Source organism: Lissotriton helveticus, chromosome 11 (assembly GCF_964261635.1).
Source record: "Lissotriton helveticus chromosome 11, aLisHel1.1, whole genome shotgun sequence".
Taxonomy (NCBI): Eukaryota; Metazoa; Chordata; class Amphibia; order Caudata; family Salamandridae; genus Lissotriton; species Lissotriton helveticus.
Genome location: NC_136072.1, coordinates 93,924,696 through 94,068,874, shown reverse-complemented (window position 1 = coordinate 94,068,874; position 144,179 = coordinate 93,924,696). Strand labels below are relative to the sequence as shown.

Here is a 144,179-nt window from a genome sequence, read left to right as displayed (position 1 = left end):
AGGATATATTTATAGTTACCATCCCTTTGTAAGGGACCACAGTGGTCCATATAGACACAGGCTAATGGTTTATCTGAGATTAGAAGGGGCGTCTGCGCTGGTCGTCTCACCGTTGATACTTTCATTCTTTGACATATTTCACATTCTAAAACATAGTTCCTTGTTTGTCTTCTCATTTGTGGCCACCAGTATCTCTGTTTTAACAATGATACTGTGTCTGAGACGCCAGCATGTACAGAAGCGAGCCCTTCGTGTGCCGCTATTATGAGTCCTAACCTATGTTCCATGTTTGGAATTGCCCTATCCCCCACTCCAGGGATTCGAGCAAAAGGAACATTGTTTGCATCAGTTATGTATGAGTATTTTACTGGAAAGCCTTTCGGGAGTGTTTCTATCGAATCCTTTTCTGTAGCGCTGACAGCCTGTAATATTTCGCTGTCTATTTTTGTTTTTGACCGTGTGATGGCAGCTACGGAAGCCGTTTGCACAGCTGCCTTCGCGGCCTCATCAGCCAATGAATTCCCTGCAACGTGAACGCCATCACGTTGATGACTCAGTGTATGTATCACGTGAGTCTTTGGTAGTTCTTTCTGTAAAAGAACTACTTGTTCCCAGAGCATTTTATGCTTGATTGTGCCTCCTTTTGCATCCTTAAAACCATTCTGAAGCCAGATCTGCAAGTATTCATTGTAAGACTGGACGCAATAATACGAATCGCACACTATGAGTGTGGGGAATTCTCGATCGGTATTTCCAAGCGCCATCTTGAATGCTAGCAGTTCAGCTCGCTGAGCTGTAGGGTCTCCCAGAGATTGTGTTTTGGTGATAGCTGGTTTAAATTTTCCTTCGTGCCAGCGACCTTTAACAATCGCGCACGCAGCACTGTAAGCTTGTTTACCCCCCACTGCGGGTTGTGCTGATCCGTCTGTATATATTATACAGCCGTAATGATCTAGAGGCAGAATTTCGGTCGGCGGAGGACATTCGAATTCGTATTGGAGAAATTCTTGTGTTTTTAAATTAGGATCAAATTCGTATACCACGTCTGTTGCAGCAAGAGAATTAGCCCACTGTATCCACCTTGGATGTAGTGCTTTAGCATTCGGAATGCTTGCCTTTGTTACCGCCTCCAAGGCTGGTATCGGTGTCACGATTATTATTCGTTTACCTTGTGCCAGGGCTCGTTCTTTTGCTATAGCTGTCTGTGTTGCAGTAAGAATTTTTTCCGTTGGGCTAAATTTCATTTCAGCTTTAGTGTATAAGTGTGATTTGAATGCAATTGGTACCTTTTCTCCCTCGTTAGAGGTCAGGTATGTGAATCCGCATCTTCCTGGGATGACTCGAATCACAAGATTGCGTGTGTTATCACGTGTTTCTAATTTTGTTTTAATTAACATGTCTGTTTGTAAGGATCTCAAAATTTCTGTGTGTGTTTGAGTCCAATTGGTTCTTTTAAAATCTGGTTTTATTAGATCATAAAGGGGTTTGACCCTTTCTGCGTAATTTGCAATGTATGTTCTTCCGAAATTTAGGAAGCCTAGAATTGACTGTAGGTTTTTTAGTGTTCTAGGTGCTTGGAGTACGGCACATTTCTCTAGGAAATTGTCAGCCAGGCATTTGCCTTCACTTGATAATTCATATCCTAAGAACAGGACTGTTAGATGGGCAATTCTAGATTTTTTAAAGTTGAATTTGTAACCCTCTGCTGCGAACCCAAGTATTATGGTGTTCACTCTCTTCAAGTGAGTATCCAAGTCATCATCTGTTAGGTATATGTCATCGACATAAGATAATGCTTCGTCATCATATGTTTGTAGTAATTCTGTTACTCTCGCTGAGAATACTCCTGGGCTGTTCTTGAACCCTTGGGGTAACCGACAGAATTGTTTTTGAGTGCCATTTATTGAGAACGCAGACAAATATCTGCTCTCTGGTGCTATATTTTGACAAAAGAATCCATTAGAGATGTCTAATGTTGTTTTGTATTTTTTGCGCACTATGTTATTCATTAGCGCTGCACTATGCGAGTTTTGCACTGCAAAAGTTTTGCAACATGAGTTAAGGTGTCTGTAATCCAAAACTAGACGATATGAATTGTCTGGTTTGGAGACAGGAAACAAAGGGTTGTTCATTTGTGAGGTGCAAGTTTCAATCACACCACCGTTTGCTGCTTCTCCCTTTATATTGGCTAGTAATATAGCCGAGACCTGCTTGAAGTCTTTCAGTAATTTCATACCAAGAGTTAAAGCGGGTTCTGGACCGTATTCGTCTTGAATTTGTTTTAGCACATCTGGTATTACCAAAATGGATGGAACACCATGCGTTTTTGTGTAGATGGAAGCAAAGACTGTACCCCAAGTGTCACAGTCCTCCACGTGTGGTGCGATTCCCATTGGAAGACAGATAGTCAGAATCCTGTGTTTATCCACAGGGGTGGTGTCTGGAAACACCGCCTCTATTTGGGTGATTTTTTTGTGCTAACCAGAATGGTATTTGTTCCCTTTTAGCTGGTACTTTACCTAGGCAGGACTGTATGTTCTGTGGTGTAATTTTATTTGTGTTCCCCTGATGAGGGGTCAGCTGTGGAATTTTAATTGCTGGTTGGATTGTTGAAGTCCGCATTACATATTGGACTAATTGTCTATGTACTTTTATTAATTGTTTTAGTTGTATTAGAAGATTTGCTGCAGACATTCTTTCGATGTCTGGATGTGGTGTGTATCCGGCTAGGACCGGCCACGTTGCTCCTGGTCTACCTAATGGACCGAGCCTGGTGATGTGATTGTTGTGTTTTAGGGCGCCATTAAACAAGAGCAGGTGCTCTTGAAATTTAAGTGGTACTTCCACCTCCTCGAAAGGAGTGTATTCTTCAGGAGGTTCCTCTGTTTTGTAATGGTGGAAGACCTTTGTTACAGCGTTTGCTGCTGGAAAGTTTATCCATGAATAGAATACCTCTGTCTGCCGATATTCGTGTGCCTCTATTACGAATATGACTGTGCCACCTCTAGGTGTCAGTCCATTTTCTATAAGTTTTAAAGTTATAGATTTTCTTATGTTGACCGGGATGAGTATTAAATCTGGGTCTGCTTCTTGCATAGTATTATCAGCTGCTACAAGTTCAGCTGCTACTCTAGCTATCTCTCTTTCTTCTTCAGTGTCTGACATTCTACTGTCAGGAAGGTTATTTTGTTTGTTTGCAGATCAGGTTTCTTATGGAAACAAAGATTAGATGCACAATATTTTGGAACAGTGTATCCTTCAACGTTGACTAAACCAAGAACCATACATAGGAGTTTCCTCCTGCGAGGTTTGGCGGATATGACCTTTCACCCACTCCAGACGTCTTTGGAGTATTATGGGAAAAAAGGGGTCTGAGTGAAAAAGCACGACTGAGTTACTCTAATGTCTTGCGTTAGTTTTATCGCCTTTCCAAACGTTTGGGCACCATGTAGTGTAGTTCCTATTATCCCAATAGGCTCTGCGCATTGGAATAATACCTTCAATAGTATAGGCCTAGACCAGACGTTAACTAGGTCTTCTATTGTCGATATTAGACTTAAAGTTTTGGGTTTGCCAGCTAGCTCAGAGTTCACTAGAAACTTTCTCGAATAGGCAAGGAGGAGTTGAACCTCCCTGGATAGACAAGAAGGGATTTAGTTTCTGACAACCATAGAACATGACAACTTTGCTCTCCCCTAATCAAGAGTGTATCTCTAGAGTCGTGTGAAAACAAAAGACAACTTATTTTACTCAGTCAGTACGTGCATTCTTAGTCTCACCAGATTGTAGAGAAAAGGAAGAGACGGGCGTGTTCAATAAAAGATGTTATTTATTGATCAGTCTCTTTTCTCATACAAGAGAAATGGATCGATATTATCGCAATACTTATGGTTAAGTAAAGTGCATACAATAAAAGCAGAAGTATAAAATAATACTGTAAAAACATTTATATGGTTTCTAAGCCATAAGGTGGTTTAAAATGGATAAAATAGATACATACACATATACATTTGACTAATCGTACTCAACTGGTGTTTCTAACTACGCCTACCCCGGTGTACCTGACCTAAGCCTAATACGTGGGCGGGAATAGAAAGTAGCAGTTTAAGTTAAGTTTGTTTTGCCAAGTGACTGACTCAAGAATTCTCTGCAAGGGGTTATTCAGTTCTGTACCTGGAATCTAGGATGAATGAGGGATGGTATCTCTCATCTCTGGTCTCGATATTCCAGGCTGCCTGCGAGGGCTACCCGGAAGCGCCGGAGCTGGATTTCTCGGCAGGAGAAAGCAGCGTCTCGTTCTCAGCGCGTCAGGAAGGCGGGGCTGCGCCTGCGGGGTCTGCTCTGCTCTGGGCTTCGGCAAGTCTGGCTGCTCTGATCTCGTCACCACCGCGTGTGTTTGCTTAAGGCAATACCGGTAATATTTATACCTGTAAGGTGCCGAGATTGACGTAAGGATGGACATAGATACGTCAATAAGGATGTCATACGACTTGGTCGTTAGCACATTCTTTTGCTGAAGTTCTCGATGAAATCAAAACAATGGCCGCAGGGTTTTTCCCAGGTTGTCATAGGTTTGATTTGTTTTGAGAACTCCGTATGCCTTATCAGGGGCTGGAGGAATATCGCTTGTCTAATTAGATGGCAAGCGTTATGACCTAATCAGATAACACGTTCCTGTGCCGTAGTGTGGCTTAATCAGATAACGGTTTCTGCATCATGGGATGGCTGCTAGTTAACTTGTTAACCAGAACAGGGTCAGGAATAGGGGGATCGATACAGAACTGGCCATGGAGGAGGGAATTGCTTTGGAGCATTTGGCTCATTAGAAGGAGCTGGACAACAGAGCTATGCAAGTTGAGTTTAGTGGTAGCAGCAATTCCTCAGTGCGCTCAGGAGACAAGAGTTTCCGCATTCCCAAGAACCTGGTGCATGACTTTGTGGTGTGAGATTACATAGACATATGGTTCTAAGGTTATGAGATTGCCCTGCAGATGCAAAATATCCCTGAGAGGGACTGGAGGCAAATTCCTAGTAAAGAGAGGGAAACTGTACCGTTCCTAGATGTGGGTGACAGGATGCGGTATCCACCCATGAAAGAAGCCCTCATCAAGATGTTTGGCTAGACCCCAGAGAAGTATAAGCAGAAGTTCAGGGACAGTCGGAAGCTATCCCAACAGACCTGGGTGGATTTTGTTGATTCTTTTTGCAAGGCACTGGATGGTTGCAAGAAGGGCAGTGAAGTAAAAGACTGTCATGAGCTGTATGCCTTGATTGCAAAAGAGCACATTTTCAGTCTTTGTTTTTCAGATCTGCGCCAATACAGTAAGCTCTCTCACCCCAGGGTGGGGAGGGTTCTTACCAGAAGAAGGGGAGGGTACAAAAAACAAAAGCAAGGAGTTCTCTAAAGGGCCCCAAAATAGTTATTTGGGTAAAGACTCCCATTCCTATACTGAGAAGAAAAAGACATTGTTTCTCGAAAGTAGGTCTGCAGGGAAGGCACCCCTTAAGTGCTTTGAGTGCAGAGTGGAAGGGCACTTCAAGGAAGATGCCAAGTGTCCCAAGCAGGCACATTTCCCTACTCGCCCTACTCGTGGGGAGTCACTGGGGCTTGTTAGTGTAGCACTTTGTGAGGCGATTGTCCCAGATAGTTTGGGGGACAGAGTAGAGGTTACCCTAGTGCCTCTAGGGACTGGCTCATGATGTACTACTGGCAGGTCATTCGGGGCAAGACAAGACTTTTGACAGGCTTGTCAACCACTTTTATTGGCCTCAAATGAGGAAGGCCTCAGATGCATTCTGTAGGTCCTGTCCTGCTTTCTCTAGGTCCTGTCCTACCTGCCAGGACATTGTCAAGTCAGGGTGGAAGTGCAAGCCCCTCTGAAACTTTTTCCTGTCATTAGCACCGTCTTAGAGAGGGTAAGCATCAACATCATTTATCATCTGGACTCCAAGACCACCATGGGCAACAGATTTGTTTTGGTCTTTGTTTTTTGCCCCTTTTACCCACTCCTTACACCCACTCCTATGGGCAGATTTTCCTGTGGCCCTGTTTGGGGCCCCTTTCCCTATCTTTCCACCAAGTATTTCATGGTGGCCCGCCATCAAATACTTAGTGGTAAGGCAGGTAGTAATTTGCTCTGCAGTACAGGCACCAGCACCGCCGCAAATCTGACCTGCTTTTTGCATCACCACTACCATGGGATCCTGGATCCAGGTGGTGGCTGCGGTCTTGTGGCAGTACCACTTCCACCATCGGAATATGGCGGTCGGACCGCCGGGTGGTGGTGGTCGGTAGTCCATCATGAGTACTGCGGTCCCAGGACCACTGTGCCCGTAATAAGCCCCAAAATTTGCTTCATCCTCGTTCGAAACCATAGATCCCCCAAAGAAAACAGTGTAAGAAAACAATGTGTACTGCAATGCCCCCCCCCAAAAAAAAATGTCCATTTCAGAAAAATGGGATTCCCTGAAAAAACTTAAATTGTAACCCATCCATGAATTTCCAGATTTTTCCTCCAACAACGTGACGTTTCTCACAATTCAAATTCCAAAGTGGTTCAAAAGACATCACAACAAATGTAAAATGTTGGTTTTATTTCAAATAGGTTTAAAAAAGTATTTACTATCTCTTTATACACTTTTCTTAACCTATGCTGAAAAAGAAATCAACTATCCGGGCGTGGGTATAAGAATGCAACCTACAAAGGAATGTAAAAGTGGTAAAAACAAGAAAAATATGCAATTCTTTACTCACTAACATCTAACTACCTCCTCCCTCTCATCACAATAAAGTTACCCACCTATTTACTTTTAACTGTAAACAAAATTGTTCTTACCTATCCCCGGCCCCTCCTTGCTTCCGATCTTGATTGCGCTGCTCAACTGACTGTAGAGCAGGCGCTTAACCACGAAAGTCACGGCTGAAAGTAAAAAGAAAACATGCATTGGCAAAGCCAATAGGTCTCGCCTATGGGAGACCTATTGGATTAGTCAATGGAGTGTGGGTGGTGCATGGAGGTCGACTGAGTGATGGTAGGCAGTAGTGGGCTCTCAGTGAAGGAGGCAGTGAAGAACTTGGTAAGACGAAGACAGGGCAGCAGGAGACAGAGGAGGATTTTGACATTATTACACTCAAAAGACACTCAAAGTTAAAAGACAAGCAGATTCATCTTAATTTCGTTCAGACCAGAAGTTCTAATGCAAAAATACTTGTTCACATGCCTCAGGATGGGTACCCCCAAGTCAATATGGTCATACAGAGCTTTCTTCAATACTTTTTGTGGGCCATTCCACAGAAGGACATTGTAGACATTAATTTTACTTCCTGTATACCTCTACTCAATATAAGTGCGAGCCTAAAATTAGCATGAGTGAGCGGTGAAAACCTTCACATCCGGAATAAATTGTCACATCTGACAGGGGATATCCTGGTATATCAGTGAATGGATACAATTAAAACCAACTGGGCAGGTCATTTAACAAATGTACATTGCAGAAAAAAGGAATTGCAGGATATTCATGAAAAAAGATGGCGGTGCTGCGATTCACTCGAATGGGAAAGTTTGGAAGTGAAGCAGTGCTATTTTTCCCGGAGTTCAATACATATTAAAGCACTATTTTATAAAAATGAAATTTTGAACACTACATAGCTTTGCCATGTGTCTGGCGCCCAATACAGATCTGCGCGCTACTTATACAGGGGCTCCCGGACTCATCACTAGGCAGGAATTAATTACCACTTTGTTTAACAAGCAAGGGGGCGAGGGAAGCGTCAATCAATGATGGGGGAAAAAAAACAAGCTGATCTTCAAGCAGAAATCACTTGTTGGCAACACGCCTAACATAAAGAACAGTGTCCCGTGAGTGGTGCGCGTGAGCTGTAAGGAAGAAGAAAAAAAAGGAGGAACGCCTCGCCATACGGGTACACCTGCAGACAGCGGACCGGCCTTTGTTGTGCTGCGCCGCCTGACCAGCCTCTCAGCCAATATTTACCGCTGCCAGGCACATGGCTTTGCTCTTTGCTTCTGACCGGCAACCAATATTTAACACATGACCACTTCTAGCACTCTAGTACTGTTCTGCAAAACTACTACTCATGCCTTGGTATGCTAACAACATCAAGACCGACAGGGCACAGTAAGTACAAGTCTAGAGAAAGTACCCAAAGCTTTCGAATTTTGGGTAATGCATAAACGAGAAACATGTAACATTGAACGCTTTCATGTGCAGAGTAAAATCTGTACCTACTTTCTGAAAAGTGGCGAACTTTCGGATTACTGTATATAGAGCAAGGCTGAGAAACAGAAAAAAAGCTGTAAACAGACACCTTCAAAGCCCAAGCCCTAGCCCTTGACCTCTCCCAGAAGTGCACATAATCGTAAAAAGCCTTGTTAAAGGTACCCGCTGTGGAAGGAATGCAGCTGCCACCTTGCGCACCGCTGCTCGCTCCAGAGAGCAAAACGCCGCGGCAGTGACACATTGGAAAGGAGGTGGGACATGCACCCGCCTTTGGCCATTTGTGTGCTTTCATTATTGAAAGACACAAGCAAAGGCCAATCCGATGTGTGGGAGGAGTTAAACCCACTGGGAGAAGTTTGGAGTGCTCACAAGAAGCCTCCCATACAGCAGCGCATGCGCGCTGCCCTAGGCTCGACCTAAACATGACAATTATTCCAATTGATGCCAAATGGAAAGTGTGGGAAAAACTTTTAAAAAAATGTTTAATATATCTTATAGTATTTGCAACTCTTTTTGGTTTGTTAAATTAAATTATGTTTTAACGTATTTATTGTATTTTTTCCAGATTGTTTAAAAATGGTTTATAAATATTTTTTATAAAAAACATGTGGTGGTTTTTTGTCTTTCTAAATAAAATTATTTAAACTGTTGTTTTCTTTTTTTAAATATTGATATAATATTACTTTGATTTTTAAAAATATACTTTTCATTTTAGAAGTGATAATTATCCTTTCAATATTTTATTTTGTATTAAATAAAGTTGTAATATTATTTTAAAAATTAATACCGAAGTATTAAAAGTAATGGCTTAGTATTAATACATCCCTCATTCAGCAGCCATATATCCCTTGCATCCCATGTATCTATGTAGTATACATACGCTTCTACACCGAACATCCATATATACCTTGCATCCAATACCTAAAAGTCACTGTTACATTTATACGACCATATTTAAATAATGTTTAATATATTAAAATGTATAAATATTAATACTTGTGTATTAAAATTAAAACCTGTGTATTAATACACTTGTCGACCCAATACCCCTAAAACCCTTACACCCAGGGACTAAAAGTTATTACAAAGAAATCAAAACATTCAAATATTTGTATTAATATATTAAATGTATATATATTAATACTCTGGTATTAAAATTGATATACGAGTATTAATACACTTCCACACCCAATATCCCTTGCATCTGATGCCAAAAAGTTAATGTTACAATCAAATAACCATACTATAACATTGTATATCAATATAATAAAATGTATAAACACAAATGCGTAAGTATTACAATTAATATCTGAGTATTAATGCACTTTCCACCCAACACACCTATATCCCCTGCATCCTGTGCCTAAAATGTGTTACATTTAAATAAGCATGTTATAATAATTTATATTAATATAATAAAATGAAGAATTATTAATACTCAGTTTCTAAACTTAAAAGTATTACCTACCGCACCCAATACTCCTAAACCCCTTGCACCCTACCCTATTACTTAGTTAAACAATCTATTTAATTATATCAACACCATATACTTACCAATATACGTACCTATATACTCACACATATAATGTGTGGGAATGACATTCATGGTTAAGGCTTATGCTTGGTAATGGCAAGCGTGGTAAACTTGCATGTGTGGTAATCACTTCGTGGTAAAGGCATTTTGTGGTTTAGGTTTAGTGGTAAAGGATGTTTCCCATGTAGGGTGTCAGAGCACTTTACATCACACACTTTATACAGAGACAATGAATGTGCTATATTAGAACTGTTACATGTACTGTTAAATGCAAGTAACAAAATGACCTCTGTGGCAAAAGCAGTAACCCGCTGAGCTGCCGTCCTAAAATACAGTTCTGTGATCTGCATGGTGCACATTCTTTGAAGCAGGCATATTAACCCTTTGTGTTAGATTATGATGAGTCAAAACTGCCATATGACAAGCCCCATTCTCTCTCCAGTAGGAACATTAATCACCAGAATTATTGTGGCATTTTAATTGTTGCCTGAAAACTGATGGACACACAATGGACTCTGCAGCAGGGCAGGTGGTGTTAAGTTATTAAGTTATTGTAATATTGTCTTGGCAAACCGTGGCTCATGAAACTGGAAAAGTAATTTCTAAGACGACAATTCCTATTTCTGAAATTCAATTTAGTGCTCTTTTAGCTGATTTATAGAAAACGAACACACATTAACATAGCAACAATAGGAGCAAACCCCTTTTTGGTCTCATATACTTTTAATTCACCATCCTGTGAGCACAATTAACTCCATTATTAATTATTTAAAACCAAGGCTCTGTCAGCGTACCTATTACCATATACAAAATGTTCACCTTTTATTTGTGCATGGGTATTTTTAGTGGCACATTATACTTGTTTCTACCTTACAAATCTCAGTCTCATGGTGTGGCATTCTCTTTGTCCAGATATATTAATAGGGATGCAGGAAAATCGCTGTCATATGTCATCTGATCACCTTAATGGATGCATCTGGTTCTAAATTACTCTTGTAATATGTACACATTTGGCTAGATACCCAAAATCTAATCAAACACATTAGCACAACTGGCAATGCTTTAGCACTGAGCATGTATTGATATGTACAGTCTCAGTACCAAAATGTATGTTGTTTATGTATAGACCTTTCTTCTGATTTTGATCAGGTCAATACTACTAGGCTCTTGTGAAAGCTTCATAATTGCGGTACATTTTAAGATCTTTTGAAAAGGCAGTACAGCTGCATTGTAATCCTTGAATCTTGGTTCCTATTGGATCAACAAATGAATGTAATTCAAACCCTACTTGTGAAAACGTGTTTCCTTACAACTCCTACTCTAATCTTTATAAGTGGTAGGTATGCTGAATGACACGCTGCAGACTTGTTTCCCTCCCTCTTCTGATGGAAGACAAGTTACTTTAATTATGTTTTTTGGTGACATAGGGCCAGATGTACAAAGCATGTGGGTCCATTGGAGAAGTCAAGGATGAGTCTGACTGCTGTTTTCTGGATTGCCTGTAGTCTCTGGAGGAGGTGTGTAAAGGTCTCATAGGGGAGAGTGTTGCCATTGTCCAGTCTGCTCGTGATGAGGGCTTGGCTTCTAGTGTTCGTGGGGAGCCACTTGAAGATCTTTCATAGCATGCACAGAGTGAAAGAGCAGGCTGATGAGCCTGCGTTGATCTGGGATTTCATAGTCTGCTTGCTGTTGAGGATGATGCCGAGGGTTCTGGCGCGATCGGATGGAGAGGGTGCTGGTCGTAGTTCCATGGGCCACCAGGAGGTGTTTCAGCGGGTGGAGTTAATGCTGAACATAGGTGCTTCTGTTTTGTTTAAGGTCTTTACTGTCTGGATTTATTTTGGACGCCCACTGCATAGCTTAATTAATTTTAAAGGAATGAAGTAAGTAAAGGCATAACACAGGACAGTATGCACCTGACTACATGGCAACAACACTAGGAACCCTGATTGCGAGTTGGGTAGTGTAAGGAATTGAGATGTTGGTAGACTGGGGTGCGAGCCCTGGTGAAACAGCAACATCAATCCTTGTCAGGGTACGGTACAAGCAAACTCCAAATTAAACTGAGCTCAACCCTGTGGTAGCTTGGTACAGAGTAGTCAGCCTTAATTTAGAGGCAATGTGTAAAGCAGTTGCCCAAGACTTTAAACTGTAATGCAGTGAAAAACAGCACATAAAAATGAACGCACACCACATCAGAACAATAGAGCAACATTTAATAAATAAAACAAGACCAAAATGACAAAAATCCAATCAGAAGGATCTGAGTTATTCATTTTTAAAGATTTCGGGTTAAAATAGCATCTAAAAGCATAAAGCTTCACCTGAAGATATCTGGTCGCACTGGACCTGGTCAAAGTCACACTTTCAGCCCAACCCCAATGAAGCCCTGGTTGGATATAGTTGCCAGGTAAGATCATCTGAAGATTAACGTCGGAATTTTGCGCCAAGAGTCACGTACAAGTTAAAGAGGACCGCAGGAAGCAGGAAGAGTGTCACAGGTAGCTGTCTGCAAAGTGCGAGGAGCCATCCGGCATTGCAGGTGAGAGTTGCTGACGCTTTGTGATGGTGATCCCCGTGGGTGGTCGAGGCTGTAGTGCAAAGAGTCGGGTTGGCGGAGCTTTGTGCTGATTTGACGTACAAGTGGCGAGGTCTCCGTTTATATGGGCCTGTTCGCATTCGTACAGTGCCCAAAAGCATGATTTCAGGACTCTTGAGCCACACCAAGGGTTCAGAACCTGAGAGGCACCACTTGGTGGTCAGGAACTCACTGCAGCTGGGTCCAAAGGCTGGCTAAGGCTATTGGGGAGCCATTTATGTCTCTGAGGCTCTGATCAGGAGGACGGCATACCCTTGGAGTCACTCTAGTGTCCTGACCTCATAATAAAGTTGCAGGTCCAGTTCTTCCTACCCAAGTAAGAGGGCAGCAGGTAAGCACAGCAGGGTAGTTCCTTCAGAGTAGCAGTCCTGCAGAGTGACAGTCCTTTCAACAGTACTGCAGTCCTTCTTCCTGGCAAAGTATTCATAGGTCCAGAGCTGTACTAAAGAGTTGGTGCCGGAGGTCCTTCTTTTATACACAGCTCGGCCTTTGAAGTGGGGAGCAGCTTCTAAGACTTGCATGTGAAGCGTAACGATGCCCTGTCTTTCTGTTCCTGGTCCACACTAACTACAGGGGGTATGCAGCACTTTGTGTGAAGGCAGGACACAGCCTATTCATTTGTAAATGAGGCTGGGTCCTGCTCCTCCATCCCATCCTGCCAGTGATGGCCCATCCAATCACACCTAAGCTACCCTCTTTTGAGACTTTCAGGAAATTGCCCCATAGCAGGTTTTGGCAGTATGTTCCCCATGGTGAGCAGGCAACTATTTTGTGTATTTGCACTCTGGGTCTAATCATCTCCTCCCATTTATAGTAACCCTTGTTTTCAACTTCCGATTCACCCCAAGGTATCACCCTGAAACAGGTATGTTTTGGGCTATCATTCGGCACTGGTGCCCTTGGCACTTAGTACTTTACCTATTAATCTTGATGGACAATAACCTACCTCATGGTTTAAGGGAGCATATGATTTGCCTGTCCTCACCCTCCTTAATTGTTTTGTTTTCCTTTAATTTTATGGATTTTGTCTCATTAATAGGTTGGCAACTAACTCTTTTCTTCTCTCTTCCCTTTTTTCTTCTCCCCGTTTCTTCCATATTGTTATTGAGTATTTAGCATTCTCTCAGGCATCATAATGTAATGTCCTGATGATGATCCTTGCATTACTATTGGATCGAAACATTGGCAACTTTGGGGCACTGACCATTCACCATATATATAATCCTGTGTCTGGCTGATTTGTTGCCATATGCTCATTGTGATGAAGAATATCATTCAGAGTTACGTCACATATATCTGCCTGACTTTCCTTATGGGACCTTTTTAGGTATAGACTACAGCATTGCTGTAGCAATGCTTGTTTGTCGAGATTACAGTAAGGCTTTCAAAAGTCTACCCAAAACTGCGGATCGGGCACAGTTCATGTGAGCCAGGCACGTGCACATCGCCAGCCACATCACACATCGCCATTTGTCTGACCCTCGGCATCAGACTTAAAAGGAATCCGCTCACCCGCCCCCCCGCCCCCGCATCAGACTTTAGAGGAATGCGCTCCCCCGCCCCTACCACAGCAATGCCGAGAGCTTGTTTTGTACCTGTGGTGAAAATTGGGCTGTGGCTGCTTGGCTTTTTTCCTGCTTGTTTGCCACTTTGCTATGTAAGACTACGATTATGCTGCAAGGATTTGCGACGCACTCAATAATACCAACAATTCGCTGCATTTTCACAACCAACGTGGTTTTTACTGCCATAATATATCATTTGACTGGGGGCAGCCACCAATGGAATTAACTGTAATGTAAACCACTGGAGGGCACACTGGAGCACGCGCCCATTCAAGAAAGACCACTTCCTGATCTGTGGGAAAATCTAGCAATTACAATGTGCTGGAGTGATGACTGCGGAAGCAATCACCTCCTCGGTGTAGCTTTCCTCACGTAGTACATCACTCGGTGCAACAGTCACCATTCCTTGTTTTCTGTCACTGATTCACCAGTTTCACCTCACCAGCTTAACACGGTCTCACTGCAGACCTGAGTGCCCAGGAAAAAGAGCGACAAAACACGACAAAGACAGATATTTAAATCCTCTTTTATTCTCTTGCTGTAACTTGCACTAGAAATCCATGAAGCCCGTTTTCGCCACCATGCCAAAGAAGAACTAAGCGAGCAGCGCCTTTTTCTGCCACTGCAGCTTTCGGCTGGCGTGCCATAAACCACTCCCTGGACCCCTCAAGGCCTCCTAGTTCCCTGGCAGGCTGGTACTAGATAAGCTTGCGGGCAGACAGACTTAATAACACAGTTTTAATTCAAATACACTTTGCTACCGTGGCAGGTCAGAGCGGCGATCCCAAAATACAACTGACTAACGACAGAAGAATTTGTGCAACGACACACCCCATAGTATTGCATTTCTTTTTAACCTGAGGACAGGACGTAGAACATTTATAAACAATGTATTCTGCCTCTGTGTTTTCTAGGAATGCTGCTCACTTTTTTGCATTGTCATCTTCAGAAAGAATGCTTCATGACTCTGCTATGTGTGTCAAGTTTATTTAAACCAAAATTCTAAATAAAGCTTTTAAAAAAAGAAAAAATGTATCACTGGTATCTCTGTATTTTGGAAGGAGGGTGATGAGATATCTCAATGACTCTACGGTCATGCTGCATCATAATTACACGGTACAAAAGGGGGTGGTGATGGACGGAGCATCTGAATCAATCAAACACTCACATCCAGTCAAAAGATCTGGGTTTAATCCATCACTGTTCTTTAGCCCACTCTGCCACCCCAGTTCAGACATGGCTATATGCAAATCAGTCTGACCCTGTGCCTCATGGGAACAGTCCAGCCCGAACTGCCAAGCCATGCCTTCCCTGGACTGGAAACAAGCTTCCGAGGACCCGTAGCTGGCATTCCAGCCGTCTTCAGCCCGGCTTGCTTGAATCCAGTGGCAAAGTGAGCAAGGGACTCACGTCTGAGCATACCCTGCCACACTTATGGCGGCCAAAAGCGGTACAAAAGGGGGTGGTGATGGACGGAGCATCTGAATCAATCAAACACTCACACCCAGTCAAAAGATCTGGGTTAAATCCATCACTGTTCTTTAGCCCACTCTGCCACCCCAGTTCAGACATGGCTATATGCAAATCAGTCTGACCCTGTGCCTCATGGGAACAGTCCAGCCCGAACTGCCAAGCCATGCCTTCCCTGGACCGGAAACAAGCTTCCGAGGACCGGTCTGAACTGGGGTGGCAGAGTGGGCTCAAGAACGGTGATGGATTAAACCCAGATCTTTTGACTGGGTGTACCGCTTTTGGCCGCCATAAGTGTGGCAGGGTATGCTCAGACGTGAGTCCCTTGCTCACTTTGCCACTGGATTCAAGCAAGCCGGGCTGAAGACGGCTGGAATGCCAGAAACCGGTCCTCGGAAGCTTGTTTCCGGTCCAGGGAAGGCATGGCTTGGCAGTTCGGGCTGGACTGTTCCCATGAGGCACAGGGTCAGACTGATTTGCATATACCCATGTCTGAACTGGGGTGGTAGAGTGGGCTAAAGAACTGTGATGGATTAAACCCAGATCTTTTGACTGGGTGTGAGTGTTTGATTGATTCAGATGCTCCGTCCATCACCACCCCCTTTTGGATCATAATTACACGCCACATAATTGCACTGCACTCAATGCAACATAAACTCCAAATACCACTCAGTGCCACATAATTACTCACCACATAATTGCACTGCACTCAATGCAACATACACTCCAAATACCAGTCAGTGACACATAATTACACGCCACATAATTACACTGCACTCAATGCAACATACACCAAATACCACTCAATGCCACATAATTATATGCTACATAATTACACTTCACTCAATGCAACATACACTCCAAACAATACCACTCAGTGCCACATAATTACACACCACATAATTACACTCTACTGAATACAACATACACTTCACACAATACCACTCAGTGCCACATAATTCTATGCTAAAGAATTACACTGCGCTCAATGCAACATACACTCCAAATACCACTCAGTGCCACATAATTACACACCCCATAATTAAACTCTACTGAATGCAACACACACTCCACACAATACCACTCAGTGCCACATAATTATAGGCGACATAATTACAATGCAACATCACTTCAAACAATTCCACTCAGTGACACATAATTACACGCCACACAATTACACTCTATGAATACAACATACACTCCTCATAATACCACTCAGTGCCACATTATTATATGCCACAAAATTACAATGCGCTCAACGCAACATACACTCCAAATACCACTCAGTGCCACATAATTACAAGCCACATAATTACACTGCACGCAATGCAACATACACTCCAAATACCACTCAGTGCCACATAATTACACGCCACATAATTACACTGCACTCAATGCAACATACACTCCAACTACCACTCAGTGCCACATAATTATATGCTACTTATTTACACTGCGCTCAACTCAACATACACTCCAAATACCATTCAGTGCCACATAATTACACGCCGCATAATTATACTGCACTCCATGCAACATTCACTCCAAATACCACTCAGTGCCACATAGTTACAAGCCACATAATTACACTGCACTCAATGCAACATACACTCCAAATACCACTCAGTGCCACATAATTATAAGCCACATAATAACACTGCACGCAATGCAACATACACTCCAAATACCACTCAGTGCCACATAGTTACATGCCACATAATTACACTGCCCTCAATGCAACATACACTCCAAATACCACTCAGTGCCACATAGTTACACACCACATAATTACACTGCACTCAATGCAATATACACTCCAAAAACCACTCAGTGCCACATAATTACACACCACATAATTACACTCTATTGAATGCAACACACACTCCACACAATTCCACTCAGTGCCACATAATTATATGCTACATAATTACAATGCACTCAATGCAACATACACTCCAAACAATACCACTAAGTGCCACATAATTACACGCCACACAATTACACTCTACTGAATACAACATACACTCCACACAATACCACTCAGTGCCACATAATTATATGCTACAGAATTACACTGCGCTCAACGCAACATTCACTCCAAATACCGCTCAGTGCCACATAATTACACGCCGTATAATTACACTGCACTCAATGCAACATACACTCCAAATTCCACTCAGTGCCACATAAGTATATGCTACATATTTACACTGCGCTCAATGCAACATACACTCCAAATACCACTCAGTGCCACATAATTACAAGCCACTTAATTACAATGCACTCAATGCAACATACACTCCAAATACCACTCAATGCCACATAATTATATGCTACATAATTACACTCTATCTATCTATTGCATTAGCACAGCATCACTCAGCACCACCACAGCATCACTCAGGGGCACCACAACATCACTATGCGCTACCACAGAATCACTAAACTACACAGCATCACTCATCACAACCACAACATCACTCAGCGCCACCACAGCATCAATCTGTGCAACCATTCAACAAGAACTGGTTCAAATATGATCTCTCAATGTTTCAAGCTTTATTACAAATGTCACAAAAAGATGTTAATATTTCACTTCTGTTCTTGGATTTTCGTCGCAATAAAATACACTGAACATAATCTTCACAAAAGTTATTTACAAAAGTTTAAGCTATTGCCATTATATATTACAATAACTTTTATTTAAGTATTAATTATTTAAAAAAATTAAAAGCAATTTGTAATTTCAATACATCTAAGTTACGTAAAATACAACACATATTGCATTACAAATGCTATGGGTGTCACATTGGTGAAAGTTAAAAGTATTGACATTGTAAATGACAAAGCTATTAATTTCACTATTTTCAAAACCAACACATAAATAAAAAAATTGTCATTTACAATACCAATAGCTCAAACTTTCCTAATGCGAGACCTATTGCATTGCAAATGCTTGTTTGTTTTCTATCTCCCATGACTCCGTGCACCACATACTCTATTTGTTAATAAATGTGGTTTTACTTGTTTTTATGGACATTGCGTCATGCTGAAACTTATTGAATTATTGAGTGCGTGACTGTCGGTTGTAGGGACCCTTTTTCCTTTAGAATAAGATTTTATATCATGCAAACATAAGCGGCAATCCTTTCTGTACATATATGGTATCTCCTGATGAGTCATAACATGCTTCAAAAACAACTTATTGAGGGGATGTCAAAGTTTCCACTCGTAGTTACTTTTGGATCTCTTCAAGACAAAAGTCACCTGACTAAAGTTCCCTGGGAACTGTGGAATTTTGGGACCTCTAATAAGGCATCCTGTAAGCAATACGTGAAATAATACTTTAAAACTGAGTCTACAATGAATACTGGGCCGCTCTTTTAGTCGAACAGTTTCGGTGGGGTTAACAAATTACTCAAGAGAATCACACCTTTGTATTGTGTGGGAACAGTGGTCACACCTACACATACAATAGTATTCCTAGGCAAAGCTGATAATGCATAACCTGCCACTTGGTTCCTTAGACGGTCCAATAGAGGTAAATAGATTACCCCAAAAAAGCACACTTTTGCATTGTGTCACCTTTCCAGGCAGTTGAATGACACAAGTCAAAGGAGTGCTTTTCCAAGTGGCCCGTTTTGAACATATCAATTACCTCCATGAAGGATGAGCATTAACACTTAGGGGCCGATATCGATCTGGGTCAGAAAGCACTCCATCCGATCTGGATCCGGAGTGATTTCCGACCGATCCGGACTCCCGCAGTCCGACTGAGCGAGTACGATGCGGCCGGATGCTGTCGTACTCGTTTCGGTCAGACTCCCATAGGAGTCAATGGGAGCCGGTCGTACAACGCGCACATGGGCTCCCATTAACTGAATGAGTATGTCGCGCAAAAGTGCGCACCCTACAGTGGGTACGTGTCGGTGCCATCCGCACCGTACATGCCTATGTTGGGGAGACCCATGGGTCTCCTCCTGTGTCCAAGTTGTAAGGCTGCGGGTCTCAGGGGGTCCAAAGTGGACCCCCAAAGTCATCCTACAGGAGCTATTGCGAGCCGGATGCTCCGACTCGATTGGCTGTCCGAATCGAGCATTGTACTGGCTCAGTCAGGTTCGTCTCCATTGCGTGCCACGGTGTGCTTGCGACCGAGTCGGTCGGAGCGGCTCGGACCCGGTCGGACCCGGAGACGATTCGGACGGAGATCTTGCACTTGTTTGCATCGTACTACGGCGTCCGGGCGCGTGTGCGATTCATTCGGAAATTCAGCCTCCGAATCGGATCTGCTGATTCCAAACCCGATTAGGTGCCGTACCGACCGAGATCGGAATCGGCCTCTCTGTAGTATCAGAAAAATTTGTCATAGCAGCAATTACTATTCTCTAGTGTTGCCCGCTGACCGACTTGTCACCAGGATCACCTTCAGCAAGCCTCGTATTTTTGTTTTAATCAATCAACACTTTACTTACTGGCACTACAAGTCCCATAATCGTTCATGTTATTGTCTAAAAAGCCTGGACAGGCCTGTGGTGACAATGATAACATACCATGGATCTAAATGACAAACCTGCTGGGCATTTCTTTGACCTAGATTTCATCTGCTTCTTCCTTTTCTTGAGGTCTGGCTTGACAGAGGAGAAGTCTGTTATTTTGTTTTGTTAGCAATTCATTAAAATATAGATAGAGGTGGCTTTGGCTCCACTAAGAACAGTATATCCTTCTCAACTTATGATTTTGGTTCTTAAGTGTATCATTCCTTCTATGGAGTACTTTCATTGCAATCAGACCTGGTTCTAGCGGGTGGGCCAGGCCCACCCAAACATGACCTTTGGCCCTCCCAGTCGGCAGAAGAGGCCATGAGGACAGCCAAACATTGTGATGCTTTTTCACTTTGTTTACATTAATTATCAGTCTGGGGTAGCGTTGTCACCTTTCCAAAAGGAAATACTGGCTATTTGTTGTAGTTTTAAGATTGTGCACAGGCATGGACATGATACTAAACAGAACTATGAATACCATTTTGAAGTGCATTGCTTTTATACATACAGTTCTAAATATGCATTGTAAAGGGGAGAAATGCTGACTTTGCGTGATTTTCTCTATTTTTACACTGACTAAGACATTAAAATATTCATGTCAGACGAAAACGGCAATGTGTCAACCATACCTCATGTCAGAGGCAAGCTGCAGTTAGACAGTGTATAAGGGGGAGTGGCACAGGGTGTTCCCTGCCAATGTTGCAGCAGGTGCAGTCGCACCGGAGCCTAGAGCTGTGAGTGTCCTTTTGCACCTCAATTATCTAACATAACATCTGTATTTGTAAAATTCACGTTCACCCAAGGGTATCTTGGCACTAAATAACAGATGTTTGCTGTACCCAGCTCAATGGTGCTCAATTTATTGACTTGTGAAGGATGAAAGGCTGAGTGGACCCACCAGGATTTGTACCTGTGACCATGAGGTCAAACACAGGCCCCTACAATGGACACATTGTTTCTGTGTGTGGATTCTGAAGGTGTTTATGTATTTTAGTCTGTGTATGATGCACAGTTATATACTGTAGGATGTGGCATACATTATAATATTCCCATAGTGACAGTGCATGTCTCATTGCATAAAAGCACCCACAAGGGAATCATAAATGTCCGACTATTATCTAAGAATATATGAGGTGGAATTATCCTCTTCAGATAAACACATCATTTTTCATGTAAAACTATGAAAAACGATTAATGATCTTCTTTCATATGATGTCACCACCCCAATACAAGTGGTATCTAAAACAGACATTTTTCAATGTAGTGTTATTGTATTACTATACACAAAAGGAGGTCCCAGGGGTTGTTTAAAGACTCTGAAGTTGGATCCCCTGAACAGAATTGACACCAACAAAAACCAACAGAGAGTCTACAGACACCAACAAAGTACCCAACTACAAATACACAATATTACAGAGAACCATCGTGGAATGAGTTCCCATCAGTACACCATCGAGACCGCCCTTCATCATCTGGGATCTCTTTCGACACTAGTGCCTGCTGCTGTTAAAGGTGAAAAAACCTGCAATGGCCTGATGACAAGCCATGTACCAGGAAAAACCACAGCAGTCGTGTTAGATGTGAGGAAGGCGTGTCTAGTGGAGTACTGAATAGCAGTGCAGTGAAAAGGTGTGGGTGAAAAAGAAAGAATAAGAAAAGGAGTTCTAAAATTAGGTAGTGTTCAGGGACAACAAATTTAATAACCACCGTCACACTCCTAAATCAATAAAAACAGTGCAAATAAATGGCGTAACAAATAACCACTTAGAAGTTGTATAAGGTCGACATGTTTCTGCAGTCTGAAAGAGTCTCGAGATCTCGTGCTGCTTCCTCAGGACCAGAAAATGCTACTGCTAGATAAAAATAAATAAATGAACCATATCACCTGAATAGTGTAGGTGACTGTGTAACCATCTTCCCATCCTAAATATAAGAAGAAAACGTGTAAGTATGCAAAAAGTAAATATGCAAAAAATAAGTAAAAGGGTACTGTGTGAGGTATATACATAGCATGCAATTTACGCATGCACAGACATGTAGAACCAGTCACAAAAACTTGTTGACCAGCTCAGGGGCTGTATAAATTAGTCCCCACTCTACCAAAAGAGTATCTTAAGGAAGGTTCACTCACCCACTCGATGGGAAGGAAAAACCCCACCTCACCTGGCGCGAGCTCAGGTAGATGGATGCACCGCACTATAAGACAGATAACATAGATAATCATTATTGTAAATAACACCTGTTGGTACTCCCGGGCAAACTGGCTCAAGCGTATGCCACATCTAGCACCAAACAACGCAACCCAAGCAGTCAACAATCTGGCCAGTTACCATTCAGTGTTAACACGAGTTTTATCCCAGGAGCTGTAAAAATCCACAGCCTCCCCTCCATATTCAAGCATATTTTTAAGTTATGCACAGGTCGCTCGTGATAGCACTCATCTCCACTGCTGCACCTCACAACACAAGCCATAATCCCCATAGGTCTAAGGGCAGAGATGCTTATATACACAGGCATATGTAGAGGCTACAGACGCTCGTTACTGTTCACAACCAACTATGTGAACCCTCTATGAGATTGCGCTCCCAGGTACACTTACTCTCGTTGCGCACCCAGTTCGCCCACTTCCCTTGCTCCCATGGCACATACCAGCCAGTAGAGCGACTGAGGGCAGGACCGCTCACCTGTCCGTCGGTACACCGGTCGTCCCTCCGAGCTCTATCTGGGGGAGGAACCGACTCGGTGTACCGGGAAGTCTAAAAGTAAACAAACTGCTTCCGCGTAAGGCTGGGGGCGTGTCAAGGCGTCCGCGATGACATCACCCGCAGCGTGATGCGCGCTATGTCTGCATGGGAATTGTAGTTCCACACGCATTTTGGAGGCATAATTGCAAGTTCGAATCCCGGCCGGGATCCCTATTACACCAAAGTATGACCGTGTTGCTAAATTGAAATTATGTGGTCATGTTAGCCCAACCTACAGCGCTAACATTGTACAAGCGCAATCTATCAACCATAGTGTGCAAAAATACTGGTATTACGGTCATATTAGCCCAATCCAGAGTGCTGATGTAAACTAAGAGTGACGACGCACTCTTCCCTGAATGGTTATGTTAGCCCAACATTTCAACGCTCGTATTCTGAAAACCCAATCTGCCATCATTAACATTATTATGCTACTAGATACTGGTAGTGTAGTCATATTAGCCCAAGTTGCACGGTAATGTCGTTAAGTAGTGAAACTGCCATCCTTGGTTGGAGGAGAAAGGCATGTCCTCCCCACAGCGGATGCAACCCAACACATCCTAACACCAGGCTCAGCTTAACAGGACTGCACCACTTCGGTTGTAGAGAGTGTGCAGGTGAGACCAAAGGGTCTTGGAACAATGAGTGAAGCAACTGAGCTACTATCACACCTTGGATTTCATGATACTGGATACTAAATATACTCCAGGTAGGGATGCCCCGTAACGTATGTAGCTGAGTCATTTGGAGAATAGTTCGAAAAATGTGTGTCAGATGTCGCCTGCACACAGGCTCACTAATCCTTTAGTGCCAGAACATACTCCAAACGAGACCAACTAGGTTCATAAAAATGTGTGTTGATCAAGCTCTGAGGTATGTGCACGGATGCCTCCTGTCTATAACGACATCCACGGTATTTCATCGTTTAATCCACATACATCACTACGAAGCCTATAGACCCATTTCTGTTCGCACTTAAAGAGAAATTTAGAAGTGTCAGTGACAGTGGGAGGTATCCATGGTTGATCCAAAACAGTCCACGAGATGTCAGTGGGCTGGTGACCAACTTGTAAGAAGTGGTTAGTCAATTTCGTAGCTAGCTTCCCACAACGGATTGAACTCTTGTGCTCAGAAATTCTGATTTTAATTTTTCTAGTGGTCATCCCCACGTAATTCAGCTTGCAGGGGCATGTTATTAAGTAAATTAGATTCATGCTATTGCAATTGGTGAACCTCTTCAACTGCCAAGGTCTGTCGGTGCCAATATCTACAGTGAGAGTTTTCTTGGTTTGCGGGCAAGCCGCACAGCTCCCACAAGGATAGTGTCCATTAACTGCTGGTAAGTCCCATAGGGTACCAACCGGTCGGGGAATTGCTGTTTTAGGTCTAGTATGAACCAGCTGGTCTCTCAAATTTCGGCCCCTCTTAAAGGCAAACAGGGGGGGCGGTATTGTGTCCGTTCCGGTGTTGAGAATCTTCCAATGCTTGGACACAATGTTTTTGATTTTATTGGACAGGGTACTGTATGTGTTCACACAGGTGATCCTCTCCTGTTGTGCTTTCTCAGGTGGTATTTCTAACAGGCTTTCCCTGTTGTTGTTGGATGCCCGTTTCCTTGCCCGACTGATGAGATGTTTAGGATATTTCCTTTCCTGGAGATGGACTTCCAGTGTATGAGAGTGTTCCCGGAAAGCTACCTGGTCGAACAATTCCTCTGAATGCGGAGAAATTGCCCGAAGGGTAAATTGTCCCTTAGTGATTTTGGGTGGAAACTCTCATAATTGAGCAAGGAATTCCTTGCCATAGGTTTCCGATATAATTCGGATTGTAGGCCTCCTTGGCTGGGCAAAGATCCTTGTACTTAAGAAAAGCCAGGCAAGGGTCTGCGTCCATGGCATTATTATGGCAGAATACCTTAGGGGCAATTGTGCTCCAAGTGGGTTGATAGTCAATAATGCCCCTCGCCTGTTCCTTGACAATAAAGACTTCTGTAGGGACTGGTATCTCATCGCATGGAAGTGCACAAGGGATTGGCTAGTTTTAATTATTAAAACTGCCAAGAAGAAAGCTGACGAAATTATGGTTGAAATTCAGACCCTGGAAGGTCAGATCAGGACTACATTGTCTGGCAAGTTGTTTAATAAAGGACAAGATGAAGGGAATAAAACAAGCAAAGAACTGAGGGATTCCATTCTGGTGCAGAAATTTGAAAAATTCAAGAAAGACCTGGCCAAGTTTTCCGCAGAGACAATATATCCCTATACTGGTGACAATTATGTCCCTGCAGCCTTTAATAACAACGGACGTACAGGGGGTTCCACCTATGGTACGTCTGGTTCGGATGAGACATCTACCGATTCTGACTCCTCTAACCAGGGTAGCTATAAAGGGGGTGCGAGAGGACGCGGCAATAATAGGAGAAATAGAAGGGGTTATAATCCCTACTATAGCCAAGCGCCGTGTCCCACTTGGTGGCAACCATCACCATGGGGCCCTCCTTCATTTCCTCCTCCAGGCCCTTACGGACCACAACAAACATTCCCAGATTTCAATCAGCAGCCTTTTTTAGGGCAGGGTTTTGGACGCCCGAGAGGCCGGCGAAGAAGTCAAGCCCAAGGCCAAGTGCGTTGGAACCTTGCCCCAGCACCGATGGAACTGAGGGACGGCAAGAAGGTCCCACGGGAGCAGGCGGGAACGTCAGCCTCGTGATTAACTTAAGTAATCATTCCCTGACTCAGATTGAAGAACAAGTCTTAAACAAAGGGCTGGGATATGTCCAAACTAACAAGGGTGATCCTTTCCTCATACAAACTGAGATGGGGAAATTCTTTAGGAAAATCAGGCTCCACTATTTGTTTGCTAACAAAACCTCTGTCTCACAGGGACCTGAAACCACGAACACTGGTCTCAAGAGACCCTCTACGTTCAACCCGAGCTTAGCCGGGTTGCCCTCTAAGGTACAGACTTTTGAAGAGGCTGTGGACCATGATCTCAGACAGTTGTACCACCAACCTCAAAACTGTTTTATGAACCTTTCCAAAGTGGAACAGGATGCCGTTAAGATATTGGCCAATTTGACGTCCGTGGTCATTAAACCAGCGGACAAGGGTGGGGCTATTGTCCTCATGGATACAGACGTATACCGTGATGAAAGCATGCGCCAACTGAATAATACCAGGGCGTATCGCAAATTGGATTGTGATCCCACTGAGAGACTCACTGTGGTCATAGGCCACATAGTCGAGGAAGGCCTAGCTGAAGGGTGGATCACACAGAAGGAATCAGAATATCTCCGCACTACCAACCCCAAGATGCCGTACTTTTATACATTGCCTAAAGTTCACAAGACGCAACGCCCCCCACCAGGAAGACCCATTATCTCGGGCATTGGTTCACTGTTGGAACCTCTGTCTACGTTTGTAGATGTCTTCTTGCAGCCCATTGTGCGAGAAATGCCGACTTTCCTTAAGGACACTAATGATGTCCTGAGGATCTTGCCAGACATTGAGTTCAACACTGATCTTGACCTCTTAGTGTCTTTTGATGTAGAGAGCTTGTATACATCTATTCCCCAAGCAGAGACACTGGAAGCTATTGAAGGCCTGTTGACCAATAGAGACTTGAACTCTATCACTCCAGTCAGCTTTATCATGACTTTGGCAACTCTGGCCATGACTGAGAATTTTTTCGAGTATGAGGAGTCCATCTATTTGCAGGTTAGTGGGACGAGCATGGGAAGTGTTTTTGCTCCTAGTCTCGCTAACCTGTATGTCCATACTTTTGAACAGACACACGTACTCGCAGACACTAATCCCCATCTCCAGTGTCTGCGAGTATGGAAGAGGTACATCGATGACATCTTTGTCGTATGGCGGGGTACGGCAGACGACCTCCGCCTCTTCCACACATGGCTGAACGAAAGGAATCCATTCCTTAAATTCACGATGGAGTGTCACAAACATCAATTGCCATTTTTGGATTTGCTAATTTCTGCATCACAAGGAGGCCTACAATCCGAATTATATCGGAAACCTATGGCAAGGAATTCCTTGCTCAATTATGAGAGTTTCCACCCAAAATCACTAAGGGACAATTTACCCTTCGGGCAATTTCTCCGCATTCAGAGGAATTGTTCGACCAGGGTAGCTTTCCGGGAACACTCTCATACACTGGAAGTCCATCTCCAGGAAAGGAAATATCCTAAACATCTCATCAGTCGGGCAAGGAAACGGGCATCCAACAACAACAGGGAAAGCCTGTTAGAAATACCACCTGAGAAAGCACAACAGGAGAGGATCACCTGTGTGAACACATACAGTACCCTGTCCAATAAAATCAAAAACATTGTGTCCAAGCATTGGAAGATTCTCAACACCGGAACGGACACAATACCGCCCCCCCTGTTTGCCTTTAAGAGGGGCCGAAATTTGAGAGACCAGCTGGTTCATACTAGACCTAAAACAGCAATTCCCCGACCGGTTGGTACCCTATGGGACTTACCAGCAGTTAATGGACACTATCCTTGTGGGAGCTGTGCGGCTTGCCCGCAAACCAAGAAAACTCTCACTGTAGATATTGGCACCGACAGACCTTGGCAGTTGAAGAGGTTCACCAATTGCAATAGCATGAATCTAATTTACTTAATAACATGCCCCTGCAAGCTGAATTACGTGGGGATGACCACTAGAAAAATTAAAATCAGAATTTCTGAGCACAAGAGTTCAATCCGTTGTGGGAAGCTAGCTACGAAATTGACTAACCACTTCTTACAAGTTGGTCACCAGCCCACTGACATCTCGTGGACTGTTTTGGATCAACCATGGATACCTCCCACTGTCACTGACACTTCTAAATTTCTCTTTAAGTGCGAACAGAAATGGGTCTATAGGCTTCGTAGTGATGTATGTGGATTAAACGATGAAATACCGTGGATGTCGTTATAGACAGGAGGCATCCGTGCACATACCTCAGAGCTTGATCAACACACATTTTTATGAACCTAGTTGGTCTCGTTTGGAGTATGTTCTGGCACTAAAGGATTAGTGAGCCTGTGTGCAGGCGACATCTGACACACATTTTTCGAACTATTCTCCAAATGACTCAGCTACATACGTTACGGGGCATCCCTACCTGGAGTATATTTAGTATCCAGTATCATGAAATCCAAGGTGTGATAGTAGCTCAGTTGCTTCACTCATTGTTCCAAGACCCTTTGGTCTCACCTGCACACTCTCTACAACCGAAGTGGTGCAGTCCTGTTAAGCTGAGCCTGGTGTTAGGATGTGTTGGGTTGCATCCGCTGTGGGGAGGACATGCCTTTCTCCTCCAACCAAGGATGGCAGTTTCACTACTTAACGACATTACCGTGCAACTTGGGCTAATATGACTACACTACCAGTATCTAGTAGCATAATAATGTTAATGATGGCAGATTGGGTTTTCAGAATACGAGCGTTGAAATGTTGGGCTAACATAACCATTCAGGGAAGAGTGCGTCGTCACTCTTAGTTTACATCAGCACTCTGGATTGGGCTAATATGACCGTAATACCAGTATTTTTGCACACTATGGTTGATAGATTGCGCTTGTACAATGTTAGCGCTGTAGGTTGGGCTAACATGACCACATAATTTCAATTTAGCAACACGGTCATACTTTGGTGTAATAGGGATCCCGGCCGGGATTCGAACTTGCAATTATGCCTCCAAAATGCGTGTGGAACTACAATTCCCATGCAGACATAGCGCGCATCACGCTGCGGGTGATGTCATCGCGGACGCCTTGACACGCCCCCAGCCTTACGCGGAAGCAGTTTGTTTACTTTTAGACTTCCCGGTACACCGAGTCGGTTCCTCCCCCAGATAGAGCTCGGAGGGACGACCGGTGTACCGACGGACAGGTGAGCGGTCCTGCCCTCAGTCGCTCTACTGGCTGGTATGTGCCATGGGAGCAAGGGAAGTGGGCGAACTGGGTGCGCAACGAGAGTAAGTGTACCTGGGAGCGCAATCTCATAGAGGGTTCACATAGTTGGTTGTGAACAGTAACGAGCGTCTGTAGCCTCTACATATGCCTGTGTATATAAGCATCTCTGCCCTTAGACCTATGGGGATTATGGCTTGTGTTGTGAGGTGCAGCAGTGGAGATGAGTGCTATCACGAGCGACCTGTGCATAACTTAAAAATATGCTTGAATATGGAGGGGAGGCTGTGGATTTTTACAGCTCCTGGGATAAAACTCGTGTTAACACTGAATGGTAACTGGCCAGATTGTTGACTGCTTGGGTTGCGTTGTTTGGTGCTAGATGTGGCATACGCTTGAGCCAGTTTGCCCGGGAGTACCAACAGGTGTTATTTACAATAATGATTATCTATGTTATCTGTCTTATAGTGCGGTGCATCCATCTACCTGAGCTCGCGCCAGGTGAGGTGGGGTTTTTCCTTCCCATCGAGTGGGTGAGTGAACCTTCCTTAAGATACTCTTTTGGTAGAGTGGGGACTAATTTATACAGCCCCTGAGCTGGTCAACAAGTTTTTGTGACTGGTTCTACATGTCTGTGCATGCGTAAATTGCATGCTATGTATATACCTCACACAGTACCCTTTTACTTATTTTTTGCATATTTACTTTTTGCATACTTACACGTTTTCTTCTTATATTTAGGATGGGAAGATGGTTACACAGTCACCTACACTATTCAGGTGATATGGTTCATTTATTTATTTTTATCTAGCAGTAGCATTTTCTGGTCCTGAGGAAGCAGCACGAGATCTCGAGACTCTTTCAGACTGCAGAAACATGTCGACCTTATACAACTTCTAAGTGGTTATTTGTTACGCCATTTATTTGCACTGTTTTTATTGATTTAGGAGTGTGACGGTGGTTATTAAATTTGTTGTCCCTGAACACTACCTAATTTTAGAACTCCTTTTCTTATTCTTTCTTTTTCACCCACACCTTTTCACTGCACTGCTATTCAGTACTCCACTAGACACGCCTTCCTCACATCTAACACGACTGCTGTGGTTTTTCCTGGTACATGGCTTGTCATCAGGCCATTGCAGGTTTTTTCACCTTTAACAGCAGCAGGCACTAGTGTCGAAAGAGATCCCAGATGATGAAGGGCGGTCTCGATGGTGTACTGATGGGAACTCATTCCACGATGGTTCTCTGTAATATTGTGTATTTGTAGTTGGGTACTTTGTTGGTGTCTGTAGACTCTCTGTTGGTTTTTGTTGGTGTTATTGTATTACTCATGTTTTATTATGGCTTGTATTATAACTTCAGTGATGTCAATTATTGTGATGTCAGAAGGGTTAAGGTCATCTGACATCACTTCGTAGGATTATTGGGGGGTCAATGTTCATATGATGTCACTTCTAGTGATGTCATTAAGGTCAAGGATGTGTGATTTCATTTCCGGTCAAGGATGTGCGGTGTCATTTCCGCTACCCCTGGCCTTTTTGTGAATCGACATCCATGTGTAACTCTAGGGCTTGTAGTCTACCTTCAGAATTGTTATGGATTTGGGGGCAGATTTACAAGCCCCTTGCGCCTCATTTACGCCGCCGTTGCGTCACTTTTGTGACACAGCGGCGGCGCAAATCCTGCTCCATGGTGCAGGGGTACTTACAATGTGACGCATCTGGGAGATGCGTCACGTTGTAATGCCCTGCGCCACATGTAGGCGTTCCTGTGCAGGGGGGGGGCGTTCCGGCGCAGGAACGCCTCCTAAAAGTGGCTGAGTGAAATCTACAAGATTTCACTCAGTCAACTTTTAGGCCCATGCTGCGTCAAAACCCTGCGCAGCATTAACTAGATAGGGCCCCCTGATCATTGCTGGAGCTGCGTCGCGGTGGCGACGGAACTCCAGCAATGCGTCACTTTTACGGCACAGATGCGTCACGCATCTGTGCCGTTATTGCACCATGGTGGCATCCATGATGGCGGAGCTGTGGCGCACAATAACTGGCGCATCCCTGCTGATTTGCAGGGATGCGCCAGTTATTGTAAATATGCCCCTTGGTCCGCATTGGCCCATCCAAACCCACCCTTGGCCCACCCAGATAAAAATTCCTGTAACCGAGCCTGATTGCAATGTGGGGGGGGGACTATTTTACATTGATTCGTCACATGTTAAATTCCGTACCCCATACCGGCATTGCATAGACATAGCAACGATTTTTTGAGGGGGGATTTTTACACATCAGACACTTTTTTAATTTTTTAGTTAAGACTCAAGAGGCAGACTAAAGCTATTTAAAAAAATCTGAGCTATTTATTGCCTTTTCCAATGTTTTCTTTCAAATCGGTCTCATGAATGATCAGCGATTCTAGGTTTGATCTTAATAAGAGGTTCGATATAAGTTTCTACGTTATAGGTAGAACAGCCTTCAAAGCTCTGTTTGACGTTTTTTAACATTTCTCCTTCTAAGAAAGCATGGGTATCTGCGCCTCGCTGAGTGACAGCGTCTTCAAGGAGTTGAGCGTCGTGGAGGCAGTCCCACGCACCCAGCAGAGACGGGGGGACGGGGGACGGGGGACGGGCCATGCCACCCCGCCGCTCCTCTGTGAGCACCGCACAGCCAGAGGAAGCAGAAAGCGCGCGGACTCCAGAACCTCTCGGAGCAGAAGAGGCGCTCTCTCCTCACTCAGAACAGCTCCTGCGCACTGAAGGGAGGGAGGGAGGCGAGGACAGCAGGCTCCCGGCGCTCTCTCCGGCTGCAGTGTTTTGGGATGGATTTAAACGGGGTTTGTGACCCAGAAGTGCAGCAAAACCAGGGACCCGCAGACAGAATTACCGAAACTCCTCACCTGGGAAAATTGGACCAAGGTATTCCGTTCATATAAATCGATTCTCTTTATCCAATAAAATATTTGAAGTATTGAAGCACCAATTAAGTACTGACGTGCCATAGTATTAGTTATGTATTTGCACATGCATTCAATATGTAAGCATTTTTAGTTATGTATTTGCACATGCATGAAATATGTATGAATTTTTAGTTATGTATTTGCACATGCATGCAATATGTAAGCATTTTTAGTTATGTATTTGCACATGCATGCAATATGTAAGGATTTTTAGTTATGTATTTGCACATGCATGAAATATGTATGAATTTTTAGTTATGTATTTGCACATGCATGCAATATGTAAAGATTTTTACTGCTTCTCCAGAATTTGCCTTGTGTTCTTATAATGTGAGCGTGAGTGGTCTATTGATTTTTTCTCTTTTTTATCCTATGCTTATTTCAGAAATTGGTGTTTACCGCTTGTCTTCACTCAAATCCCCTGACTTGAAGCCCCTGTAGCACTTTTATCTGGCTGCGTGTCCTCAGGGTGGATCAGATATGCCTACACGTCGAACAAATTTGAGAGGATATGGAACCTGACGATCTACGCCTACAAGGAGCCAATGGCTTGGCCAACGTTATGTCCAACCAGACCGCGAGCCCCAGTTACCTCCTCAACTTCACCGCGGATTACATGGACTATGACAATTATTCGTGGCCCGACTATCCAGCACATATCTTCCCAGCCCCAGTCCTTACTGGAATCACCGTCACTTGCACCCTCCTCTTTGTCATTGGGATCATTGGCAATTTCATGACCATGCTCGTTGTGTCGAAGTACAAAGACATGAGGACGACCACCAACCTCTACCTATCCAGCATGGCCTTTTCGGACCTCCTGATATTTTTCTGCATGCCTCTTGACCTTTTTAGGCTCTGGCAGTACAGACCCTGGAATTTTGGGAATCTGCTCTGCAAACTCTTCCAGTTCATCAGCGAAAGTTGCACCTACTCGACTATCCTCAATATCACCGCCTTGAGCGTGGAAAGATATTTTGCAATATGTTTCCCGCTCAAAGCAAAAGTTGTGATCACCAAAGGCAGAGTGAAATTGATTATCCTGGTCCTCTGGGCCGTGTCCTTTGTTAGCGCTGGACCAATTTTCGTCTTGGTCGGGGTAGAACACGAGAATGGAACAAACCCACTGGACACCAATGAATGCAAAGCCACCGAGTACGCTATAAAGTCTGGACTTCTCACCATCATGGTCTGGACGTCCAGCATCTTCTTTTTCTTGCCGGTCTTTTGCCTCACTGTCCTCTACAGTCTGATTGGACGAAGACTGTGGAGGCGAAAGAGAGAGCCAATTGGACCAAATACATCAATCCGGGATAAGAACAACAAACAGACTGTGAAAATGCTTGGTAAGGTTGGAATTCCTATTCTAAGTACCTATTAGTATATGTGGACTGAATTTGTACTTATGCAAGTGAATGCAAAGTTGACCATGCAATTTAAAATGCAAATGCTTCATATCACACCTGTGACAAAGTGCAGGATTGGAATGTGGCGATGTATGAAAAATATTTATGAACGCTCATCTAGAAATTTCATTAGATTTATAACTCAAGATATAATTTAGTTGTATGAAGAAAATCATATGTCCAAATTGCAAATAACATATCAAAAATAAGAATCCATGCTCTATATTTGTTTTAGAAATCAGTATAATTCAGAGATGTAACACAGGCCCCTGCTGCCCCAGGGGAGCAGGGGGCGCTCAAGCCTTCAGGGGCCCCCAACCATTCAGGTGGGCCCCATTCAGTTGAAGGCTAATGAATATCTATGAGATATGGTAGACCTAAGGGCCCCTCTTCACATTCTAATGGGGTGGGGGGCACCAGTTTGCGTTATGCCACTGACTACATCCTACAGGTCTCCTCCATGTAAATTATGCTATACCCAGGAGCAAGGGTGGTACTTATATCTTCTGTAACCAGTGGTTAATTTGTGGAAATAAAAGTGCCCACCTTCTCATCAGGAGGCAGCTTGCACCAGCCCATTGCTTGTATTAGTGCCGCCTATAAAAGAACAAACACAACATTTACAAGTGGGGAGAGGATGTGGTGTAACAGCCAGAGCTGCCGACTCTGGGGCCGGGGCTGGGGAACCAGGTTCAAGTCTGGCATGGGCTCAACAGCTTGTGATTCTGGACAAATCACTTCATCTCCCCATGCCTACCAAAAATGAATGTGCCCTTAACTGGTGCTCATTATAAGCTCTAAAATACTTTTGGGTAGAGTTTGCACTATAAGTGCCAGTGTTGACGATTAAGTGCTGGTGCCGAGCACCAGAAACCACTGGCTCAAATTAAGCACTGGCTGTAACTGACTCGAACTCATCACATCTGGATCACGTCAGGGTTGTGAACACAGCTGCATTTGCGGATTATGTGTTCCCTCTCTACAACACCTAGAGTTAACAGCTGTTTATAAATACTAATGGGTTAGTAGTTTGAATAACAGTAGTGTGCTTTTTTGATTTAGGGAAATGGATTATTGTTTCCAGATGTTTTGTATGTGATTTATCGTTCCAGTTATAAAAGCCCACATCCTAAGGAAATGTAAGCCTTCAAACTTGCCAGCGAGGCTCCAGTTCACAAAAACGTAAAGTGCTAGAAAAAATGTGGGAATACAGCGTAAAAGGTTTTAAAGTGGTCACATATAAGAAGGTTAGCATATTTCCAATGTTATTGGGATAATAAATCCTCTTTTACATTTGTGACTCGTTCTATTTAATCATTTAGGTGCTAATTTAGATTAACGGGCAAACACCAGGTGCAAAATAATTAGCGAAAATTATATTTGCAGCCAATTTACAGTTTGTCATGAACTGTGGGGAAGAAAGCACACACATGGTATTTGCACTGGCTATGTGGGTATTGTTTAGAGGCTGTTTCTGTTTTGCACTAGCCCCAATAAAGAATGCCTCCATCTGTTCGATTCTTGTCTGTCTGTCCATCCATGCTTGGGTCTGGCTGCACATATGATTTCTGTGGCTATGTGTGCGCTCCGTGTGAGCGCCTCAATGTGTTGGCCTGTGTATAGGTATCTGTCGGGGTGTATACGTAATAGCATATGGTATGGTAAACTGCACTCGAGTGCCTGTAGATCTATGTATATAGCTGTCTGTAAATCTGTGTTCTTTTGAACATGTATGTCTGGTAGCAGGGCTTACGTGGGGGGGGTCGGGTCCTCGGGAAGGGGCGTGGCCAATGTAATAAAAGGCGTGGCTTAATAACACATAAACAAAAAATCTGTGCTTAGCATAATGTGCCGTCCGACTGGTATTTTGCTGTTTTTGTCATTGCATCCAGATAAACAATACAAGAAACATCATACCTACCAGTACAACAAGTCAGGACTATTGGCTTTGTCAATGGTTATTAGTTGGATAAGATAAATAAGCAATAACTATGGCTTGGTTGTATACAATATTGAAAATGCTTCAGTTTGGAAATGATGAGGCTGTGAAAGAACTATAACGAGTCTCTTTGAAGTTGCATCAAAGGCAGTGAAGGGTGGCACTGCTGTAGAGTTAAGATTCTTTTTCCACCTTGAAGGTGATGGGAAAAACGGAGATCAAGATAGGGACCCGTCTCAGCACCTGGTTTTTAGAATTGCCGATGCAGAGCACCGGCAGGACCCGGCCCACTTAAAGCCCTGGTCGTGTGAGTGCCTTGGTCTCTGTAGGTGTATGGATGTGTGTAAAGGGAGGTCCTTTGCTCTAACTCCATATTTGAAATTATACACAGCGTTTGTGCATGAATGTTTTCTGTTTGTGCAAGCGCTATACAAAAGTCAACTTTATTGACTCGGTTAATGAATCAGAAATATCTTTATTCAGATGCTGAGAACATCCATAAAAGTAACATAATCATTAATGATAAATAAAATCGTACACACAGTATAAAAATGATTAATCAAGTAAAATTTTTGTATAACAGCCATTTGAAAAACATATGTACAATGAAAACAATATTAGAAGTATGCCTATGAAACGCCAGCATGCCAGACCAATAGTCCTTCTGCGTTACACAATACATTCAGGGCCAGATGTAGGTAGGAAAAATTTACCGATTCTTATTTACCGAATTTTACCGATTCGGTAAATAAGAATCGGTAAATAAGAAGGGGGGAGATGTAGGAACATCCAATGTTCCTTTTACCGAATCGGTAAAAATCGGTATTTACCGATTCGGTAAATACCGACCGGTAATGCCCATTCATTCCTATGGGCTTTGAAGCCCATAGGAATGAATGGGCATTACCGGTTGGTATTTAACGAATCGGTAAATACCGATTTTGACAAGGGTGCAGGGGGTGTCAATATGACACCCTCTAGCACCCCCAAAAAAGGTTCGGGGGCCATGTGGCAGGCATACCTGCCCTAAGGGCAGGTCTGCCTGTCATATGGCACAGGTGTGCATGCACACATGTGCATGCACACCTGAATCGGTATTTTACCATCAAATTGAATTTGATGGTAAAATACCGAATTTGTAGGGCTTGTGGGACTCAGAAGAGTCCCACCTACATCTCAATTTTACCGATTTTGTAAATTTACCGACCGGTATATTTACCGATTCGGTAAAATTACCGAATTGGCCTGTTTCCTTCCCCCTACATGTCAAAAGCCAAATACCGGTCGGTAACGGCCGAATTCGGCCGTTACCGACCGGTATTTGGCTACCTACATCTGGCCCTCAGAGACTTATACAATGCATACCACCCTCGGTCCATTTCTTTAAAAATGATTAAAAAGCACAAAAAAAAAACCTGCTAGTCAGAATTCATTCTACCCCGAGAGCGTATAGTTGCACGAAGAAATGAACCCACGCACTTTGCAAGTCTCTTCAATGGAGAACTGTTGTAAATAGTGATAGGCCTGAGTGTAGTGTCGGAAATTCCTAAGCCTTATAAAAAGGGCTAAAAGTGGCGGATCCTCCGCAATGGCTGAGGAGAGTCGCCCACTGCCTGGCGTAGAGCCGGCAGAGGAAAAATAAAACGATGCTCTAACATACTTTTATTTTTTGTTTGCTGGCTCTGAGTCAGCCTTAGCATGGAGGGGCGGGGCAGGGGAGGGGGATGAGGAGTGCCTGTACACTCCCTTAGTGCTCATGTGTGTTTGGCCGGCCACTCAGGCTGCCCAAAAGACACATACGCAGCCCAGCTGTATTGAGCAGCCAGGCTAGAGAAACCCCACAGACTCTCAGGCCTGAGTGGCGCGTCTTTCCAGCCCTCTCAGGCCAATCCCCATTTTGGTCTGAAGCACAGGGATTGGCTGGGAGTCTGTCCTAGGGGCTGCTGGGACCCCGGAAGAGGCCAGCGGGAGAGACACGATGCGGTAGACGGCCGGCTGCATCAGGTAAGCTTTTAAAAATTATTATCAACCAGTGTCTTCCCCATGCTGTCCCCCCCCCCCCCCACGGTGCGATCTCTTTTATAGAATGCACAAAAAAAGTGAAAATGTAGTATTGTCTGGCTGTAGACAGCATGGCATGACCAGGCTCTTAAATCGAGCTTATGATGATACCCAAAAGGAAAAACAGTAAATATTTAATAGTATCTGCTCTAAAGTGGAACTGCAGTGAGGGTACCCAGCTTCCATAGGTGCTCCACAGATAACCAGTGGGAGAGATCTCGGGCGTTTAAGTGTAAATAACTTGCAACTATTGGCTTCGAGGACTCGGCTCTTACCCTGTCTGCTTGCATCGGAGCTAGTAATAAAGCCTGCACATGCTTTCTGCCAGGGGCAATGTGGGATGCTGAGTGAGAGAAAATATGAGGTAGACCTAGCTCTTCAAATGATGGGATGGATTGGCCCTTATCACAGGCCATTCAATCAGTAATTATATCCCTTGTGAGTGATGCTTACTCTGTCTGCCCGATTGACAGCCACAATAAGGGGGTCTGATAAATGTAAATGTACATGTATTTATATAGCGCAAATCACCGACATGGTATCTAAGCGCTTGCTTAGGGAACCCGTCCTGGTATTCCCCTGTGAGATACCCCGGCAGGGTGTCCACAAGGTGAAAGCCAGGCATCCCGCCGCGAGGGGCCGTAGTGGAGATTAAGCAAGCTAGAGTTGCAGAGTGTGACCCTGTGAGTCAAGTAGGAACCGGAGCGAGAATTGTCGAGTCCGTGGAATTTTTTGAGCCCGAGACCCGCCGAGGCAGGGAATCGAACCCTGGTCCATGGCCGATCTCAGCTTCCGGGTCTGCCGCCTCTAACCACTGAGCCACGCTTCTCCACAATGATATGGATGTGATCACTCGGGTAAGTTAGGCCCAGCTCCTTAAGACAGATGTAGTGTGGTGTAGATAACATAACATATGTAAGTAAAGCACACGTTCACCCGGAGGTATCTTGGCGCTGAATAACAGATGTTGTTTGTTACCCAACTCAATGATACTCATTTTATCGACCTCAGATGGATGAAAGGCTGAGTGGACCCACCGGGATTTGAACCTGTGACCATGAGGTCAAACACAGGCCCCTGCAGAGGGCGCATTAGTCCACTGAGCCACTAGACTCGGTGGATAAGAGGGCAGCAAGGATTTTGTTACAGAATTAATTTTCTTCCCTTTGTAGAGGTGTGCTGTTGGCAGTACCCCAAGTTCCCTCCCCCATACAATGCTTAGTTAATGCTTGTGTTTGTGTGTGGAAACATAGTAGATTTTATGTTATTTTCTGCACCCCACATATATTTTTTATAATTGGGTACATTTTTTATTAACGTAGGTGAATAGCATTTCTCTTTTTCATAACCATTTAGGCTCTGCCAGTAATCAAAACTTCGGCTAGTTCATCCTTCACTTTATTAATTCCCACTCTCCATAAATTGTGTGTGCTGTTAGTGTGTCTCTTTAATACCAGAGTTCTGTTGCAGCGCTCTCATGCTAATGTAAACATCCATAGCTGGAAGGGTAGGTGAGTCGGTGGGTTTTTGAGCCAAGGTGCTGAATTGTTGAATCATGACCATCTTGACTCATGGACTTAATGCTCCTAGGTAAATCTCCTTTTCTGAACATAAGCTTGCCCTGGCCCAGCTGTTTTGGTCCAATATCCCCTCCAAAGACCAGATTAAGAGCCTGGGTGTATGGCTAAACTGTAATCGCGATTTTAAGGAGCAAGCGCTGAAGGTGGCAGGTAGGTGTTATGGGATTCTTAGGATGATACGGAAAATCCTCCCTCTGCTGCTGTTTCATGCCAGAAGACTGGTGGTTCAAGCATTGATTCTTTCCTGGCCTGATTATGACAATGCCCTTTACCTGGGAGGCCCTTGTCTTACCATAAAAAAATTGCAGACTGTGCAAAACTGCGCAGCACGCCTGTTCCTGAACATTCCCAGACGTCAATCAGCAAAGACCACCCTTCACTGACTCCCCATTCAGGAGAGAGTCCAGTTTAAGGCTTTGTTCATTGCACATAAGGCAATGTCAGCTAAGGGACTGCCTATCAATCGTTCCATCATCTCGCCCTAATAGGGCTCTGCATTCGGACAGTAAACATCTGTCAGAATTCCTAAAAATAAAGAGATCATGTAGTGGAAGGCGTCTCTTCTCTTATAATGTTGACAAGTTGTGGAACCGTCGTCCCCTCCATATTCGTCTTGAAACCAACCATCTGGCCTTTTGAAAACTCATAAAAGTTTTTATTTTCCCTTAAACACTGCTACGGAATTTGTGATTGGACCGCTTTGGAATAAAGAGAGGCACTGGCGGAAAGACTACTCTGCTGAGGCCAAAATTAAGTACAAAGAAACGCTGGGTATATATAAATCCATGATTAGCGAGGCCAAGAAAAAGTTCTTTAGCGACAGGATCGAATCAGCCAAAAACTCCAATAAGGCACTGTACGAAACCACCAAGCAGCTAGCCGGTCAATCTTCTAACGTAACCCCCCACCTTCTCAGTCGCTATGCGACGCCTTGGCCAATTTCTTTTATGGCAAAGTTAATTACATTTATTCCGCCTTTGCAAACAACACTAACCCCCCCTCTAATTCGCCGATAAACTTTCAGACTGGACCCACCCTTTCTCAGTTCAAAGATACTTCCAGTTCTCAGGTCGCGGACATTATTTCCACCATAAAATCGGGCTCTGCTCTTGATCCATGTCCTCTCAAAGTATTACTTCCTGTCATCGAAGTGGTGCTCCCTGTCATCACTTCTATCTGCAACTCCATGTTCTCCTCAGGTATTTACCCAGCCATTTTAAAACAAACCCTTATCAAACCTCTGTTAAAGAAACCTCATCTTGACATGGAAGAATTAAAGAGCTATCGACCTATTGCCAACCTTCCAATTTTGGCAAAAATAGCCAAAAAGGCTTTGAATTCACAACTTTCGGCCTTTATAGAGGAACATCATCTCCTTGACGACTCCCAGTTTGGCTTTCGCCAATATCATGGGACGGAGACGGCTCTGATTAAAGCCGCGGATGATATTAGATCCATCCGGGATGCCGGGGGGACTGCAGTTTTAATACTGCTTGACCTGTCGGCGGCTTTCGACACGGTTGATCATGTTACTTTGATCGACCGTGTCGAAAACATTGGTGTCCAACATAATGCCAGGAAATTGCTGGCCTCCTTTTTGGACAATAGGACTCAGGTGGTTACAATGGGTTCTTTCCACTCCTCCACTCTGTCTCTGCCATGTGGAGTTCCTCAAGGCTCATCCCTTAGTCCGACACTTTTTAATATCTATGTGTCGGACCTTGCTAATACCATTCGTGCACACGGGATGAGCCTTACTTCCTATGCGGATGACACTCAGTTGGTCCTTGCCATTAAGAAGGATGGCCACAAAAAAGCTGATGATCTCAATCAGGGTATGCTGGCAATTGGGAATTGGATGGCTTCCAATTGCCTAAAATTAAATGCCGACAAGACGGAAGTAGTCATCTTTGGTCATCTGACCCCGGAATGGTCCTCTTGTTGGTGGCCCGCGTCATTGGGCCCTCCCCCTGAACCTGTTAGCAAGGTGAGGAATCTCAGAGTCATTTTTGACGACCGTCTCACCTTTCTCCCTCATGCTAACCAGATCACGTCTGCTGCTTTTTATAAATTGAGATTAATCAAGAAAATCCTTCCTTTCCTTCCCGATTCAGCTGGCAAAACATTGGTCACCTCACTGGTACTGTCGACCTTGGATTACTGCAATGCTTTGTTCTTGAATGCACAAGAAAAAGTTTTGAATAAAATGCAAATAATCCAAAACTCAGCAGCAAGGCTCCTGGGCAGAATTCCCAAATACTATTCTGCCTCTGCAGCCATCAGAGAACTACACTGGCTACCGATAAGGAACAGGATAAAATTCAAAGCTCTTTGTATAGTGTTTAACCCCTTGCATGCTCATGACAGAACGGTTCCTTCATCAGCGTCGGTGCTCCGGTGATGATGACGGAACATTTCCGTCATGAGCCAATAGCGTTTTAAACTCTTCAGCACTGCAGCGAAATTCGCGCAGCACTGAAGAGGTTAAGGCCATGCATAACATGGGATCTGCTTTCTTCACCCAAAATCTGATTCCTTATTGTCCCTCCAGAACCTTACGTTCCTCCAGTTTAAATGATCTCGTCCACACAGCAAATCTGTCTCATGGGGAGACAGAAGATTTCTTGTTTCAGCCCCTAAACTTTGGAATACACTGCCTCCCTCGGTCAAATCAAGCCATTCACTCTGGTCTTTCCGTAAACAACTCAAGACCTGGCTTTTTAATCAGTAGACCCACTCATCCCCTCATCGGTTAAATTCAGCAGATATTTTAGCGCCGAGACGCCCATGGGCCTTTGTTCGCGCTCTATAAATTTTATTACTAAATAAATAAATAAATAAATAAATAATTTAAGCACTGGGATGCCTCCGGGTAACCATGCGCTCTAGAAATGCTGATTAATTAATTCATTCATTCACTGGACAATGCAGGCTAGTTGTGATTGATTGCAATTTGTTCCTCTGGTGGTGAACAAGAAATATTCACCTAGGGAAAACAGGACTCCCTTCCTCCCTCAGTTCTGCATAACTTATGTAAGTTTGTAGGAGGCATGCCCCTTCCCTCTGAACCCCCCCATGTTGAGTCATAGTGGGAGAAGGTCTTCTAATCCAGTAATAAACATCTCTTAGTCTGGATTCCATTAATCTAACATATAGTAGGATTTATGGTGCATTATTGGGTGGTGGAGAACTTGCACAGGTATGGGGTGTATTAACGGGTGGGACCTTTGGAGAAGACCTTGCACAAGACTTGATGTGTATTATTGAGTGCGTAAGTAACAACAATAAAAGAGTGACATAGGGTGCAGAAAACACAAGAAAATTAATTGTGCTTAATAAAAACCAATGTCACAAAAGGTGTGATAAGAGGAAAAAAGGGTACCACCTAGTGGTGACATGCTTCATCATCGGGTTCCCACTGGGGAGACTGAATGTCCCCCCAGTGTGCTACAACGCCTGTATTACAGCGGAGCTGGTTTTTTGTGTTTTATGTGAAAAAGTGGTGATTGGTGATAGTGTAGGTGATTTAAAAGAAACAGTCTGTACCCAGTACAAATTTAATAAGGGGCCAAACAGCTTCAGTTAAAAACAAGGATAACGGACAAAAAAAGCGTTTTTAATTCTGAAACTCATTGTCTTGTGATTTCGAGGTCAACATGTTTCTGCTATCAAGAGTTTTATTCACTCAGCATTCTTCAGGACCAAAAAAGTAGTAATCCTCCGGTGGTATGCGCGCGCTAATTATTGAGGGCGACCTTTGGTACAGACCTTACACAGGCTCAGGGGTATTATTGGGTAGGACCTTTGGCAGAGACCTTTCACTGGCTTGGGGTGTATTATTGAGTGTGACCTTTGGTAGAGAACGTGCACAGAACTTGAGGAGCATTGTTAGGTGAGGCCTCCGGTAGAGACATTGCACAGGACATGAGGTGTATTGCTGGGTGGGACATGTGATGGAGACCTTGCATAGGACTTAAGGTGTATCATTGAGTGCGACCATTAGTAGAGACCTTGCTCAGGACTTTCGGTGTATAATTGGGTTGGACCTTCGGTAAAGACTTTAGACTTGACTTGAAGTGTATTATTAGATGAAAGCCTTTGGTGGATACCTTGCGCCCGATTTGAGCTGTATTATTGGGTGGGAGAAGAAACTATCAGTTATATTCATACCAAATTTATTCATAAGGATTGATGCATATTCCAACAGTTTTCTCCAAGGTGAACACCCCTTTTGCCTAAACATGATATTGCCTTCTGTATGCTAAAAACAAGTGCTGTTTTTACCAACTGTGGAAATGAATTAGTATCCATTACTGTTTCTGCATTTTCTGGTACACTCATGCATTAATTCTATGTCTTGGTACTTTGCACATTTGGTTAGTGTAAGAAATTGGGTTACTGGTTGCAGGGGGTGAAACCCTTCTCATGCAACAACCACAGTTCTTCTCAGGGTGAAGTCTTAAGCAGACCCAAAACCAACCTGTGCTTGACCCACTGGTAAATTGCCACAGAGCAGTCAGGCTTAATTCAGAAGCAATGTGTAAAGTATTAGTGTAACACTTCAAACAGTAAACAGTGAAAACACATCACAAAAGGATCCCACATCAGGTTAGAAAAACAGAGTAATATATAATAAATAGACAATAAAAAAGACCAAACGACAAAAAAATAATCAGTAGAACTAGAGATATTCAATTTAAATTTTTTTACTTAAAATTAGTGCCAAAAGGTGTAAATCGTCATTTGTGGATATCGGGATACGACGGACCAGGACAAAGTCTCAAGTTCTGGTGACTGCGATGGAGCGCAGGCTGGCTACAGTGACCCAGTTAGGCCCGCTGAACAGAGTACCTTAAAACCTGGGTTGCGGAGTGTTGTGAGGTTCCACATCGAAGATGTGTTGACCAGCCAAAGCAATTTGTAGGGTCAGAGATGTGGCGAGGCTGTGGTGCTAGGTCCTGTGTCATCTTTGAGAATTCCTTTGACGAGGGCTTCTGATGCAAAGGCTGTCATCGAGGCTGTGTCACACAGTCGGGGTGATGCATCGGTTCCAAGGAGCTGCAAGGCTGTAATGTGGAGTCTGTTGTCAATAAGGCTGTCATTGACAAGAAATGCGAGGGCCTGCCCCAAGGAGGAGTTGATGGGCTGTGATGTGCTGTGGGTCTTTGTGGCGGTTCAGATCCATGCAGCAGTGGTGATGCGTCGGTTCTGTCTGGGATTGCGCAGCAGAAGGAGATGCATCAGTTCTGCTGAGTCCACAGAGTCTGGCAGAGCACCTTAGACCCACTTACAAGGGACCAGGACTAGGGTGGCACCCTTTGGCAGGGTAGACACATAGATGGCAGAGTCCAAGTGCACGTGCAAGGTTGTTGGAAGCCTGTTGTGTCCCTAAGGTTTCAGATCAGGTGGCCAGCCACCAGTCCTTGAAGTCACCCTGGGATTCTGGGTTCAAGAGATGCAGGTCCATTCCTTCTCACCCAGGAAATAGGACAGCAGGCAGCAGGTCAGCAAAGCAAGGCAGCAGTCCAACAAGGCAGTAGTCAAGCAGGACAGCAGTCCAGCAAAGTGGTAGCCCTTCAGCATCACAGTAGTCCTTTCTGGCAGAATATTCACAGGTCCAGAAGTGTACTGAAGTGACGCACCATAAACTGGTCCAGACTTAGCACTTTGAATCAGAAACAAGGCACTTTACAGAGTAAAAACCCAGAGTAATGTAGTAATATATCAGAGTTGTGGCCAGCAAGCTTTTGTCGGGCGCGCTTTTAGTACATGGCATTTTGTCTAGAGACCTTTCACGTCCTCCACGACAATGACATTTACAATCCCCAGTTATTCATTTTTCCACCTCCGCTTAGGTGCACAGTTACGTTCCAGGAAATCATTTGCATAACCTCCGCACAGATGCTCACTATTATAGTTTCCAATTATAAACAAGCAATGGCAAAGCCAATAGGTCAGGCCCTCATTAACCGAAACCAAAAAGAAACATACAACTACAATCCAAAATTTATTTAGGTTTTCAAAAAGCATACTTTCCATCGTAGTCCCTGAAACTTAAGCAAATTAGGGGCATATTTACAAGGAAGTGGCTTAACGCCACACTCTGCCACTTCAGAAACGCAGGGCTGCACCATAGTTACAAGAATAAGGTACAGCGTTGCGTTTCCTTCTGGGCTGGCCCAAATTAAGCTACCATAGTGCAAGGGTGCCTGTGTTGAGGGGATCGATTGTTTATGTGCAGGAAGGTGACCCTTTCTGAACATAAACAATCTGAAATGGCGTTTTGAAACTTCTATGTGTGCTGCTTAATGCAGCACACAAAGAAGTTGCAAATCGTCATTTTCTTTAATGATTGTTTATGTGCAGAAAGGGACACCTTCCTGCACATAAACAATCAATGGCATTTTGCTGTTTCAATGTGTGCTGTACAACACAGCACACATAGAAACAGCAAAAATGAGGAGACATTTCTCCTTGTTGCGCCAGGGTCAGACTGGTTCTCACTGGTTTTAATTTTGGTGCTGCCCTAAATTTACGCCACCCTTGTAAAAAGGGGCAGCATCAAAATCAAAAGGCGTTGCAGTGGAACGCCCACAGCAACTCCCATTGCCCGCCCCTTTCACGCTAAGTATAGCGTGAAAGGGTGCCTTATTCACAAAGCAACATTAAGCCACATTAAGTGGCTTAACAACACCTTGTGAATAAGGCAAAGCCCCTATAGCTACCACAACGTCGAGAAAAGTGACGCTGTGTTGGGGATAGGGGCTTGTAAATCTGCCCCTTAGTTTGTGTGAGGATGCTGAAATTAGCCAAGGCCTGATGTGGGCTGACCCACTGCGCCATCAGTGGCCGAAAGAAAAATGTGAATGATACAATGACCAATGGGGGAAGAGGGCTGGCTAAAAGTTTAGAAACCGCAAAATATATTGGCTAATGCCAGATCTAAATAAAATGCTTTCAATTATCCGAGTGGGGATTATGCTACAGCTCTAGCACATCGAGCACATTATCTGCACACAGAATATGGAGCACAGATATAGCTCACAAGCCAGACGGGTGTTGTTTTATTTGTCTGTGCATCCTATCCCGACAAGATGCAGAGGTATTCTGTGTAAATAGTGGCACAGACAGACCGGGGTCCCTGCTCTCCCACCTCCCCCCAAGCAAATTTCTTAGCAGAGGGGAAGAGCAGGAACTGGGCCATTGGAAGGCCAGCCAAATACTTGCGGAGAACTGAACCTGTCTGCCGGTTTGAAAGCAACAATCTATACTACTATTATAAAGAGAGAGCTGAAACCTTTGAGGCGGGTAAGCTCAAGAAGTACAGCACCAATCACAACACCCAATACAGCATTGTAAAGGGGAGTTGCAGCAAATGGACATAGGCTATACAGCTTCCCACCATATACATTACAAAGGTCAAAGAACCTTAGGGGTAACGTAGTCCCTTGTGGGCGTTGGCGTGGGTGTGTCAAAGTACACTTCACATTATTCCTTTGTGGGTGTGCAGCATTGTCAGAGGGGCGTGGCACAAATAAAAAGTTGCATGGGCGTGTCAAAGTACACTTCACATTAGTCCTTTGTGGGCATGCAGCGTTGTCAGAGGAGCGCGGACCAAATTAAAAAAAAAATGGCCACGGAGTTCAGTAGCGCGGCTTTCACAAGCAATGTGCGCGACCATTCACACTCCACCTTGGCGTTGTGCTCAGTTATCACACGACCGTCTCCAAACACCAAGGTGGGCCGCATTCACGCCCATTGACATTCAGGCGGCATTACTCATATATAGTGCGGCGCAACCTTTGTGGACGTCAGCATTGTCAGAGGGGGCTGGACAACATTTTTTTCAAAAGGGGCGCGGCTTTCACAAGCAATGTGCGCGCACATTCACGCTCCACCTTCGCGTTCTGCTGACTTCTGACACGGCTGTCTCCAAACACCAGCGTGCGCCGCATTCACGGACATTACCATACTGCGATGCAAATTAGAAACAAATACAAACCTTTACTCCTTTCAGGCCGTCAGCTTTGTCAGAGGGGACTGCACACAAAAAAAATAAAGGGGCGCACAAGCGCACCATTCACTCAGCGCGCCATTCACGCTACAACGGCTCCGGCGGAGACTCAAGGTAAGCAGCGTACCACACGATAAAAGCCACTTCACCATTGAAATTTAGTCTGGGGCTCAGGCGGGGCCTCAAAGCACTCAAACTACCAGCGTGAATCACACATGCATTCATCCCCGGACAATGTCGGGACGGGCTGCTAGTACATTGAATAAGGTAGAAGAGGTGGCAGGACAGCATGAGAGCCCCGCTGGTTCATGCCAAAGAGACATTGTGGGATGTAGTCACGCCACGGTGCAAGATGCCTGCCTCCCTCTGAAGCTACGATCAGACGAGGAGAAAACATGGGAAAACTGCTGCATACCCAGGGCCACTGGAATTATGCGGCAGAGTTGAGCACATTATGCAACAAGAAAAGGCAAATTATGTCGCCTTATGAGGCACATTTTGCTATAGTGTTACTTCATTATTTTGTCATTTTTAAGCTTTTCAACACTGTCTGGGCCTTAGTTGTACCTCATTAGTAGTAGTGCAACACCCAAATACAATGAGAAGTTACAGAAAGGTGATCAGTCAACCTTTGCAAAGGGCCCAACCACTGCGCGCCAACACATGTTGCTGCATTTTTACCAACTTTTTACCGTTTGAGCTAGGAAAAAAAATATTTTTGGGTAAAAATGTGCAGGTTATGCGGTAGATGATGGATTATGAAGCAAATGGCCCACATCTACAAATATCCAAAAATTGCTGCGGCTGCACAATCACATAATTCCAGTGGCTCTGCTTATACTGCCACAACTACTGATCTGGGATGGTAGGAGGGTGCCCCCCCATGAGAGGGTACACCGCGGGACCAAGAATCAAGAGCTTTCCTCCATCATACATGAAGAGAAGCTATGCCAGCCTTTGGTGTGGGGCACACTCATACCCCTCCCACTCAATTCAACCGCGAGACACTGATGGTGGAAGCCCAGCTTGATAGTGTAACTGGAGCATGATCAGAAAGATGTACCTCAGTGACCACACCAATGGATGGCTACCTCCTACTCGATCGTTAGTTTATGCTGGACCCACCCACCTGGCCCAATGAGGAGTGATCACACCACTTTGCGGTCCCTTCCACGTTGGCTGCTAGCTTCCATGGAGACTGCTCGCTCAAGGCCTGATAGGAGGTAGAGGGGGAGGGGAGCTGAGGCTTCCCTCCTGGATGAGACGGCAATTGCAGCTGCAGGGTTTATCGCAATCCCAACATGGTCCTTGAAGGGCAAAAATAAGGTACATGCCATTCATAGATGGTGGGCACCAGTGGAACCCCTTAGCTAACCTCACATGTATGGCCTAAGATCACCACATGCTGCACATGGAAAATTCATCGGCCCACTAGTGGGGTATCAGTGGAAGTGGCCTAACTGGTCAGTGATTGTGGTTCATTATCTGCTTCTGTGCTTACCTTCCCACCAAACACCAATATAAAAGGCCGATCCTGGGGCATACAAGTCCTGGGCTAGGCTGGCATCTCTAAATGGATGCCCACGCCATGATTGTGGTACTCTCTTGGCCATGGACATGGAAATAACGAATCTCACTCAAGAAATGAAAACCACAAAGGGGGTCATGTGGTCATTCCACACAAGGATGGATGGAACAGACCAGTAAGCAAGCATGGAGGAGGAAAAACTGGGGCATATTAAACAACAGCTGATTGATTTGGAGGATTGATCACGATGTAACAAAATTACGTTCTATAAAAAGCCTGAAAACAAGTTGATTTTTTTGGTGAAAGAGGTTTTGCTCAAACACATAGCAAAACAAGCAATGTGCGCGCACATTCACGCTCCACCTTCGCGTTCTGCTGACTTCTGACATGGTTTATGGTGCATCATACATGTAATAGGGGTCTTAAAGCGAGCATTGATAGATACTGTGGCCCCAAGCTCGGGCCCCATTCCCTACCAGGGTCTTTCCCTGAACGCAACGAACCAGGTAGATCTGCTTCAGAGTTGCACTGAGTGGAACAAGGCACTACAAATCAACAGACAAAGTTACCCGTATACGCATAATGGGCCTCATTCATAAACTGCACATTTTGAGTAATTTACACTTATTCAGTAAGTTTACTATTTTTCGGTATTCATTAACATCGAATATATGATTATACCACGATTTCAGTTACCACGCATGGCTTTACCACGCGAATTTTACCTCGCAAGTGGCTTTACCACGCTGGAATTGACAACGAAGGATTGTACCACGGTAGGAACGTCTTACCTGCACGTCTTTCTCCTGCAGCCCCTTACTTCCATCTACCATGGAAACAAGCGTCAAAACACGTCTTCTAAAATAAATAAAGGACTGTTTTTTTTTACGTACACTGCACGTCTTTGAGGGAGGGTCATTCCTTTTTCTTCATCAATACCACAGAGCGTTTTTTTTTTTATCTAACTCGCTCGCTCGCTTGTTATTTTTTGGGGGGGAGACCCCCCCAGCCCCCCCAGCCCCCTCCCAACCCTCCCCCAGCCCCCCCATCACGACTGGACGGAATACCACGTCTCCCCCCAAGCCATGTTGAACGTTTTTTCGTGGTCAAGACGGTCGTTGAAGGCTCCCTCGTTGAAGAGACGTTTGCGGGGTAAGTGGATCGTTTAAAACGTCAATCGTGGAAAAGACATCGTTGTAAATGATGTTTCCCATTAACATCCACTTTTGTAGTCACTTACACCTTTGTCGTAAGTTCCTACCTTCATTATTTTATATGCGAGGGAGTTGCAGTAACAGTGGTTGGCCATGAGTAGTGCTGGATTTACTACAAAAGTGCAGTTTGTGAATACTGAAAAGTAGTAAACGCACCCAAAAGTGTAAACTTACTCAAAAGTATAAGGTACCTTTGTGAATCAGGCCCTCTATTACTTTTTGTTAATTTCGAGAGCATACTAATTTGTTAACATTTACAACACTTTGTCTGTGTCCTCATTTGGAACGTACCAACTTTATTATCACCTCCATGTAAATATTCCAAACTTTCCAAAAGCATCAGACCACCCTCTCTTGGTAGGACAGTAGGTTTGAGGCAAGGAAGTGAAGTTGAGTTCAAATGTGATCTTTATATTAAATACACAATTTCCCTCCCTGCTACTATTTGTTCCATTTTATTTATAAACATCTAAAGTCAGGAATCCAAAACAGACTCTCCATTTGTTCAGTGAGACAGAAAATGTTTAGGAGCAGATCACTCTGTTTACAAGGAACCTCTCTTTTGACTTTGTTTTCCTACCTTTTATGTTCTGAAAATGTGTAACTAAGGTTCATATAGACCCAGAAAACGTACTTATTGCGAAAAGCTTTTTCTCTTTTATACAAATGTGAATCCTGGCTCTTGTGATCTGCTAAAGTATTACAAGAGTTTTATCCTTTGTGGAAAATATACCTATATCTGCTATATATTCATACTATTCCACTCATTCACTATCACTCACACCCTCTGCATTCTTTGGAAGTGAGACCATATATTCCTAACAGATAATCCTGACAACCACAGTTATATAAAAGTACAAATCGATTTATTAATAAAACTCATTAAGGTACACAATTAAAAATTGAAAACAATTTTGCAAAATGTGATTAATGTTATACATATAATAATGACATAGACATAAAAGCAAACCCTATTTGTATAATTTAAAATCACACACTAGACAAAAGGAAAAAGAGAGTACAAATCACAAGACAGCACTATGTCATAAGCGGTGTACACATTTGTGGGAAGAAACTTTTACAGGCTAGAACCTGGGGGCATATTAACAAGATGTGCGTTAAAAAACGCACATCGCACATTTCACTATCGCCGGCTATCGCCGGATTTTTTCGCTGTGTTAGCGCAATATTATCAACGCGCAACACGTAGGCGATAGTAAATCCTGCGATAGCCGGTGATAGTGAACATTAGCACGTGAAAACAAGCGTGGGGGGTGGATTCAACTTTATGATTCACACCTCCATGTTATCAATGCCTAACGCCTGGTCAGAGCAGGCGTTGGGAGACCTGCGATAAACGAGTTTATCGCAGGTCTTTTCCTCCCAACGCCTGCCTTGGTGATAGGGTGTTCCCACCTCCAACCACATTTTACATGTGGTTGGACGTGGGAACGCCCACTTTGCATGTCATTAGCGATGTTTCTCGCTGACATGCAAAGTGGGCTTGAGGCAGGCGTGGCAATGCCCTTGTGAATAGGGCGCTGGAAGTATCGCCGCTTTCTCGGGGAATCGTGCCGAGAAAGCGGCGATACTCCAGCTTGTTAACCGCATGCGTGCTACGGTCATTTTTGCGCTGTGCGGCTTTTTTCGATTTACCGCGTTACATGACGAGCTGAGCTCGTCATGAGCATGCGAGCGGCGCAACTCATGACGAGCTCAGCTCGTCATGAGCATGGAAGGGGTTAATATGCCCCCTGGTCTTGTGATCTGCTGCCACCATTGTTATCCTCCAGCCAGTCCATAACCATTTCTCTTCTTGTTGCTTGGTGAAACAGGGAGTGAAAGTACAAGTTTATTGCTGTTCATGATATCCTCGAATCGGTAAATAACTTGTTGTCTTCTTGGTGCTTGGTGAGATAGAGAGTGAAAGCATGCACATGTGTTGATGTGCATGATTGCATAAATGAACACCTTTTGTGAGCTGGTGCAAGTGGGTGCTTGGTGAGACAGTGATTTAATGAGTGCATAGCTGAGTTACTGTCACTGAATGCATGAGTGAAGGTCATGCATAAATTAGTGTGTGTGTGCATATTGAGACAGAGTGAATTAAGCAGTGCTTTGGAGTCAGTGAATGCATGATTGCGTGGGTAAGTCGAGTTGGTTTGAGTGGGTGCTTGGTGAGACAGTGAATCACAGCATGCTTGTTGATAAGAGTGAGGTCATGGGTGAGCTGGTATCAGGGAGAATGCAGTGAGGGAATGTATGTGTGTTGCTGTTAGTGAGTGCTTGAGAAAAGATCCTGGATGAGCTGCTACTAATGGTATTCAGTAAACTAGTGAGTGAAGGCCATGCATGGGTTATTGTGTAGGTGTGCATGTTGAGACAGAGTGAATAAAGTACTCCATTGAAGTCAGTGAGTGCATGATTGCGTGTTAAAGGCGAGATTGTGTGAGTGGGTGCTTGGTGAGACAGTGAATGGAAGCATGCTTGTTGATATCAGTGAGGGTCATGGTTGAGCCGTGTTGTCAGGAAGTGTATGAGTAAGGGTCCCGGGTGAGCTGCTGTTAGTGCTTATTCAGTACAATAGTGAGAGAGTGCATGAGAAAGCTGGAGGTTCATAGCTGAGCTGGTGTGATTGAGGGTAATGGGGAATTTTGCAGAGGTAGCTTCTTATGCTCGGACAACGTATGTCCAACGTGTCTTGGGGACATGGGGTGCAAGTTTGTTCAGAGGAATATGACTTTGGACTTTTGCACTATGAATAGGAGCAGCAGGTGAAGGTGCTTTAAAATGCATAATGTTGAAAACCTATCTTTCAAAAATACTTTTGCAGAATACAGTGCCTAACACAAGGCAACTGACTTACAGTGAACTATTAACAAATCAAACCTCTACCTCACCTGGCAATGTTCTGTTCCACAACCTAGGCCTAAGTAGCAAAGCGACCTTTTACATACATGTGTCCTACCTTGCTGTGCATAACGATTCTAGCACTAACCTTTTACCCAGTTATGTGCTGAATAAATGTCAATTGATTTTCTTGAAACTAGTCTCATTTATTATGCATGAGGATTATTAGTAAAGTGTCCTGCACATGACGTACATAACAGGATTAACATACTCTGTACAAAATTCATGGCTATCTTCATCCTAGGGCGACATAACTTCTTTGCACAATTGCACTTATTGATTTAGGCTAATTTCCATAATTGTACTCACAAGATATTGATTGTGGTAGGAAACCCAAGGCTATCTTTGTGGTATAAAAGAACCGCACCTTCACTAGGTAACTAGAGGAGATGCTTCCATGCTCACATAAGACAGTGAGGTCCCTGCATGCTGAAGCTTCAACACGCAGCGGTCTGACATCCCCTGCAGGGGGTCCAACTCGTGACCAAGACGGAGTCCTTTGTTCTCTCCCATCAGATAATGGGGTTGGCTCTTTCCTAGGGGATTCTTGGCTTTACACCCACATACATGCTAGGTACACTGAAATAGTGTTTGCATCGTAGGAGTATGCATGATTACCGTCATGTTTATATGCCTGTATATAGTCACTCTTTTAGCACCATGGTTGAATTCCACCTTCTGTTCACTCTGTTGGTGCTTGTAATCTTTTACATTTGTTTCTGTCTAATGCTTGTTGCAGCAAACATGTTTTATACTAGAATGACGCTGGTTCAATAAATGCTTATTGAAAATGTCCTCAACGTTTATTCTGTGTATCTCTCTGTGACGATTGACTGAGCGAAAAGTACTGAACTGTTTCCACGATCCCTGAAGGGTCAAGGGCTGTCATGTTCAATGGTTGCCAGAAACTATTCACTCCATGGTAAGATTGGGGGCTCATGGTGGCACTGTGAGCTAGCTGCTCTGTAGGCTGACATATCAGTCTAGACACCAATCCCTTAGTTTATGTTACCTACAAACGGGCAGAACCTATGTTTTTTCTGGGAACTACACAACAGCTTCAACAAAATAGGGGAACCTAAAGGGGGCTTTTTTAACGGGGTCCAGTGCACAAGCCCTGACAAACTATTAGGCAACGAGAGGTACAAAGTTCCCCAGCAAAATAGAAAAGGTAAAAACTAAGAATACCTAGCGTGTAAGAAGAGGGGGAGGTGAGAGGGGAAAGGTCACCCTCCGTCCTCGACCCAACAACGTGTGGGTAGGTGTTGCAGGCTGAGTCCGCTCATTGGACAGGTGCCTACGCTGAGGTGCCTTTCACATGGGAGTTGACCGTGGAAGCATTTTAGAGTCCTAATTAGGGTCGCACCTTAGAGGGCAGGACTGAGTGGCCTGCGTGCATACTTAATTCCAAAAAACAGGTTGTATAGCCCGCCCTCTTTGTGTAGTACTGTTTTTCACCTTCTAGGTCCTGACAAATTGCAACATATGCATGAAACATGTCGACCTCAGGGTAGCAGATACACTACTGGACCATGGCACCAGTGTTTATTTCTCCATCACTACTTCTCTTTTAATAAGGTAGTTAACCACAATATTAAATTACTTAGTGGATTACCTAACCTTTTTTAACTTCACTCACTTATCACGACTACACCACTACATAACCCTCATACCCACATGCAAAAAATGGCAGGAACAAAGGATCTCCGGTAAAGAGCCCCTTCGCGGGTGCCCGTCAGACATTGCAGCGCCAGTCTGACGAGGAGCAAAACCCATATGATGAAGCATGACACCTAGCTTGGTGGGTGTGTGAGGGTTTTAGTTCTAAAAAGGGGATCCCACTTTCCCCTCTCCCCTCCCCCTCTTCTTACACGCTAGGTATTCTTAGTTTTTACCTTTTCTATTTTGCTGGGGAACTTTGTACCTCTCGTTGCCTAAACTACACAACAGCAACACATGCTTCCTCTACCTCAGTCCACCTCTGCACACTGTAGCACTACCATCCCTACCTCTGATTTGGTACACTACTGCTTCTTGTATGTATGCCAGCCACACCTCTACAGGCTGCAACTCTTCCCTCCTCTCTGTAGTTTCACTATATGCAACGTTACTAGATTACATCTCTTCTGTCTGTACCTTTGTTGCCTGCACATGTGCTTGTCATCTGCTACTCTGAGCTTTGAGGTTGGTTATAGCTTCATTTGTCTTCAGATGTCCTGACCTTGGTCTAGACGCTCCTCTCGCCGCACGGCTCCTCGCGTGTGCCCGTGACCCCTGCCTCCTGCTGCCGCCGCAAGTTCGCGGCTCCTGCTGATTGCTGTTCCTACTTGACTGTATTTTTTCTCACTGTATCTCTGTTCACCTTCTTTGTGATCCCCCACATTTTGTACTGTATTTGTAGGCTCTGCCTCTCCGCTTTTCCCCTGCTTCGCTCCTCCTGTTGGACTCTCCAGCGCCCTTGCCACCTTTTTTTCCCCGATTCCCGCCGCTGCCCCCGTGCGGCCACGCCCACTTTTTGCCTTCTGTATCCCTTCCCATTCGCCGCCCCACTCCCGCCTCCCAGCTACTCCTCCCTCCCACTTAGCCTCTTATGGAGCACGCCGCCAGGACACGCAGCGGACGCGCGCAGCGGGTGTGCCGTTTGCGTGCCAAAGGCAAGCCCGTCTGCACCCGTCCGCGCCTGGACCGCGTCCAGCGCCATAACCCCTGGACCTCGCCAGGCCCAGACCAACCGACTGAAATACGACAGCGCCGCCCTCATCGCACTCAACACAGGACGACCGCCCGCCTGCTACCAAGCCACCCCTAGACGCACCCACGGACCCTTCACCTGCCAAACCTGCAAATTCACCTGCCTCCGACCCGTACCCCGCCCGCCAAAGCAAAAAGCAACAACAACCACCTCAAGTGCATTCTCCTCATCACCCGCTCCGTTCACAAGCACGCCATTGAAATCTGGGACCTCCTTGACAGAACTGCACCGGACATCGCCTTCCTCGTGGAAACCTGGATGAACGGCTCCTCAGCCCCCGACATCGCCATAGCCATCCCGGACGGCTACAAAATCACCCGAAAGGACCGAATCAACAAAACAGGAGGAGGGATCGCCATCATCTACAGGAACACCATCAGCGTCACGACCAACGCCGGAGACACCATCTCCTCCGCCGAACACATACACTTCCAGATCCACACAGACCCCCAGACCACCCTAAGAGGAACGCTTATCTACAGACCCCCGGGCCCACGCACACAGTTCAGCAAAACCATCGCAGACTTCATCAGCCCGCACGCCCTAGCCTCACCAGAATACATCATCCTAGGAGACCTGAACTTTCACCTGGAGAACAACAACGACAACGCCACCACCACCCTACTCGACGACCTCGCCAACCTCAGACTCAAGCAACTGGTGGACACCCCCACTCACCTTGCCGGCCACACTCTCAACGCCATCTTCTCCGCCAGTAACCACGTCGCCTTCAACCACTCCACAGGACTACATTGGACCGACCACAGCTGCATACACTTCACATTCAAGAAGACTACATCTCACCACCACACACATCGGATCCCCCGCAGATGCTGGAGCAAAATCACCACTGACCAACTTACCACGTCACTGAGCCAGAACCCTCCTGCCGACACCAATATACCCGACACCAACGACGCAGCTCTCAACCTCACACAGTTGATCACCAACTGCGCAAACGACCTCGCCCCACTGAAAAACCCCCTCAGCAAGTCCTCCAGTAGGAAACCCTCATGGTTCACAGACACCCTCAAAACCGCAAAGAGAGCCTGCCGAACACTCGAAAAGACCTGGTGCCGAGAACAGACGACAAGAAACATGACAGCCCTCAAAACCGCCACCCGCGAATACCATCAGCAGATCCGGACCACCAAGAGGTCTTCGTTCAAAGAGCGACTGGACAATAACACCCATAAAAGCAAGGAACTCTTCAGCATCATTAACGAGCTCTCCAATCCCAACGCCAGCAACAACAACATCACCCCCTCGCAAGACCTCTGCAACTCCCTCGCCATATTCTTCCACCACAAAATTACAGATATACACAATAGCTTCGGACCCCAAACTCCACTACCGGACACCAAACCAGCGACCCCCCACCATCACCATCAACTCCTGGACCCCCATCAGCTGTGAAGACACCATCAACGCCATGAGCACCATCCAATCCGGCCCCCTTCACATCTTCAACAAAGCCAACACCACCATCGCACCCCACCTACGGAATGTCATAAACAGCTCCTTCAAGTCGGCAGCCTTCTCTGAGAGCTGGAAACACGCAGAGATCAACGCCCTCCTGAAGAAACCCACAGCAGACCCCAAGGATCTCAATAACTTCCAACCCATCTCTCTTCTCCCCTTCCCGGCTAAAGTCATCGAGAAGACCGTTAACAAATAGCTAACTGCTTTCCTCGAGGACAACAACCTGCTCAACCCCTCCCAGTCCGGGTTCCGAGCCAACCACAGCACCAAGACTGCCCTCATCACAGTCACAGACGACATCAGAACCCTGATAGACAACGGGCGAACCGGCCGCCCTCATCCTCCTGGACCTCTCAGCAGCCTTCGACACCGTATGCCACCGCACCCTAATACACCGCCTCAGCAACACTGGAATCCAAGGAAAGGCCCTGGAATGGATCACCTCGTTCCTCTCCGGAAGAACCCAGAGAGTCCGCCTCCCCCCTTCCTATCCGTGGCCACCGAGATCATCTGCGGCGTACCTCAAGGATCTTCACTCAGTCCAACTCTCTTCAACATCTACATGAGCCCCCTCGCCACCATCACACGAAAACACATCAACATCATCTCCTACGCCGACGACACACAGCTGATTCTCTCCCTCACCAAGGACCCAGCCACCGCCAAAACCAACTTCCAGGATGGAATGAAAGAAGTTGCAGACTGGATGAAGCACAGCCGCCTCAAGCCTCCAGCTCAACTCTGACAAAACGGAGGTCCTCATCCTCGGACAATCCCCATCTGCCTGGGACGACTCATAGTGGCCCCCGGCCCTGGGCACCGCACCGACACCCACGGACCACGCACGCAACTGGGGCTTCATCCTGGACTCCTCCCTCACGATGACCAAACAAGTCAACGCCGTCTCATCCTCATGCTTCAACACCCTGCGAACGCTTCAAAAGATCTTCCGATGGATCCCCACAGAAACCAGAAGAACAGTCACCCAAGCCCTCGTCACCAGCCAACTGGACTACGGGAACTCCCTCTACGCAGGCACCACCGCCAAACTACAGACGCGGCTTCAGCGCATACAAAACGCCTCAGCACGACTCATCCTCAACATCCCTCGCCACAGCCACATATCCGACCACCTGAGAAACCTCCACTAACTCCCCGTCAACAAAAGGAACACGTTCAGACTGCTCACCCACGCACAGAAAGCGCTGCACAACATGGGCCCCGCCTACCTCAACAGCAGACTCTCGTTCTACTCCCCCACCCGCAAAACCACCTCCGGAGGAAGATCATTCTCCTACCTGGCAGCGAAGACCTGTAACGCCCTCCCCACTCACCTACGACTGGCCCAGGACCATCTCAGCTTCAGAAAGCAATCAAGACCTGGCTCTTCACGCAGTAGCAGCGCTCCCCCCCCCCCCCCCCCCCCAGCGCCTTGAGACTCTCACGGGTGAGTAGCGCGCTCAATAAATGCTCTTGATTGATTGATTGATTTGCTTGCAGCTAGGCTATGCACTGAGTCTGGTTAGTTAGTGTTACCCTTTACTTGTACCTCTTCTGCATTGACTTCCCCTTGACTGTACCTTTGTTGACTATTCTCCAATTGGATGTACATCATGTTTTTACAAGTGATCAATAAAAAATAATAAATGCATACCAGCAGACCTGCTACTCATGCTTTTGCTGATCACACTCTCCTTTGTTCAATGCTCAACTAGCCAGATCTTTCTGCATGTCTCTATTATGCAGTCTTTGGCTGACAGCACCTCAAAGACCTGTGCCTCTGCCTACTCTCCTTCAGCCTTTCAAACTTCTTCTGGTCCCAACTCCACTCGCTCTTTTTTGAAAACCTGACCCGTTGGCAGAGTATCCGGATGCAGCTGTCAGCTCACAGCGCTCACGGAGTAGCGTGCGTTTGGCTTTTAAATTCTACCGGACGTACAGTCGATATCAAGACGCCGGTTTCAAGCTTTCGTACACCCGACCACGAGGCGAATACGACATCATTTGCTTAAAGTGCCCCGTGAGATTAAGGAGCCCCTTTTACTGAACGGCTGTGGCATACTACCGCCCTCCCTGCGCACGATTGATTTTTTGAATTCATCAAAAGAACAGAGAAAGGTCTACAACTATCAGCAGGTGTCTCTTGTGATTTAGGATACTTTTAATATACTATTGTTCTACGGTGTTGCCGTCCCGACTAATTAGACCCCAGAGGAAAGGCATACTAAAAATTAATATAAGGGACGTGACTACGCCCTGGACCACAATAACCCTACTATATAAACACATCATAGTCCTAGTAGATAAGAATCATAGCAGTGTCCAAGGATAAAAAGACTATTTAGAATTTTGATGGTATAAGTCCTGATGAAGACATAATTTATATGTCGAAACGCGTCGACCGGATGCCATCTAACCTCTTTTTAAATTCTCATTTGTGAACACATATGTATCATTATATGGTTATTTTTATCAATTTTGAGCAATGTATTGAATTTTAATGTTTCTTTTTAATCAAATTAAAAATATGTATTTTTTCTAAACTGAACTAGTTTGTTTGTTTAATCTATTGTGTAAATTTTCGTACTGTATGCCTGGGAGTGTTACTTTTCACATAGTGTTTACCCTGTCCCAGGATATTGATCCGTATCAGGGGGTCCTTGCTACCAACAGACCCCAACTCCACTGGCAACTTCTACTTTCATGTTTTTACTGGCCAGACCTGCTATGTTTGTGCTATCAGCTTGTTTGCTGCCCATCAAATCTTCACAGCTCGATGCGTTGATCGCGGCTGGCCATGGCAAAGTCACTCAGTCTGCTTGTAACCAAAAGTGCAAGACAGCTCTGTTGGTTTTGCAAGTGCTTGTTTTATCATGGGGCCCAGGAATCTTAGATAAGAATGTAACTGAACTGAACTAGTGACACTGATGAAGTGGGTCTGAATTATGCAATGGCATTTAGATAAAGGAACCAGCTGAATGCCTGTCATTTGTTGTTGGAGCAGTCGTATATCTACTGTTTTTTACAAAAGATGTGAATAGAAGTCACATTAAAAGGCTAGGATTTCTTTTTTAATTGCTAGCCACAGAGCTATTCTCTGGATTATTGTCAAGGGTGGTGTCATTATCATTCCATATGAATGTTGTGGATCATTTGTTAGAGGAAACTTCTACCAAAAGAGCTTACAGAACCAGATGTCAGTTCTATCAAAGGGCAAATCAGTAGATTATGAGAGAAACAAGTTATTCTAGATGAAGAAAACAACATTTTTCCTTGAAGTGAGGAAACTGTTCCTGTATAGTTTACTGATACAGTGTGTTTTGAGGAGTCTGAAGTTCCAGCCAGCTACTTATTTTTACAGTCTCAGAAGGATTTGCATTTAGAAATATATACAGTTATTGAGGTTGTAGTGCTAAATGTCTTTGGCCATGTCAGCCAGATGTTTTGACCTTGTACCTCCTTGTATGGCACCTTGCTCTGCTTAGAACAATAGGGGCCTTGTTACAATGTCGGGTGGACATCAGACCGATCTAAGGTCGGCGGTCCCGACACCACCAATACACTGCAACCAGACATGGTACAGTTGCATACTCCCATTTCTATATTGGAACTTGTGCTGCTGTTGTAAACCGGCCTTAGCACAAGCTCCCATAGAGAAATTGGTGTTTTGTTAATCCCTGCACCACGTGACATGCAGTGCAGGGATTAACAGGGGGCACCATAGGTGCCACTCAGGCCTCCATGCGGAGGCCACTGTGGCAAGGGGCCCTGCTAGGGGCCCCAAAGTCTCTTTCGGACAGGCTGTTGATGTGGGAAAGCCCGGCATAAAGAGCCTGTCAGAAACCAACATCATAATTCCCAGGGTGTAAATGCCATGCATAGGGGATTATGAGCAGCCTCTGACTGGCTGATGGTTCTCCTTGAACTTCGAAGGCAGTCGGTCTGACCGGCCGGTTTCAAATCCGACAGTCTTCATCGTAATAAGGCTGTAGGATTGGAAACCAATGATGTAAGTCGGAAAGCCTCTGATTTACACCGTAATCTGGCCCTAGATGTTCATTTATATCCTAAGACTCCTACATCTCCTATCCTGCAACCCTAGAACATTGGAGAACTTCTTAGATACAACCTTCAAATATTTGCCCATGGATATGTTCTTGTATCTTAATTATTTCTATATGTGAAAGAGGAATATTCGAACTGGGACAAAATATGAACTTGTATAAAGCTGCACAAAGCAAATTGTGATATAGAACTTGTGAGGAATTGCATTGTTGGTTGAGGGTGTCAAACCCGACTCAAGCAACATCCACAATCCTTGTCAGAGTGAACCACACAAAGTCACTAAATTAACCTGTGCTTAACCCTCTGGAAGCTAGGCACAAAACAGTGAGGCTTAACTTAGAGGCAATGTGCAAAATATTTATGCAGCACTCAGACAATTATAAAGTAAAAACATAACACAAGAAAAGTCCCAAACCAAGTTAGAAAAATAGAGTACATTTTAGTAAATTATTTGACACCAAACCTTCAACAGACCAATCAGTAGAACCGGAGGTATGCAATTTCAAAGATGTAAGGTAAGTATAGCGTCTAAAAGCACAATGTGCCACTCGCAGTTATCTGGTTGTGTGAGAAAGTAGCAAGTTAAGGTCAACCGCAATGGAGCACTGGTTGGCTGCAGGCACCAGTTTAGGGCAGCTTAAAAAGTTACCTTCTAAAGTGCATCTCAAAGAGTTTAATTGCAGGGGAGGAGGCATCAAGTGTCAAAGAGATCATTGTGGATGTTCTTTGCTGACATGCGAGGAGCAGGGCAGGTGTCATGGGTACTCATCACTGTAGCATGAATATCCTGTAGGGCGTCATGGATTATCTTTGCTGCTGATGCTGTAGCTTAATGTGCAATTCTTGCATGGACGGTTGTCACTGGCAGACCCTGTAGCGCAAAGAGCAGGGTTCACTGAAGCTTTGCTTTGGCGGTCAACACTGTAACAAGGTCTTGGCGCGAACTGGCTTGTTTGTGGTTTCAGGATTACTCCTTTCCTCTTAAAAGGAGTTCAACTGATGCCACACCAATGGCCCGAGATCTAGGGGGCACCTTTTGGTGCTCAGCGTCTGACTTCAGGAGAATTCAGCATGACTCAGACAGGTCCAGTTCCAGATCCAGGTATGTCCAGTTGCAGCAGGTCAGCTGGGAAGTTGCTGAGAGGCCGCTGGAGTTTGTTGTCTCCCTATAGCTCAGAACAGGAAGTTAGTCAGCTGACCTTTGGAGTCAATTCAGCCTGAGATGAAGGTTGCATGTTCAGTCTTCCTTCTCAGCAACCAGGGCAGGCCTCTAACTGCAGTGCAAGGCAACAAGGCATCCTTCTTCTGTAGTATTCACAGGTCCAGGAGTGTACTAAATAGTGGAACGGAGGCTCCCCTTTTTATACCTTGTGCCCACATTGAAGCAGAGGAAACCTCTGGAGGTTTTACTCTACAGAGGTGTCTGGAATTTCCTGTCTCACTGACATGGTGCCAGGCTGTCTAGGGGCACTTTACACTAGTATGAACTGAGCTTAGCTAGTGTCTTTGAAGTGCAATTGTGGTAGGTGACAGTTCCACCCCATCTTACCAGAGATGGCCTGTGCTGCCAACAATGAGGCCCTTTGTTGTGATACTGTCTAGGAGGAATACACAAAGGCCAACTGACAACTTCACCTAGTTATGTGACTTAGGATACAGGCTGCAGCAGGCACCAAATTGTTTGGACAAGAGAATGCTAAATCCGTAATGTGGTATTTTCAAAATTGTGACTTAACATCTGATTTTTCCATTAAAGAGAGTTTGTTTTAAATAGCAATTTATCAGGCACTTAACATGACTTTCCAACCTGCTTCCAATCAAAAGTTATCGCTTATTAAATGTAAAAAGGTAACCCAATGTTATCCTATGAAGAGGTAGATGAGGTAGATTATAATAGTGAAAAATGAATTTGACACTGCCAGGATATGTAAAACTTAAAACTCTAGGAACTACCATCTCTTGAAGTCTGAAATAGGATAACTATCTAATGAAGCTGAGAACTGTGCTTCTCTGTACAACAAATGCACTGAGGAGATTTGACCTGAGGTATGCAGGTTTATCCGTTGATCCACTTATAATAGCTATACCTTGGAAGGTGTTTCCACAGGCCCCGTATGGAACAGAATTGTTGGCCATAAATCAGTGGGTTGATTGGGTGTACCTGGAGAGTTCTTGCGTAAAGGCTCTCTTGGAGCTCTTTAAGAACTCCATTCTGCAGGCTGTGAGGTTGGAGCTTAATCTTGACTCCTGGACTGTGATTGTCAGATCACGTGCCTTTCGATTTGTGCATGGTCTTAGAGGTGGTGATTCCAAAGATAAATAGTCATCTATAATGATGCAGGACATAATGTTGTCTGCAACCAAATGCCCGCAAAATGTTCCTGAGAAACTGAGAGAAACAGGAATGGGACTTGAGCTAATGGATGTAGATGATCAGATGATGCCAAACCTGTTTAACCCCTTTTGTGCGCGCAAACTTTTTGCGCTGTGCGGAAGTTTTCATTAGTGGGTGGGATTCGGACGGCCGGGGGCCATCCTCTGCACACACCCACTGTGACGCGTGACGGCTCCCAGACGTCACGAGCATGCATGGGGGTTAAGAAAGTTTTCTGTGAGAGAGTTAAGCTCTGTTCAGCTGCCAGAGATAAACAGTACATCACTACAAAAAGCTCTGGAAATCAATCCCTGGAGTATCTCGGAACAGTGATGTATTTTGTCTTTTCCTTATCTGTGTGAACTCCTGGTAAAGAGACAGTGGAATGTTATTTTCCAGTTTCGGATTAGGATTGGTCTGGATAGAGGATTTCTGGCTACAAATGGGGGGTGTTGGATAAAAGAGGCCACTGCTTTTGTGATTTGCAAATGAAAGACTCTGGAATCCATTTACTGCCTCTTTTTGGATAAAAATAAAAAGATCTTGTGCCCTTATTTTGTGAGGTCTGGGTTTAGATCACGTATTATCATGTTGTGTATAATTCTTTAAGATGTATGTCTTGGAAATAAATGTACACATATGTAAAAATAAGATTGTATATAGTCAGTAGCGGCTGCTACTGGACACAGGAGGTAGGGCGGGCCAATGGACAGAACTAAAAATAATAAATAAAAAACCCTCCTACCTGGAATGGTCGTCCGCTGCCTCTCCTGCATCCTCTGTCATCTTCCTGCAGACTCCGGGCCAGCAGCAGGAAGCACCCGGCTCCCATGAGCCAATCACAACACTGCAATGCAGCGTTGTTATTTGTCTGAACGCCATGGTTAGGCTTTCAAATGGGGACAGGGAGGCTTTGCATGTTCCTCACCAGGCTGTGTAATGACCTGGTGGAGAACAGGCAAGTGTGCATGACCGGCCGACCCTGTATGGCCTGTCAAGCAGTTGTGCGCACTTCAGGAGTGCAAACCACTCATCTCTGCCAGCCTCGCCCCACCCAAAAGCCATTGACAGCTGTAGAAAAAAATATATATTAACGATAGGTATTATCATTTTATTCATCCTTTTGTTCAGTGGGGCCGCCAATAATGCAATTTTGGTATTATTTACATACATTAAAGTAAATGTGTGAGTATAATCATGGACAAATTGGATATATAATTTTGTTCATAAATAAGTGTATATTATTCCACACAAATCTTTATTGCCTAAAATGTGTTAATTTTTTAAATAAACTAAAATAAAAGAATTAATAAATTAGAAATTAAAAGTATTATAACTATAAAGTAAAGTCCTGACATCACGGGGCAGGAGATAGGGAAAGCATTCCCCTCAATCTGCCAATTTCCTTGCTTATTTATTACTATTTCCTTCTGAACCACGCTTGGCCTCTAGTCACCTCAGGTCGTCCTCAGATTATCCCATGGTATCTATATTTGTTACTCTGAGTTGGGGTGTGATTGTCTACCTTTTAAAAAAAACCTGACAACAACTGCATGTCCAACTTTTTAAATACAATGCACCTTGCCGTAAGGGATGTTTAGGGGCTACATTTGGGGTGACTTACATGTATTAAAAGGAAAGGTTTATTTTGCCTGGTCGAAATGGCACTTTAAACTGCAATGGAAGGCCTGGGACTTGTTTGAAAAGCTACTTAAGTGGGTGGCACAATCAGCCTACTAGAAAATGTTTATTTACACGTCCTGGTTACCTGTAGTGCCACCTTATTATGGACTCACAAGTAAACCAAATGTGGCAATTGGTTGTAAGCCAATTTCACCATGTTTAAAGGAGAGATCACAAACACTTTAGCGCTGGTTAGCAGTGGTAAAGTGCACAGGGTCCTAAGGACAACAAGAAACAAATTTAGATAAATAGGAGCAGTGAAGGAAAATATTTGCGGTAAGACCCCCCCCAAGACTGACATTTCTAATAGAACTGTATCCTTATCTAAGGATTTCTGTGATTCAAAGTTAACAGGCGGGAGGGGGGGCTTTGAAAGATCATCTACCTTACAGACTACTGAAGATTTAAGCAGAATATAGATTTGGAATGATAAAGGATATTATAGTAGCCTTGCTCAATGTATCCTTGTCATTCAGAAATAACGGGTTCCTTACTTCTAAGATTTTGAGTCTGTTTACTAGTAGTGACGAAGATGAAGAACATCATTCTGTGGTTGAGACTTTATGCTTTTATGCAGAAGAATTATGAGAGACTATACCAGAGAGCACGAAGTTAAAGATCTGCTCTCAACTCCGTCAGATGAAACTGGATCTTACTTTAATGCTTGCTCAGCAAAAATGTAGCTTAGGAAACAGTGGACCAGAATGAAAAATGTCCTAGCTATCATAACAAAACGTTTGAATTCTATTAAGGACTCGGAGGTGAGGATTATGTCTTCTTTCTTAATTTTATTTAACAGCAGCCACAACAGGACAATAATAACAAACTTAATTTCCCATCAGTCCTGGGAAGCAAGTTAAAACAACAACAACAAAGTCCTAGTTCAATCAGGGGCCGACTGCCCCCTCAACAAGGAGTTGTCCATCCTCTCTCTACCTCTTTCTTCCTGCAACCAAACTGAATTTGGAAGCCTCTCCAACCGTGTTTTGAGGACCCCGTAACTGCAAGTCAGAGAGATCATTTTATTTGGTCCGGTGAGAAACATGCCACACAACATATCAAAGTCACCAGGAAAAACGTGAACATTTACAGATTATTACATGCAAGAACATAACTTAATCGTAAGAAAACATCTTACTTACTCACATAAACTGATCCAAGTACCTGGGTGGGTCCTTATTATTCATAGGGTGGGCTAATCGTTGCCTCTGACTCGTTATAGAATTTAAACTTTCCGTTATGATAGCTAGGACATTTTTCATTCTATGGCAGGACCCGGAGGCGAGGATTATGCTAGTTCAAAGCTTGTCCACCACCAGGGCCGCAATGGAGGAGACTGGTTTAAAGTAGAACATTTTAAAGGTAGAGTCCGATAACCAGTCAGCTGCATTCAGAATGTCCTCCAAGCGGGCTCCCAAAGCAAAAGCTTTGGAGGCCATTTCCCCTCGCACCAAGTGGGCACCGAAACCCTTGGTGTCAATGCCCGCCGCGTGCATTTTCCATTGCACCCATCTGGTGATGGTCGGAGAGGAGACCACCCTGAAAGGTTTCCTCAAGGCAATCAAAAGCTGTCTCTCTCCATGTGGATGAAACTTTGCTGTAGCAGCCTCGTATGCCTTAATGCATCTGACTATGCACAACTTCGGTACATCTGGGAAGCTGGATACTAAATCACTCTGGAGTTGCACTTGATCATCCAGAAATATCCAGGGCCCATACATTGGACACTCTCCTGCAGGAGATTAGACACAAAAGAATGACCAGTTTGTCTGACAACTATTTCCTGGAAAGATATCCATTACCTGGCCAGTCCGATAAGAGCTTCAAAAACCTATTTTCATCCCAAAGAGTCAAGTGCTCTGGGTGTCCCGGGCCGGCAGCCAATCACAGCGTGGCCCGGGACACACGGCAACAAGGGGCGGGGCTTAAAAAAGACCCAGAAACGCCCCGAATCGCGTTTTCACGGGGAAAGCGTGATTGACAGCCAATCTCTTCCAATGGCTAGCCTCCATTTATGGAGCTAGCCAATGGAAGACAGAGGCGGGACCAAAGCCCCATATCTAGGACATACGATTTCGCCCTGGGCGGAGCAACTGCTACGCAGTTGCTACGGCAAGGGCGAAACCTAAAAAGGCACAATCCTCGCCTCCGGGTCCTGCCATAGAATTCGAATGAAACTCCTTAGTAAATAAATGCCGGGTGTGTGGTTCAGTGAACGTGCCATTTGATTTCACGCTGGAAAATACCATCTTATCAGGCCAATGTTTATGGCAAATTGGAATTGGTTCTTGAAAACCGTCTAGCATGCTCTCTAATATTGGCGGATTTAGAAGCTGCCTCTGAAAACAGATGGCTTTCAAGAGCGAGAGCCACAATTACCTCCCAATTTAAGCAATGATGTTGCTATCTAGATGCTAGCGCTGTTTATTAGTACAAACCAAATACCTGTTTTTGAAACACATTTAGAGAGTTCAATGAGCTAAATCAATACGTATAGCTAGTTCTGCTAAACATGTGATGCGTTTTTCTCTTGAATATTTTTTCTTTTGTTCTACCGAGTGCATGTGTGTGGATTCACAGAAATGGAAACCTGTTTCACAAAAATTGGGTTGAGCATGTAATTTACAATGAATGCATTAATTTATTGTTAATGCTACTATTTTATTACAACAGGTCTGGATTATGTTTGTCTTTCTACTCTGATAAAAAAATATTACAAAATTATATTGAAACTGTAAAATATTTACAGTTTTCACCAAGATGGCTGGTGTAATTGCCAATGATAAACTAAAGCTGCTCTTTTTTTCTGCCACAGGTAAAATACAATCTGACCTATCTTCCCCTAGCCTGGTAGCCTGAATTCACTGAGTGCTGTATTTTAAGGGTTGAGGTCATACCATGCATAAGATGACTGCAAAAATTAACTCCCACTGTCTGATTGGCTGGAGCATTGACCTTTAAATGTTTGGATGCAGTACTGTCTAAAATCCAATCAAAACAGATTATGTGTCCTTTTGTGACACGCTGTTAAAAAAAGGTCCTTCATTCCTAGAACTGATTTGCGTCCTCCTTTAGCAAAATAACCATGATTCGTTTTCTAGAAAGACTTTGTCACAGTGAATGGCACACGCTGTACACTTGGATTACCCTTTTGTGTGCATCTTTTCAGAAATGTTATCCATCAGTGTAATAATTCATGCTGCCTTTGAGCCCAGTGCTAAATAATAATAGAAAGTCTAATCGTAACTGACCTATCAAGGCATATTTTACGTATTCTTTTATATACTTAGAAGATGCATTAAATGAAACCACCATCTGTGCCTCTTATAAGTATACAGGCAGATGCACTAACATATCAATCCGGAAGAGAATATCTGAATGCAAAATTAAGTAGCACAGTGACGAGGTATTTATTTATTTATTTATAACACTTGTAGAGCGCACAAATACCGATCGGTGTCCTGGCGCTAAAGTGGAAACTCCCTGCGAATAAGACTCCCGGACTAGAGGGTAAAGAGCCAGGTTTTGAGGTTTTTCTAAATGCTAACAGGTTAGTGTTTAGTTTAAGGATCAGGGGGAGGGAGTTCCATGCCTTGTTGCACCCCCAACAAAGCTCCTACCCCCCTAACGTGCTTTCCTGATCCGAGATGTTTTAAGCAGTCCCATAGTGGCAGACCTAAGTTGTCTACCTGGTCTGTACCACTGGAAATGATCCTGAAGAAACACCGGGCCTAAACCATGCAATGCCTTAAAGACAATGCAGAGTAATTAGCTGTCTTGGATAAGCAAAAGGAGGGAGGTGAAGTGTGCTGGAGAGCCTAGGTAAATAGGATGAATGGTTCGGGGGCATTGAGTGACCTAAATCAAACTGTCCTGTACAAATTAGAACGTTGGAATGTTGGGAGCTCCATTGAAAACAATGGAGTGCTCCGGGCTTATAATGGCTGGTATAAGCCCGGAGCTCCAACATTCCAATGTGTCTTTGTTCACAGCTCTGGCTGTGAACAAAGGCTTTAGGGAGCCTGAGGGGATTCCAGTCCCCTCGCGCTCCCATAAGGCTTTGTTCTTTTTTGTTAGAACATTCTGCCCTCTAGTTCTGCCTTCGGCTCGGGCCTTTAACGCTGGAGAGGGCCATTAATAGCTGGTATAGTCCTCTACAGCGGGCTATAAGGCTATATGATGCCATGATCTTGGATTGTATGGATTATAACCTACCTCTCTTAGCGTGACCCCCGCACCATTAACTGTTCAACACCTTTGTATTGGGCCTCCATTGAGGGCTCAAATCTCAAGTACGTTTGCATTCCTAAACACAGCATTTAGATTGGTACACACCCCTTCTTTATATAAAGAGAGCGGTTAAGCACTTTTGCAAGCGATTAGTGAGCCTAGAGTATTTTTTTGTTCATGAGGGCATGAAGCACATGTACGATAAAGTTTACGTGGGCACGCAGAAAATGTTAACATCTGTTAGACTTTGCGTTCTTTGCAGGGTCACCCCCAGACATTTTGTCTTCACACCTACTGTTCAGTGAACCTGTTTTTGTTGGCTTTTAGGACTCTGTGCACTTTACGACTGCTAATCAGTGCTAAAGTGCTTGTGCTCGTTCCACTAATTATATGAGAAATGTGTGCCTCTAGCCTGTTCCTAGGCCTCATGACTATGTGTAGTTGGCAGCTAGCCTATGCATATTCCTCCCAGTGTATCACAAAGGAGGTTCTGGCTGTTGGAATGGGCTTGGTGGGGTGGGGGGCAGAGCTGTCACCTATCACACTTGCACTTCGAAAATATTGTCCCAGCTCACACAAAAAGGACTTCAAACTAGCCTATTGTACCACCAGACTGATTGAGACCAGGGCAGTTAGGCAGGACATTCCAGACACTTCTGTAGGGGGAACAATCCATAAGTTTATTCCATTTCAAAGTGGGCAACAAGTCTAAAAGGGGACGCTGAGGCACACTCTTCAATACACTGCTGGACCTGTGTATACTACAGGATAAAGACTGCTCAACTGACTTGCTGCACTGGACCTGCCTAGACCTGCAACGGGACCTGCCTGAAGCCTGCCCTACTGTCTGAGAAGGAAGACTGGACCTGCACTCTACATCCAGACTGAGGTGACTCCAAGGGTCAGCATACTAACCTCCTGTTCTGAGCTATAGGGTCACAATAAACTCCAGAAGAGTGCCTGCAGCTGCCCAGCTGAACCTGCTGCACTGGACCTGAAACTGGACCTGAAATGGTGAAATCCTGAGGTTTTGGGCTCTTGGGAACCACAAATGGGCCTGTTTGAGCCAAGATCTTGCAGCCTGCACTGACCGCCAACTCGAAGCTCTGGTGAACCTGACTCATCGGGCTACAGGAACCACCAGCGAAGATCGACAACGCAAGATCTGCACTTCGCCCCATAGCATCGACAGTCTGGCGTGACAGCCAACGTGCATCTCCAACAACGACCATCTGCGATGCCCAACAGGATCTGATCATCACTCTACAGTGTTTGTGTCGGTCTGCCTGGTGATTGTGCTTCAGTGACACCATAGCGACACTCTTCCTGCTCCTCATGGCCTCCACCATGAACAAAACACTTTTTGCTGGACTTCAGAAGGTAACTTTTTCAGTGGGACTAAAGTGATCGCTGGCTCCATCTTGGTCGGACTGAACTTTAGACTTTCACCCGGTCTTCCACAACCAGATAACCATGAGTGGCAATTTGTGCTTTTAGGCACTATGGGGCACATGCATCAACCTATTTAGGAAGTGCAAACGGTGCGAATCGGTAAATTCGGCCGTTTGCACTTCCTAAATACGTTTTTGGGATGCATCAAACACTTTTTCAATATTCGCATTTTTTTGCATTTCTTAAAAATGCGAATGCATTTAAGGAATCGCATTTGTGCGATTCCTTAAATGCAATGCATCAATAAAAAAAAAATGCGAATTTTGAAATTGGAAGTGCAAATGAACACAAGGTTGACCCTCGTGTTAATTTGCGAAAATCTTTCAAAATGCAAAAAAATGCATTTTTTACACTGTCATGTTACAGACACACATGTCCTTAGGACATGTGTGTTTGAAACATGCACTTTCAAATACATTTCAGGGGTGCAGGGGGGGGGTCCTTTGGACCCCCCCCTGCACCCTTGGAATGCATCAACAAATTGCGAATTCGTAAATGCCTTCCCATTGACTCCTATGGGCCTTTCGGCCCATAGGAATCAATGGGATTTGCGAAAAAGCAGTTAGGAATTCGGTATTTATTTGCGATTCGGTAAAAATTGCGATTTTTACCGAATCACAAATAAATACCGAAAAAAATGATGCATAGCATTTTGCAATTCTTAATTTGCGATTCGGTAATTTTCGCAAATTAAGAAATGCAAAATGTATGAATGATGCATGTGCCCCTATATTCTCCTGAAATCTTTAAAATTGTGTTTCTCCACTTCTACTGACTGGATTTTTCTGTCGCTTTGGTGTCAAATAATGTATCAAATTTTTCTCTATCTTTCTCTTGGGTGTTTTCACTTTAATGCTGTTTGTGCTAAATTCTTTACACATTGACTATAGCTTAAGCCTGACTGCTTAAGTAACAAGCTAGCAGAGGGTTAAGCACAGGTTAATTTAGTGACAAGGTGTGTGGCTGTTGCTTGAGAAGGGCTCATACCCCTTCAGCCAACACCCAATTTTTCACTACAGGTCCCCGAATTCTGCCATTGTGATGGACATTGCCAGGAAATGCGTCACACAGATACATGCTGGTCAACATATTCATAAAGTAGTTCAGTGGTTTCCAAACTGCGCACCGTGGGTCCCTGGGGAGATGTCAAACATAGCCACAGGAGCCTTGCACCAAGCACTTTAATGCATTTAATGTTGAAGGGTCTATAGGCTTCAGTTTAAGTAATTAGTCTTAAACGCATGCTGATGATTTTTCAAGTGACATGCCTAAAGATGTAAATATAGTGCTTAATTGATGGCATGTCGAGGGAGGTGACCTACATATTTCACTGGATCCCCATGTTCCAACACTCCCAAAGTTAGCAGAAGATGCCCGACTGGTTAATAGTTTAATTTTTTTCCAAATGCATTTTACACCAATGCAAGTTATCAGGAAAGTACAGTTGTCCTGTCTATTAAACACACTCAGTATTATTAAGTTTAGTCATTTGTACTTTAAACATGGGTACCTCCAGTACACATTTCTTTCAGTAAACACATATTTCCAGCCAGGCCTGCTCTCTCATGGAGCACAGGGAAGTAAAACACCATATACGACATAATGGCAACATTTGGAAGCAAGAAAGAGTGACGTTTAAAAAAAATAACAAAATCTGAGGCATTGTTTTATTTGCATTGATTTGGAGGCAATTTTAGGAAGGAGACAGCAAAAAAGCTGTATGTGGTTAAAAAAATTGTGAGTCACCCTGCTGAGACAAATTTGTTGGCACGTATGACATGTGTAGAAATAGAAGTGCATGAAAACATTCTTCAAGCGCAGAAACACTTTGGCAATGGGGCCTATATGCATAGGGGTGCTATCTAGCACTGTAAGTGGAATAAAACAAGTTTGAGAGGGTATTTTAAAAAAGACATGGGCAAAGAAGTGTAACTAGGAATATTTTATTAGTGGCGCCGCCTTATTAATACGAAACACCCTGCGTATATGATTATAATACCTTCATCAGATTCATCCCAATTATTTTCACTGAGAAAAATGCACGTACTCCCACAACTGGCTCTACTACACTCAGACGGCAGATGTGTCAATTTCTCTGGTGCAAGTATCTGGGTCCACTTCCAGTGACCCAGGAACAGGAGCATGTGTAGAGACTTTGATACCCCTTTGAGATCACTTTGGTGCAAGGCAGAGACCAACTGTCCTCAGCAGGGTCAAAGAGTAGCAGGCAACAAGGCAGCACAAGAGAAAAGTAAGCTTACCAGATCAGTCATCCATCAGAGTGTTAGCCCTTGATGCAGCACAACAGTTCTTCTAGCAGAGTCCAGTTGCAGGGCCAGAAGTGTCCTGTTTTGATGGGGTCAGAGGCCCAGCACTTATAGCCAGTTGTAACCTTGAAGTGGGTGTGACTTCAAAGAAGGGCCTTTAAAGTGCACAGATGCCCTTTCTTCCCAGCTCTGGCTCCAGACTCTCAGTAGAGGGTAATCAACCCTTTGTTTTTGGACATACCACTATCTATACAGGTGCAAGTGTCATCTCCTCCCTCCCTTCCTGCCCAGAAAGGGCCATCATAATGTATATGAGTGCTCAGAAACACCTAACCTTCCTGTGTTTGTGGCGTAGTAGAGGGAATGCAGAAAGTGAAGACGCCACACACCCTAGACATGCATTGGAGTCAGGCTGCAGACACACATAGCAGCATGAGCAGAGAAATGCCCACTTTAAAAAAGTGGCATTTCTAAAATAGCAATATTACATCCAACTTTACCAGTAAAGAAGATTTATCATAAACATTACAAAGATATAAAACCTAATAAAGCTACCCCTTTCTAATCACGAATTACAGTTTAAAAGTGTACGTAGAAATGCCCAATGTTAACCTAAGAAAGGAGTAGGCTCACAGTAGTGATAAACGAATTTGTGTGTTTGTCACTACCAGGCAGGGCCGTTTCTATCATTAGGCACGAATAGGCGGCCGCCTAGGGTGGAAAAAGCGGATGGGCGGCAAAATTACCTAGAAACAGCCCTGTGTGAGGTGCAGAAGAGGGCAGGGGTCGCCATCGTTTAGCCCACTCTCAAGGTGCTGGATCCCCAGCACTGCCAAGGGAGTGTACTTGTGAGGCACGGTAAGGGGCTCACAATTACGCCACTATCAGAGAGCAGGCACCCTCAGACCAGCCAGGGTGGCAAAGTGCTTGGCAGAGGTCTTCTTCCGGTCGTGCTCCTCGCGCACAGCCCGGGGTCCCTCTTTTGTCTCAGTTATTCGCATTCATTATTAAAAGGCACCGGAAACACATGTGTCAGAATTCCGGCAGGAAAATTGGGTCGGTGGCCGGGAGAGGTGCCAAACATCGGGCTCGGGACGAACGGGGATGAAAGAGCTTTGTGCCAAGCTGCACGGTGTCAGCCATTCAGTGCGCCAAGAAGATTATACCAGTGGATCAGGAGTGAGGAGCCAGGCGCTTGCTACTGGTAATATCTGGTTTCATGGCGCTGTTAATAATGTTTATGACATGCTGCTAATTCCCAAATACTTTTAGCAAGTAAGTGGTAATCCAAACTTTGGCCAAGTATTGCAGTTTTTGCATTAGGTGGAGATTGTTCGTGCTATGATTAAAGTAAAGTAACTTTTATAGCGTTCTAGGTAGCACCCAAAATTACCAACTGTGTAATTTCCACGTATAATGTGATGGAGCAACAGTGTAAAGGCACCTCCAGAGTGATAAGGAGCAATATATACACATAAAAACATGGTAATTGCTATAATAACTATTAAATAATGTGTTATGATACTTTTATCATAATATTAATTACAAAGGAATACATAAAGTGTACAAACACGTTTTGTTAATTCATTTAAAAAACAGTGTAATAACACTATCGAAATATGTTTATCACATCCCCAGTACTAAGTAAACTATTACTTTTATTGTAAAAATAGTGTAAAAAAAGGGAAATTAAATATTTTTTTTATTGTTCATTATTTTCTAACAAAAATATCAAAGTATTTTATTATGGCGAGAGTTATAAATATAACAACGTGAAAGTACATTCGATTGTAGTAACTTAACACAAAACCAATGACAAAGTTGGGTAATACTTTTATTGGCATAGTATTAAACAGGTGAAAAGAAAATGGGAAGGCAGGATTTTTGTAAGAGCCACAACAAAGTGAAATTCCCCTTTCATTGAAAGGAGCAGAAGATATCTCTGTCGGATACTTGATAGTAGGCATTGTGTGTGAATAAATATAATATTCAATGATGCATATAGAGCCTTAATTATTAGTAATAATATTAATTATTCATGCTCGCCTTGAATACATTTCTCCTTCCCATGTTGAATATTGAAATTACAATTGACTGCATCAATCTATTTAGCCATTGAATTTTACAATCGGCAAATTCATAGCTCAAACAGATAGACCTTTAGAAAGCGCCTCATGAAACCCAAGTTCAGACAAAAAGCGCCTGGGGCTCTGCAACCTGGCTTCCCATTCACTAGCGCACTGACTGACGCTCTTCTTTTTGGTCACTTGATCGAGCGAAGACTAAATCATGTGATGTCACAAAACGCTTCTACCCCCACCCACCCATCTCCCACCTCATCCTTTTGCCACCCCACAAACAAAAATAATACAGTTATTTTCATATAGCGCTTTTCACGATGCGTATACAGTTTCCAAAGGCTGCAAATAACAGGTGTCATGATTTTTCTATTTACCTACCTCAGCAGGATGGAAGACTGAGTGTGCTTAGCAAGGATTACAAACTTGTAGCTGATGAGTGATGGTAGTAAAAGGGAGGGGGCAGCATTTGCCAATTCTCGCCTAGGGCAGCAAAACACCTAGAAACGGCCCTCATACCAGGACATGCAAAACATGTCCTACCTTTCACCTACACAGCACCCTGACCTATGGGCTACCTAGGGCCTACTGTAGGGGTGACTTAGGTATAATAAAGGGGGAGTTTTAAATGCCAAGTCAAAGTGGCAGTACATTGCACACACAGGCCCTGCAGTGCCAGGCCTCTGAGACAGGGTTGAAAGGCTATTGGTGTGGGTGGAGCAATCAGTGCTGCTGGCCCACTAGTACCATTTAATTTACAGGCCCTGTGTATATGGTTACAAGGGACTTATAAGTAAACTAAATATGCCAATTGTGCTTACACCAATGTTGCCATGTTCAGGGGAGAAGTACATGCATTTTAGCACTGGTCAGCAGTGGTAAAGTGCTCAGAGTCCTAAGGCCAACAAAGGAATCCACAAAAAGAAGAGGTAAGCAGGCACAATGTTTCAGGGAAGACCACCCTAAGGATGACAGGTCTAACTAAGGGTATCAGTAAAATAGTGTAGGTAATCACATTCAATATTTTTCAAAATTCAATTAGAAAGAATCAATTGCAATAAGCAAAAGACTGGGCTCACTTAGTAATACAGCAAAAGCATATTCTATTTACATAATCATAATTCAAGATCTATGTGCTCAGTGCTCAGGAGATCACATAGTGAGTGAAAAACAAACAGTTAACAGTGTGTATAAGGAAAAACAATGACAATGTTACATCTCAGCAATTCTTGTATTAGGAATAGTAATGTTTTTAGAAATTACATAAGAACTTAATGTCTAATAGCCCTCTCCAAATGTCAGAATCGTCAATGGTGTTTCGACCCAAGTGGATACATGGGTCATCATCAGTACAAAGCTACCTTTAATTAAGCAAGAGCATGAACTAGTACTTGGGAACATTATTTGAGTTCAGATAATGAAACAAGAGGCCTACATTCATTGGCCTGGATGGACCGGGATGAAATTAGCCAGCTGAAGGCCCACCTGAAGGCTGCCAATGCCAGCAAGCAGAAGTCGCCCACGTGAGGCAAAGTGACACTTCAAACTAGAGGAATAAAGATACCAATCTAGGTGGTGGGGCCACCAGCATGTTTTCTAAGTATTGCAGAGAGCTGCATAGAGTACAGCAGCCCACAGAAATACTTTATAAAAATTAACTTTGTTTCCTGTGGTCTATAAAACATGGCCCCAAGAAAAGTTTATGATGTAATCAAGCACTAACAGAGCTGGAGCTTTTGCTCTTCAGCTCAGAAAATAATGTAGGGATCCTTTGTGGTTGATCTTCTGGCTGCATTATGTGTCCTAAGAAGTGTAGAAGAAGGACTCTAATGCAAGTTATTTTGAACACAAATGCTTTAATAAAATGCTTATTAACAAGTGTTGCAGTGTGTGTTATTATTGATGAATATCTTTGAATATGGTTTTAAAATCTATTAGTTTTAGCAATAATTATTTACACGTCAAATTATTTTGTAAAGATGTGATCTTTTGATAGTCTAAAGGCTTATATTGATGCCCTGACTCCTTGACAAAGCCAATAGGGATGCCTTTATATATTCAAGTCGTGATCCCTAAACAAAGGCAATAGACTTGTGTTGTATATTGATGAAGTCACCCCTTGTCAAAGCCAATAGGACTACCTTTTATATATTCAGATGAATTTAAAACATTTTTAAACCCTAGAAATTGGCCATTCTATTTGGACATTGAAAATATACAAATTCACTGTAAAATCGAAGGTTATAGTAATTTTTGGTACGGAAAATGTCAGTTAAGGTGTAACATTTGAAACTTTAAAAAAACACCAGTTACTCCGTCATGTACTGCTTATGACTTCACATATTACATCACTCTTGACATGTTCAATGACACCATTGATGACATCAGTGATGACATCTCAAGCATCATCGTTGATGACATCATGCAGCCGCTGTGTTTTTCACTGATTGTGCTGCCACCAGGGAAGCACGTACGAGACTGGCCTGTGGCAGCTCTTTCATTGAAATAGAGCACACTGTTCCTGTTTGCACCTGGCACATATGCTTAATGGTGTGCCATGGAGCCAACAGAGACAGTGCGCCCTATATGTAATAAGGGCCCTGGATTATCTCTGCAGCACTATGAGTTTACCTGCTATTTTGATAAAAAATGTTTCGATAATTTATGGAAGAACATTGGATTTTGCCGTTTTTATAACTTCTACAAGGCCCAAAAGCATCAAAGCACATAGGTATTAAGGATCAGGATGTATAGGGCAACAGCTTGGAAACACATGAAAAGGCTTAGACAAAATGTATCTATATGAAGATATTATGAAGGAGATAATGGGTATTTTAGAGACTGATGAGATCTGTGTCTATCCTGATGAAGGCAGAAAAGCCAACATTTTGTGTGAAAAGTCGATAAAAAAGTTACTGGAGTGAAGAGGAGCACAACGCTGGATAAGTTCATAACTGCAAATGGATTAAAACTGATAAGGTCTCATCGCTATTAGTTTTATCTTCATCTGTCAGGATTTACAGAGCGAAGTCCTTTTTGTGTGAATGGAAGGGATGGTAGAGATAGGATTTTAGTTTCTCTAAATTATAAGGGTAGATGTGTTTGTTTTCCAATATTATTAGGCTGAATAAGATGATGACACTTTAAATAAATTAAAATACATATATTCTAAATGGCAAGTAGTTTCTTTGTATCTCTAGCAATAAAGTACATAACTTCAGATTTTTGAGCAGCCTTGAGAGTGAAGGGGGACCCTGTACTGATTTGTTCCTAGAGCCCTTCATTATAAAAAATGCTCTGACCTAAATGTTTGCTGACACTGTTCTCAGTGTGGCTAATGCAGGCCATCTGGAATTTTGAGTGCTGCACCCCATCAATTTGGGATTGTTATCTACCTTATATGGCCACATCTTCTTGACGATAATGGTGTTTGTCATAATGGTGGCCTGCTAAAAGGTTTTGGGAAGGTAAATGGTCTGTTTCTATCTATTGGAAGAAGCAATTTATTTTAATATCTAATATTATTCTTGGTACCTGTAATTATTTGTTAATTAAATGCATTCCATTACCTAAGTGTAACTTTTTACAATATTTATTTGTCTTGTAATTCATTTGAACCAATTTAAGCAATTCATTATTTAGCCTATCTCATCATTGGTAATGTAATTAATTATAAAATGAATACAGTCTAATCCATACTAATATAATAAAGAGAGAGCCCAAACTTTTGAGGCGGGTAATCTCAGGAACCACAGCACCAATCACAACACCCAATACAGCGTTGGAAAGGGCAGTTGCAGCAGAAGGACATAGGCTATGCAGACGCCCACCATATACATTTAAAAGGTAAAAGAACCGTGCCAGCAAAGTAGTCCCTTGTGGGCGTGTCTGCGTTGTGCTGTGGGTGTGTGCTGGGGGCGTGACAAACGCTGGGGGCGTGTGGTACGTTCCGCCCTTCATGCCATGTCTCATATCGTGTGCTAATCCCACCCTGCTGCCTTTAAATACCCCTGCACCCCATAATCATAACCCACCTTACTCCTTAAAATACCCCAACACCCTTAAACACTAACCCATCTTAACCCTATAAATATACCCTGTACCCCAAAACCCAAACCTATCCCTAAACCCTAAAAATACCCCTGTACCCCAAAACCCAAACCTAGCCCTGAACCCTGAACCCTATAAATACCCCTGTACCTCAAAACCCAAACCTACCCCTGAACGCTAAAAATACCCCGGTACCCTAAAACCCAAACCTAGCCCTGAACCCTAAAAATACCACTGTAGCGCAAAAACCAAACCTACCCCTGAACCCTAAAATACCCCTGTACCCCAAAACCCAAACCTAGTCCTGATTCCTTAAAATACCCCTGTACCCCAAAACCCAAACCTACCCCTGAACCCTAAAAATACCCCTGTACCCCAAAACCCAAACCTACCCCTGAACACTAAAAATACCCCTATACCCCAAAACCCAAACCTAGCCCTGATCCCTAAAAATACCCCTGTACCCCAAAACCCATACCTATCCTTAAACCCTAAAACTACCCCTGTACCCCATAACCCAAAACTATATCTGAACCCTTAAAATACCCAACACCCCAAAACATATACCTCAGTACCCCAAAACATATACCCCTATACCCATACTTACCTTATCCAAACATTAAAAAAAACATGCTTTTACCATTCATGCATTTACAACAAATTTCGTTGTAAATGTATGCATGGTAAAAGCATATAAAATGTAATGCCATGCAGTATAATGGCATTGCGGAGTCATGGTACTTTTGTAATGAAAGTATGCGGAGTAATGGTATGCGGAAAGAAAGTTGCGGAATAATGGGTGTTTACCGTCCCACGGTAAGTACATTGGTGGCATGGCGGCCCACATCTCCATCAACATACTCATATTTTTTCACCACCCATTTCAAAAAATGCCCAGGTCTCTCTCATTGATGGCCAGCACCGACATACACTTTTAGAGACACCTCCCACCACAAGTTCTAGAATTGCGAACTTTAGAGCTGGGGAGCTACGTTCGAATCTCAGCATCAGCTGAACATCCTGTGATTCCAGGCAAATCGCTTTGTCTCCCCGTGCCTACCACAAATTAATGTGTTCTTCTGTAATGTAATTTGTGCTCATGCCATGTTGTCGAGTTCGCGCTATACAATATTGCAAGGAAAAATAAAGTAGGGAAACTCGAGTTCACACACTACTGAACACGCACTCTTAAGTGCATCAGCAGTGCACTGTGAATCGAAGCGTTTCACAGGCCTGTCACAGATAAGAAAGCTATCAAAACGAAATCCTACAAAACAATATACTACTGGCCGGCAGCAATTCATACCCGGACAACGTCGGGACGGGCTGCTAGTCATTTTAATATAATAATATAAACATTACCTTTCCAAATAATTAAATAATTGAGAATGAATTAGTTAGGGGAGAGTATGTAGCCTTACGGCTACAGTGGTCCATTTTGAAACTGGGGAAGCGGGTCTGAGTCTCGGCAACGTTGCTCAACATCCTGTGATTCTGAGCACATCACTTAATTTCCCCCTGTCTAAAAAAAATGAATATTTCCATCCGTAAAGAAACTGGTGCTCATTTTAAGCGCTCTGATACCTGATATCCTCGGGGTCTGGTTCACGCTATATAAAACTCTAAAAAAAGAAGAAGAAAAAATGAAAAACTAGCACAAACTACGATTTTAAGTTATTTATTTATGTTGTCATCAATCTAAATCGAGAATCTCATCTTAAAGCATAAATATTTGTATTTTGTAAATTAATTATTTGTTTAGCCTTCTTTAAAACCTTTTATTTATTTCACATTTTGGTTTATTTAAAAAAAAAATCATGAATAACATTATTTATTACATTTTCAATTTTACATTTTCAATGTATATCACTTTTTATTACATTAAATTGTCTTAAGTTACATTTCAAATACATTAAATATAGAATGCATTTGTTTGTGGTTACCATGGGTTCCCCTTTCTCTTTTTCCTTATATACTTGTTTGTATTAATTACATTTTATTTCATTTTTATAGATGGCCCTCTACTTGTTATACTAAGATGTGTTACTTACCTTTGGTGATGCAATGTCACAAGATATAGTGGCTGGCAATGTATTGGCCACTACATGCAGCCACCACAAAATAGTGCTCATAATGATGTAGAGATTACAATAAGTGTTGGAGAAGTAGAGGTGGTGGCATGTAATGCACTTCTGTCAGTCTTTTAAGGTCTCTTTATTATCTGATGCTCCTATAGTAATTGCCAAGGCCCTAGTCTTTAAGACAGTGTCACAGTTGATAAACGCGTACTCTTAGGATTGCAGCTAAATCATTTAAATGCAGTAGATTCCATTTGGATTTTGTTGTGCACATCTTAACTTTGTACGTCTGGACCTTTTTCAGAATATTTTTCGAGTTTAGAGGTAATTTGCCTTTAAAAAACTCCAAACATTTATTTCCATTTGCTATTCACTTGCACTAGGTTAATGTTAGGTAGGCCTCCTTCTTAGGCACACACATGCCATGACAGAGGCACATCCTTCTAATCTTCTTGTGTACAAGGTCCAGGTACTAGAATTGAAGTCTGTGGTTTTTGAGACTGGTGTAACAGGCTGGAGTTGCCGGACCAGCAATAATTAAGGTGGATTAACTTCACAGCTGGAATGTTGGAGGTTACACACTATCAAAACTACCTTCTCTAAATGCAGGGCTGTCTGTTGTCATCAAACTGCACTAGACGTTAAGGGGGTCATTATCATGGTGGGCGGACAAACCCCCGGTAAATGGGACCGCCCGCAATGCTTGCGGCGGTCCCGCACATACCATTAGGATACGCCCGCCACACTGGCTGGCGCATCCCGCATTTTTAACATTGCAGCGGCCGCCCGCCGCAATACCAGAAATGCAAATTGTGCATTTGATTGTACAACGTGACAGGCACCGTGCGGTGCCTGCCACGTTGTACATTCAAATGCAAGAGGGTACCATAGGTGCCCCCCCATGTGCACCTCCTACCCCCTAGAATCCCTGGGGGTCCGCTACGGGCCCCCATTGTTGAAAACCGTATTCATCTTAATATGGATGGCGGTGTCTACCAGACACCGCCACCATATTAACAGCTTTTCCGCCCGGTCGACTCATTGACAGGGTGGAAAACCGTGCGGTGCCTGCCACGTTGTACATTCAAATTCGTACCCCCCATGTGCCCCCCCTACCCCCCAGAATCACTGGGGGCCCGCTACGAGCCCCCATTGTTGAAAACTGTATTCATCTTAATATGGATGGTGGTGTCTACCAGACACCGCCACCATATTAACACCTTTTACGCCCGGTCGACTCATCGACTGGGCGGAAAACCGGCGGACGGTCTTTCCGTCCACTGGGGTCCCCCCTGCCATAGTAATATGGCGGGGGAAATTTGCATGCGGGCGGGAGGAAATGTCGGGCGGTGGCGATCCGCCCGACATACTAATGGGCCCCTAAGTTTTGAGTTGAGTAAATATACCAACTCTTATCAGTGTCCAGCGGTCAATCTGCTTGTATAGTGCAGTATATACCTGTAGTAATCATTAATATGTTGCAGTGCAACTTTGTCTTCATCTTGCTGAGGTTTGGACCAGGAGTTGGAGGCGGCATTCATCTGATGCCTGAAAAAAATGATTATAAATATATATTAGGGTAAAAATGCTGTGTTAGCCAGAAAAAGTAACAAAATACAACATATGACTTGGTAAGGGTAACATGTAGTTTGACTGCTGGTTATGAGGACCATATGGTCTCTTCTTTAGGTAGTCTGGAATACACAGATATGGACCTCCACCCCTCTTCTTCACAAGGTGAGTGCTAACCCATTTCTCAAGCTGGTGGAGACTGCGTGCAATTTGATTTTCCATTCCTGTTAACAGGAACGTGTCTGTAATATTGTGCAAGAAGACAACTAATTAAAAATATGCAAACCACTCACCTTCTCTTGCAGAGAACTGTTTTAAATGACAGCTGAGTGATTCCTGTTTTTTGTTTTTTTTTACTAAACTTGAATTGAATATCACTTAACACTGTGAAATGCAGAAGGGATGTTCCTTCCCCCCTTCCTATAAAGCATTCAGCTCAATCGCACAATAACTGACTGAGGGACAGGCCGAGTCAGTGCTATATTTGTAAAATAAAAAATACATCAATAAGTGCATGGACCCAAAGTGTATCTTGGTAGTCTATAATCAGCACAGTTGCATTCTGGAAGGCACAGGAGGGGCATAGCACTTTAAGCCCCAGGAGTTCCAGCGGCAGACGCCGCCAACACCGCTGCATGCGCCGGAGGCGCCTATCTTCTGCACGGAAGCCCATTGCATTTGGTGAGTCACAGGAGGGGGCAGAGCACTTCAAACCCCAGAAGCTCCCACAGCAGGCACCGCCAAAGTCACTGTGACATGCCTGGAGGTGCCTATTTCCTTGGTGGGGGCTCCTGCTGCGCGGGAAGCCCATTTCATTCTGCGAGGCACAGGAAGGGGCAGAGCACTTCAAGCACCCGGAGATCCCATGACAGACATCGCAAATGACGCTGTGACGCCCCGAGATGCACCCTATTTTCTTGGTTTGGGGCTCCTGCAGTGCCGGATGCACGTGGACTCACCCGGGGCACGTGTACGGACGAAGAGCAGACCCGTCCGCGGCTGACCAAGGCTGGGCTGGTCCACTGCTTTTGGTCTTTTGAACTGGGCCAGATTGGACATAGGCTAAACAAGGTGCTGCCTTTCCATTCCACCCACTTTTCACCCCCATACTTCCTCCACCCTTGTCGAGTTGGGTCCATTTGAGTATTAATTTGTAGGTACTGGTAAACAGACATAATATCGACTACAAAATATCGAATGGACATAATATCGAGTACAAAATATAGGCTGGACAAAATATCGAATGGACAGAATATAGACATCAAAAATATTGTTTTGAAGGTAAGTAATGTAATATCGAATGTTAAAAATATAGAAAGTTAAAATATCCAAGTATATAATATAGGTTATTAAAATTATCGAATTTTTAATAATATCGAATTTTTTATAGTGTTTGTTATGTTATTATATGTGTGAAAAGTGTGTATTTATGTTATAATTAATTTCAATTAATGAATTTTTATTTTTTATTTTTGCGTAATTTAATTCTGTAGCGGGTTGTGGGTATATAGGGGAATAGGGTGGAAAGTAATTTAATTATAATTAATTAAATATGTAAATTTATTTATTGGTATTCATTTTTAATTAATTGTTAATTAATTTATATTTGGTAATTAATTAAATTTTAATTGGCAATTAATTTTAATTAATTGATTAATTGCTAATTATGTTAATTTTACTAATTTATTTTTTGTAGCGGGTTGTGGGTTTATAGGGGAATTGGGTGGGAAGTAATGTATTTATAATTAATTAAATATATAAAAATATTTATTGGTATTTTTTTAGAATTAATTGTTAGTTAATTATTTATGGGTAATTAATTACATTTTAATTGCCAATTAATTTATTTTAATTGATTAATTGCTAATTATGTTAATTTTACTAATTTATTTTCTGTAGCGGGTTGTGAGTTTATAGGGGAATAGGGTGGGAAGTAATTTATTCATAATTAATTAACCAATTCAATTTATTTAATTGTTTTTAATTTGAATTAATTGTTAATTAATTTTTAATTGTTAATTAAATAATTGTTAATTTGTAATTACTTTGAAAAGGTAACTAATAGTAAAAATTAATTGTAATTTTAATTGATTTTTTATTGATATTAATTTATACTGTTTTTAAATAATATAAGTATTTACTTTCCCTACTGTTGCACTCTCTGGAGTGGGAATAGTCATTTTTACCCCTACGCTATCCAACACTTTCCCTACTGTTGCACCCACTGGAGTGGGAATAGTAATTTTTACCCCTACTCTATCCAACATTTTCCCTACTGTTGCACTCACTGGAGTGGGAATAGTAATTTTTACCCCTACGCTATACAACCCTTTCCCTCCTGTTGCACCCACTGGAGTGGGAATAGTAATTTTTACCCCTACGCTATCCAACGCTTTCCCTACTGTTGCACCCACTGGAGTGGGAATAGTAATTTTTACCCCTACGCTATCCAACGCTTTCCCTACTGTTGCACCCACTGGAGTGGGAATAGTAATTTTTACCCCTACGCTATCCAACGCTTTCCCTACTGTTGCACTCTTTGGAGTTGGAATAGTAATTTTTTCCCCATTCGCTATCCAACGCTTTCCCTACTGTTGCACCCACTGGAGTGGGAATAGTAATTTTTACCCCTACACTATCCAACGCTTTCTCTACTGTTGCACTCACTGGAGTGGGAATAGTAATTTTTACCCCTACGCTATCCAATGCTTTCCCTACTGTTGCACTCTCTGGAGTGGGAATAGTAATTTTTACCCCTACACTATCCAATGCTTTCCCTACTGTTGCACCCGCTGGAGTGGGAATAGTAATTTTTACCTTTTACGCTATCCAATGCTTTCCCTACTGTTGCACTCTTTGGAGTGGGAATAGTAATTGTTACCCCTACGCTATCCCACGCTTTCCCTACTGTTGCACTCTCTGGAGTGGGAATAGTAATTTTTACCCCTACGCTATCCAACGCTTTCCCTACTGTTGCACCCACTGGAGTGGGAATAGTAATTGTTACTTCTACGCTATCCAACGCTTTCCCTACTGTTGCTTTCTTTGGAGTGGGAATAGTAATTTTTACCCCTACGCTATCCAACGCTTTCCCTACTGTTGCACCCATTGGAGTGGGAATAGTAATTTTTACCCCTACGCTATCCAACGCGTTCGCTACTGTTGCACTCTCTGGAGTAGGAATAGTAATTTTTACACTTCTGCTATCCTACGGTAATAATATTGGATATTATTTAATTATATTATGTTACTATATATATATGTTTTAAGAAATATGATTGTAATTTTTTTTATAACTTTCATTAATTATTTAATTATTATAAGGTAATTTAAGAATTTTTAAGTATATTTTAGTAATTAATTTTTAATATTAATTTAATTTAACATTGTTTTTAATAAAGTCGATATTTTTATAAACTATATTTTTGTAAACGATATTTTTTACTCGATATTTTTGTACTTACCTGTTTGTAGATACAAAGTCGATATTCCGTCTGTCGATATTTTGTCGCCGATATTTTTGATAGTCGATATTATGTCCCTCGATATTATGTCAGTGATCCGTAGGTACTCTATGTATGATATATACTTACTTATCTGGTCCCGCAATCAACCTGCGCAGACAGTTTTAGATTATTGAGATAACTGGTCGCAGTAGTCCCCATTTAATTGGTTGCCTTCAAGCATAGGCAAGGGAAGGTAAATGTGGGCATGCCAGGAGGGGATACAGCAACCACTTTTGACTCCTTTTTAGCTAGGGTTGCTAATGTCCTGTCTAAAGAAATAGCTCTAACTGAGAGGAAACTTTCCATGGAAATTATTAAGTCTCCTGACGACTCCATGCTCTATGCTGATCCTTTGACATTGGACGATTCACCTGGCTCAGCACCCAAAATAAATTCCATTGCTGAACTGTCGGACAGTATTGATGTTATCCAGGAAGAAGCTTCCCTCATGTCTGAACCTCTAATGAAAAAGAAGAGGGGTGGAGGGCGAAAAACCACTCAGCCTCCCAAGATGTCTGGCCCGGCAACTCTGGCCCAGACTGATTTGGGCCAAGCTGTGGATCAATTAATTCCTAAACTTGAAGATGTGATAAAATCACTTTTGGCTGCCATTCATTGAGGCCCAACTTAGCACCATTTCCAAGAAAGCAGATTTTTTTTTAAAAGGTTGTGGTGGCAGGGACCAGTCATGCAGCTGGATCCATGCCCATAGTCCCCTTAAGGTAGGGCCGCAAGTCCGCTGGGCATAGCAATACCCCACAGTTAGGTCAGGTGGTCAAACCACCTGCACAGGACGGTCCTTGAATTTATCGGGGTTCAGGCTCATCTATAAACATTGAAGCAACGGGTGACAGTGTGTGCATAAAGGCTCAGAGGCATCCCGGCGGCCATAGGGCTAGCCCTATGGTCGCCCTAGAGTTGTGTATCTGCCCGAAGGGCCCAGTGATCATGGCTCTAATTCAACTAGACCTTTTCCAATGATAGATGAGGACAGTGCCTATTTAAATCTGCCTCCGGGGTCAGCTCCTCTGGTGGCTATTCTGACAAGTGTCGCACCCATCAAGCAGGGCACAATAGAGACTACAGTAGATCTATTGCATTCGGTTATCCACTGGTGTGACAACACGTTAGTAAATGGACACTACATATCACCACATATTACTATACCTAGAAGAGTGGGCTGGATCAGCTCTAGTGCAAAAAAGGATAGGGAGGGAGATTGCATTGTGGTTAGTCTAAGACAGTCCAAACACACAAAAGCTATGGTTGACAGCTAGTGCAGGCAAGAATCAAAAACTACAGTTAGGGTTGTCCCGTTCCATTTCTGCTACCCCTCGGTATGTTATACCCAATGTGCTCCTACACTAATTGGGCCCCTCTACCAATGCAGTGCTTGAACATATGGTAAGCCATTCCTTTGGCCAATAACTTTGCTCCACTTGAGGTTTCAGACAATATAGATTGACAAATGGCCTTACCAAGTGTTGGGACAGCCATAGGGCCTCCTTTATTACCAATTGAAGCGTCCATTTCTTCATCCCATTTTGGACTCTACCCACCTCAGCCCTCCAATCATGAAAATAATGACCTGGAATATTGTGGGTTTAAGGGCAAAAGAGATGATGCTCAGTGGCTAGCGACAATAGAGTCATGTCTCGCAGTTGCACTGCAGGAAACCTGGAACACATCTGATTCCTTTGTTCAGGATGGATTCACCTCCGTTTTTAAAGCTTTACTTCCCTCCACGGCAGGTCGCGCTAAGGGCGGCCTGCTTAGTCTGATATCTCTTGAAATCACCTGCACTACCAAGGTGGTGACTTGGCACTCACCTCATCCACTAGCGGTGGAACCAACCTTTACCAAGCATCCTACTCTGTTGGTGATTAACTTCTATAATTCTTTTTGTAGATACAATGACATTAAACACATTGCAGTCCTGGAGGGATTTCTTAAGCACTATGGGCAGGTGGGACGCCGATGTTATGAGGTCATTATTTTGGGATATTTCAATGTACAACTTTGCCAGCGTAACTGCACGTTAGGCAAGAGACTCTGGACCGCCTTATCACCATCTGTTAATTTTGAACATTCGGACCAAGGTCTCCGGATAGAGGGTCTACTTGCAGCCAACAATCTGCTTTGTCTTGAAGACACAGGTTAATTAGATCCTGCCTCAACGTTCACTGGTAGGGGCTGCTCCTCTACCTTTGATTTTGTCCTGGTATCCGCTCCTTTGCTCCCCGCCATGCTCAATTTAAACTCTAGTTGGAGTAGTTTTAGCAATCATTACCCCCTGATTTTGGAAATGGTGGGGTTCATGTCTTTCATGGAGTCGAGTGTAAGAGCCTATCTAATAGGGAATTCAAAGCAATAGATCAATCACATAGAATTAATGGGGAGAAGGTACTACCAGAAGTTTTTTTAAATAAGCTATATGCAGAAGGTGCGAAGACATCGAACTCTGTATTGATAAATGCCCACAGGACAGTTCGGTATTAGACGCCTGTAGCAATCTAACTAAGTGGATCACAGATTATCTAACGGATAGAGGCAAAGCAGGACACTCTAAGGGGGAAAAACGGTTTGATGGTGCATGCTCCAAATCACATAAATCCCTTGTGACCCCTTTGAAGCAAAAACCTAGGGATGAGGAAAGGGTGACGGCTTGTAGGACAGCCTACAAATCCGCCATTAACCTAAGAAATAAAGCTTAAAGAGATCAGGCATGAGATAAACTAAGTTAGGCCATGTGTATTGTTCAATAGTTCTAAATTCTGGGAAGTGGTTCCCAGCCCTTTTTTTGTGGACCAGCACTCCTCCAGAGTGGACTGTACCATCCTTGCTGATAAATGGATCAAACATTTTGAACTGATCTATAAGGGGGTACCTAGGTGAGAATGATATTTCATTGGTTTGGACACCCAACCGTTGACCATTATGGTGGATGAGGTACATAAAGCCATCGTGGCCACAGCTGGGAGTAAGCGCCCGACCCAGACTTGGTTCCGCCAGACCTTTATAAAGCTGACCCCGTGTTGTGGGCCAAGATTTTGACCCAGGTTTTTAAAGCAGTAGCCGTGAGTGGTCTGCTGCCCTCACGGTCCACTGCCGTCATCTTACCCATTTTCAAAAAGAGAGCGAGGGACGACCCAGCTTGGTATCGCCTGATCTCCTTACTTGATTCGGTGGCAAAAACTATGGAGAAGGTGATTTTGGACCGATAAACACTATGGCTAGATGACTCCAATGTATTTTCAGACCTACAATATGGCTTTAGGAAAGGAAGAGGAACCTTTGACCAATGTATTAATTTGCTCTTGGTGGTTGATAAATATTAACCCTGGGCATAGTTGGTGTAGCGGGACTACGCGGAGGTCCACAGCATTGGGAACAAACTCCCATGGAACTCCGCTCCGCCACCCGCCTCCACCCCCCTATTAACAATGAATTAGACTTTAATGAAAAGTAGAATAAAAACCACTTACCTGTACTGCGGCATCCCCGGGCTGCCCCCTCCTCTTCACTCGTCTCCGGGTAATCCTTGCGAAAACTGCGCATGTGCCTGCACATTTCTTGTGAGAAATACCCATGCACGCGAGGACGCGCATGTGCAGTTTTTGCAAGGATTACCCAGAGATGGCGAGGAAGAGGTGAAGGGCAGCCCGAGTATGCCACAGTACAGGTAAGTGGTTTTTATTTTACTTTTCATTAAAGTCTAATTCAACTCTGCACCGCTGCGGAGTGTTCGGAGATTTGCCTACTCCGTGTTCTCCGCGGAATGCTGAGTAGGCAAATCTCTTTTTGGAAATGGGGGGTGGTGATGGACAGAGTTTCTGAATGATGCAGAATACTCTTACCAAGTCAATAGATCATGATTTTAAACCATCACCGTTTTTTAGCTCACTGCACCATCCCAGCTCAGAACCTGGCTATATGCAAATTAGTCTGTTCCTGTCCCAGTGCATGATGGGAACAGGGCAAACCAAACTACCAAGCCAATTCTTATACTGGGAAGGAAACAAGCGTCCGGGGACCGGTTTCTGGCATCACAGCCTTCTTCGGCCCGGCTTGCTTGAATCCTGATGGTGCAATGAGCAAGGGACTCACGTCTGAGTATACCCTCCCACACATAGTGTGGATAAAACCGATTTTGGAAAAGGAGGGTGGTGATGGACAGAGTTTCTGAATGATGCAGAATACTCTTACCAAGTCAATAGATCATGGTTTTAATCCATCACCGTTTTTTAGCTCACTGCACCATCCCAGCTCAGAACCTGGCTATATGCAAAATAGCAGGCAAATCTCTTCACACTCCGCAGGCCAAGCAAAGTTCACCGCCCGCGGTTAGTAAATATGCAATAGCCAAAAGGGGATGTGTGCACATGGCCTTTATAGTCTTAATATCCACATTTGACAGAGTCAATAGGTCTAAACTATGGCCTTTGCTACTAGACATGGGCATGGATGCTGACCTGGTGGCCTTCTTACACTGGTCACAATCAAACCTGACAGCCTCTGCCAGATATAATGAAAATGGCTAACTTTTGTCATCCTGGGAAGTTAAGAGAGGGGTAAGACAGGGATGCATCCTAGCCCCCATTTTGTTCACCCTATACATTAATAAATTAGGGGATGCAAAGACATCCCTGGAGCTGGTCCCAAACTCATCTCATCTCTGCTATATGCAGATGACAAGGTTGCCAAGACAGCCGTGGGGTTGCACAGCCTTTTAAATACTTTTACTGATTTCATGGCCTCACTCGACCTTTCTATTAATTTTTCCAATCACATATAATGTCATCAGGTAAAATGAAGCTCTCCAAACACAGGCTATTTTGCAGGGGGAAAGAACTGACTTAAGTTTCTAAATTCCCTTATTTGGGTGTCCTGTTCGATGATACGGGTCATGGGTGGCTCAGAGCACACTCAAAAAGCACACGTTGGCCATAGCCGCTGGAGCCACTATTGCATTCACTAAGAGACTGGGGGCCAAACCATTACCCGCCTTCCTGAAGGTTTACAAAGATAAATGTATAACCCTGGCCACATATGGCAGTGATGTCTGGGGTTACAAAGATGTGAGTTAATTGCAGGAGTCGGAGAATAAATTTCTCCGCAGACTCCTAGCAGCGCCCCCTGTACCCCGTCCTTTATGGTACATGAGGAACTTGTGCAGGGTCACATCTCTTATTTCATCGCAATGGCCCCATTAATGCGGTTGTTGAAAATTTGGTCCAACCCCACTCCTACATTGAACCAGTTTGTCCTAGAGGACTATATGAGGCTTGATGGAGCCCTAGATATTCCACGGCTGGGTTACATCTTAGAGCAGTTAAAGAGTCTAGGGCAGCCAAAGCTATTTACACAACATAGGCTGATTTGCCCTAGTGAGTTGGGAGATATTAAATTACTGTTCTTGGCCAAGAGGGTGGCAGAAAGGCAAAGCATGGAAAGTATCAAGCCCACAATAAGGCACTATGTAATATTGAGTCCAGGGACTTTAGCCCAACCTTACTGGGCTTATATTAATAATAATCCACATCACCATTTTCTCTTAACTAAGTTTAGGTTTATTTTCGTTCACTGGTGTTTATCTGTTCCAGGGGGCTTTTCCAAGCCAGGTGACCTAAAGCCTTGCTTCTGCGATCATTTTTCGGAACAAAATCTTTTACAGTTCATCTTTTTTTGTGATTTTTATACTTACTTATGGGGAATTTTTTTTCTACTTTTAAGCCACTACCATTTTGCACAAGTGAAGCCAGCCCTGACACATTTGCAAATGTTGTCTTCACCCCTGATCTGCTTTGGAGTTGCCAGTTTGCTAAGAAGTGCTATAAGACAAAGGAAACATTTTTAAGGCATAATGTGAGAACTTTTCGTTCTTGTTTTATGATGCTAAATACCAAGACTGTCTAGTTCAGATTCCAACTCATGCCTATTTCTTCAACCACCACCAGGGGTTAATTTGTAAAAATAAAATAAGTGCTGGGGCTCTCATCAGGAGGCAGCTTGCAACAGCCCATTTCTCCTTTTAGCGCTGCCTAAAACAGAACCAATTATTAACCATGAAATTGGGGTGAGGATGGGACATAATGGCCAGAGCTGCGGAATTTGGAGCTGGGGAACCAGGTTTGAGTCTCGGCGTCGGCTCAACAGCCTGTGATTCTGGACAAATCTCTCAACCTCCCCCATAAATGTGTCCTTAACTAGTGCTCATGTAAAGCGCCGGTGTTGATAATTAAGTGCTTGTGCTGAGCACCAGAAATCACTGGCTCAAATTAAGCACTGCGTGACCCCCCCTAACCTGTTGGTCTTTTTATTCTCAATCTTACTGGTTCTTTTTCCTCCCTGCTGTCTGTTAGGGGCACTTGAGGAACATACCTTAAGGACATGAACTATCAGATTACAAAGCGGAGAGTTGGTGTGCCGATACAGAGGGGCAGGCAGTGGCATACTCTAGAAAAGTTAGGTGCACAGAAGGTAAGGGACCGAAACAAGTCAACCTTGCAAACCCCATTGACAGGTGGCAAAAGACACAAGTATGTATAGGAACCCTAGACGACAAATAAAGAGTGTACTTCAATTCACAAAACAAGCTCTTATGTGTCCTGTTGGAAAGGCAGTGGAGATTCCTAAGAAGTATCAATATCACACTGTCAAGGTTAAAGCTTAAATCACTTAAGACTACATGTAGTTCAAGACAACCAAAGCAAGGAGGCATTTTCTCTCCAAAAGAAATGCACTTATGAACAGGTGAGGACAAAATATTAGTACAAGGTGAGCAGCAGAGAGAAAACTGGTTTAAGTAAACAAGCATGGATAAGGCAGAAGAAACTGAATTGTAAGCTTAGGACTAGCAAGGCAAAGGTGCATAACTAGAGACTGAATAGAGCAGGGAATGAACTAGCAACCTAGGAACTGTAACAGCAAACATAAAAGAGCAAGACATTGATGTAATACAAGAAAATGGACAAGGCAGGAGAAGCAAGGATATTAGGAACTGTAACAAACTAGGCAAAACACACATGAAGATAAAATATTAATAAACATCAGGACAAGCACAAGGAAGTTCAACTCAGCATCAAGCAATCTGGTATGTCTTCTAGGTGAATTAGAGACAACAAAAGGGGAAACAATATAAATGGGCGTTAAAAACAAGAAGCCAAACAATGAGACTGTGGAACAGTATAGGAGCTGCAGGCAGTACCAAAAAGAATAAGCAAAGGGATACCTGGATCAGGAACAATTGTACAAGACAGGAAGCAAAGGGAAATTGTAGCAGAAACACAAAGAATGAGCTATGGGTGAATTAAAGAGGGAGTAGCACAATGGCTGCCTTTGACTGGAGGCTGGAAGCTGAAAATAGGTAGGCAATGCAGGGCTGAGGGAAGAATGTATCAACCTGTGCTAGAACATGACACAAACTCTGGCAGAAGTAAGGCAAACATTGTTCAGCAAACTCTACACAAGTTTTCAGGCATAGAGAGGTTTCAACCATCAATGTATGGACCAGGAGCTTTAGACAGTGGCCGTTCATAAGCAGTTCAGGCAGCAGCACGCCCACAGTGGTGGCACATAATGGCGCTCATAGGTGTGTGCAATCCCTTTCTCTTCCAGGTCCAGGAAGAGATAATCCAGTGCTGAGGAATAGAAGGACTGGTACTATTGAATGTGTTTCAAAGTGGTTATTGGGTGTTCATGAGTACTTGGGCAGTGCACATTTGGAATGTGTAGTCTGTTGAAGCAAATGTGTCCAGTGTGCCCAGGATTGAAATGGAAGGCAGACAGAAATCATATTGGGACTATGAATGATTTCTAGTGGTGATTTCCAAGCTACATTTGAACCTTATGCTGTGCCCCTCAGAGGCAGAGAAATTGAACCATAACGCTGCCTGTCACAATTTGCCTCACTTTCTCTTCCTCATGCCTCCCTTTTGTTCCTCCCTCTCTCTTGCTTAGAAGATAAATCATTTGTCCCAGTTACCCAAAAAGGAGTTTTAGTGCCCACCACAAGCAAACAGTGGTACAAGTTAAGCTCCTCACATAACTGTTCTTGACAACAAGCAAAAATAAAGATATCATCTTTGTAACACATATGAAAAAATAACATCAAGAAAAAAAGCTAACTAACTAGTTCATAGTTTCCTAGTCTACAGCTAACTCTTCTCTCCTTTCTCTTTTCCAGTTGTGGTGGTGTTCGCCTTCATTCTCTGCTGGTTACCTTTCCACGTTGGAAGATATTTGTTTTCTAAATCCTTTGAAGCTGGATCTTGGGAGATATCTGTTATTAGTCAATACTGTAATTTGGTTTCTTTCGTTCTTTTCTACCTTAGTGCTGCTGTCAACCCTATCCTGTACAACATTATGTCCAAAAAGTACAGAGTAGCCGCATGCAGGCTGTTTGGACTCAAAGCAGCTGCCCGTAAAGCACCCTATGCTACCAAAGATGGAAGTTCTCCTGTATGGACAGAGTCCAGCGTCAGCACATGACAAAAGGAACTACAAGGGTAAAACACAGACCTACACATGCCAGCCAAAGATTCCCCAAAACCGGTCTCAAGATCATGGTTTCTGGTCCAGGGAGGACCTGGCTTGGCAGTTTGGGCTGGACTGTTCCCATTGGGCGCAGGGTCAAGACTGATTTGCATATGGCTGGGTACAAACCTGGGTTACGTGGTGAGCAAAATAACGATGGATTAAACCAAGATCTGTGACTGGGGGTGACTGCCTGAAAAGTTTCAACACCCCGTCCATCATTTTATTTTGTGATGTTGCTTGAAGCGAGCCATACAGCAGCAAAGGAAGAATCAGATACAAAATGTTCACACAGAAGTGGTGATGGCTGCATCCAGTCCATAGGATGTCGGCAGCTTCGCTTTGTGAAATAAGCAGCGTGCTAAATAAAGACTAAGCGTGGTGTAGGAGCAATCACACATAATGTTATTGCACTGTCATTTTGTGTTGTAAAATTAATTTCCCCAAGTATTCAATACAGAATTGGTGGGTTTCTACACTGACAGTGAGGCAACTGCATTCTGAAACAATCATTTCCTTCAACCTGCCACAAAAGTCTGAATAACACTTGCTAAAGGGGGAAGGGCAAGCATAGGTTGACAAAGTAAAGATGTGTTGATGTACATGCTATCTGGTGCATTTTGTGATGACATATAGGAGAGGACAAGGACATGCATTGGGTTCGAATTGTGATTGTAGAGAGGATGCAAGAATGGCAGTTGCCATGTTTTGATCCCTTTGACTGATACACCAGTGATGTTACACCCATTCTTATATCTGTTACGATTTGAATAACTACCAATGACTTTCACAGGATTTAATGGAGATTGATTAGAGCTATTTCACAAAAGTCTTCTTTCCTTTGGAACCATGAGCCTCCCAAGGCCTTGTCTAATGTTTAACATTATTATTACTGCTACTAGCACTGCCAATGATGATTGTAATACTATTAATAAAAAGAATACCTAACATGAATAATAATAAAAGTATGAAGAAGACTGAGAAAAAGAAGGAGGAAATATTGTCTACAATGTTCAGGCAGACTGTTGTTTGTGGGTTAACCTATCGAACTTGGAAGAATAACAGTCAGAGTTGGCCCTCCTTTGATTCAAGCATTTTCCTACAGGCTACATTCAGATATGAGCAGTCACAAACTACTCATCCTCTTTCATTACCCATACAGGACTGTTGACCATTCATTACGTCGGGTATCTTCTCCAATTATATAATGATCCTAGGGGGTGTTTAGGATGACGGGCGCGGTAAATGTCTTTTTCCGCACTTCATGGGCGGTCTTTGCGACCGACGTATTATGATGGGCATTGATAGCCCATTTCCCGTCCGCTGTGGTGTTTGTGGTTCCGCCAGAAATCTCCATTCGCACCGGTAGCGAACGGAGCCAATAGAGAATTAACACCGTGCGGAATGCGGTGAAGATCGCGGTCATATCACCATGCCTCAAACAGCCCATCACACTGCTGCGGAGAATCCGGCTATACAGGGATGGCGGTGGCAATACTGCAGATAGTTCCATGTGTTTGCATCCGCTGGATAAACGGCGGTCTTTGGCCATGCCCAGCAAATCCGCCGGCCGCGGACGGATTTTCAGCTTTTCCGCCGGTGAATCCTGGAATCCGACCGCTGCGGTAGGGTGTTTCAGGCAGGGCATCCTAATCTGACCGCCGGTTTTGCCGCGGTACCTGCGGACGGTACTTTTTCGCAACCGCTGCGGTTGGGATGCTTTTCCGCCCGCCATCCTAATGAGCCCCTTAGTCTGGCTTCCCAACCCATTGGCAAAATAGTCCTGCTTGCTACTTCTCCATGTCAATCTCCGGAATAAATCAACTATGTACCAACATTTTATTCAATTAGCTCCCTTTGCAAGTTCGACTGATTTGAAAAACCTTTTGATGCTGCAAACCAAGAATGCTTTTAAGAAAGCAACTTTACAATTGAAAGAAAAATAACTTCACTAACAGTTAAAAAGGACATCAACCGAATACCTTGAAAATACAATAAATGGCATTTTCTGTTTTTTACTACCATACCTACCAATTAATATAATATTCTGCTATTCAATAAAGATTGTCCTATTTAAAATAAAAATATCTCTTTCTTAAAGCACGCTAAACCAATCAGAAACGATAATACAAGTAAGTGAAGCAGGTTCTTGTTAATTACAAAATAGTATGCCACTTTGGAGCTCTTGTCAAGTTAAAAAAACATGGGGCCTCATTTATGAAAGCCTTGCGCCACCGATGCGTCACTTTTTCCCATGTTAAAAGTGACGCACCGGCGGCGCAAGGCCTTCATAAATAAGGCCCATGACTTGTCATCATTTGGTTCGTAAAGCGATCAGAACGCATAGTTAGGCTCCAAAAATGGAGTTCACATCAACCTCTCTCTATCTTAAACGGCATTGTGCAAATTATAGGTTTATGTCTTACATCATTAAATTATCTACGTTTTCAGAATTATGTGAATGTTGCAAAGGGCAAACATAGCCTAGTGACCTAAGTCAAATGCATTCACTATTCAAAATGCATATTATATTTTTATTAAGTGTGTGTGAAATGTATTAATCAGACTTGATTTTAAAGTTTTTTTTAACTTTAATTTATCTTTTATTTTAACTTTCCCAACTTTCCCATTTTTGCAAAGTTATGAAACTTTGTAAAATTAAATTTGCAGTCGAAAATCGTGGAAAGGAAACATTTTATGCAATAAAACAAGTAAAACCTAACTTTTGTAGGGTAAAATGCCACACCAACTTTTTTTCTTATGTAACATTTTGCCAGCAAGCAAAATTTTACAAAACCGATAAACTTTGACCCTTCTGCAAAATATTAGGACAGAAATCTAATTTTGCACAACTCTACTGCACTCAAACAATGATGACGTCTATTGTTCTCTAGGAGTCAATCAAAATTCAGCCCATGTACCAGCGATTAGTCAAACAATACCATGGTAGCTGTAACTAGGCTGAACTCATGTTGCAGAATTCAATGTACAATAGGTTTAGTGGTGTATATGTGGGAATGGAAGTACTATTACAGTATGATTATGTCTGAGAAAGTACACTACTATGAACTGACTTGCAATATAAACAAGGAAAATTATATGAGACTGACAGAGAAGTAGCCTTCACTAAATATATTAATGAAAATAAAAAAGAGACTTTTAATGGATGAGGACGCAGTTTGCAAAGTGTACCGTATCTATTATCAATATTCAACTCACTTTGATACTCACTGTTACATGATGTCAGGTAAGCAGGTGTTACCAAAAGTCACTTGACAGCGATACCTGGGAAAGTACAGACTCAGGAGTTGTAAAGCGAGAGAGTTGATGCAATATAGAAAGTGAACTATGGTAGCTCATGTGCAAATTGACAGCAGGTGGTTAAAAACACTTGGAATTCTGGGTTGGCCAAAGAGTCCAAGTCGGTTCAGGATGAGTTAGTAGCCCAGACAGTGCCTGATTATGAGTAAAATATCTCTTTGAAGAGGTTGGTTTTCAAATCTTTTATGAATGACAGCAATGTGGACATTGATGCCAGTTAATGCTCCAGCTCCAATATGCTTCAATGAGCTCCAAATTTGACACCTTTGGACTCTAGTAGTTTTTCTGCCAGGTTCATTTCTCTCCTATTTTCAGGGGCTGATCTAATTTGCATTGCTGGATCGGAGGTACTGACTAAGGGGCTAATTACGATGTAGTTAGGAAAGGTTCCGGATGGGAGTCGGTATTTCAGAATGAGATTCAGAACCATTGTTTCTGACCGAATCGTACAGATTTCCCAACGACCGATTACAATGCCCAGAAAAGGTACGGGCAGTCCAAATCGGTTCTGAAAGGCATTGGGTCAGTCCAAGTCTTTCAGAGCAGAATCGTACAACTCTATGGACACGGCCTCCACACAAGCACTTACGATGACCGATTCGGACAGCTGTTCCAATTCGGTTTACCTGAGACTAAACAGCTGTTGGAATCAGTCTTTGGGGGCCTGTTGCGGACCCCGCTTCTCCCGGAGGCATACAAATGTAGCCCGTGGGGGTACCCAAGGGACCCCTCTTCCCAATCATGCACAATGTGGTGGACACCATGCGGTGCACGCCCCAGGATGCAAGGTTTTCCCCAACCACCCCTTTTTTTCAATGGTAGCCTGTGTTCGCGTTCAGAACACAGGCTCCCATTGAAGCCAATGCGAGTCCCACAAACGATGTTGTAAAGCATAGTAATCGGTTGTCTGGATTTGGAGGAGCCAAATCATTTGGAAATGAGTCCGGAACCGATTAGTTCGTAACAGTTTCCTATCGAGATCATAATCGGGTCCTAAGAGCTTTGTGTGGGGTCAGGAATCGAAGGTAATTGGGTCTGTCTCACTAGGATATTAATAGACTGAATTGAATTGAACCATTTAACCATGTGCTCTGGCCCCTTCACACGGGAAGGAAAATGCACAGTGAAAGAAAAAGATTGATCTCTGACACTGATATTTTCCAAATTTAAAAGCGAACTGGACTAAAGTTAGCCTTAATGGCACAGCTTGCCAAACTGACCGTACATGGGTAATCCCATAGTCACAGGGATGGGGTTTCTGTAATTAGTGGACATACACTACATAAACATTGCATCATTTAATATTACTTCGAAGCCTGCATCTTAGTATAAAATATGTCTAGCAATCTTATTACACTGCAATGGTGACATCGTAAGTTATCCACAATAATAAAGTGACATAGCTACTCTACTGTAATAATTTATTACAGTTGAGCTATAACATCACATTGTCCACTGCCAGAGTCATCATTCCATGTTAAAGGCAGGTCATGGACCAGAATTATGACCACCATTTACAGACTAAACGAATAAAATAAGAACCAATTTTTTTATGTCTTCTGATCTTCTGCCCTGACCAGTCATTAGCAGAAAGGACACCTTCATGGGAGCATACTCATTTTTCCCTAGGGTATCATTCATTCATTGAAAGCAGGCTCCTCTCTGCATGTTTTCACATTTTTATAAATTGCATCCATTTTGAATGTTGTTTACATTAAACAATTGCAGTATGTTTTTCAACAACATTAATTTCGCACTACTGATTCCACATTTATTCCATATATCTTCATCCATACCCTTTCAGATAAAGAAGCAAAATACCAATGATGTAAGCTTTTTGGGGTTGGGAGCCTATCTGTGACCAATTATTGTGAGGAATAATGTACCTTCTGCCATAGGTTAAGAAGTTGTTACTAGTCCCCTTTTTAGCGTTCCATGACCTTATAAAGGAATGCACTGATGACATGCAGTATCTTGAACAGCGGAGGGTACTTTATCTCAAATATAGCAATATATATCTCAGAAGGCAAATACATCTGCAAAAAGGTGCTGCCTAAAATAATTAAGATATGTTCCACTGTACTGATGCATATACCAATAGATTGGCACTGTTCAGTGGCGTAGCACAAAATGATGGGCCCTTGAGTCTCTCATATCTGAAAGATATTCATTGACCTTGGGCTGAATGGGGGGCCCTGAAGGTTTGAGGCCCTATGAATGGTTGGGAGCCAGCCTGCTCCGGAGAGGCTTCAGTTACACCCCTGGCAATGTATTTTTGTGCTGTAAGCTAAATGTGCTTAGTTAATGAGCTATACCATTCCAAGCAGCACTGGAAACCAGAATGAATAGGGCCACAGGCTCAGGGCCAGACTGGAAAGCCAAAGCAGCCCTGGCAATTTTGTTGGACCAGCCCAGCAAGGTACGTAGTGAGTAACCCTGGGCGTAGTGGGCGTAGTGGGGCTTCGCGAAGCTACGCGAAGAGGGCAAAACACTACGCCCACCCACGCACTTCGCGTAGCCCCACTACGCGCCACCCGCCTCCCTCCCGCTCGCCCCCCTCCCGCCCTCCCTAAATGCTTAAATTAGCTTAAAAATTAATTATATAAAACCACTTACCTTGTCCGCTGCGTCCCCGGGGCTGCCTCTCGTCATCACGCCACCGGCACCTCCGTCTTGGATACTAATGCGCATGTGCGGCCGCCCGCGCATGCGCATTTCTCGTGAGAAATGCGCATGCGCGGGCGGCCGCGCCTGCGCATTAGTATCCAAGACGGCGGCGCGATGACGAGAGGGAGCCCCGGGGACGCAGCGGACAAGGTAAGTGGTTTTATAATTCATTTTGAAGCTAATTTAAGCATTTAGTGAAGGCGGGAGGGAGGCGGGTGGCGGGCAATATCGCTACGCCCAAGGAGTGGGCGTAGTGTTGCCTGCTTCGCCTACTTTGCAAAGGGCGAAGTAGGCAACACTACGCCCACTTCGTGGGCGTAGCGAAGTTGCCCGCCCAGGGTTAGTAGTGAGTGAACCTGACCAGTGCTAGAGGGGTGTGGGGGTGCAAGTGTGAAGCACTGGCTGGCCCTAGGAGGCTGGAAAGGAAATTGAATGGATTATGCTTGCTTGCTGCTTTTGTTACTAGGGGCCAATCAGTGGCATAATGAAACTTGCAGGGGCCCTCCTGCATAGTACATGGAGGGGGGCCCTTCTGGACTCACTCAGTGTACTGTGCTGATGAGGCCCCCTGGAGCTCAGGCCCCCTGCCCTGCAGGGGTAGCGGGGGGCTTTGTTATGCCACTGGGGCCGATACTGCTGCAAAACCAGCCCCCACCCTTCCAGCCTCCTGGGAAAACGCCCGATGCCCGGTAGGGCAGTCCGGCTCTGCACGCGGTCCATTGTTTTAATATTTGAGACATTATATGGTGAGCGCTCGTGCTGCTGCTTCTAGGAAATTTTTCTGCCAATTGCATTTCATTTGCCTGGACACCCTGAGTGTCATTCACAAGTGCACCAATTCAATTCAATCTAGGCCTGAATTATATTTCCATACAATACACAGAGATAGATTTTCTTTCCTGTAATTTGTTCTTAGAAACCCCCACTGTGGTCCATTCAGTCGCCTCGCCAGTCTTTCAATGCCCCCTGCTCCCATATGAATAATCATTCTCTATCAGACCTACGTCTGACGTCATTACATAAAGGGACCTTTGGCTCCTATTATGGGTAGCAATTGCTGGATCTCGAGTGGAAAGTAAACAGCAGTGCTTTTGATTATGTTTCACTAGCTAAACCCTCTAACGGTGACAATGTCGCTTAGAATTACTATTTTTCCTGCACATTTCATTTTATACAGTTACAGATCAGAATACAAGGATTTCAATAAACAAATGCAATATATAAGAGAATTAAAAAAAAATTCCCTGTTGTCCACTTACTGCCTAAAGACTGTCAAGGAAGGTAAAGATGGCCTCGAGGCATTGACGAAAATAGAATGTGGGAAAATGTTTTAAATGTCAAAATATATTTAAGTATTTATGTAAATGTATGTATTTATAGCAACAATGTAAACATTTTCATATTTAACTACTGTCCTTTTATTTGTGAAAAAGAGAAAATAAATGACACCATGCAAACGTTTACATTTAAGCTGTATCCAGATTGCTTATTTAGAACATGAACGTTGAAGTCTTTTTTTCTGTCTGTTACACGATTTCATATAACTTAAATAGTTCATGCATAATCTGTGTAGTTTCAATGGGTTGTGCGAGTCTGTTGGGCTGTCCTAAGGGTTAGTTGCATCACAAGAGAAGGAAAATGAAAAACAAAAAGTATTTTATTCAAAGGACAAAGTAGTGGAACCTTATTATTTCATAAAATATGTCACTCATCATTTGCACATACTTTGGGCTTCATTTACGAGAAGTGGCGCATCGCTGCGTGAAAGCAGCGATGCGCCAATTCTCAGTGCACCCTCCTTGCGACATCAATGATGTTTCATTTTTACAATATTACGCATCATGCCGCAAGGAAGGGCAGATACGTCAGTATAACTGACGTATTTGTCAGTGAAAAAAGTGGAGCATTGCCGGAGTTATGTCGGAAGCCTGACGAAACTCCAGCAAAGTTCCTTTTCGAAAGGGCCTGCGTCACCCTTACGCCTGCCATGAGGCAGGCGTAAGATTTTGACGCATTGGCGTCCTAGAAGTGATGCAGCAAAATCTCATAGATTTCGCTGCGCCACTCCTACGACCCTTTCTTGCGGGGTACGCCCGCTCTGCATACATTATACCTGGCGCAGGTATAATGTAGCGCAGGGGTTTACGAAGTGATGCATCTACCTAGATGCGTCACTTCATAAATATGGCGCAACATGGCGCATGTTTTACGCCACTGGTGCGCCACAAAAAGCGATGCACCTATGGCGCAAAAGTGACGCAGGAGCCCCTTAGTGTATAGAAAGATGGAATGGAATCTTGTCTATAGCATCCAGCCCTTTTGTTAATGTGTGGCATATTCTCCTTTATTTGTATAGGGGGGCTAGTGGATGTGGTCGCTTTTTTGCAGCTGTTCTAATGTCATTACAAGACAGGAGGCTACTACTATGCTTCTTCAAATCAAATCAATTACAAAAATAGAAGCATGAGAAATAGGCTTATGGTAAAAGGTTCGAAAGACAGAAACTGAGGACCAATCAGCTGCTCTCAGAATAACCTCCATTCTTGCTACAGGCAGAAAAGCTTTAGAGGCCTTAGGTTTTTTGGAGGTGTGATCTCCAAATGAACACACAGCTTTGGACATTCTAGAACATAGGAGTACTCAGTATTAGTGGAATTTCTTTTTATATTTCCAGAAATAGATCTCACTACTCCTAAAGGGGACAATTGTCTGGCAAAAATATCCAAAGATCTAACATCATCAACTCCCTAAAATGAAACTAAACATGACAACATAATGCGATTGGCAGGTCATAATTCAAAGAAAGAGAAGAGCTCTCATTGGTAGATTCAAACAGCAGTAGCACCAAATTTAGATCCCACGACTGTACTTTGTTTTAGAATCTATTCCTATGAGGAGTCTGCAAATACGAGGGTGTTCCTTAAACCGTTTCCCATTCACAAGCAGATGTTTGAGATAAATGCCTGATCTTTACGTGTTCACTGTCCAATAACACTTACCTTTCTTGCAAGTGAAATTCAGAAATTTGCAAGATGGGACATCCAATAGAAAAGAAATCAATGTTCATCCCCTACGCCGACAAGACCATGCTGAAAGGTACATTTTTTGTGCTACTTGGAGCCCAGTTATTAATAATAAATGAGACAGAGTCTGTGTGATAAAAGGCCTTCTAGGCTGAAATTTGACCCAACACCTTCCAAGCACCAGGTAGGTAGCCTCACCCTTCCTCTCAATTACCTCATAGGGCCCAGTCCAATGGTCCTGGAGTGCTCTGGGCTCCGCAGGTACCTTAACCCTCACTTTCGGCCCAGGTTGCAAGTCCACAATGGTAGAATTGTGGTCATACCGTTGTTTCATTGCACCCTGACTGGCTTCTAAGTTGTTTGAAACTTCCTTCCACAACTTAGCCATTTGGCGTCTGAAGTCCAGCATTTAGCTCAATAAATCCTGGGGAATCTTCATGGGAGCTGTCTCCCACCCTTCTTTCACCAAACTCAGAGCTTCCTCTGACTGGGCATCCATACAGAAGCTCGAAGGGACCGAAGCCCACTCCCTTCTGTGGCACCTCTCTGTATGCAAACAGAAGTCATGTCAAGAGGAAATCCCACTTTCTCCTCAGGGCCTCAGGCAAACCTCTAATCACACCTTTTAGGGTCTTGCTGAATCTCCCACCAAGCCCATTTTTTGTAGATGGAAAGGGGTGGAGGTTACCCCACACTCCTTCTACATTGACTTCATAAAAGCAGTTAATGCCCCTGTCAGACACCCCTTTCTTGGGGAAACCCACTTCGGTAAGAATCCTCATCAGGGCCTGTACCACTGCAGGTGCATTCGCGATTCTCAAAGGGATTGCCTCTGTATACCTAGCAGCATGATCCACCAGCACCAGGATAAAGCTGTTGCCTGAAGGAGTCTGGGGATCCATAGGCCCAACAATGTTGATGCACTCCCTCTCAAAGGGTGGGCTAATGACAGGCAAGCAATTGAAGGAGGGCTTTAAGCTTCTGCCCTATCTTCCCACAGGCATGGAAGGTTACACAAGTCCTACAGAATACATCCGGTAGCTTGTCAAAGAGCAGTCAGGCAATTGTTTAAGATTGAAGGAAATTATAGTGCTTAGAGTCATAAAGCAACAACCCGGGATATCTGGTTGGGCTTGACCAGGATAAATCTAAAGTTCAAGCTGACGGCAATGGAGCACACATCGGCTACAGGGCTCTCGCAGGTTCCACTGAAAAAGGACCTTGGATGGAGGAAGCATTAATGTCGAAAACCTAAATCGAGGAGAAGTTAGGCGATGCGTCGTCGTCAAACCCTTGGATGAAGGTGATGCGTTGGTTCCGATCCATACAGTCAGCGAGCCCCTTTGCAGTGTAGGCGATGTGTTATCGTCAGGCCATGCAGTCCATCGAAGCAATGCCATCAAGTGGCAACTGCATTGATGATGCGTCGGTTCCGATCTGTGCAAAGTCATCGATACGTGGATTCTGCTAGGTAAATAGAGAAAAGCTTACTTTCAAGGACCCAGGACTGGATTGGCATCACTTGGCAGGGCAGCACTTACAGATGGCAGAGTCCAGGGGCCACATGTATCAAGCCGTTTACCCGTCACAACCAGGCCAATTTGCAGAATCGCCACGTTTGCGAACGGTAAAAAGCCCTTTGGGGTGTATCATCCCAAAAGGCATTTGCAAAGTAGGGCATCACAATGTTTGTGATTACCTATTTTGTGAATGCATTTAGGGAAGCACAATTTGCGATTCCCTAAATGCGATGTAGGAAGCAGGTAAAAATTGCGACCTTGCTTTAAGGAATTGCAAATTACCACTAACTTCAAGTTGGCAGTAATTTGCAAATTCCTAGAAAAATGCACATTTTTGCATTTTTCGAAAAGCCATGTGGCACACACATGCCCTTAGGGCATGTATGTGCGCCACATGTGCACACTTATCTTTTTGGGGGTGCACCAGGGTGGCCTTTTGGCCCTCTATCAACCTTGTAATTGCATTTTCAAATTGCGATTACCAATTTGATAATCGCAAATTGCGAATGTCTTCCCATTCCTTCCTATGGGCCCATAGGAATGAATTGGAAGACATTCCTTAATAGCGAATCACAATTTGCAAATCGCTATTAAGGAATATGTAGGAATTGCAATTTTGTTTGCGAAACCTACATACATTACATTTTGCGATTCCATAATAGGGAATCAGTAAAATTTGCTATTATGGACTCGCAAAATTCAATGTTGATACATCAGGCCCCAGGTGCTGTAGCAGAGTTATAGGAAGTCTTTGATTTCCCTGAGACCTCAGAACAGGGGCAAGCTAACAAGCTCTAGGAGTCACTCTGGGTTCAAGTCAGATGGGTCAAGTCCTTTCCTCAGGGCAGAGGGTAGCAAACAGAAGGCAACAAGCAGCAGAGCAAATAAGCTGTTTTTCCAGAGCAGCAGTCTGTAGAGTGGCAGTCCTTGTAGCACCACAGCAGCCCTTCTTCCTGGCAGAGTTCTCCACAGGTCTAGTAGTGTACTGCCTTGGTTGGGTCAGAGACCCACGGGCAGATCTACAAGAAAGTGCTGGAGCGCGGCACCGTAAGCCCTTTGGCTACGCCACTCTGAGGCACTTTCAGAGCACAGGAATGCAACATATTTACTAGGATATAATACATTCCTGTGCTCTCCCCTGCGCTGGCGCACTAATAGCTGCCATGCGCTGGTGCAAGCACCCGTGCACCATGGTGCAAGGATGCCTGCGCCATGGGGAGATTGTTTTTGTACAAGAATGGGCACCTTCCTGCACAAAAACAATCACTAAAAGCATTTTCCTCTTTCAATGTGTGCTGTAGAATGCAGCACTCATTGAAAGAGGAAAAGATCGAGGAGAAATGAAAACTATTCTCCTCGTGAAGCCACGCTATGCCACCTCTAGGGTGGCGTAGCATACTGACACATTTCCCAATTTATGATTCCTCGTGAATCTGGAAATGTGTCTCGTTCCATGGTGTTGCGAGGGAACACCCACAGCAGCACCCATGAAATGCCTCTTTCACGGAAAGTGCTGCGTGTGAAGGGGCCATATTTACTAGGACCCGAAAAGCCACGCAGGGTGGCTTTTCCTGTCCTTGTAAATATGTGGCAGGGAAATACACTGCCAGTGCGTCACAAAAAGTGACGTACTGGCAGCGCAAGGGGCTTGTAAATCTGCCCCCCAGTACTTTTACCCATTTGTGCCTGTGATGGGGGGTGACTTCAAAGAAGGGTCTTCTGAAGTGCACAGAGGTCCTTTCTTTGCAGCCTTTTCTCCAGACTATCAGTAGGGGTAATCAGCCCTTTGTGTGGGAACAGGTGTATTCAGGTGTAAGAGTCAGCTCCCCCCCCTTCCTGGCCAGAGCCATCAGAATGCAGATGAGAATTCAGACACACCTAACCTTCCTGTGTTTGTGGCTGTCTAGAAGGAATGCACAAAGTGTAGCTGTCACCCAACCCAGACGTGTATTGGAGACAGGTTACAGGCACACAGAGCGGTAAGAGCATAGAAATCCCTACTTTCCAAAAGCGGCATTTCTAAAATAGTAATGTTAAATCTAACTTTACTAGAAAAGAGGATTTATCATTACCATTCAAATTATAGATAACACGACACAGCAACTCCTTCCTCATCAGGAATTATAGCTTAAAATTATATTAATGAATTCCCAATATTAACCTATGAGAGGAGTAGGCATCACCGTAGTGAAAAACGGATTTGGGTATTTGTCACTACCAAGACATGCAAAACTATGTGTCCTACCTTTTACTTTCTCAGCACCCTGCCCCATGGGCTACTTCAGGCCTATCTTAGGGGTGACTTACATGTGTAGCTGTCACCCAACCCAGACGTGTATTGGAGACAGGTTACAGGCACACAGAGCGGTAAGAGCATAGAAATCCCCACTTTCCAAAAGCAGCATTTCTAAAATAGCAATGTTAAATCTAACCTTACTAGAAAAGAGGATTTATCATTACAATTCGAATTATAGAAAACATGATACAGCAACTCCTTCCTCATCAGAAATTATAACTTAAAATTTTATTAATGAATTCCCAATGTTAACCTATGAGAGGAGTAGGCATCACCGTAGTTAAAAACAAATTTGGGTATTTGTCACTACCAGGACATGCAAAACTACATGAACTACCTTTTACTTCCTCAGCATCTTGTCCCATGGGCTACTTAAGGCTTACATGAGGGGTTACTTCCATGTAATAAAAGAGGAGTTTGGCGAAGGGTTTTAAATGCAAAGTTGGAGTGTCAGTAAACTGCATACAGAGGCCCTGCAATCGCAGGCCTAAGACAGGTTTGAAACGCTACTTGTGTGGGTGGCACACGCAGTGCTGCAAGCCCACTAGGAGCATTTAATTTACAGGCTGTGTATATGGTATACCATTTTACAAAGGACTTATAAGAAAATTAAATATGCAAATTGTGTATACACCAGTGTTACAATGTTTAGGGGAGAAGCTCATGTACTTTACCACAGATTAGCAGTGGTAAAGTGCTCAGAGTCCTATGGCCAACAAAAAGAATCAGCAAAAAGAGGAGGTAAGCAGGTAAAATGTTTGGGGAAAGACCACCCTAAGGATGACAGGTCTAGCAGATGTTGGTAGGAAGGATAATTATGGAGCCCACTGACAATGCCAGAAGACTTAAAGATCTTTTGTGCTTGATTTATTGCCATAAAGCCATTTATTTATCATAACCAACAAACAATACTCTTAAGTCACAATGTTACATATCAGAAAATGTCCAAGCTCAACGGACAAATACCATCTACTCAAATAAAGTAAAAAGGTAAAGCAATTAGACATCTAAAAAGTAAATATAAGTGGTCAGGTCTTAGCACAGTTAGTCACCATATTCTTTACTGTGGCTCATTAAAGCCTATTTAAAGGAAGAAGAGAGCAGAGAGAAAAGAAATAGAACAACATAACTATACAATCATAAATGAGGAGGGGAGGCGGAACTACTCAGTAGTGCAGAATAGAAGGGATGTGCAATAATATGATTAAAAGTGATGAAGGACTGTTTGGTGAAAATTACATATTCCTTCTCAATTTTTCTTAGTCATGAACCTGTTGTTTTTCATCTTTCTGCTTTGCACCGGCCATCATGGGGCAATCAAGAGGCCCTGAGACAGGTCCAGCGTCAGAAAGACACATAGCGAGAGAAACAGAGAGAGCCACAGAGAGACCTTGTAATACGAAGAGTGATAGTAAACAACAGAAATGCATTATTGCTTTAAAATAGATATCTTGGAATGTCAATGCACAGGGAACATGATTGTTGGCTGCAGATGTCCTAAGCTATTATGTTGCTTATTCATATAATTCTTTAAGCGACCATAAGGTGACCTCAAAGAACAAAGGATAAGGGGATTGGGCATGAGAAACATTAAAGAGAGAGAAAAGGATGAGATAAACTAGAGGGAATGATAAAGGAAACTTATCGGTGGAGCGCTCTTCTCCATGACAGAAGAAATAGTACTTTATAGGTAGCCGGCCATAGGAGTCTGACAAGAAGTAGGACAGTAAGGAAAAGGAGGAATAATATGTAGCAGAAGTGTTCAGGTATATGTGTGACATGACATAGATTTAGAAACTGTTCAAGCAATACTGAAGCAGACTGAGAGATAGTCAGTGCGAGCCAAGACACTGTCTGTAGGAGAGTAGGATCTGCTTCTTATAGTTACCCCCACTTTTTGCTGATGTTTCACTGTTTTTGACTTAGTCTGGCTGGGATCCTGCTATTCAGTACCCCAGCCTAGCTGCTTTCTCCTCTAAATTGACTGCATGTACATTAGGTACACTCCAGATTGGATACTGGGGTACCCTTATAAGTCCCTAGTATATAAATGGTATACTATGTACCCAGGGCATAGGTACCCCAGAGGCCTCCCAGGGGCTGCAGCATGTATCATGCCACAACCTGAGAAACCACTCAAACTGACACCACAAGTCTGCAACTGCAGCCTGTGTAAGGTGGTGCATGCACCTCTTACTTAGATATAAGTTCATTATATCTAACCTTATCACTAGACATATAAACCTATCAGTCACCCCTATTGCAGGCCTTATCAATCCTGAAGGCAGGGTGCTGGGTTTTGTGTGAGAGGGTGCCCATGCATGAGCAGAGCCCCTCTGCAGCCTTTGGAATCTATCCTCCGGGGTTGTTAGTGATGCAGCCTAAACCACATGCTCTTAAGTGCATTATAACCTTGTGGTAAATGCTAACTTTAAAACGGCTGCACAGAACCATGTCGTGTTTAGTGTCAAACACCTTGGAGTCATACCTCCACACCAGTAACTTGTGAGGTATGATTCCTTCATGGTAGAGCCACTAACGTGGGACACCGGGCTACCCAGTAGCAGCTTTCCTCGACCCTGGCATCACAAGATGGATGCTGCCAGCCACAGACACGTCTGATCTCCTGCTGCTGGAGGAGACTCCGGCAGGGGAAGGCTTGACAATAGGTTTCCTGTCACAGGACGGTGTGACCACCTCCCAGACAGGCTTTAGTGCATTGGAGCTGCGTGGGTGCACTCCAAGAGTGCTTTGATGTCTGCACTGGGGGCACATTTGGTGTCCCTGTGCATAGTCCAGCTCAAACCGGTTGCCAGGGCTCTCAGCCCCTGCTCTAGCACGAAACTGGACAAAGGATATGGGTGTAGCCACCCCTCTGTCCTGACAGTCCCATAGGTGGGTCCCCAGAGTTTGTCCCACCCCTTCCTTGGGTATAAAGTAGGAACCCCTGACTACAGGACTTTAGATATTACCAGGACAAAACTCTGCTACAGAAACCAAGTACTTCAACGATCTACACGACTAGATGACTGAAGAATCTCCCTTGGAGTAAAGGAGTTTCTCCCCTGCTAAGCAGGCACCAAAGACGCATCTGACCAGTTTGCAACTCCAAAGCTACTATGGACTCTGAAGACTTTTGCAACACAGGAGGTGGGTTTCCAAGTGTCCCCGAGGTCGACTAGTGTGCTCAGCAAACCTGAGACCCGTATCCCTCGTGGGGACCTGGCAACCCAAACCCATAGGCACCATGTCCATTTACAGAAGCATCTGCTTTCCGGTGACCCCTGAAGCTGTACTTTGGGCTACTAGTAGTCCAGACCCCGAGCAGTGATTCACCAAAGATTACCGGCCTACACTCCATGAGTTTTCAGTAGGCTGGTGTTTTGTGATCCCTCTCGAGGTTCCTTTGCGATTCCTGGTCCGTTGGCCTGTGGGTCCCTGTGAAGGCAACTTAAACTTCTAAAGGGCTTTCCTGGTTGCTCCAGACGTGCTCTGACTCTCCATTGCTTGGGGAGTCCCCAGGACCTTGCTGGTCCTCACCGAAGCATCTTTTCTCTCACCTCTTCGGTTTGCAGTTGCAAAGGCTTGTTAGTGTTCAATCCAGACACTGACCCCCCAGCACTCGACATCCTTTGTGGGACAGCTCGCCTTCAGACTGTGGTTGTCGTCGACATCTCCTGGTCCCTGTGGCTGCAGGGTCAAGCTTCACCTCATCTCACCTGAAACACCCGACATTGGTGGGCATTTGTCTATCGTGCCCCTGGTCCCTGGCAATTGACCCAGCTCTGTCCCCTCTGCTTTCAGTTTCTTCTCAGCTCTGATCCAGGCTTGGATCACACAGGACACTATTCCTCTTTACGGTAGCAGCACTTTGCAGCATCTCGCCATTGAAAACAACGAAGATTCCCAACACCATTTGACACCTATGCACCTGGCTTCCCTGGGTTAGGTAACACGAGTACTCTGGTGCTCACGTGGGCGCTGGCCTTAGAACATTCTAAGTCTGAAAGGGTTTGCTCCTAAGTGTCCTTATTCTTTAAAATTCCAACCGCGACTTTCCCATAGGATTGTACGGAGCTGCGGCTGTGTTCTCACACAGCATGTGTCCCCCGTGGGTCCCCTGTGTCACGACCTTGGGTGGTTCCTTGAGGTCCCAGTGATTCTATGTGCGCTAGGCTCTGTGTCTAGTCAAGTCGGGGTTGTTATACCACTTTCTTAATATATGGTCCGGTCTCCCCCTGGAGCCTGCTGTATATTGTGCTATTTACTGTCGTTTTATTACTTTACTATTGTGTGCCTTGTTCTCTAATCTTATAAAGAGGTTAGTAGAGAGTATTTAGTCATAGATACATATATTTTATATATACCTTGTGTGGTTCTCCTTTCATTTGGTCATTCAAGAGGTTATAATCTGGTAAACCAAGCTGCTTCACATTCCTTCGAGACTTAGCCTGAAGGCTGCTCTCCACCATAGTTCCTCTAAGATACCTTTCAATAAAGGTTGTCTTTAACCTAACCTCAATAAGGGTCGATTGGACTGGTACAAGGTGCCCACTATAACTAGCGTACAGCATATACCAGGCCAACTTCTCACACTGTCCATCTCCTCCAGTGGCAAGTGCGAGACCCCTTATGAACCTACTGAGGACTTGCATTTTACTGTGTGAATGCATAAAATTGTCAGATATAAGGGAGCTAAAAGGAGAAAACATTAGCATGAGCTCAGTCCTAGAAAAATAAATTACTAAGTACAGGTGTTTACTGTCTTGGAGTAGCTGCTTCCTGCTCAGAAGAGCCATTCCTCTGAAAATCAGAGGAGATTGCGATGAGGATTGTTGGGCCCATCAATTGTTCCTGCGTCCCAAAATGCAGCAACACAGTAGACACTATTATGTTTACAGTCTCGTTTTTCTCACACTTATTTATCCAAACCCTTTTTCAAATGTTTTTCTTTTGCAGCCCTATTACTCCTGTTAGAGACAGTTTATGGGACCATTCTTTATGCACGAAATTTGATACACCACTGCATTTCCGTAGGAAGCCTGATTTCAAGTTGCTGCTACTTAGCACAATAAACATACTGAAATATATTGATCATGACATCAGTGAAAACATTGTAAAAATTCCACTGACGTATTGTGTTCTTCATGAAGTGCTTGCAGATATTTGCACCAAAGGTGTTACTTATGATTTTATATTCTGCCCTACTAGTGTTCGTGGTTATGCTGCATATTTTTCTGTCTTGGCTTTCCTGTGGCAGCACCATAGAAACTCACATTTTGTGATGAGGTTTACTGCTTTGTGTTGTTGTACTAACAGCATCTTTCCAGATGTGCTGCATTTCATGCTATGGAAGTGCCCAATCATGTTGGTTTGCAGCCCTAACTCAAGATTATTATTTTAGATTCTATGTCCTATTTGCTAACAATGCTGGACTACGAGGCATCCTGTTCATGACAGCAAGAGAGTTGTCTCATATACTAACATCCCCTTCTGAAAATGTTGTAAAGGTATTGAATACTGGTAACCCAGTATGAACAGAACAATTACTAAACCAAATCCTTGTTGGTGCACATGCATCAAAATAGTCAATAGCGATTCTTTAATTGCGATATTTATGTAATTGCAAATTTTGCGATTCCTTAAATTGTGATTTTTGCCTTTGGGATGAGGCATCCAAATGCAAAAATACCGGTCGCAAAGGGGCAGATTCTGTGAATCTGCCCGTTTGCGACCGTTTTTTATGTTGATGCTTGTGGCCCATTATGCTGACACCAAGTCAACAGGACCCTGTGTGGTTTAGAGTATTCCATGTGCCATTAATTGTCCCAGAACATTCTATACCCTGACGGTCTACTGCCACAATGTGCATTCAAATGCAACATTTAACAGTGTTAAATGGATCTTGTGTGTGGTCTTTGAGATTGCCCCGGTCCAACCATTCAAACTCTTAGCGGCCCACTGCTGTCACAAGAGTATTTTTCTTTAAAACAGTTCAACCCTTGACTTACAGAAGTGGTCTCCAACTCTGTGCTCTGATTTTCTTCAGGTCTACTGGACCTATGCCACCCTTTAGTCAATAAAGAGAGTTTAGATGACTTTTAAAAGTTGCATTTATCTTTTTAAGTTTTGTAGTTTGGGCTGTAATATCTTCATTCAAATTTAGATAAATCCGTTTACAGAAATATCAAGAAAAATAAGGGTTAGCATCAAACAGGAAAAACATTACAGCGTGTTCCATAAAGGAATATTACCTAAATCCCTATTCTACTCTAATAGACCCTAACATATCAGAACTCATAAAGGGTTTTTTCAGAAAAGAGCAAGAATTTTTGGGAGCATTTAGAAATAGAAGAGCAGTTCTGAAAAACTTATCTGAGTCTTCTTTCAATCAGGAGTTAGTCACAGCAGTAGCTGTATTCTTAAAGAAATTTAGAAAACATCATCAGTGGTAGCTCACAGTGAAACAGCCAAAAATGATAGTCACAGAGCAATTAGCTTGGACCAATCTGATCAGCATAAAGCGCGTGCTCTAAGGAAAGTGGGGAGAAAGAGCTTCTGTAGTCTCATAACTAGGAACATGTATACTAAACACAAAAACATATGTATCCATCTTCTTCGGTGTTAGGACATTCATGCCCAATGGTGAAATGATCGTTCGATGGTCTTCTGCTTTCTTCCTCATTCCCATAGTAACATACGAGAGCAACAAACATTATCTACAAGCAGTCGACTAAGTTTCATCTGCCTATGTAGGTTTGTTTCGAGGGGCATATTAACAAGATGTGCTTTCAAATACGCACATCGCACATTTCCATATCGCCGGCTATCGCCGGATTATTTCGCCGTGATAGCGCGTAATTATAAACATGCATCACGTAGGCGAAATGAAATCCGGCGATAGTCAGTGATATGGAACATTAGCGCATGAAAACAAGCATTGTTTTCACGAGCTAATGTGTGCCTTGATAATATGGGGGGGTGGATTCAGCTTTATGATCCACACCTCCATGTTATCTATGCCTAACACCTGATCAATTGAAAGGAAGGGATGGGCCCTTAGGGGACGGAGGGTAGGTAGGGCCACAATAATAATGTAAAACAAGGGGATTGTACCTATGCCTCCGGGATGTATTACTAAATCACTCAGTAAGACAATAGATAAAGCTAAATGAATTAGTTTTACCAAGACAATTTATTTTGTCAGTATCTTTAGAATCAGTTTTTTAAATGATTATTTTTAGGAAAGAGAATCAACATTATCAACTCAACCTCTAGCGACTGAATTTTCACAAAAGACTAATGTACAAATAACATACAAAAAACATTGAATTAATCATCAATAGACCTTAACAAAAAAAGGACTAATATACATGTGACATACAAAGAACATTAAATCAACATATATCATTTCATTCTAATTATCAAAAAACAGTTAATCATGGACAGAAAAAATTTGCCAATATTGAATATGCATTCAGTTTCCACAATGTGGTGCGCTATTTCATTTTAGAACCACATGAGTCAAAGTTTAAACATTCCTTTTAAACTTGAACATTCATATTAAATGTATTCACAAGAATCTTATGCGAACTAGTGCCGTAGCCGACGCGTTTCGAGTCCTGTTAAGAAAATCACAGGGCTCTCATCAGGGCAGCATTAAATGGATTCCACGGGGAACTGTTATCAATGAAAAAAATGAAGGATCTATATTTAGTAAGGGTTCCTCCAAATTCATTAAAAACCAACAACACTAAGCTTAAAAAAGCATCCGCTGGATGCATCGTACCTGATTGAGGGCTTGAGTGCGACCTTTTATTAATAGTAGTGTGGCCGCCACTGTGTGTCTCACACTGCAACAGAGAAGGAATATATTCAAATGATTGTCCTTTAAAAGAAGGTGCCCGCACGCACGCCGTGCTACAAAATAGGGAGTGAAATTACCTTAAGTGAAAGCCTCAAGGATGGTCTCTTGTCAAGGCATTGTTTATTGTTCCAAGGTGACCTAAAGTGTGGATAAACGCTTTTATCAGTGTCCGCCTACATATATTTGTGCAATACCTTTGCATTACTTATGAGAAAAACATGGGGGTACTCACACGTCTTCTCTATTCAGAAGCCAAACAGTCCACCGCAACCTTGCGTGAGGTACTGTGCTTAAAGTTGGTTCTGCAATGTAAAGTTTGCGAAATGAACCCCGGTCACAAACATGCTGCCTGAATCAAAAGTTGCATTACATTTAAAACCTTTTTAACGCGGCGCCCGCCGCTTTTAATATATCAAGTTTGTCATACTCACATTTTATAATAACTCTGAAAGCTGAACAGCCCACCGCAATCAAGCGTGTGGCGCTGTGAGTAGGAATTATGTCTGTAAAGGTAGACGAACACAGAATCAATGTTCATACTTAATGCGGCGAAATTTGACCAAGTGCCCAAAGCCGGGCAGCGCGCTGTTCGCGGTCTTACCTTCTAATCTTTCTGTTTTCTCTCATTGAATGAGCACGAAGCAAAGTGTAGACGAACACCAAAGGTTTAAAAAAACGGAGGTTTGGTCACATGATAGTGGTCAGCCAATCAGGTATATTCAGGGCCCGGTGAATACAACGCAGTCCTTCTGGGGCATGTAGTCCCAAAATGTATTTATGGAAAAATATATAATGAAGAAATTTAAATGCGCTGAAAGATTTTTGCAGCACATAGCGTGCGTGTAGGTCACCTGCTGTTGGGGCAGGTGTGATGCATTTATTAATTACCCGTATGGCGGAGCGGTTAGGAAAATAGGGGGTTTATTGCCCAGCACGAGAGTAGCGGCTAGCTACACCCTATTCAATTCGCTCATGCAATTTAACCCCTTATTGATGCTATCAAACTTCATTATGAGGTACGCCTCCTTGTGCAGTAAAGCGCTTTCAATATTGGGTGATTGATGCCTTGGGTCAATCCATGTCAGCACGGTCCATTTAAAATCATTGGCATCATGGTTCTTTTCAATGAAATGCTCCACCATCGGGGCAGACTCCACCTTTTTCTTTATCCTCGAGCGGTGCTGCGTAATTCTCACATTTACAGCTTGGCAGGTCTTGCCAATATAAACTCTGTTGCAGGGACACACCACAGCGTAGACCACATTCTTGGTCTTACATGTTGTGAACATGTCATGTTTCCATTTTATGGCATTATGATCAAACAGGTTGCCCTCGATAGTAGAAGGGCAAGACACACAATTACCACATTTGTGGTGACCACATACCGGCTTCAACTTCCACTTTGCTATTAGGTCACTTTTCGGTTTCGGGATAAAGCTTTCCGCTCTGATTAATTGCTGTCCTATGCTGGTATTTTTTCGCATAGCGAAGATGGGCTTTTTTAGGGGATACTCTAGGTTTTCTAACAAGTGCCAATTTTTCAAGATGATACTTTTGAATTGATTTGTGTGGGGGCCAAACGTTGTTACGCAAACCAATTTATCTAACTCCTTCTTGTTTTTTGTTTGCAAAAGACTGTCTCTAGGAGTGAATCTGGCGCGTTTCATGGAGTGTTTTAATAATTTTTTGGGGTAACCCCTCTTGGCCATTTCATTACAAAATGTTGTGGCATGGATGTCAAAGTCCCCTACTTCAGTACAGTTGCGTCTTATCCGCAATAGCTGGCCATAAGGCAGGTTTTCTTTCAAGCATTGTGGGTGTGAGCTTCTGTAGTGTAAGATCGTATTACGATCAGTATCCTTTTTGTAGATCGTGGTTGTCAGCACTTCCGAGCAACTGCCTACAGTGACGTCAAGGAAGGTCATACTGGCTTTACTCGCTTCAAGTGAAAACTTGATGTCCCCATGCCTAGAATTCAACCACTGGTGGAACTCATCCAGTTCCGTCTGGCTCCCCTGCCACAGGAGCCAGACGTCGTCAATATACCTGAGCCACTGCTTTATTTTGGGTAAAAAAGGGTTATTGTTATATATGAATCGATCTTCATACTGGGCCATGTACAATACTGCCATTTCTGGCGCGTAAGGACATCCCATGGCCGTGCCCTTGACTTGGACATAGAACTCATTTTCGAATATGAAATAATTACAACAAAGTGTAATTTCTGCCAGGGCCACAATGAACGATGTGGGGACTCTATGTAGTCTGTCGCGTTGGTCCAGATACAGTTCAAGAACCTCCAGTGCCTCGTCCTGGGGAATTTGTGTGTATAACGAAGCGACATCAAGAGTCACCATCAATTGAGTTTCGTCACTAAATTTCTGTCCTTCTACTTTGATTATAAAATCAGTTGTATCCCTGAGGTAGGACTTTACGCTCGTCAGGAAAGGTTTTAGGAAGAAATCAATATATTTGGAGACCGGTTCCAATGCTGAATCGCACCCCGAAACAATCGGTCTGCCTGGTGGTACTTGGCCGTTCTTGTGGATTTTAGGCAAGAAATACAACACTGGTGTTCTAGGCGATTTCTTATTAAGGTATTCAAATTCCTTTGGTCCTAAATATCCCTCATCCAATCCCTCTTTTGTTAATTTTCCAATTTTATCTTGAATCACATGCACAGGATCCTCCTTCACATGTCTGTACCATTCACGGTTGTTGACATGCGAGCTACCCTCACTAAGGTACATGGAACGGGGCCATATTACAACCGCCCCGCCCTTGTCCGCCTGTTTGATTAAAATCGATGTATCCGCCTTAAGATTTTGAATCGCGGATATTTGGCCCTTACTTATGTTATTCTGCATGAACTTTTTAGATTTCTCAAGTTTGGTCAGGGAGGAGATGACGGTTTGCTCAAAGCATAAATCTGCTTGGGTATATTTTGGGTCGGGGTGAATTTTGATTTTACTCTAAGGCCAGTGGTTTCTTCACTTGACGTCATTTCGGCACCTGCAAAGAATGCTTTCAACCTGATTTTTCTGCAAAAATCTAAGGCTTCCAGCTTAAGTTTTGTAAAATCTGTTTTTCTTTTCGGGACAAACTTGAGGCCCAAGCTCAAAACAATCTCTTCGTCTCTACTGAGTTGTTTATCTGAGAGGTTAACTATTGCTGACTTGTCTATTTGTTGTAGTTGGTACTGCGGGTTCGCATGTCCCATGGTTGTTTGAAGCGAACTCTGGACCGCCCGCCCCTGGCTAAAAAAGGAGCTGAGCCTGTTCCCCTCTTTTTGGTGTTGTCTTGTCTGGAGTCAGAGGAAGAATCTGAGGAAGTGGTATCAGAGAAAGTGAGGAACCTATTTCTAGATCTACCTTGGCAGGTTCTTAGGGCACCCCGGGAATCACCAGAGGTATAGAAATCTTCCTTGAGGAAAGGATAAACTTGTTCTATTTTGAAAGCCTTAGAGTCTCTTTCAAACTGAGTTGATTTTACGTTTATAGTATAATCTTTGAATGTCTGAACCTCCTTCTCTATTTTATCCAGGAGGGTTTTTGCTTCAGTCACAGTATGATTATCATTAATGGCCTTAGTCAGTTCCTCTATTTCTTTTTCTTCCTCACTACAAATGCGTTGTGCAGTCTCTAGGGTATGAACCATTAGATCTCGGCTACATTTTGTATTAATGTAGCTAAACCCCTTCCTGTATTCTATATCTTCAGTAAAGATTACCGGGATATTTTTTACCTGAAGGCCCCACGGAATTGTCCCACCTCTTAGATGTTTCAACAAAAAGTGTACGTGTAGCTCAGTGCGTATGTGTTTCTTGTGGAGGCGAGTTAATTTATCTGCCTCATTTTGTTGTTTTGCTGTAGAGCTCAGTGTTATGGTTGAAAATGGAGAAGAGTCAATTAGATTCTTAATGTGGCTTTCGGAAAAGGACAACGTATCTTTCTCTGCCATACTACGCAAGAGCCTTTGCTCCTGCTAAAGAACTTAATCTAGAGTCCTAGAACATAGGAAGACACGCTGTGTCTGTCCCTGCCCATTCGGGTAAATACCCGCTCAAAGTGCAATTGAAAGGAAGGGATGGGCCCTTAGGGGACGGAGGGTAGGTAGGGCCACAATAATAATGTAAAACAAGGGGATTGTACCTATGCCTCCGGGATGTATTACTAAATCACTCAGTAAGACAATAGATAAAGCTAAATGAATTAGTTTTACCAAGACAATTTATTTTGTCAGTATCTTTAGAATCAGTTTTTTAAATGATTATTTTTAGGCAAGAGAATCAACATTATCAACTCAACCTCTAGCGACTGAATTTTCACAAAAGACTAATGTACAAATAACATACAAAAAACATTGAATTAATCATCAATAGACCTTAACAAAAAAAGGACTAATATACATGTGACATACAAAGAACATTAAATCAACATATATCATTCCATTCCACACCTGATCAAAGCAGGCGTTGGGACACCTGCGATAAACTCGTTTATCGCAGGTCTCCTTCTCCCAACGCCTGCCTTGATAATAGGGTGTTAACACCTCCAACCACATTTTACATGTGGTTGGACGTGGGAACGCCCACCCTGCATCCCATTAGCGTTATCTATCGCCCCCAGCGTGGGGCGATAGATAACGTCAAGAATACGTCTCTAACTCAGGTTAGAGACGTATTGGTAATAGTACGATGTGAAAAAAATGCGATAGCGACTTAAAAAAGTCGATAACGCATATCTCGCGGGCTTGGTAATATGCCCCCGAGTTCCCACGAGAACCCAATAGCTTACTCAATTAGCTATTCATAACTCCACCGCGTGGCAATGAACTAGTCTAAAGCAGAAACATTCTAATTGAAACGTCTATGGAACTGCATCATGAGCTTCACATTTTCCTGCATACACTATTGTTTTAATATACTGTTGGCATTCATTATGATGAAAAAAAGTCACAGCTAAAATATAGCCAAATGCGATGATGACATTTGTCTTAGGAAGGGAAAAAAACATTTTATTGAAATCAGCACATTCTACAAAAAGGACATGTTTGATAAGGCTAATGTGAACTATTTATTTAATACTGCAACATGCCACATTCTGCATGCTTAAGAAAGTTAACATAAAGGCAATGCAGAACACAGACAATGTAAATATGATAGAAGTAGATGCTTACTGCAAATAATAAATCTTTCTAAATATGTTACACATTAATTTGCATGTTTGGGGAAAGACACATTTTCATTTTTCTGCTTCATTAAACATTACATGTGTTAATGTTCTACAAGCTAACTGCATTATTTTAAGCTAAATGTTCTTGCCTTATCACCACCCACAAATGTTTGGGCCTAGTTGAGCCTCTGATTAATAGTATGGAGGGGGAAAATAGCGGCTGGAACCTCAGGGATTCTACAGCACTTTATATTTCATGACTAACAAACCACATTTTCACTAGGAGGCAGTTAAACAATCTTCTAAAAACATTAAAGCTAGTTGAGTCTAATAGACTGCTGCATCAAAATGTACACGAGCTCTAAAACTAGCATCTATTTACTGATAAAAGCAGAACATTGCCCCTCAGTGCATTAACTGATGCCATCTTCACTGGTTCTTGCGACTGTCAACAATTTGTGTAGAATGATTTGTCCAATCAATGTAGCTTTCCTTGTGAGTTGCTTGTTACCAAGCTTGTTTACAAAAGCTTGTTTATGTCATTGATTTTGCGCAAGTATTCGGTGGTGACAAGCTAGGTTGAGTGCTGTTTATTGCATCTGCAGGTTTTTGAGTGCCCTGGGACGCCCTGTCACCGTGAAAATGTGCTTTCCCGGTCAATCAGAGCCGTTTTGTTGTGTAGGTTTTTAATCTGTGTCTTGCTGCATGCTTCTTTGTGTGAACCCTCAGCGAACGTCAGAGCTTCTGAGCAATGGAAGGAAAAACAAACGTAAAAAAACCAGAGTGAAAAACAATTTAGATAGGTAGTGGATGCTACAATGCAACTCTCATCTTCTGCCTACTAACATGTGATTTAATTCCTAAGGGGCATATTAGCAAGGTCCTGCGATAATTATCGCTCAGCGCTTTTAGCGAGAGGATAATTATCGCAGGCTAACACTGGATTCCATCGCGGAGATAGCGTGCTATCAGCAACGCTTATCTACCAAGCGATAGGAATCCATGCGTTAGCTGGTAAACAGTGTAATTATCGCTGGAAATCCAGCGATAATCACACTGCAACCAGCGAAACCTTGCTGATAGGGCAGGGTGATCTTAGCCATGTAATCCACCTCCCATTGGATTACATGGCTAAGTCTGAAAATTAGTGACGTAAGAAAGCAGCGTTAACCGTGGCTAGCGCTGCTTTTTTTTGTCTCTAACAGGGTTAGCGTGAAGCTTGATAATAGGAGAAATGTTCTCCTATTATTTTGCTCCGGAACGCCCACTTTGCATCTCATTAGAGATGCAAAGGGAAGCGTAGTGGAAAAGGGTGCTAACATTCGATTTTGCATGTTAGCACCCTGTTGTTGATAGGGCGATATTTTTATCTCCGCTTCTTTGGCTTTTAAAGCCAAAAAAGTGGAGATAAAGCCCTTGATAATATGCCCCTAATATTCTAACCCATTATCTTTTAAATAAATGTATCATTTTTAAATATCTAATAAAATACAAAACCTGTACTATCAGAATACAATGATAAAAAATCTAAATTTACGCTTTCCAAAAGTAACCAAACCTTTTCTCCCAGGAGTTAATTTACGTGGTAATGAATGTACTGAGATAATAGAGTACAAAATAGAATGCTGAAATAGTGCCAATCCTTTCTTTCTGTTTTGGTTGAACAGCATGAAACAAAGAACCATCCATGGAATTTCATGGAAAACTATGGGGAAACAAAGTGATGCCAACAGCTGTCTAGATATCATCAGGGATGCCTGATTTTATTCAATTATCTTGTGCAAACCATTGTGAAATGGAAATCTATTCGAATTGATTCAGGGCTACAGCTTCCGGAATGCATTGATTGCTAAATGGACTTCCAGGGGCCGTATACATAAGGTTCCCTGGAGGAGCAACGGGCGTTTGCACCCGCTCTGCGTGCCCCAGGGGCACTTTGGTATTATAGAAGGGGGCGCAGACGCTTGTGCGTCCCCTTCTATAATACCGTTAGCACTGGTGCACCTAAAGCACCAGCGCTATTAACAGAGGGTGTTCCCTCATTTGCATAGGGGCGAGACCTATGCAAAAGAGGGAATTTCTTTCACTCTGCGCCTGCGCCATATTACAGACGCGGGTGCAGAGTAAAAAAAGCCCTCAGAAGGTGTACTGACAGTGCGACATTTAAAAGGGGGCACGCTGTCAATGCGCATCCTGACAGCAGCCCTCTGCAGGGGTTAAAGAGGTCCGATGGACCACCCCGACATCCCCTTGCAGGCAGGTACAGTCACTGACTGCACCCGCCTGCAAGGGAATCTCTCATCTCCTTTGAAAGTTCAGGCGGGTGCCGCCTGCACTGTGAAAACACGGAGCAGCACATTCACCATAAGGGAGCGCAAACAATGCCAATACGTAATACGGCCCCAGGACTGTACAACAGTGCCCCACATGACCCGGAGCCATCTCATGATGCTTGTGTTACGGGTTAACACTTGCCTGAGTTCAAGCCAGTCTGGGAAAAGGACCATCTTTGAAGCTACAGTGATGATTTCAGGTCAGGTGCTCAAAAGTTGGATGGGTTTTAAGCAATTTAATAAACCACAATCCAACACAATTATTAGAATGGGGAAAGAATGGTGAAATATGAAGGTTTGTGACCAGATTTACTGTCCTTCACACAAGGCAGCGCTGCTTGAAAAACTGCAGCACTGCATTGCAAGAATGACAGAAAAACGCACAGCATTGCATTTAGTACGAGTCAGCGGCGTAGCATGGGTTGCTTTTAAAAATGTGTGCCCCTTTTGGGCCACTAAGAACTGTTGTGCCCCGGCCACCCCCTTCAAGTGCTCGCACTAAATCTGGCTGTTCCGCATGACGCAGGGCTTTGCACCGTGGTGCAAAGGTGTGTCAGCGCTGTCTAGCATAGTCTTTGAACTTGAGATACACCCTACAGTATAAATTCGTATGGGTAAACACCAGAACAAAGCTCAGACATGTAAGAAGTGTGCTTTAGGCTAATGCACATATCAAAAGCAATTGTAACTGTTATCAAAGGTAGGTATATCAAGCAATATACCGCCTGGTCCCTTGCTTGTGTTCGCTTATTCTTTGGGGTTAGGATCTGGGCCAAAGCCACATCCTGCTATTTTAGTAAATCTTGCTTTGCACCATAACTAGGCTGTCCGGTTTTAGGTTTAAACCTATAATAACTGATAAAACCCTACTGAAAGAGAAATAACCCTCACCATTGAAACCATATAAATACTGAAAAAAACACCTGCACAACCACAAACTAAATGCCATTCAAAAAAGGAAAAAGAGAGTGAAAGAGTCATTTTTTTCTTCCTGGAGGGGCCAATACAATGTAACTTTGTCATACAAGCTAGCAGTAAGAAAGTCTGTATCTATAATGACCCATCCGCCTCCCTTGGTCCATGTATGTTTCCGCATGTAAACTTGTGACAAGCAGATCAGCAAACATCTTTCCTTCTCTACAAAACCTTCATTAATGTACTCTGTTAGGGATCACTCATCTTTTAAGCCAGATATCTCACAGAGCTGAAACTACAGAAAAACTCAGTCTAAAGCCTCCATAATGTAAGAATCATCACCAACATAATTTTCAATTTTCACTATTTCTTCCTTTAGCAAATCAATCTTCTTGATGTGTTTTGCCTGGATCATATAATTTCAACGAGGCAAATACATGGATATGAAGTTTGGGCCTGGCAGTTAAGTTCAAAATGAATAGAAGTAGATGGTGAAGTACTAGAAAACACTATAATCGACATACGAAAATACCATTCAGAAATAAAACACAGTACAGCATATCCGGTTATCACCAGGGTTAAAATAGGTGTGTACAGAAAATATACTAAAAGAAAATGATGAAACTATTAGACATTGGGTTACTGGTGGACTGGGATGAGAGTCCTCAAGCAGCAACCACATTCCTAGTCAGGATAAGGCACACACATAAACGAAATTTGCCTGTGCTGTAGCTGGGCACAGAGCAGTCAGGCTTAACTTAACGGCAATATGTAGGAGAATAGAAGCTGCTTCTAACTCCTGCAAGGAGATTTTCTCCATTGTGAGAGAATTTATTTCCCCATGGTCTAACACCTCGGACGAAAAACCATCCGGTACCTGGGCTTCGGACCTTGCTGATTTTTTTACGAGCAAGATCCAGTGCATACAGGATTCTTTCCCATCGCCTGAGTCCGCGGGCCAGACTACTCCTGAGACCACCCTATCCCAGCGGGTGTGGCCAGGTGTGACGCTGAGTGTGTTTCCACCGATCTCTGCCCCTGACTCTCTAGCGCTAATGGGCAATCTCAAATCGGGTTCGCCCCTCGACCCATGCCCTGCTAAATTTTTAGCGAAAGTTGCGGAGGTGATCAATCCACTGGCAAACCCGCTGTTGAATCTTTCGCTGAGTCAGGGAGTGGTCCCACAAGCCTGGAAGCAGGCGATGGTGATTCCATTGCTCAAAAAACCAGGTTTAGATCCAAAGGCCCCGGTTAATTATAGACCCATCTCTCTGCTGCCGGCTATCACGAAGATTGTGGAAAAGCACGTTCAGGTTGTGCTCTCCAATTTTCTTGAGGCCAACGAGATCTTGCATGCCACCCAGTCGGGTTTTCGTCCCCATCTAAGCACAGAGACTGCGCTCCTTGAGGTCTCAGAAACCATTAAAGGGGTTCTGGACTCTGGGGGCAAAGCAATGCTGGTGATGTTGGACTTGTCGGCGGCATTCGACACCGTCCCTCATGATGGCCTTCTCGCAAGACTCTCTGAGATAGGTCTGCGGGGGACGGTGTTCGACTGGTTTTCCTCCTTTCTAGCCGGCCGCCGGCAAACGGTCTGGGCTTCGCCAGACTCCGCCGTGATGCCGCCTCTGGGAGTCGGGGTCCCACAGGGCTCTATTTTGAGCCCGACCCTATTTAACATCTTCATGACCCCGTTGGCGGCGTTGGCGGAGTCGTTTGGCGCCCAGATCGTATCCTACGCGGACGATACCCAGCTCCTCTTCTCATGTAAGAGAGGAGGAGACTTTGATGAGGAGAGTATCCGGGATTGCCTTGGGGCTGTTTTCCAATGGTTCCATCTGAACAGCCTCAAGTGCAATTCCGATAAGTCCGAGGTACTCTTCTTTGGGTGTGACACAGAGCCAGACTGGCAGGCCTGGTGGCCGATTAATATGTTTCCTCCGTCTTGTTCTTCGCAAGTCGCCAAGAATCTGGGGGTCAAGATTGATAAGGGGCTAACATTGAAATCCCAGATCCTTGGTGTGTCGGGCACCTGTTTCGGCATCCTTAGGATGTTGCGAAGGTTCCTTCCCCTGTTGTCTGAGGAGCATAGGAAACTGACAGTGCAGGCTCTGATTGGGTCCAGGTTGGATTATTCCAACATTCTTTACCTGGGCCTACCAGAGTACTTGCTGCAGCGGCTCCAAGTGGTGCAGAACGCTGCCGCGAGAGCAATCTTTGGATTAAATAGACGGGCCAATGCATCGGGCCTGTTGAAAACTTTGCATTGGCTTCCTATCCGGAAACGGATCACCTTTAAGGCTCTGACTCTGGCCTATAAAGCTCTCCACGCGGTGGGAGCAAAGTACCTTCAAAAGAGACTGGTCTTCTATCAACCGACCAGGTCTCTGAGGTCGGAATCCCTGTTTTTGGCGGTTGTTCCGCGTGTGAAGAGAGCTCGCCTGGGTGGCCGCTCTTTTGGATTGCTGGCGCCACAGTTATGGAACTCTCTGCCGCTTGCTTTGCGGGGAGCGACCAGCCTACTAGTTTTTAGAAAAGGCCTTAAAACCTGGCTGTTTACCCAGTAGTTGTTTTTCCTGTATGTTTTTTTCGGCATTTTGTTCTTTCTTTTATCGGTGTTATGTTATTATGTAGCAGCCTTCCTTTTCCATTAAAGCGCCGGGACACTCTTTTTGAGTAGCCGTGCGCTATACAAAAGAATAAATAACATAACATAACATAACATAACATAACATTTCGTGCAACACTTTAAACAGTGAACACACTGCACAAAAAGAACCCACCCCAGGTTAGAAAACTAGAATTTAATTAAATAAATAAAACAAGACCAAAATGATAAGATTTCAATTAGTAGAACTGGAGATATTGAATTTGGAAGATTTTAGCAAAAGTAGCGCCAATAGGCTTAAAGCGCCAACTGTGGGTATATGGTCACACTGGACCAGGACATTGTTACAAGTTCAAGCTAACCAAGATTGAGTGCTGGCCGGCTACATGAACCCAGTTAGGCTTGCTGAATAGAAGTCCTTTAATCTTGGTTTGTGGAGCGTTGTGGGAATCCGTGTTGAAGATGCGCCATGCAGCCAAAGCGATACATCGATCCGAAGATGTGACGAGGCTGCGGTGCAAAGTCGTGCTGTTTTGACATTGCGGATCAGGCATCGAGGACTTGCGATGCGAGGTCCAGAGTCAGGGATGCATCACATAGTCGGGGTGAACCGTCATTTTTGAGGAGCTGTGAGGCTGCAATGCGGATTCCGATGTCGTTGTCAAGGGTTCCGTCGACAAGGGTCTGTGGCAGAGATGCATCGCGTAGGAGCAGTTCAGATGTGGTGTCAGGCTGCATGTGATTTTAAGTGGAGGGGGGCGATCGGCCCTTCCCTGAACCATTAATGGCCCTGGGGACCCCACCCTTTGGTGCCAGCTGACATACTGTGCCCCCGGGAGTCCACCCCTGGAACATAGTAGTTTCCCGGCCTACACCAGCCTGGGCAGGGAAACTTGCATATGCTCCCACCTGGTAGGACATTTTTTAAAGCTCCTGCAAAACGGGAAAAACACAAAGGGCCTTATTTACAAGCCGCTTCGGCCCTTTTGAGTAATTTTTAACATGGGCAAAATGATGCAAAAGTAGCTTGTAAATAAGCCCCAAAGTCTGGGAACAGACTTGAGATCTGTTTCACTGCTCCCACTGATGCGGGCAGAGAAATAGATCAAGATATTGCTCCCGCTCAGAGGGAGCAGCATAAAACCTGCTCCTTGCAGGTAGGAGCAATCCTAGCTCCTGCAGCATGCACCAGTGGCCCCAACGTGTTGCATGGTGGGTCCCCTGGGTGGGCAGCAGGGCACCCACCTTGATATAATGCGGCCCCGAGGCATGGGCTCCCTGGGGCTATAATAGGCTCAGGGAAGGGGCCTCAGGGCCTGATGAGGCTCAGGGAGGGGGACCACGTGACAGCACTCCCCTTAAAAAAAAAACAGCCCTGGGAAATGGGGTCCCAGGGCCTAATAAGGCCCCCCTTCCCTTTAAAGTACATATGCCCTTACCATGCACTGCAAATAACCACACATTTTTCATCACTCAAGACATCTTCTATGACATTATTGATAATATCACTGCAACATTTGCAATGTAATTATTGATGAGAAAACTGTGCATGGAGGGCACACAAGTTATAGTTACTTGAGATAACTATACCTGATGAATTTCTGTGATTTTTAAAGTTTTAAAATGTTTTGTTGTTACTAAACATTTTGTATAACTATAACAATAATTTAATCTTTGTTTTTTCAGTGAATATATATATACATATATAAAAAAAAAAATATATATATATATATATATATATGTATATATATATATATATATATATATATATTCACTGAAAAAAACATAGGTTTCAGGAGTTATATAGTTAGGAATTCGTTTTTAAAAAACCTTTGAAATTCACTCAAAAAACTATAAGTTTTAGTGGTGTTATAGTTAGCTGGACATTTCACTCATACAAAACCAATGAAATTGCTCCTATATAGTTAGTTGTACTAACTATATTTCGCGCACCCGCAATCCACTGCTGATGATGTCACATATTAGATCATTCATGACATGGTCAGTGACATCACTGATGACATCTCAAATGACCCCCTCAATTTGTTCCTTTGCAAATTAAATGTTTTAAGTGTTAACACTTTATTCCAATCAAGATGACTTCAGGTGTGCCATACTTTTGTCATAAGTAAGACTGTTAGCGCTCTAGTTGTTCTTTAGAACACTCTGGGACATTCTGTCATTGGGCTATAGTTGGGCTACATCTGGCTGATATTTGGGCTACATTTGTTTTTTTTGTCTCCGGTGACCTTCTTTGGGCTACATTGGGCTACATTGTATTGTATTAATTTTTGTATAGCGCGATTGCTGCCCAATGGGCGTCCAAGCGCTGAGCATGAAAACAGGGCTGGGCAGTGCGGAATGGTTAGAGCTCAGTGGACCTTGCAAACAGAAGGGTCTTCAATTGTTTGCCGAAGGAGAGCAAGTTCGAATTGGACCGGAGTTCTAAAGGAAGTGAGTTCCACAACTTCGAAGCGTTTGGAGAAAACATCCTTCCTCCGGTCCTAGCTCTCCTTACTTTAGGTACCACGGCCAAGAAGGCCTCCGTAGACCGAAGGATTCTCTTTGGGTGGTAGTGGGTTATTGTATTACATTGGGCTACATTGGGCTACATTTGGGCTCTAACATATATATAGCCCAATATATATTTTTTCAAAGTTAATTTTCGTAAAAACCACTGGAGCACATATCTTGAGACATAGCAAAGGCACATCGGGCTACCAGTCCCTACAATTTTGCCAAGTTTGGTGGAAAACCATTCAGCCGTTCGGGCTAAAAGTGAGTCCAACCGCCCTATGGAAATTAACATTGGGAAAACACGTTTTGGGACCCCCCTTTTATCTCGGCCCCCGCTTGACGAATCCCCCGCGGAGCGCGGCGAGGCAAAGTTAAGGAAAATTTCAGGAAGATTCCTCAACCGGCACCAAAGTTATTCCCAATAGAATGTTGCGATTTCCCTATGGAAAACAATCCTAACTATATATACCTACTGGCTATCGCCAGTAGGTAATATATAATATATATATGTATGTATATATATATATATATATATATATATATATATATATATATATATATGTATATATATATATATATATATATATATATATATTTGCGCCTAATTTAGGGTTCGGCAAATGGGTTACTCTATCACGAAAGGGGTATCTGTCATGTTTGCGATGCAGTAGCCCGTCCACCGAACTCTAAATCAGACCCTAAGTTTGTACCTAGATAATCTAGACAAATGATACACTTCAGAAATAAAAGCTGGTGATTAAGTGTCAAGGGTAGACATGTATATGAGAATGTCATCTGCATAACAGATAATTGTACCTGCATCTTATCATATACAAACTCAGATATATTATTATTCGGTCTTATTCTGGATAAAATGGCTTCTAGGCAACAATGAATGGTAAAGGGGAAAAAGCAACCTTCTCAAACTCCCTTTTGCAGATCAAAAAGAATTGTATATAAGAACATTTGCAAAAATGCCAACTTTGGGTGAGGAATAAAGTACAAATAATATTAAAGAAAAATCTAGAGTAATCTGAAGACGTATGACGATAACAATTACAGATTGTTGTTTCCCAATAAGAATAGGTAAAAGAGGTTCAACATGGAGGTCTACGATCTGAGCAAAACTTTTGCAATCAATATTCATAAGACAAATTGGCCTATACTTTTTGCAAAGTTTTGGATGCCTATTCTTTTTGGCAAAATGACATATCACCGCTTCTTGAAATATCTCTGAGCAGACTCTGAAGTAGTAAAATGATTAAACAAATTTAACAATGAGCTGCCACCTTGTGCGGTATCGGACGAGGTGCGCGAGCGCCTTGAGCTTCCGCTGACAGAGGAAGAACTGGGCACGGCCCTGGGTGAGCTTAACACAGGGAAAGCTCCTGGACCTAATGGGTTCCCTAGTGAATTCTTCAAGAAATATCACCTACAACTGGGTAAACACTATAGAGCGGCCTTGGAGGAGGCCAGGGAGACATGCTGAAGTGGTGGTGTTTCATAAGCCGGGCCGGCGCCCGGAGCAACACGTATCCTATTGCCCCATTTCTTTGTTAAATGTGGAGGCCAAAATTCTGGCCAAGGCATTAGCGAATCGGCTATTGCCTCATATCGCGGCTCTGGTCCACCCGGACCAGGCCGGTTTCATGCCTCGAAGAGCAACCAGACATAATATTAGGCGAGCACATGTAGCGGTGGCAGAGGTTCGGAATACCGGGGAGCAGGCGGCACTGTTACTGGCAGATATCGACAGGGCATTCGATTCGCTGAGTTGGGTCTACCTGTTTGCGCTCCTGCCTCAGCTTAATCTAGGGCCCCGCTTCCTTCCTTTCGTATCTGCAACTTCTATACATGGATTTGACAGCCTCGGTTCGTGTAGCGGGGGCCATATCCACCAGGTTCCCCATCGGGCGGGGCACCTGCCCCCTTTCGCCGTACCTTTTTGCCCTAGCTATGGAGCTGCTGGCGGCGTGATGCGCATTGATGCACAACTGCGGGGGTTTGAGTGGGCACCGGGGCTGTCTGATAGGATTGCGCTCTATGCGGACAATGTCCTATTTTTTCTTACGAACCTAAACCGGTCAGGGCCGCGAAAACTGGAAATTATGCACATTTTTGGGGAAGCATCGGGGCTGTATTTGAACCCTCACAAGTCCACCCTGTGGGTGTTGGGGAGGCGTGCAGAGGTCGGGGATTGGGCTTCCACACTCCAAGTAGCCGTGGGTGGCATTAAGTATCTGGGGGTCTTTATTTCTGAGGTCCCCGCAGTCTCCTGGGAGCGGAATGTAGCACCGGTGTGGGAACGGGTTCGGGCTGATATCAAGATATGGTCCCGCATGCCACTGACGATATATGGTAGATCAGCCATTTTTAAAATGGTAGCCCTTCCCAAGCTGATATATCAGTTGCAGAACCACCCTTTCCCCATTCCGCCTCAATGGTTCAGGCAGGTAAACTCCACACTAGGGCAGTTCTTTTGGGCGGGGGGCACAGTGCGGAAGATGTGTTAGCCGGCACGACACTGAAGTCCTTTCAGGAGCTGTGTAGGAGTTTAGCATGCCTCGCTCGCAGTTTTTTAAGTACCTTCAGTTCCGCCATGCCCTTGCCCCGAGCCTGGAGGACCTGGAGTCCCTCCCTGAATTCAGCCCTCTGGAAGCGAAGGTGTTTATGGGAGATCTGGAGACGAAAAAGATATGATCCATATACCAAACACTTGTTACACATTCCTCCCCCACATTACAGAAGCTCAGGGAGACTTGGGAAGTGGATGTGGGGGAATTGGAGGAGGAAGATTGGAGAGAGGCGTTGGCAGCCCCTAGGGAAGCGGCTATAGCAATGCGCCTACGGCACATACAATTTAAATATCTCCATAGAGTTTATTTCACTAGGGAGCCGCTATGGCGGGCGGGGCTAATTGCATCTCCAGACTGTCTCAGATGTGGCCAGAAAGTGGGGACATTCATACATACGGTGTGGAGTTGTGGCTCTCTAGAGCGGTTCTGGAATGGAGTGCTAGATTTCATGTCTGAGGTTCTGGGGTGGGAGCTCCCCCGTACGCCGTGGCTTGGTTTGCTGCATGTGATGGATGAGGTGGGCGGTAATGTTTATAAGAGACATCTATTGTTGTTGGGTCTTACTTTGGCCAAAAGAGATGTGGCTAGGGCATGGAAGGACCCGAGAGCCCCTTCTGTGGTGGTATGGAAGAGAGGGTTAGATTTTTGCATGGGAATGGAGCAGCCGATTTTTGTAGCCCGAGGATGTCCATGAAAGCACTATAAAATTTGAAACGCTGGGCTGACTTTCAGGGTCTGTGGCTTGAGCCCCCGGTGGAACGGGAAGTTGTAGCGGAAGGGCCATGAAGGGGCATCGGTAGAGTATACATGGGTGCAGTCATCTAAATATATACTGGATAGGAGAAACGCGATGGACCATATGCGCCCTGGGTGGGTGGGATCCGGGAGGGGGGAGTTTGGGGGGGTGGGGGTTTAGAAGTGCTTTTCTTATGTTTGTTTATCACAGAAAAGTAAAACTGCTTGCATCTTGCTTGATGTGCTATTTTGTCCTGCAGATGTCTCTGGTGTGCAGAGCTCTGCGGAATATGTGCTATTTTTCAATAAAATCTGTTTAACTGAATTAGTACCTTCAGGCTCAAAATCATTAGCATCCACCTTCAGAGGACAAATAGAGCTCACATAGTTATTTATATCAGTAGCTGAAGGAGAGATACCCAGTGTGTAAAGATTTTTATAAAACAAAATACATTCTAGTAAAATATCTTAATCTTTAAAATGTTAGAGCCAAAGTCATTAGTAACAGAGGCATTTTTGTATTGCTCAAGTAACTTCCAAGGTTTATTCAGACACCCATATCTATTTTGTTTTAATAAATATACAGAGGCATTTTCTGGGGAGAGAATGTTAAAGTGCATTTTAGTCGTGATAAATTCTTGCAAAGAGTCTGTAGATTTTGATTAATAGTATGTGTATTCAAGCTTTTTAATGTTTTCCAAAAGTTCTTTTATTTGGAAACTAAATGTATTCTGTTTACTAGACATAAAGTCAATAATGAACTTCAGTGTAGGTGCTTTGAATGCATCTCAAATGTTAGGAATTAAAGTATCAAGAGGATTATCAATTTCAAAATAATCTACCACAAAATAAGACATTTCTATCAAAAATGATATCAACAACGTGGATGCAGTTACCATACAAATAAAAATATTCAGCATTGTAATTCAACATTGTTTGGCAACATTATTCCAAACACGATTGTGAACAGTTGTGGGATCATATACATTACAAAGTGTACTATGAACTTTGTAAACAATTAAATCAACATCAATCCACTTACCCACTTCAACAGATTCTTGAGAGTTTAGAGTCACATCAAGGGAATTGTTATATAAAATTACACAATTTTCTTTTGTAGTGTAGGAGAAATAAAGACCAAACTCACCCAACATCGCTTGAGTTTTAAATCTTCAGATTTTGAAAGATTATATTCTTGCAATAACACTATTTCAACTTTAAGTATGGTTCAATGTGAAATAACTTTCTGCCTTTTGATGGTATTTCCTAAATCTTTAACATTCCATGAAATACGCCTGAATGTTAATCAGTACATGTATTTACAAATTATCGAGAAAAAGATCAGTACTGTATAATAAAGAACATTCAAGAAAATAAAAAGAAACATATAAGAATAAAGTATAGGACATGCACACAGGGTAGATGAAGGAAATACAAAGTGGGAAAATAAGGTAGGGAGAGAGGGAGGAAAAGGTAAAAAACAAAGAGATGACAGTCATAAACATTAAGACTGCAGAACATACCTAAACAAATAACAAGAGTCCAGGGGATGAAGGGACCACAAAGATGGACAATCAGGACGCCAAAAACATGGAGAAAAAAAGGGGGCAAAAATGGATACTGAAGATAGTGCACATGTAAGGGAGTAAAACATATGTATTACACAAACAATATGAGTAGATGACAATAACATTAAAAAATACATACATGACTAGAACACTCCCAATATAACTATTAAGATTTCAATAGTTCCACTTCCTCTTCTTTACAATTGTATGAAATGTTTTGATGTTGCCTTTATATGTAACTTTGAGAGGGCACAAATGAACAAGGCCAGGTAAATAATTATGACTGCTTTACACCTCACACATGATTTATGACCTAACCTATCGGTTCTCTGAATATCTAAGATTCTGGCATAAGGCAAATTCAAAACCTTTGGAATAAAGGTTTTAAAGAGGACAACTGGATCTGGGCCCTCTATGCTTCAAAGGATACCATAAATGTATAGATTAGTTCTGTGACTCCTTATTTTCTAAATCGTTTGTGTGACATTTGAGAGCGTAAACTTCGGCTTGTAAATTATCAATTTTAGAATTAGTAGTTGCATCTTGAAAATCACTTACACTTGGTAATAATTCAGATATTCTCTTGTCCATATTAGACCATTTTTCATCAAGATCTGTAAGGTCTGATTTGTGTCCTCCATATAAGTTATTAGGAGCTCTGATTTCCTCTAATAGCAGCTCCAGAGGCAGATACTGTGACTGGTGAAGGGGTAACTCTGGTAACTGGGTAACTCTGATTACAAAGTTATAGGAATCCTAGGAATAACCACAGGTACAGGGACAGATTTATTGTCTTACATATCAAACAATGCCAAGTCACCAGTGTCCAGTATATAATCTGTGCTAGAAGAGAGAGGTTTACATGATAATGTTAACTTCCTAGTTGTGCTCAAAAGAAATGTTTTAGATAAGCACAATCACCACATACCAGGATTCCCAAGAAAAGGTAAAGTTAGGTCAATAAGACCTTTATACTAAACATAGACAACAGTAAGAGCCAAAGAAGAATTGGCCAAAACATTAACATTTGTGAAGCCAGTTAATGATGCAATCATACACAGGAAATCATGATATTTGCTTTATAAGAAAACAGCCAAGTTGAGTGACTAGTAACGTCATAGTACAGATGGCTGGAGATCCACCAAAAGCTGATTGTCTCCAAATTACGATCATAGAACAAACAAGGAACGCAGGCAAATTCATCGAGTCAACAAATTGCACGTAGGTGAAGTGCAACAAGACAGTGTTGGCCACATTGACTACTTTCAGAAAGCAAAGCGTATTATTATTTGTAAGTTTCCCATGTGGGAGAGAACCTCTATGAAATATATGTAACACGTCTTTCCTGCCTTGAAATACATCTGCATTCAAATGCCATTGAAAAATGGAAGACAAACCACCGCACACAATGGAAGGAGTCCCTCAGAGGGAGAGTGGAAAACCGTGCATTGGGAAAAAGCCATTCCAACAAAGGTGCTTCAAGAAGTCATGCTGAGCAACGTCTAATGGATCCAGAAAACTTTTTTTAAGTCCGGTCCAGACAGGGAAATAATTGATGAAGCATCCTCCTCATCACAGAGCTCATGAAGACTCGCCATCTTGTTTGGCATCCAAGTTACGCCCCAGCATGCACAGCTCTGAGATATGCATTGCATGAGTGACAAATTACACTTAGCTATCTTGGAATGATGAAAGCCTGAGCTAAACCTACAGGGTTCAAACTTCTGATTCGCTGATCACCTTATCACCTCATGGTCATGTTGTTCCACTACCCAAGGACCAAAGAAAGTTGTATTTTGATACTGGCCACAACACAGTCAAAACAGATCTGTGTAATCACAGTCATGAAGCCCGACTCACTTCAGGTGCCTAGAGAATAAAAGAAGATGCTTTGTTAACAGGTAAAACATACCTCATCCTTCCACATACCCTTTGGTACCACTGAGGAAAGGTGACCCTTGGCATCATAACATAACCCAAATATTATCTCTAGGAATATATTAAACCCCAACTGATGATGACAGAAAGAAGCCCATAAAGAACAGATAGGCTTAGTAAACAGACTTACACTTTAATCAAAAGCAAACATAACTGTTGCATCTGGTTAGTCTTGGATAAAACAAACAGGTATTGATCAGTTTTCATGTTGCCATTTTTCTCAAATGCCCATAATCATCACTTGGTGTAATGCTTATTGTCTGTCATAGGTAGGCCCAATACAAGGGGGGGGGGGGTTGGTCACTATTCCACAGGCTCTGTTTTCAAGGGCTCACTCATGTTGCAACATATATGCAGATATTACAAACAAAGCTTCTGTTTATATTAACGACAAAACACCTAACACAGTGAATTCCTATAGATGATGCTAATGTCAGAAATTGAAAGGGTCAACCCTTATGGGGCTAACCAGCACGTGAAAATTATGGAGATCTGGAAGATGGTGCTTAAGTTGATAGGTTAGTGGTCTAGTGTGTCATTGCTCAGATGGGAGTTCCTGATTCTTGACTCCTACTACCAGGTCAGCATTGACCCACCTGCACGAGAAGACACGTAATTCAATCATTCATTGTCTGGAAATTGTGCACCGTGCTCAGAAGTTTTGCTGTAACTTATAGTTCATTAACCCAGCCGTTCAATCCCTGATAATGATTGTAATCTACCCTTGCTTGGTACTTCATTGATGTTTCACCTGCTTAGGTAGGCAGCCTGTTGTGCTCATCTCTCCTATGCTGGTTTTAGTGTGTGTGGATTTCACTTGACTGTTGGAAATGTCTCCTGGCCTTCCTAGGAACACCTCTCAATGAAAGGTTGTACGCACTCACCTTGAAAAATCTAGTCACTGAGAGGGGAATCTCCATATACCACCATCAGAAGAGAATCCAACATTGCTGTGTTTCGCTATCCCTGCCCAACTTTTCCTGATTCTCCCGTACCCATTCACGGGGCCTCATTTATGAGGCCTTGTGTCAGTTTTGCGCTTCCAATGCGTCACTTCTTGTGACGCATCGGCGGCGTAAAACGTTCCTCCTGTTGCCCACTGTTTACAAAGTGACACATCTAAGCAGATGCGTCACTTTGTAAACCCCTGCGCTAAATTATACCTGCGTCAGGTATAATGTATGCAGGGGGGGCGTTCCCCTGCAAAAAGCCTCGTAGAAGTGACGCAGTGAAATCTATGAGATTTCACTGCGTCACTTCTAGGACACCGTTGCGTCAAAATCTTGCACCTGCCTCACAGCAGGCGTAAGACTGACGCAGGCCCTTTCACGTGGGCCTTGCCCCATGTGAAAGGACGCATTGCTAGAGTTGCGTCACTTTAGTGACACACTCCAGCAATGCGTCATATTTGCTCTTACAGATACTTCAGAAATACTGACGTATCTGTAACTCATTGTGACATGATGCGTCATACATTAAACATGACGCGTCAGGTATGTCGCAAGGAGTGTGCACTGAGAAGCGACGCATCGAGGCCCACAGTGTTTAGCTATGAAGCAACAATATCCACAACAGTAAAAGGGAGGGGTAAGATTCATATTGAAATCAAAGCTGTTTGGTACTTGACAATTTGACAAACTTAAAAAATGAACCTAGATGTGAACTTTGTAGAGGCTATTTTTTAAGCCCAACCAAGATGAAGGATGAATTAGAAACAGCACAGTAAATTAATTAATTAGTTGGAACTCCTCCTCCCTTTACCACGGTTGCCTCAGAGTCTACCTCACTGTCTGGGGTAAGCTGTCGTCCTAATTCACCAACTGGATCCTTAGGTTTATCATGTGGAGGGAGTTTTCAGTTGTTACCCATGGGTGGTATGATGCTTGCCTTTCCTGATAAATATGGAAGTGATCCACTGTTAGAGATGGGATTCCTGGTTGGCTGAGGTATACACTCACGCCAGGCAGGAGCCACCTCTCTAGTCAGCATAAGATTGATACACACTAAAAGATACTCTGTGCTCACCCTCTGGCAGCTTGGCACAGAGCAGTCAGTCTCATCTAAAGAGGCAATGTGTAAAGTATTTGTGAAACACACGCACACTGTAACAAAATGAATAGTCCTCAAAACGACTTCACACAGGTTTAGAAAAACAGAGAATATGTATCTGAGTATACAAGACCAAAACAACAAACATCAAATCAGTAAAAGTCGAGATATGAATTTCTAAAGATTAAATGCAAAAACAATGCTTAGAAGTCCCTACTGGTCAAAAGGTTACTTGAGCTTGCGAGGGACCAGTGCAAATCCAAAGTTCAAGCTAACCGCTGAAAAAATACCTTGGACGGAGCAAAGCATCGATGCTGAGGACACAATGTGTTGATCTTTTCCACACAGCCAAGTTGCTACAATGTTGTTAAGCTTGGCAAGTAGTTTTAAAGGCCAAGTTGAGTGGCAGCTCACTGCAAACACAGGCCCTGCAGGGCAGGCCTGAAACAGATTTGAAAGGTTACTTCTCTATCAGTACTGCAGGCCCACTGGTAGCATTTAATTTACAGGCAGAGTGGTATATGGTATATCTCTCTACAAGGTACTTACAAGTAAATAAAATCTGCAAAATAGGTGTAAACCAATTATGTCACGTTTAGAGAGGAGAGTACATGCACTTTAGCAGTGGTCATTTTCTAACATCCACACACTGTATAGGCTTTTCTTGCACAGTGTATGCTAAATTTTGTGGCACAACCACAGTATTTGTAAGACTAAGGCTGTGTTTATTCATTGTATTCAACTAAAGAAGCATGTGTTTTGTGATGCCCCTGATTTTCATTCAGAGCACATGGCTGAAGAATTACCATACGTTTATCCAATAATTGTCAGCTATATTTGGGAGACAATAGACACTTCATATCAAGCTTTTAATGCCACATCAAGGGTTCAGGGACCATGTAATCTACATAGCTCAATTCTAGATACAGAGGGCCCCGATTAGGATGACAGTGGGATCGCCACCGACAACCTGTCGGTGGAGGTCCCACCGTCATTTGACCCATCACATTCCTGTCCTTTCCTAGCGCTGGTGCACTTTTGGCTGCCTAGCAAGAATGCAGGCCCCTTTGCATCATGGTGCAAGGGTGCCTGCATTGTAGGCAGGATTGTTTTTGTGCAGGAAGGGACATCGTTCTGCACAAAAACAAACCTCAGAGGAATTGTCCACTTTTTACGGTTGCTGCAGAATACAGCACACATAGAGAGAAGAATAAGAAGATAAATAAGGATATTTCCCGTTACACCTCCCCTGGGTAAGCACAGTATTTGGACGCATTCCAAGTTCTGTCATTAATAGTAAATAAGAGAATGTGCTCAAATCCGTGGGTGGATGCATGGGAACACCCACGCTCCACCCACGGAACACCTCCCTGGCACAAAGTAACCAAGGCAGTGACTTGTGCTGCCTTGCGTTACTCCGGATTTATCAAGCCATGCAGGGCTACCAGAGGTGGCGTTCCTAGCCTTGATAAATCTCATTTAGGTTTTGCATTGCCCCTGCGTCCCCTTGTGTGTTGCAGGGGTAACACGAAACTTTGATAACTCTAGCCCTTTATATGCATGTAACCATACCTGATTTATTATTTTGGTAGGGGTACCCCCTCCCTAATTATTAACCCTAATCCTGACTAGAAGACACTCAGAAAAGTGCCCTCTAGGTTTACCCTCCATCCATCCATCCTAACAAATACATTCATTCCTCTTCACTGTCACCATTATCTTCACACTCATTCATGTATTCTCATATGCATCCGGGAAACGTCGTTTTTAACGCGGTGTTTACACCGCACGACCTTTACCACGCTGCTATTACAACGCAAGTCGTTACTACAACTTGCGCTGGATGGCGCTGTGGGATAAGGAATCTTGTAATTTTATATTCCAACACCTTCCCTACTGTTACGGGGACTGGTGTTGGAATATAAAATGATAAGATTCCTAAATCCGCGCCCTCCAACGCAAGTCGTTGTAACGACTTGCGTTGTAATCTCTGCGATGTAAAGTACCGCGTTGAAAACAACTGCGTTGTACTGTCATACATCCATGCATCCATCCATTTCTCCATCAATGCTCATGTTCTCCCTAATTTCACCATCCGTGCATCCTTATTTCTCACCACCACTCACACTGTTATTCATGCACACCCACATTTCAGGTACACCCAGGAATAAACTGCCAAACCAATTCACAAAGGCAAATTTATGTCTTTTGATTTTGTCTCTCTAGAACCATTGGTGTATGAGACACATTGATCATGAAACTCAATCAGTTGAGAAAAGTCATTAGGAATCCCTGCACAAAATGTTATCTGCTAAGGCTGTGTAAAGCTAATTGACAAAGTTGTCCGAGCTGGAAGCATTATTAGATTGGGTTTTTATAATAGACGGCTTGCCCTCAGCCTGCATTTTGGTAGCTTGAACTTCCTAAGACAAATTGTCACTAACTGTGTTCTGGTTTACTAGCTATAAATTTGAATGTATTTTGTAGTGCACTAAAAGTCCATCTAATGCTGTGGGATAAAGTCTTCCATAGAGTTTAACTATTTCCCTACTCATTGTCCTTTTCCCCCTTAATCTGCTTACATTTTACATATGTACTTTTCCTTCTGCCATAGACAACCGAGTACCAACATTATATGTCATATTACTTTCATCATATTAGGCATCTATGAAGAGAAAACACATTTTATCATCATCTAAGCATTTGAAGGCTAAATTGGATTAGTGAGGGCAGGCCCTGCAATGGTGGTTTCCTAAATTAATCAGATCTCAGTTTATAAACGCTGATTAGGGGATGATGTAACCTCTGTTTGAAGAGGACGGAAGGAGTGTATTTGTCTCATGTTTTGCAAGGGGGATTGAAAGTGATTCTAAAATCTTGTTTTATCACTAGATACGGTGGCATTATCAGTAAAGGAACGTTGGATGATGAGATGCATATTTATTCTAATAAGGTTCCGAATTGTATCTACAAAAACCTTGAATTTTTTGCCACTGGAATATGTATCATGGCAGAGCCTCTGCATACCATTTAGAAACAGATTCATTTTTGGGACGAGTTCATTAATATTTTTGATACTGGTTTACTCTGTGATACACTGTACAATGTGACATTAGGTAGTCGAAACGTGTAACGTTTGAGGAATAAAAGCTATCTGATTTTGCAAAGGCCTTTCAAGTGTGCATTCTTAATTTGAGTACTTTTTTGGATTACGACGTCCGGCGGTGGTTCCCCCGGCATTACACACCACCTGGCTGTGGGCTCGATCTCAGAAGGAACCTCTTCATTGCAAATATATATATAGATATATATATATATTCACTGAAAAAACCATAGGTTTCAGCCATGTTATAGTTAGGGATTAGCATTTAAAAAACCTTACAAATTCACTGAAAAAACCATAGGTTTCACACATGTTATAGTTAGCTGGATATTTCACTCATACAAAACCATTGAAATTCCCCCGTTATAGTTAGTTCAGCTAACTATAACTCACGCGCCCGCAATCCACTGCTGATGAAGTCACATATTACATCACTCATGACATGGTCAGTGACATCACTCATGACATCACTGATGACATCTCAAATGACATGGCTGATGACATCACTGATGACATCATCCAGTGAATGTGTGTCTTTCTGAAAAATTAATATTTTTTATATATGTATATCTAAAGGTCGATGGAAGAATAAATGGGTAAATAAGTGTCTAAATGGATGTTTTTTTTGTAAAATTGATTGTATAACTGACTTATTAAGGGTAACTTAGTGAATACATTAATTATCAAGTAATGTTTAAATATTTAAATATCTGTATCAGTGTTTCACTTTGTGTATAAGTGGCTGCATGGGTTGGTGAGTAGCTACATGAGTGTGTATATGGGTTATTAGTTGGTTTTTTGAATATCAGTATGAGTGTCTGTATGGTTTGGTGGGGGATATTACTTAGCACATAGATGCATGAATGAGTGACGCATTGTTTGTATGTGTTTTGAAGACAGCATGTGTGCAGGACTGTATGGGTGGATGAGTCTGTGTATGGGTGTGTTAGTGAGTGAATGACTGTCTCAGTAGTGTTTTTATGAGTAAGTACATATGTTTTAAACCAGTATATGTGAGTATTGATGTATATAAGTGAGTATACATGAGAGTGAGAGATTGGAAGAGTTCCTGTATAAATAAGTATGTGTTTCTATAAGTGATTGTTTAAGAGAGTAAGTATGTGTACATTTCTGTAGAAGTAGGTGTAGTGGTGTGTGTATAGCTGTATATGCAAATAAATAGATGTTTGATAGTTTATTTGCATGTGTGTGAGTAACTCTATGTATGAGTATAGGTGTGTAACAGGATGTATAGGTGTATGAGTACATATGATGAGTGAGTACATGTATGAGTGACTATATAGAACTGTCGGTAAATGAGTGGATGTGTATGTAGATTTTGGAATTACTGAATAGGTTGTTCTAACTGGTATTGGTATCTCCATTGTTTTGAAAATTTTAGTTTCTATCTTTCAATGTGTGTATCAAAGGTTACATTAGGGTGAGAGGAGGTCTGCCACTCTTTCACAAGGATGATGTCATTTGAGATGTCATCAGTGATGTCATGAGTGATGTCACTGACCATGTCATCAGAAATGGATTGTGGGTGCGCGAGTCATAGTTAGCTGAACTCACTATAACGGGGGAATTTCAATGGCTTTGTATGAGTGAAATGTCCAGCTAACTATAACATGTGTGAAACCAATGGTTTTTTCAGTGAATTTCTAAGGTTTTTTTAAATGCTAATTCCGAACTATAACGTGGCTGAAACCTATGGTTTTTTCAGTGAATTTGCAAGGTTTTTTAAATGCTAATTCCTAACTATAATGTGCCTAAAACCTATGTTTTTTTCAGTGAATTTCATAGGTTTTGTAAATGGCAATTTTTAAATGTATTAATTGTTATATTTATTTTTTTGATACTGATTTACTACATTTTTTATGATAATTATTTTAAGCTATTTTATTTTTTTTAATTACATTACATATTTTTTATGTAAAATAATGTTTAAAAAATCCAAAAATCATTTTTTTTAATATATATTTTTCAATATATTAAAATTAATTTCTATCTATTTTTTTGTGGTAAACGTAGGGTACGCTTACCTTCCTCGCACACTCCGTGAAACATAGCCGCCATTTTAGAATCAATATTTGGGTACGCGTAGGATAAGTGCTCGGCACGTGGTGTCCTGTTCATCTCTATTCGTACTATACGCATACCCGCGCATACGTTACAAATACGTTTTGACGTTACGCGTTGCATCGGGGCTTCCGTGTGAAGTCATATACGTTTGGCGGTCCCGGTGGCTGCGGGGGGGTGGGCCGTGAGCCCCCCACATATATTTTAAAAAAAGCCCCGGGAGTGGTGGTCCCCGGGGCTGGGTCATAAAGCACATTGCCCCCGGACTTGGCCCCCGGGGGCTAATTAGCACTAAAGCGGGCTTTGTTTTTTTTTTTTATTCATGGGATACGCGTATCCTACGCAATCCCGTGATTTAAAAAAATTAATATTAATGATTTTGGGGCCTTGGGGGTCCTTGTAGGACCCCCTGAGCAGGCCTAGGGCATCAGGGTGTTTCTGCCCTGCCCCCTTTTTGTGTTTTGCGCCTTTCTTTGTTTTTCTTGTGCCTCGGTTCTACCGAAACACAAGATGGCTGCCAACACTTTCTGGTTTGGAGTGTTGACAGACAGTTGACAGTCAATTAGCATGCAGCTCATGCTCGTAAAGCTACGTGCATGATCCTCAGAGGATACGCCTACCCTACTTCGTCCATAGATATATCTATGATTTTATTTTTGATTTTCTCAGGAACTACTGCACGGATTTACACCATTTAACAAAAAGCGTGATCTGTGAACCAAACTCTACAGTTTTGCCAAATTTGGTGTAATTCCATTTAGCAGTTCGGGCTGTAGCCGCGGCTAAAGGTTCCTACGGAAAATTGAATGGGGTAACACGTTTTAGGATCCCCCTTTTTTATTGGCCCCCACTTGACGAATCACCCCGAAACTTTCAGGATAGGATCGGAGCGGAGTGCCCCATCTTCTTGGAGAATTTCACAAAGATTCGTCGACCGGCGCCAAAGTTATTCCAAATAGAATGTTGCAGATTTCCTATGGAAACTAGGTCCTAACTATAACTACCACGTGAATACCTATAAAATCCTTATCTTGAAGCAAGACAAGTGTCAGAAAAATAAAGTGAACCACGGGGAAAGTGACACCTCCAATAATTGCTAGGCACAACTAAACGGATTCCTTTGTTACTGTTTAAGGGTTCCTGCGTCTACCCATATGAAGAACTTATTAACAAAGAGTAATGCTCTAGAATCGAGGAGTGAATGAAGCCAGTCGGCATAAAAGTCCTTTCAAATCGGTAACGCCACTTTTCAGATTTAACTATCCAGTGACCATAGACAGAATAAACAGGATGTACACTAATACGTGAATCATTTAATTCTTTTATTAGAATTGGATCAAGTTGTACCTTTCCAATCCTTCTGGAGGCGGTGAAAAATTGTCCAAAACCGCGATTCAGAATTAACCTCATTTGGAGGTTAGTATCCCTTTCCTATCCCATTAACTAGGGGACAAAGGCACTGGTCACCGACTACATTGTAATATAATCCAGTGGAGGGGTTAATCAAGTCAAGTGGAAAATACTAAACAAATGTGAATAATATAATGAC

The 144,179-nt window shown here is 43.4% G+C and overlaps 1 protein-coding gene across 1 annotated transcript; it reads left to right on the top strand.

The window, feature by feature from the left end:
• Nucleotides 1-31,961: 31,961 nt before the first annotated feature.
• Nucleotides 31,962-94,293, top strand: GHSR (growth hormone secretagogue receptor). The gene is made up of 2 exons (XM_078666143.1): nt 31,962-32,908; nt 93,989-94,293. Exons 1-2 carry the CDS (start codon nt 32,074-32,076, stop codon nt 94,291-94,293), a joined length of 1,140 nt encoding a protein of 379 aa, XP_078522269.1. The 5' UTR covers nt 31,962-32,073.
• The last annotated feature ends 49,886 nt before the right edge of the window (nt 94,294-144,179 follow it).

What these genes read in the sequence shown, in the direction of transcription:
- GHSR (XM_078666143.1), top strand. Translation starts at nt 32,074, where the DNA reads ATGGAACCTGACGATCTACGCCTACAAGGAGCCAATGGCTTGGCCAAC. An exon ending in ACAGACTGTGAAAATGCTTG is followed by an intron (nt 32,909 to 93,988) that starts GTAAGGTTGGAA and finishes TCTCTTTTCCAG; the next exon opens with TTGTGGTGGTGTTCGCCTTC.